The sequence below is a fragment of the Schistocerca americana genome, chromosome 11 (genome assembly GCF_021461395.2).
Source record: "Schistocerca americana isolate TAMUIC-IGC-003095 chromosome 11, iqSchAmer2.1, whole genome shotgun sequence".
Taxonomy (NCBI): domain Eukaryota; kingdom Metazoa; phylum Arthropoda; class Insecta; order Orthoptera; family Acrididae; genus Schistocerca; species Schistocerca americana.
This window is the reverse complement of record NC_060129.1, coordinates 199080121-199202016: the sequence shown is the minus strand read 5'-3', so window position 1 is coordinate 199202016 and position 121896 is coordinate 199080121. Positions and strand designations below refer to the sequence as shown.

The following is a 121896-nucleotide window of genomic DNA, read 5'->3' as shown; positions in this document are numbered from 1 at the left end:
AAAATAACTGATGATGGTCGAAGTAGAGAGGATATAAAATGTAGACTGGCAATGCCAAGGAAAGCGTTTCCGAAGAAGAGAAATTTCTTAACATTGAGTATAGATTCAAGTGTCAGGAACTCGTTTCTGAAAGTATTTGTATGGAGTGTATCCATGTATGGAAGTGAAACATGGACGATAACCAGTTTGGACAAGATGAGAATAGAAGCTTTCGAAATGTGGTGCTACAGAAGAATGCTGAACATAAGGTGGGTAGATCACGTAACTAATGAGGAGGTATTGAATAGGATTGGGGAGAAGAGAAGTTTGTGGCAAAACTTGACTAGAAGAAGGGATCGGTTGGTAGGACATGTTCTGAGGCATCAAGGCATCACAAATTTAGCATTGGAGGGCAGCGTGGAGGGTAAAAATCGTAGAGGGAGACCAAGAGATGAATACACTAAGCAGATTCAGGAGGATGTAGGTTGCAGTAGGTACTGGGAGATGATGAAGCTTGCACAGGATAGAGTAGCATGGAGAGCTGCATCAAACCAGTCTCAGGACTGAAGACAACAACAACAACAACAACAACAACAACAACAACAACTCGGCACGCTATAAGACGCGGTTTTACTAGTGATGACGCTTTTTCATTAACACCAATAATTATTAACATTAACAGTAATAATTATTAACATTAACAGCAGTAATTATTCGAGGCAGGCCGCATTAAGAAGAGAATGGTTTGCACACTTCTCTCTTTAAGAGAGATCTGTACAGTGGCAATCTTTCAAAACTCTAACATATGTGAGTGGGGAGCACTGCTGCGACGTTTTAAATAGACGAGTATTGAATAAAGAATGCAGCTTCTTGATGTGTGTACCCTTCCCTCCTGTCGACAATATTTCTTAAAATGAGTTGGCCAACTCTAACGATGGAAAGTTAAGTCTTTTAGACGAGAGCATTTCCACAGCTAGAATACATTTGCTTGTATTTATCTTAATTCAGTTGTATATGTGCTCCTAATTCAATAAATTTTGCCCTGCGGCTCTGATATTTTTAAACTATGTTCTGATAGCACGTGAAGGTCTCAGGAGCAGCAATATGTTGCTTATTTTTGTAATCAGAATCACTGAAAACAGACAGACACCAATGAAAAGCATAGATATCCAAAAAGTGAACGTTATTCTCCGTTCCCCGCGTCATATTTCAGTATGTCTACACTCTACGAACACAAACAACCTCAAAACTCATGCAACTAGTGTCGCCAAAATTGGAAAACGCCGAAAATGTTTAGTTTCACCGACGAGTTGCGCAAACGCGCGGCGCGCATCCGCAATGGCCGGTAGCGCAGCTGCCTGCAACCTAGTATCGTCGTGTAAACTAGGCTTTACTGTATTCATCTCCTTAACAGCATTAACTACGTAAGGCGTAATTACAGCAGCAAGTGCAAAGCAACGGAAAATGAAAACAATAAACAAAGCAAGTAGTATGAAAACAGGCACCCGTCGCACAAGTCTAGCAGCTACTTTCAGAAAAATAGCACACGCGCAGCCGAGTGTTTTCTGAAGATGGGCGGGTATGGTCAGATGGTGTCAATTTTGGGTCCGAAGCGTCAGTGCAGCCAATTTACGCTGCATGCCCGTTTCTTGCCGGGCCGAGACGGCGAAAGGAGGAAAAGCCACTTGACGTAAAAGCTCTTGACGGCATATAAGACTACACCACGTTGTTTTCTGACCTTTTTCCCCGTAAAAGCTTTACTTTCCTCGTCAAAAAGGGAAAGCTTTTCGTTTCGCGTGATTTTTTATTTTGTACGGTTTCTCAAACGAACTTGAAAAAACATTCGGTTTTAAAAATTGCTTTTATACACACGGTAATTTAGCATCATATTAATAAACCTTTACCCTTTCATAATTCGTAACAGCAGTTGTGAAATGATGCTATTTCCCAACCACGCGCACTTTATTCACAAATCTTGTAGTGAAAAAAAAGTACTAATCTTTACATCCGCGACGTCCGGTAATAGTGGAAAGGCAAACAATTTTGCCATCCTACAATTAGCAAGAATGTGCATTACGTGTTGGAACTAGATGGATAAATTGACCTGAGACTTTGCTGTGGATGGACTGTAATAAAAGCTTGCAACATCATACATTGGAGATGAAAACGGCAGCTGCTGAAAAATATAATTACATTTATGGATGTGTCTACCTCCAAGTTTTATTAATACACGTTTGTTATTCTGGGAAACAGTTCTGTAGCACCACAAGGCGTACATTATTACATGATTCAGATCGACCCTTTCTCCAGCTTCAAAGACCTGAAACTTGTGCTGCGTTTGGCTGCGTGAAGGTCACACCAGCAGTGCCGCGTTTGACTACTGGCGCGCGGTTTCTCGGGGCCCTATACATAAACAGTATTGTTTGTTTCAGGTGTCGAAACAAATCAGGACAAAATATATAGTTCCACTTAGCCGTTGATTCATTACATTAATTTCCTAAGGAAAATAGTTTCGTAAGAGGTATACATATAGTTCCACTTAGCCACGGATTCATTACATTAATTTCCTAAGGTAAACACTATTCGTAAGAGGTATACATATAGTTCCACTTAGCCACGGATTCATTACATTAATTTCCTAAGGTAAACACTATTCGTAAGAGGTATACATATAGTTCCACTTAGCCACGGATTCATTACATTAATTTCCTAAGGTAAATACTATTCGTAAGAGGTATACAAACCATTTATGAATAGTATTTACCTTAGGAAATTAATGTAATGAATTAAAGGAACTATATTTTTTGTCCTGATGAATTGTTTCGACAGCTGGAACAACCAATACTGTCTATGTATAGGGCCCCGAGAAACCGCGCGCAACTAGTCAAACGCGGCACTGCTGGTGTGACCTTGACGCAGCCAAACGCAACACAAGTTTCAGATCATACGGCGATGGTCGCAGCGCAAAATGCAAGCCAGATTGATATCATCGCCTGACGATGATGTAATGAGCAGCGCTTATGCAGGTTAAATGGACCGGCAAGACTCAACGCTTTCGATTCATCGCCTTGTCACGCTGGCGGGCAAGGAGGAGGCAGCTCTCTTAGAAATCGTTCAACCCATGAGAGCGGTCGGTTCCCACGTCGTCTGAGGCAACTGGGGGAAGAAAAACTAAAGAAAAACCAATTCTGATTTCACGACACACGGTATAGATCAGATAATCTTCTCACAATGGCAGTGGACCACTGGAAAAAGAAAGGCTGTCATGACAAACGGCACTATGCATTGAGTGTGGTACCTACAAAAAATATCGTAATGGCAGCAAGGGACGTGGTGGGAAAATCGGCACAAATAATGATGTCGAAATTGAAATGCACTTAACAAACTAATAATAAACCGTGATTTTCGAGAGATAAATAAGTATAGGAACCTTACTACACGTGACTAATTTTGGAAATAAATGTGCTGTCAATTGGAATGAAATTATGAAAAGCTGTGCTGAAATGCGCTTTAGAGATCATGAAATGGTTGGCGGAGAATGCACCACAGCAGAAACACGAATCTATATTTAGCAAAGTAAAAATGGTAAAGTGCGATTGGTATTCTGTTAAGTGAAAAACACACACATTGTACGGTCAGTCTTGCGGCACGCTGAAGCAAAGAAATGAAAACAGAATCACAAGTAATTATCAAGGACACGAATAGTGAAATAGAAACGCAATACAGAAAACGAGGCCTGCTATTACAAGGTACGTCTGTGGCACAAATGCAAGTGATTAAGTTTCGCCTACCCACATATATTCAAATAAATATAGTCCTACAACTCCTTAGACTGCCTTGTTCCTTAATTCCTTAATTGCAGACCACGTTTCTTCAATGCTGCTGCGTGCGCTTCAGTTCTTGTATCCTTGAAATGAGGGCTATGATTTACGGAAAGGTGCTTGTATGCATCTTTTAGGCACTTATACGTACTGAACTACTGCTATCCTAGGAAATATAACTATTTTCAAAATTACCTGTTTCGATTCCTCTTCACAACACAACAAAGGCACGTATCAGAGCCTCTTTCAATAGCACCTCAGTTTCCCTAATTACATCTCTCCCCACAAGTTTTTCATTTTTCTTGAAACACACAAATATAAACTCCACTGCAGTGCTCTTTCCAGTCAGCAACAGATTGGCAGCCAAGTTGTAGCTCTTAAATGTGTGTGCTGCTACATTCACACACCCAATAGTACGTCAGTTGCACAATGGGATTTAGTAGTAATGTGCTACCTAGATACCAGGAACCTTACCTAACTGACACTGTTTCTCGTGCCCATTATTCCCTTCCACATGAATCCGTTAGTCAAAGGCACGCTTTACACCTTCTCTCTCTTGCGATAAATCCACGCGCCACACACCAATCTAGAATCTGCTTGTCGTATTTCCGACTATAAAAACTCCTGATCACCGCGCCGGCTCATTTTTGAAAGCAACTGAAACACTCACTGCATGTTCGAACCGAACATCATTTGAAAAGACGCCCAACGATGCACTTGTGGAATGAAGCCAAAGACAATGCACGAAAGAAAACACAGATGGAATGTTTAGTGCCAGTATCTCCAACTAATCACAAACTACAGAGTTCGTTCAAGTAGATGCCGTGAACTCACGCGCATGCGCACAGCTGAAATCGCATTAAGCAACGCGTTCCCGGTTCCTGGAAGTTGTGTGTATAACCCACGCATCAACCAACCAATCGATCGCTCGCTCGACAAATTGCACCTGTGTAGGCGTTTTGACCTGGCGACCTCACACTGTCATTAACATTGCCAAAAGCTGTCAACTGACATCGCGATTTTGCAAGGTTACGATGTCGAACACCCAAATGAAAGCGCGTGTTTCAGTTAGATTAGCTACAGCTTGCAAGCAACAGAAAACTATGAAAAAGAGGAGATAAGTCCGAGAATGGTTGGGGAGAAAAGAGCAACTGGTCACTTGTTAATTTACTGACTGCATTCAGAACCACGGACTCGAAAAATTTCATAAATTACTTTCCGATGAGTCTCGCATAGTATGCCAAACTATTATGCGTGGATATGATGTAAAACATAGAAGCAAAAAACGTTAACGGGAGAGGCAATAACAGTCGACAAGAGACTGGGATTAACTTAGAGATTTATTGCAACAGGCAGGTCATTATAATGCTCTGAGCTTAGTTCTGTAATATCTGCTAGCACATTTGGTAAGATTCTGTGGACATTTGTGAAGGTATTATATTTGCTTGGCGAGAACCTGTTAAACCGAGCGAGGTGGCGCAGTGGTTAGCACACTGGACTCGTATTCGGGAGGACGACGGTTCAATCCCGTCTCCAGCCATCCTGATTTAGGTTTTCCGTGATTTCCCTAAATCGTTTCAGGCAAATGCCGGGATGGTTCCTTTGAAAGGGCACGGCCCATTTCCTTCCCAATCCTTCCCCAACCCGAGCTTGCGATCCGTCTCTAATGACCTCGTTGTCGACGGGACGTTAAAACAACACTAACCTAACCGAGAACCTGTTCGGGCAATTAAAGCACGACCTCCTGTATTTTGGTTTTTAGGTTTCGTTTCTGATATTTATCCGATATGAAATCTAAAAACCGAAATACAGATAGATTAGATCTTAGATTTAATTTCCCGTAAGTATTGGATGTAAAACCGAAATATAGTCAATGGACGTTTACTCATAAAATGTACTTGCTTCCTTGTTGTAAGTCTGAAGTCCAGTCTGTATTCAAGCCTTCTGCTATGAGGAGCTACGCGTGAGATTTCATTTTACAGTTGTTAAAAGTCTTCATTTCGTATGAACTTACCTGATGATGTATTTGCTAGATGGTGCGTGCCACACCACGATTTGTCATGAACATCTTTTGTTTTAATTAGGTGCTTTACCACGATGTATTTCCTCAGGAAATTATAAATCACGTTCAGATTTCAGGTTCAAAAATGGCTCAAATGGCTCTGAGCACTATGGGACTTAACTACTGAGGTCATCAGTCACCTCATACTTAGAACTAATTAAACCTAACTAACCTAAGGACATCACACATATCCGTGCCCGGGGCAGGATTCGACCCTGCGACCGTAGCAGTCGCGCGGTTCCAGACTGAGCGCCTAGAACCGAACGGCCACCGCGGCCGGCTCAGATTTCAGGAATTTGGAAGGTAATAATTGTGGGGATGGCAGGACAACGCTGAATTTGAGGTCCTCAAAACTTCTGCCAATTGGTAGAAACTAAATGTAGCTAACAGCGTCTCCTAGCAGCTTGAAGCGTCTCACGACTATTTTTCTTTAAGAATGGTTTTGTAATGTCCAGCAGCTCCGAAATACGAGTTTCATTCAGCCTTACGTAATTGCGAAAATCGGCGGCTCCCAGCTCGGTAAGTAACACATCGTAGATAAATTTGGTTCTTTTCATTAGACGCTTCTTTGCCCACAGCTTTCTCTCGCCTTTTTTGGCCTTGTTACCTCTAAATTAGCCAAGGCAAACTTAAACTTTTGCTTCTGTGTAAAACCAAATGGAATCTCGTAAAATATAAACTCGATGAACTTAAATCGTAACAGGGCGGACCTCTAAACGCCGACTGCCGTCGGTCGGGACGTGTGTGGGCTGCCACGAAACTTGTCGGTTCATCGGCCAGTCGGTCGATAAATTGGTGCGCGAGAGCAGACAGACAGACAGACAGACAGACAGACTATCCGGAAAAAAATTTTCTGGCTCTTCCAAGCTGCCCGATCGCGCATGCGCACAGCTCTCTGTGTTAGAATGGGGGTAAACTCCACGAGACTCTTGTCAGTGGCGAGTTCTATCAATCTTTCGGAAGCAGCACTATTTTAATAACAATGCCGGCAGAAAAAGCAACAAGCACGTATCGGTTCAGCATTGCTGTGACAATAATGACCGTATATATGAACATAGTAACTGCTCTCGAAAGAAAAAATACCACTGATGACCATTGCAGCTTCTCTAGAATACATGATGGTTGTTCAAACAAAATTTACATGATAGTTAATTGAAAACCTCAGCTGCCGACAGGTGGTGTTGATATACCTCGATGTGGACAGCTGAAAATGTGTGCCCCGACTGGGACTCGAACCCGGGATCTCCTGCTTACATGGCAGACGCTCTATCCATCTGAGCCAACGAGGACGCACATGAATGGTGGACTGCAGGAACTTGTCCCTCGCACGCTTCCCGTGAGACCCACATTCCCAGCTGTCAACAATCTACAAACATAATGTACCTAATAGATATTTGACCATCCTCTCATTACTCGAGCACACTAAGGTGACGATTCGCGTAAGAGTTCGGGCAACCTGTGCGCATTCACACAGACGAAGGTCAATGGCTGCGTAGCCTTAAACTACATCTATGATGACAGTAACTGTTCTTGAAAGAACAGATACTGTAGATGACCGTGCAGCTTTTCCCTGGAATAAATGATGACTAACTGAAACCCTCAGCTGCCGACAGGTGTTGTTGATATACCTCGATGTGGACAGCTGAAAGTGTGTGCCCCGACCGGGACTCGAACCCGGGATCTCCTGCTTACATGGCAGAAGCTCTGTCCATCTGAGCCACCGAGGACACAGATGGATAGTGCGACTGCAGGGACTTATCCCTTGCACGCTTCCCGTGAGACTCACATTCCCAACTGTATATAGTTGAAGGCTACCCAGCCATTGACCTTTGTTTGTGCGAATGCGCACAGGTTGCCCAAACTCTTACGGGAATCGCCAAAGCATGCGCGAGTAATGAGTGAATGGGCAAATGTCTATAAGGTGCATTACATAGGTAGAATTGTGGACAGTTGGGAATGTGAGTCTCGCGGGAAGCGTGCAAGGGATAAGTCCCTGCAGTCGCGCTATCCATCTGTGTCCTCGGTGGCTCAGATGGATAGAGCGTAAGCAGGAGATCCCGGGTTCGAGTCCCGGTCGGGGCACACGTTTTCAATTGTCCCCATCGAGGTATATCAACAACACCTGTACCAGCTGATGGTGTCAATTAATTATCATTTAATAATGTACCTGTTGACTTGTGTCGTGGCTTAAGGTACGCGCGTACATGCAGTTTACAAGAGTTGTCCCAACCTCATCTATACGCCAGTTTGTAGCTGTCGTCGCCGGACATCTGTTGTATTGCAGAGTGGCAGCAATCCTAGTCTGGAAATATTTTTACTAAGCCACGTAGCAATGATGTACACTGCTTCATTTGCTTTAAAATGATAAATAATTTGTCTGCTGTTTCTATAAAATAATGAAAGAGAAAGGGGATTTAGTAACAGCAACAAAATAAAAACTTAGCAATTCATTCATAATGCACAATAAAAATAGAAGGCAGCTGATCTGCTCCATATGTCTATATATTATGGCTTTATCTGCTTGTAATCCTTGACAACGGTCAAATTAAAATGAAAACAGAGTTCTTCAATCTCTACTTTCACACTTTAGCACTCACTATCCGTTATGCTCAAACAGAGTTTTTACAGAATGTAATACAAATAAGGAACCGGAAATCGCTTATTTCAGAAACCAGTTAACTGTCTGTAAACTTCCGCGGAAAAAAGGAAAACCCTGTTGTTCCAGCAGTAATAGCCAGCCATCCCTAGGAGGCGACACTGAATTTATAGAACATTTTCGTGTGCTGCATCATACGTCAGCGGAATTGCGTGAAAAATCAGGAACTCTAGCCATCATAAGTATCAGGCGGGGGTGGTGGTAATTGGAAGTTGCTTCCACTATAGCACATTCTGATATCTTTGTGGTTTTCTGACCACGAACTGGCAAGATTTAGAGACATGGCAAACAAATTTAATATCTATACTGGTTTTCAGCTAGTTCCTAGAAAGAGTGACCGACTTTCTTAGTTGTTCAGAAGCCGATATTATAAACTGGCCATCTGCAGAAGAATGGGCACAAATAGATTACCATTTCCAGGGAAATAGGATGCCTCGTGCGACTGGAGCAATCGAAGGGGAACACATTACAACACACTCCTCCCAAAGATTCTAGTTGTATCTGAATTGAAAATACTATTTTTCCTTGCAACTATAAACAGGCCGGCTGATCACAACTAACGGATTTGGGACCAAATCTCCAGTTATCCAGGTTCTATTCACGAAAGAAATGTGTTCAGGATGTCAACACAATAGCAAATCCACAAGGAAAAGTGCGGTGACTTTGATATTTTGGGTGACAGTGCCTACCTCTGCATTAGCAATTTATTAACCCTGTTTAGAAATACGGGGCATTTATCTAGGGTTCATAATATTTTTAACATGGCTCTCGAAAAACAGGTATGTTGCTATATGTTCAGCCACTGATCACCACTAAGCACGAGAATCCAATAAATAAGTTTAGCTGACATGTCCACGATTCCGGCAACGTACAAACCATCGACGTTTGCCGTGTGATGTAACCAAAATATCAGTTCAAAGTCAGGTGTCAATCATCATGAAACTGATAGTCATAATGGTTGGTTCCAGTCTCCTTTCGGTAGTCTATTTTTTTTCCATTCAGCTGCATCCCCCTGCCCCCAGTCGGTTGGAATACCTACGTCATCTCTATATAAAAGCAAATGTCCTGACTCCTCACGCGCCAGCCCAAACTGCTAAAACTTGAAATTTGGAGAAGGTGTTGATCTTATGCGGTAGGCTTCATTTCTCGAAATTCCACCCTTAAGGGTGTGAAGTTGGGAAGTAAAGGTTTTTGAAAATACGTCCCTTATTAAGGCAAAGTTGAAGCTAGAAATTTGGTTTCTTTGTCTGAAATTAAAAAAAAAAAAAATCTTTCACCACAATTTTTGGAAATTCAATCACTAAGGGGGTTGGATAGAGGTTGAAAGTTGAAAAAAAAAAAAAAAAAAAAAAAACACACACACACACACACACAAATTAGTAAAGTACAACTAAAGCATTTTTTGCTATGTCAATGAAAGCTGGTATCTGACTTCTCAGTTAAAAATAAAGAATGTTTTAGTGTTTTTGAAAATTCAACCCCTAAGGAGGTAAATTGGGGATAAAAACATTCATAAAAATGAAATAATTTTAAAAAATTGAGTGTTTGGCTTCTCAGTTAGAAATTAAAAAAAACTGTGTTTCAGTGCTTTTTGGAAATGCAACCACCCAGGAAGGTGGTGAAATACAGGATTAAATTTTTTTATGAAAATATTTAGTCATATTAAAACATTTTAAAAACTAAATCCATGAGAATTGTTATTTGACTTCTAAAGAAATGCGTGAAAGTTTCTGTGGATACATCACCGCAATATCTCAAAAGCCGAGATTAACAAAGATCTCCAACTCCAGCTACTAAAATCATTTTTTTCATCAGAAGTATGTTCGCAGTATACCATGCTTCTATGGCCTTAAATAGCAGGCATTAAGGCAGTTTAAATCTAAAATTCACCAAATATATACTTATCAACACATCTAATTGTCATTTCTAATAATGTACTACACAAAAAAATCTCCAGTTTTTATTGTAAATATAGATTTTTAATGTGATCTTTTATAAAATATTGTTAATAAAGACGGCTTAAATTAAAAAAAATTACAAATAAAACTTTTTCATGTTTACATTTGGAGTGTAGCTGTTATTGGGTTGCACTGCATTTATGATTTTCCACCCAGTTGCATGTGTGTCAACTTCACCTTCAAAATACTTTTAGGCCAACTTTCTTGAAGTTAATTGCTTTAGTGGACTTCTTACGTAGCATCACTAAACCGTGCCTTGTGACAGCTCCTTTTGCAATTGAGGCGGGTCCTGAAAGAGAGCTCTGGCCTACTTAAGCTACTGAAATGACGTAATCAGGTTTGTAATAATTATTCTGTATTACAACAGCACCAATTCTACTGTACAATTACTTTTACAATTTCGGAAGATGCATATCATTCACGACTTGTAGATCACAATAGATCGTAACATGTATGTGTGATGCTTTGACATTACAGATCGGGTAACAGTTCTCTCAACCATTCTTCAGTTACTCAATCACTTCCACTCCTGCCAGCAACCCTTTTCTCCTCGACTTCTGAGCACTGCCAGGCTGCGGCACCAAAGAATAAGCAGGTCTCCACGGCCGGTGGAGACGAGCGTTCACCATCGCGCCTTGTCGATGTGCCGAGATTGCTTCCTTTTGCTTCCATCTGCACATATATCAAACGAGGGTGCACACAGTGGCATGTTCCACTCTTAGTTAACAACTACCTAAATGACATTTTCAGGTGGCCTAAGGGGATAAAAGTGGAAAATGATATGCTGTCCAATCCTGAGTTACACCACAGCTTCATGTACCATAAACACAAAAAATTACAAAAATCTGATCGCCATGTGGTCTCGTCGTGAACTGTGCATGTTGAAATGGAAAACAAAGTTGTGTGTTATCCAATGTCTACCTAACTGACGAATGATGACTGCGCCAGTTAAAAGTACCGGGTGATCAAAAAGTCAGTATAAATTTGAAAACTGAATAAATCATGGAATAGTGTAGATAGAGGGGTAAAAATTGACACACATGCTTGGAATGGCATGGGGTTTTATTAGAACCAAAAAAATACAAAAGTTCAAAAAATGTCCGACGGATGGCGCTTCATCTGATCAGAATAGCAATAATTAGCATAACAAAGTAAGACAAAGCAAAGATGATGTTCTTTACAGGAAATGCTCAATATGTCCACCATCATTCCTCAACAATGGCTGCAGTCGAGGAATAATGTTGTGAACAGCACTGTAAAGCAAGTCCGGAGTTATGGTGAGGCATTGGCATCGGATGTTGTCTTTCAGCATCCCTAGAGATGTCGGTCGATCACGATACACTTGCGACTTCAGGTAACCCCAAAGCCAATAATCGCACGGACTGAGGTCTGGGGACCTGGGAGGCCGAGCATGACGAAAGTGGCGGCTGGGCACACGATCACCACCAAACAGCGTGCATCACTGAAATGAAGACTACTTTTGGGTGGCATGCTCAACAGTGGGGTGGTCGAGCTGTTTCTCGGCTACAGTAGGTCGGTGGCCCTTCGTGCAGACAGACAGCTTGTTAACTGCCATGCCCACGTAAAGTTAAGCACAGTGGCTGCAGCTTAGCTTGTAGATCACAGGACTGGTTTCACAAGTAGCCATGGCTTTGGTTCAGAATGGAGTAGGTGGTGGTGGTGGTGGTGGTGGTGGTGGTGGTGGTGGGAGAATGTACAAGATAGGTCTTGCGTCATGGCTCACATTCCTGTAGTAGACGTAGATGCAAGTGGTTTGGTGCAGGAATTGTGTAGGGATGGAGTAGGTTAGGTGGGCAGCAGAATACCACAGTTTCGGGAGGGGGAGGGGGAGGGAGGAGGGGGAGGACGTGGCGGGGGGGGGTTGGACATTCTTTGTTTCAGGGCGCGGTGAGAGGTAGTCGAGAAAGTAATTCAGTGGCTCCAGACCTGAGTGGTACCAAGTCATGAAGGGAATGCTACTCTGCGGCCAGACTGTGAGATTGCAGAGTAATTGGTGACTGGAAAGATAAGGCACTGGTGATTAGTTTTTATACAATATTGGGAGGATAATTACGGTCTGTAAAGGCCTGAATGACACCCTCAGTATATTTGCCACAGATGACGAGGCTGTATGGAGGGACTTCTTGGTACGGAATGGATGGCTGCAGTCAAAGTGGAGGTATTGCTGGTGGTTGGTAGATCTGATATAGACAGGAATTGATGAAGACCTCTTTGAGGTGGTGGTCAACATCGAGGAAGGTGGTATGTTGGGTTGAGTAGAACCGGGTGAAGTGAATGGGGGAGATAGTGCTGAGGTTTTGGAGAAACTCTGATAGGATGGAGAGTTTTTGTAGATTTCACCCCTTACTAAAATCCATAAACCCAACAACCCATAAGATACCATTGTGGCCAGTTTCTGTGCCCCACTGAAAGAATCTCTGCTCTCGTAGAAATAAACCTTCAGCCTATTACCCACAACCTACCCTCCCCTCCTATATAAAGATACCAACCATTTCCTCCACCTACTCTCCAGAGTTCTCGTTCCTTTACCACACGGTGCCTCGCTTGTCACTACCGGTACCACTTCTGTTACACTAACATCCCTAATGCCCACGGTCTTACTGCTATCCGACACTATCTTTCCCAACACCCGACAGATTCCAAACCTACAACCTCCTTTCTAGTTGCGGAGACAGACTATATCCTCACCCACAATTACTTGTACTTTGAAGGCATTATCAACAAACAAATCTAAGGGCACCCGCATGGCACCATTCTGTGCCAACCTATTCGTGGGTCATCTAGAGGAATACTCCCTAAACACCAAAAATCCCAAACTTCTCACCTACTTCAGATTCATTAATGACATCCTTATCTGGATCCACTTTCCTACAGAACCTCACGAACTTCTCCCCCTTTTGCTTCACCTAGTCCTACTCAGTAGGCCACTTTCCTAGATATTAACGTCCAAGGTGGCTACATCAGTACCTCTGTCCACATCGTACCTACCGAGCGGCAGCAATACTTCCACTTTGACAGCTGCCACCCATTCCATACCGAGAAGTCCTTCCGTACAGCCTAGCCACCTGGAGCTGTCACATCTGCAGTGAGGAGCAATCCCCCCCCTCTGAGGGTCTCACATAGGCCTTTACGGACTGTTACTCTCCCAATCTTGTACAAAAACAAATCTTCCACGCGTTATCTTTCCAGTCACCCACCACCACTCTGCCGCAGAGGAGCATTCCCCTCGTGACTCAGTGCCACCCAGGACTGAAGCAACTCCGCCAGGGTTTCGACCTCCTTTCGTCACGCCCTGAAATGAGAAGACCTACCCACCATCTTCCCCCCTCCCCCTCCCAATCCCTGACTGTGGTATTCCACCATCCGTCAAATCTGCGCAATATCCCTGTCCGTCCCTATACACCCCCGCGTCAAACCCCTAGCCTGGTGGCTCTTATCCCGGTAGTACACTTAGATGCGAGACCTGTCCCATACATCCTCCCACTACCACCTACTGCAGTCCAACACAAACATCACTTATCCTGTCAAAGGCAGGGCTGCCTGTGAAACCAGTCGTGTGATCTCCAAGATTAGTTGCAAGCACAGTGCTTCATTTTACATGGGTCCGACAACCAGCAAGCTGTCTGTCCGCATGAATGGCCACTGACAAACTGTTGCCAAGAAGCAGCTGGACCACCCCATTGCCGAGCATGCCGACCGACGTGACAGTCGTTTCACTGACAATTTCGCAGCCTGTGCCATCTGCATCCTTCCCACCGACACCAGCTTTTCTGAATGGCATAGGTGGGAACTCTACCTGCAATGTATCCTATGTTTCTGTAACCCTCCTGGCCTCAAACATTGTTTGTCACTGTCATTACGCATGTAGCCCTTTCCCTGTTCCCATTCCAGCACTACACAGCCCTCTATTCCACCAATGTACCGAAGTCTCTTTACTTCTCTCATTATCCTCCATTCCCCCCTCCCCTCCCCTGGGCCTCCGTCCAGCCTTCCAAAGGCAGCTAGTTGCCCTGCCCTACCCTACCCTCTCTCCACCTCCCACAAGCAACACTTTACCGTCCCTCACCCGTGCCCCGTTATCTTCACCCTCGCTGCCCCAGCCTCCTCCTTACCCCCGGCAGCCCATCGCTTCTCCCATCACGCACTGCACTACCGGTCCCACTGTGGCCTCAGCTGCCAGGGACTGCAGTCATGAGCGCGTGCTTGGGTGTGTTCTGAAGGAGGCCTCGTTGGCTGAAAGCTCACTTTCCAACAGCCTTTGCTGTTACCATCTGTGACTCAGCATCCCCACTATGTGCTGAGTAGCAACAATTGTTGTTGTTGTTGTTGTCTTCAGCCCTGAGACTGGTTTGATGCAGCTCTCCATGCTACTCTATCCTGTGCAAGCTGCTTCATCTCCCAGTACCTACTGCAACCTATATCCTTCTGAATCTGCTAAGTGTATTCATCTCTTGGTCTCCGTCTACAATTTTTACCCTCCACACTGCCCTCCAATACTAAATTGATGATCCCTTGATGCCTCAGAACATGTCCTACCAACCGATCCCTTCTTCTAGTCAAGTTGTGCCACAAACTTCTCTTCTCCCCAATTCTATTCAATACCTCCTCATTAGTTATGTGATCTACCCACCTTATCTTCGGCATTCTTCTGTAGCACCACATTTCAAAGCTTCTATTGTCTTTTTGTCCAAACTAGTTATCGTCCATGTTTCACTTCCATACATGGCTACACTCCATACGAATACTTTCAGAAACGACTTCCTGACACTTAAATCTATACTCGATGTCAACAAATTTCTCTTCTTCAGAAACGCTTTCCTTGCTGTTGCCAGTCTACATTTTATACCCTCTCTACTTCGACCATCATCAGTTATTTTACTCCCTAAATAGCAAAACTCCTTTACTACTTTAAGTGTCTCATTTCCTAATCTAATTCCCTCAGCATCACCCGACTTAATTCGACTACAATCCATTATCCTCGTTTTACTTTTGTTGATGTTCATCTTATATCCTTTCAAGACACTGTCCATTCCATTCAACTGCTCTTCCAAGTCCTTTGCTGTCTCTGACAGAATTACAATGTCATCGGCGAACCTCAAAGTTTTTACTTCTTCTCCATGGATTTTAATACCTACTCCGATCTTTTCTTTTGTTTCCTTTACTGCTTGCTCAATATACAGAGTGAATAACATCGGGGAGAGGCTACAACCCTTTCGCACTCCCTTCCCAACCACTGCATCCCTTTCGTGTCCCTCGACTCTTATAACTGCCATCTGCTTTCTGTACAAATTGTAAATAGCCTTTCGCTCCCTGTATTTTACCCCTGCCACCTTCAGAATTTGAAAGAGAGTATTCCAGTTAACATTGTCAAAAGCTTTCTCTAAGTCTACAAATGCTAGAAACATAGGTTTGCCTTTCCTTAGTCTTTCTTCTAAGATAAGTCGTAAGGTCACTATTGCCTCACGTGTTCCAACATTTCTAAGGAATCCAAACTGATCTTCCCAGAGGTCCGCTTCTACCAGTTTTTCCATTCGTCTGTAAATAATTTGTGTTAGTATTTTGCAGCTGTGACTTATTAAACTGATAGTTCGGTGATTTTCACATCTGTCAACACCTGCTTTCTTTGGGATTGGGATTATTGTGTTCTTCTTGAAGTCTGAGGGTATTCCGCCTGTCTCATACATCTTGCTGACCAGATGGTAGAGTTTTGTCAGGACTGGCTCTCCCAAGGCCGTCAGTAGTTCCAGTGGAATGTTGTCTACTCCCGGAGCCTTGTTTCGACTCAGGTCTTTCAGTGCTCTGTCAAACTCTTCACGCAGTATCGTATCTCCCATTTCATCTTCATCTACATCCTCTTCCATTTCCATAATATTGTCCTCAAGTACATCGCCCTTGTATAAACCCTCCATATATTCCTTCCACCTTTCTGCCTTCCCTTCTTTGCTTAGAACTGGGTTGCCATCTGAGCTGTTGATATTCATACAAGTGGTTCTCTTCTCTCCAAAGGTCTCTTTAATTTTCCTGTAGGCAGTATCTATCTTACCCCTAGTGAGATAAGCCTCTACATCCTTACATTTGTCCTCTAGCCATCCCTGATTAGCCATTTTGCACTTCCTGTCGATGTCATTTTTGAGACGTTTGTATTCCTTTTTGCCTGCTTCACTTACTGCATTTTTATATTTTCTCCTTTCATCAATTAAATTCAATATTTCTTCTGTTACCCAAGGATTTCTACTAGCCCTCATCTTTTTACATACTTGATCGTCTGCTGCCTTCACTACTTCATCCCTCAGAGCTACCCATTCTTCTTCTACTGTATTTCTTTCCCCCATTCCTGTCAATTGTTCCCTTATGCTCTCCCTGAAACACTCTACAACCTCTGGTTCTTTCAGTTTATCCAGGTCCCATCTCCTTAAATTCCGACCTTTTTGCAGTTTCTTTAGTTTCAATCTGCAGTTCATAACCAATAGATTGTGGTCAGAATCCACATCTGCCCCTGGAAATGTCTTACAATTTAAAACCTGGTTCCTAAATCTCTGTCTTACCATTATATAATCCATCTGATACCTTTTAGTATCTCCAAGATTCTTCCAGGTATACAACCTTCTTTTATGATTCTTGAACCAAGTGTTAGCTATGATTAAGTTATGCTCTGTGCAAAATTCTACAAGGCGGCTTCCTCTTTCATTTCTTCCCCCCAATCCATATTCACCTACTATGTTTCCTTCTCTCCCTTTTCCTACTGACAAATTCCAGTCACCCATGACTATTAAATTTTCGTCTCCCTTCACTACCTGAATAATTTCTTTTATCTCGTCATACATTTCATCTATTTCTTCATCATCTGCAGAGCTAGCTGGCATATAAACTTGTACTACTGTAGTAGGCGTAGGCTTTGTGTCTATCTTGGCCACAATAATGCGTTCACTATGCTGTTTGTAGTAGCTAACCCGCACTCCTATTTTTTTATTCATTATTAAACCTACTTCTGCATTACCCCTATTTGATTTTGTATTTATAACCCTGTATTCACCTGACTATAAGTCTTGTTCCTCCTGCCACCGAACTTCACTAATTCCCACTATATCTAACGTTAACCTATCCATTTCCCTTTTTAAATTTTCTAACCTACCTGCCCGATTAAGGGATCTGAATTCCACGCTCCGATCCATAGAATGCCAGTTTTCTTTCTCCTGATAATAATAATAGCAACAATTATTTTCTTAATATTGTTAAATTTGACCCCGGAGTCCCCTTTCTTCACGAAGCCGGCAATTTATAAAAGCTTTCAGATTCCAGTGCAGTACTGCAATAGTAATGCAAGTCCGTATTAATGCGAACTTTACGGTCATCAGAACCTTATTCCAAGATTTAGCTCCTCTGAGTGTAAGTGTGATTGTACTCACAATCGGAACATACTCATTTCGTAACACATAAATCATAAAATGTTTAACACTTCATTTTGGCACCCTAGGGAAGGACCTAGAATACATTACGTGCTGAGAAATAATGAAATTGGGACAAGAAAAAACATTAAACAAATATCAAAAAGACAATTTTTTGCACAAAAATTCATTGACGAATAGTGCTATTGCGCTTACCAACAGAATCAACAGCAGAAATATTACGACAAAGTGGTTCAGCAATTACGTCTGAGAAGGATTAACCGTATTTAGAAGACAATTTGTCAATGAATAATGATTAAGTCAATCTACAACAATTACATATCAGAACTTATTAAAGTCTATGAATCTGAAGATTGGCAGCCAGAACCACAGAAAGGCTACGACTGTTTTATGAGTTCTACAACAAAGCCCCAGCAGCCCACAGTAACCGTATCTGCTGCTCAGCAATTCAGCATCACAATGCAGTGAGCTACACAAGCATTTTTGATGAGCCGTTTTAAATGCTATTGGTTGTGGTAGTAAGGTTTGGAATCAGGTGATTGAGGAACTGTTCAGCAGCAGAAAGAGCACATACCTGGGAGATGTACGAGTAGATGGAGGTGGCACCAATGAGGACAAGCAAGGACTACAGTGGGAGTGTGACTGGCACAGGTTTCCGACAATCTACGAAACGATTGGTGTCTTTGATACAGGAGGGAAGTCTCTGTACTATCAGTTGCAGGGAAGTGCCGTAATGTATTTTTCAAAAAATTAGGAAATTACCTGCAACCAACAGACTGTAACTTGTAACACTACAAAGCTGCCACTGAAATTGTAGAAACAAAATTTCACGTATCCAGAGAAACCGAAACCTTAACTCTCTCACACATTACATTACAACATCAATCCTTCATTACTTCAGACACAAAGGTATTAATTACATTATCTGCCAGTGGGGAAAGTTAAAAATTTGTGCCCAGCTGGGATACAAACCGAGGTCTCTCGCTTACTATGCAGATGCGCTGACCATCGCGCCAACCGGACACATTGATCATTGCAACCGTACGGACTAAACTAGCATGCCTCCTGTCAGACCCAAATTCTCAACTTATCCACACACTTCTGATGCACTACCCTTTGCCCACTATCCTCTCTTCTCGCAGGATCGCACCGACTCCCAGAAGGTGAGGACAGCCGACGGTCACTTCGGTGCAGATGGACACTACACTCCAACTCTTACAGGAATTGTCAAAATGTCGCAAGTAAAGAGGATAATGGGCAAAGGGTATTACGTCCATATTGTGTGGATACGAATTAGGTCTTGGAGGCAGGTTGGAGTAATCCATTCAGCTACTGTAACCACTCTCCAGATGGTGCAGTGGTCAGTTCATCTGCATTGTAAGCAGGAGACTTGGGCTTGAATCCCAGTCCAGCAGAAATTATCAATGTACCACATTAATTTAATGAATGGCCACTGGCAGCTAATGACATTAACTACTTTGTGGCTTGGTTAATAGTGGCTGCAGGATCAATATGGTGTCTGTCCTTTTGAACAGGTCTGAAAGAAAGGACACTGTATTGACCTCTATTTACTTCAGATAAGGGTCTTGGCTCAGTATCCTGGCAATCAAATTTGAATACACAATACTCAAAATACTTTCACACCTCAAAGACTAAGCAGATGTGTGCAGTCACTCTGTGAATAGCTAATTTCAGGAACAGACAACCACGGAGAATACTTTACGCAACAAGATGGAGCAAACCCAAAAGTGAATAAATTACCACTCCAAAATCTCCGTGCCGATCACTGCTTTGAATGCTGTCTGCTAAAATGCATTACATTCACAGAAGTACCCCAGAGTACTTCTAGACGTGCGTGTTTTGCAACAGAATTGGTGGTGTCCAGCGAAAAGGCTCTGGTACTTAAACAATAAAATGGTGGTTTCAGGCAGAAACTACTGGTATCAATAGGTAAGAGCCTTCAGAAGAGTGTAACGTAAAAATACAAGATCTCTCGCAGCAGAACTTCCGTGTAATGTTGGTAAGGACATCACACTGCGAAGCAGTAGGTAGGGGGTTCACGTCCCCCCTCTCTATCTACCTTTTCACACTTTCTAAAAGGTTGTGGAACTTTATTATTAAATAAAAGAAACAATTTCTGTAATATTTGATGTTATGTAAACAGAAGTGCGCTCTCTGTCAGGAAAGAGTTTGTTCGACTTCGTGAACTTTTATAAGATAATGTCTTCACTGAATGGACATTTCTGTACATTGGACACAGAACAACATGTTAGCATATTAACAAGGAAGGAAATGTGCATTTTACTTGGGCTAATGTAGGAATTTTACACGTATCCATTTTCATAAACTGTGCCGTTTGTGAGCCAAATTAAGTTCGAGAGAGTAGAGAGAGTAAAATCACGTTAACCGGATTTCCCATCCGCGTCCCTGTTTCTGTTAGCTACCTCATCCCATGTTACGACAGCTTCAGCGCTGACACTTGGTAAAGTGATTATTTACTAAAAGGACAGTCAGATTTGGCTATAGACCCGCATTTGAAATTCATATTACATCAAATAATAATTTTCAATATTTATGGAAGGTAACAAGGAAGCTCTGAAATAAAAGGTAGATGCCCTCATGCCTATATTAAGCAAAATGAAGTATGTGGGTTGACTGGTCTAGGCTTTTCAACACCACAGGCACGATGAGCTCGTAAGCACAGGTCATATTACTTCATATTTTGGTATACATACAACTATACTTCATCTTTACTATTCTATCTTCTTCATATTTTTCCTCAGTATTCTACCTATAGTTAATGCTTCAGCAACAGTGGGGCTACTGCTTAGTCTATTTCAGACAGTCTTAGCAAACTACAAATACGCTCTGAAGTGAAGTCACACCTATGTGAATCAATAAGAAATTGGTATTTACCTTGAACTGTTTTGTTAGAAGATATGAATACTGTATTGATTTGAATATAAATAAGTAGTACTAATTAGTGCAATTATTGTTTAAAGTATACTACACACATTACATTGCCAGAGTTATCCAAAACTGAATTTAAGTTATCCAAGAGATAACTATGTCAGATGAATTAATTATACATATCGAGTTTGGAAGGTAGGAGACGAGATATTGGCAGAAGTAAACCTGTGAGGACCGGGCGTGAGTCGTGCTTCGGTAGCTCAGATGGTAGAGCACTTGCCCGCGAAAGGCAAAGGTCCCGAGTTCGAGTCTCAGTCGGGCACACAGTTTTAATCTGCCAGGAAGTTTCAGCAGCACAATATGCATGCAATAAACAAAACCAATGAATAGGTTCGTTGGTTGGCTTAAAGGCGGGAGAAGGGACCAAACTAAGTGGTCATCGATCCCTTGTTCCTAATAAAACAATGCCACAAGTGTGAGAATAAAACGGAGGAAACATATAACACAAAATACAAAGAAATGAAAAGCCACAAGAACGAAGGGAAGGCAACATACACTAAAAGGAACAAAAGAGGACAAGAAAACAGACACACGCTAGAAACAGAAGAGAGCAAAACGTGAAAGCAGATTACACTGGCTGGCCAACCACGAGAATAAAAAGGGAAAGCCAGCCACACTGCAACACATTAAAACCTCCACCCTAAAAGCACTAGGGAGGAGGACACAAAGAGACAAAGAAAACGTGCTAAAACCAACACAGAAGTATAAAACCCACTCTCACGGATAAAATGTAAAACTAAAGCTGCTTTGGAGGCATTGTTGCCCAACACCAAAGGCAGGGTGTTGGGAAAATAAAGTCTGCCGCAGAGCGGCTAAAAGTGGTCAGTCCAGCAGGAGGTGGACGACTGTCATTTGGGAGCCACAGCGACACTGAGGTGGGTCCTCACAATGGAGCAGGTAACCTCGCATTAGCCACGTATGGTCAATGCGGAGCCGGCAGAGGACAACTGATTCCCTGTGAGAGGCCTGCACGGAAGATTTCCACGCATTTGTAGTTTCCTTAATGACACACAGTTTGTTGTGCGTGCTGTGATGCCATGCCATCTACCCAAGTCAAAAAATGCTGTGGTGTAAGACAGAACACAGGTCAGCTTCGGAGATGCCTATCTCCAGAAGCGGTTTCCGCGTCGCTTGTTTGGCCAGCCTGTCGGCAAGTTCGTTGCCGGGGATTCTGACGAGTCCTGGGGGCCACACCAACACCACGGAATGGCGGGACTGTTCCAGGGCACAGCCAGACTCCTGAATGGACGCTAACATAGGATGGCGAGGGTAGCACTGGTCGATAGCTTGTAGGCTGCTCAACGAGTCAGTTCGCAGTAGAAATGACTCGCCAGGGCATGAGCGGATGTACTCGAGAGCACGAGGTATGGCCACGAGCTATGCAGTGGAAACACTGCAGCCAACTGGCAAGGAGTGCTGCTCAATATGTCCTCCATGAACATATGCGAATCCTACGTGACCATCAGCCACTGAACCACCAGTGTAAACCACTTCAGAGCCCCGGAACACATCAAGAATCGAGAGGAAGTGACAGCGGAGAGCGGCGGGGTTAACAGAGTCCTTAGCGCCGTGCAAAAGGTCCAGACGATGCTGCGGCCAAGGCATACACCACGGAGGCGTACGTGAACGGACCACAAGTAGAGATGGTAAAGGGAAGGACTCCAGTTCGGAGAGAAGGGACTGCACGCGAATCGCAATCGTCAGTCGCCGATGTGGGAGATGGACTACCATGGATGGGAAAAGGAGACTGTAATTTGGATGCTCAGGGGAACTACGAATGTGTGCTGCGTAACTGGCGAGCAGTTGCGCACGTCTGATCTGCAATGGAGGGACACCAGCCTCCACGATTACGCTGGTCACCGGGCTCGTCCTAAAAGCTCCTGTCGCTAATCGAACCCCACAGTGGTGCACGGGATCAAGTGAATGCAATGCTGAAGGTGCTGCCGAACCATAAACCACACTCACATAGTCAATTCGGGATTGGACAAAGGCTCCGTAGAGCTGCAGCAGTGTAGAGCGATCTGCACCCCAACTGGTGATACTCACGCAACAAAGGGCATTGAGGTGCTGCCAGCACTTCTGCTTAAGCTGACGAATAGAAGGGAGCCAAGTCAATCGGGCGTCGAAAACCATTTCTTAGAATCGATAGGTCTCCACTACAGTGAGTGGATTGTCACTGAGGTAAAGTGCGGGTTCCGGATGAACGGTACGATGCCGACAGAAGTGCACGACATGCGACTTTGTGGCTGAAAACTGGAAGCCGTGGGCTAGAGCCCGTGACTGCACCTTGTGGATGGCTCCCTGGAGGCCCCGCTCAGCAACAGTAGTACTGGAGCAGCAGTATGAAATGCAGAAGTCGTCTGCATACAGAGAAGGTGAGACAGAGGGCCCAGCAGCTGCTGCTAGGACGTTAATGCCCACTAAAAAGAGAGGAGGAGGATATTAGTGTTTAACGTCCCGTCGACAACGAGGTCATTAGAGACGGAGATCAAGCTCGGGTGAGGGAAGGATGGGGAAGGAAATCGGCCGTGCCCTTTCAAAGGAACCATCCCAGAATTTGCCTGAAGCGCACTAAAAAGAGACACACTCAATACAGAGCCCTGCAGGACTCCATTCTCCTGGATATGGATGGAACTATGGGAGTCACCAACTTGGACACGGAAAGTACGGAGCGACAGGAAGTTTTGGATAAAAATCTGGAGTGGTCACCAGAGACCCCACTCATACGATGTGTCAAGGATATGACGTCGCCAAGTCGTGTCGTATGCTTTACGTAAGTCAAAAAAGACAGCAATCAGGTGTTGCCATCTGGAAAAGGCTGTTCGGATGGCAGACTCGATTGACACAAGATTATCAGTGGCAGAGCGACCCTGGCAGAAGCCACCACCCTGACATGGAGCCAGCAAGCCACATGACTCCAGGACCCAACCCCAACATACCATACGTTCCAGCAGCTTACAAAGAACACTGGTGAGGCTGATGTGCCAATAGCTATCCATACGATGCGGGTTTTTACTGGGTTTGAGCACGGGAATGGTGGTGTTCTCCCGCCATTGCGATGGAAAGACGCCATCGCACCAGATCCGGTTGAATATGACGAGAAGATGTCGCTTGTAGTCAGATAAGAGATGTTTAATCATCTGGCTGTGGATTCGATCAGGCCCAGGAGCTGTGTCAGGGCAATGTGCACGGGTACTGAGGAGCTCCCACACTGTAAATCGAGCGTTATAGGATTCACTGCAACGTGTAGTGAATGAGAGGACGTTCCCTTCCAGCCGCCGTTTGAGTGTACGAAAGGCTGGGGGGTAATTCTCCGACGCAGAGGCTCGAGCAAAGTGCTCGGCAATCACGTTTGCGTCGGTACATAACTCGCCGTTTATGGTAACACTGGGGACAGCTGTTGGGGCCTGGTACCCGAAAATACCTTTGATCTTTGCCCAGACATGGGAAGGTGACATGTGGCACCCAATGGTGGAGACTTATCTCTCCCAACACTCCTCCTCCTGTTGTTTGATAAGGTAGCAAACGCGGGCACGGAGCCGTTTAAAGGCAATGAGGTGCTCCAGAGAAGGGTGCCGCTGTAGAGCTCGCCAACGCTCCTTAATTGCTTCAGCAACTTCAGGCGGCCACCAAGGGACTGCCTTACGCTCAGGCACCCTAAAGAGCGAGAGATCGCGTTTTCTGCCACAGAAACAATTGTGCCAGTCACCTGCTCACATCGATATTACTGTGTGGGGCAGATTCAGTCGTGACAGCAGAGGTGAAAGTTCCCCAGTCCACCCTGTTCGAAGCCCATCTGGGCAAGTGTCCGTGTGCCTGATGCTGGGGCAGTGACAGGAAGATGGGGAAGTGGTCACAACCAAGATGGGAGAAGTCCTGTGCTGCAAACTGATAAATAAATGGCCGAGTAACTACCACGAGCCACACTGAAACGTGTGGCGACCCCAGTATTTAAGAGGCAGAGGTCGAATGAGACATTAAAGTTTTGACACCTTTGCCTCGACCAGTAAGCATGGTACAACCTCACAAGGGGTTATGGTCATTAAAATCTCGTAGAAGTAGGAAAGGTTTAGGGAGTTGATCAATCAGTGCAGCTAATACGTTCAGGGGTACCGCACCATCGGGAGGAAGATATACATCGCAGGCAGTTATTTCCTGCGTTGACCTTATTCTGACAGCCACAGCTTCAAGAGGGGTTTGAAGGGGCACATGTTCACTATAAACCGAGTTTAAGTCCTAAACACAAACTCCACCTGACACTCGATTATAGTCGCTACGATTCCTGCAATATCCCTTATAGCTGTGGAGGGCAGGGGTCTGCATTGCTGGGAACCAGGTTTCCTGGAGGGCAATGCAGATAGCAGGTGTAAAGCTTGACAGTTGCCGTAGCTCAGCCAGGCGGTGGAAAAATCCGCTGCAATTCCACTGGAGGAAGACATTGTGAAACTGGGAAGGCATGAAACATTCAATGAGGCAATTTACGCCTCAGAGTCACCTGCTGCCACCGATTTATTACCAGAGCAGTCTACATCCATTGTGTCTGGGGATATGGCGAGATCTAGGTCCTTAGCGGACACCAAAATCTCCACCCCATCCTCAGCTGCAGAGCTTGTAGGTAGTGGTGGCGTGGGTGCCACCACAATTTCCTTGGTCTTAAGGGTTTTCTTTTTGGATTTCTCTCGCTGCTCCTTGGGTTTATCTGGCTGGGAGAACTTCACGGGCTCAGTCTCCGGGACTGAGGATGAGCGTGAAGCTCTACGACCAGCTGCTTTTGAGCTCTTCAGCCACTGGTGGGTGTCGTCTTTCCCACTAGAAGAAACCTGGGAAGCGAGTGACCCAAGGGACCCCTTCCTAGTGAGAGAAGCCGAAGAAGACTTACGCTTCTCCGGCTTAGAAGTGGGGACAGATGTCCCCGATGGTTGGTGGGGTGTTGCTCCCGAAGTAGGTGGTGCAGGAGCAACAGGGAGGGAAAATCCTCACCATCAAGGGGGCTCGGAGAGGTGACCTGGGTTGGCGGAGCTAATGGTGCCAGAACTGTTTTAGCGGCAGCGTAAGACAATGTCATATGCAAGGATGCTGGCGTTCAAATTTTCTCTTAGTCTCAGTGTAGGTCAGTCTGCCCAAGATCTTTTACTCCACGATTTCCTTTCTTTCTGGAGAATCCTGCAGGCAAGTGAGCAAGGAGAATGGTGCTCTCTGTAGTTGACACAGATGGGGGCACATGGAGTATTTGGATGTGACAGGCATCCGCAATCTCGGCATGCGACGTTGAATTACAGCAGGGAAGGCATATGGCCGAACTTCCAGCACTTCCAGCACCGCATCGGGGGAGGGATATAGGGGTTTACATCACACCGATAGACCTTCACCTGACCTTCTCGGGCAATGTATTACCCTAAAAAACCTGATTATCCTACAGACCCTGGTGGACACACTGGATGAAATATACACCTCGCCGCTCTAAATTAGCGCACAGCTCATCGTTTGACTGCAGAAGAAGGTCTCTGAATTATGATACCATGGACCATATTTAATCTCTTATAGGGCGCGATGGTTACAGAAACATCCACCAGCTTGTCACAAGCGAGTAACTCCCGTGACTGGGCAGAGGATGCTGTTTTGATCAAGACTGACCCAGATCTCATTTCAGACAAGCCCTCCACCTCCCCAAACTTGTCCTCTAAATGCTCAACAAAAAACTGAGGCTTTATCATCACGAACGACTCCCCATCAGCTCTCGAACATAAAAGGTACCGGGACGAATAAGATGCACTGCCATTTTTAGCCTGACGTCCCTCCAATGGTGTGACCAGGCAGGGGAACAATTTTGGGTCATACTTCTGTGCATTGAGTTGAGCTCGTGATCGCTTAGAGACTGCTGGTGTTTCACCACCAGCAAGAGATGATGGACTACGCTTCATCACGTGTCATCCGCCCCAATGCCAACACTGACTAGGGGCCCTCCCCAAGGGCGCCACCCAGCCGCAGCAAAGGCCACCTGGCAGGACGGCCACTGCTGGGAGTCCCGATGTCCCAGGGGGATGGGCATCTACCCCTCGGCATACGTGGGGAGTTAGTAGCGCAGGCATCAGCAGAGCGATCCCTGTGTGGTCAGGGGGCTACAACCTACAGGGTACACGGCGGCCCCACCACAACAGACGGGCTACCGTGCTCGATATGAGGTGCAAAGAAGTCCACGGTCATCCTCTTCGCAAGAAATGAAACTGCATAGTGCACGGCGGAAAATGCACCCAGGAAGGTGTCCTCGCCCAAGAGATGGAGAATGGGCAGGACTGCAATGTGACGATGAGAAAGTGGGCTAAAGATCTCGATGCACAATGGACACTATGCAGCTTGTAAGGCGCCCTTCCCCAATTGGTGCGCTCTTCGGGAAAATTTTGAAGAATGGAGGTCATACCCTACAGGCGACCATCACATTAGGGCCGAAACGTGTGACACTCCTTTTTGTGCCTCGTATGACAGGCAGGAATACCTCGGGCCGATTCTAACAACCGGACCTGCAGGGGGTACAGCGAGTAGAAAGCTGAGGAGTATATTGGAGAGTACAGAGGGGCATGTGGCCAGCACACTACTCTCCCGGCCATTGCCTGATTGTCAACGGAGCCACTACTCCTCAATCAAGGAGCTCCTCAATTGAATATTTCCTCCAGAAGGAACAGCATCACGAGGGTTGTGACTGTTGAGCAATCCAAGTAAAACAGTTTCCGCAGCAGCTACTTGCTTCTTTGCCACTACGCTTTTCGACAGGTCATAACATTGTCTTCAGGAGGAGAACTGTTTGTTTATAAGGTCGGTGTCGGGGAAGAGTACAAGTGTCTTCACAGTCGCAGACTGAGGGCAGGCTGCTTTTTTGTGTGAACCATCAAAACATGTAGTGACAACATAAACACGATACTGATGCAGAAACTGTTTTATTTGTATAGCTTCTCAATTGTCCTCACAATGGCTGACTGCACCCACTTGCCAACAGCACTCGGGCAGAGCAGGAAGGTCAACCACCCAAGTGCTAGTCAAGCCGGACAGTGCTAACTTCAGTCCTCTGACAAAATGGTGTTACCAGTCCGGCAAGTCCGGCGGCTTTAACCCCGTATATCTCTCAAAATTGGGTGTTGTTCAGAAGTAGCCTTCTGAGGAAAGAGTTCTACCAAAGTAGAATACTACTGGTTTTGACGCTTACTCCGTAGCTGCATAATGCAAGTTGAATGCTCCAGCAAATTTACTGTGTTTCCATAAAACATACTGGGTTAATAAATGAATAGTGAGGATGCAATTGTATGAGGTGTGTGTGGTGTTCCAAATGTAGGGAATACTTAGAAAGGGAGTATAGCAACCAGTGCTGCAGCAGGTTACTATTTGCCCTAAAATTATAACTCCTCTTGCTTACTGGCAGCAGTGATAGAGTGGTTAAGGATGTGCTGTGATTAATAATGCTAACCAACTGTAACAACTGGATATATCCAACAACTGGTGAAATTCGTGACAGGAAGTGATACTTACTGGATGTAGAAAAAGAAAAGCTTCTTAACTGTGGAATTAGAGAGTAAACTAGAGGTGTAATCTGGTTTACCAGAGCTCGCTGCAGTCAGACTGCGTGAGCGATGTACAAAATTATTATGGAAAATTCGAGTTAGGGTGTCTCTGGCCTCAGTAGCCAGAGACTGTAGTCACGTGTGTACGAGTTTTAGTTTTTTTTTTTTCCTCCAAAGGCCTTGTTGGCCGAATGCTCAATTTCTGGTAGTCTTTTTGTTGTGTCTCTCTGCAACTTATCATCTCCACTATACGGCGAGTGGTAAATACCCTTTTTATAATATTCTTACATTCCACTTTAAATTTTCCATTGTGTGACAAAGTCTGTTACCCAATAGCTACCTAACCAATGTACGATGATTGCTTTAGTTAAAGTATTTTTATTGGTTAAGTAGTTTACAATCGCAAGTTGTCTTTAAGTTTTGTTACTGTTTGTGCCCGTGAACTGGTAGGGATTGATGCCACACATCTCCAGCGTGGAACAGTAGCAGTTTTACTACGCTTTGTAGAACCTGCTAGCTCGGCAGTATTTCGTGCTGCAGCGTCCTAGATTGCATTAGGTCATTACGACCACCTACCTGATACAGGGTGTATACATAGACAAGGGGAAAAAAATGCCCAGATTATTCCCAGTTATCCCATTTTAAAAAAACTGCTTTTTCCTGGGTAAAAATACACTTTTTCCGTACTAAGTGACAGTAGGTTTTCCATAGATTTTTCCTTTGAAATTGTAAAACTTATCACTCCTTTGAATGGTTAATGTTTTACAAATTGGTGTAGAACTTCCCAAGAAGAAGAAGAAGAAGAAGAAGAAGAAGAAGAGGAAGAAGGAGGAGGAGGAGGAGGAAAAAAAAAATTATCGGGGGAGAGAAGTTTTGGAAAGACTTTTGATGTGCAGCAACATATACACTGCATATTTTCCTATTACGGAAGTATAAATTCGAACTGCACGAAACACAGCATGTTAGTTTCCGGTGCATTGAAACTGAGATTGCCATGTCCTTTTGTAAGCCAGTCATATCTTGTGCCGTGTCCACTCACCAGCCGATGACAGCAGATATTCAGAGCATAGGACACGTGTTATAGTCAGCCAATAGCAAGATCACCGTTACGTAGCGTGAGCACACACCACTGTTCGCAATACTATCCTGAAACTGTTAGAAATAGATTCGACTTAGAAGTTGCCAGAGTGCCAGAAAACAGGCATTATTGCGCGGGGGCAGCTGCAGTGGTGTAGGAAGCCCGCATGTTCATGTGTATAAAGCACTAAGAGAGCTTACATTACACCATAAAAGAAACAGGACATCAGAGGATACTCCAAAAGCATTGGAATTTCGTAAACCATACTAAAATGCACAATTCGGCTTGAAGTGAACACTGATTTTTTCCAGATTCACAATGAAGTAGGTCCCACCTGATATTAAGCTTTTCAGTGTGGTTTTTGGGGTGTAAATTTTCTTTTGAGTACCAGTACTGTACTATCTCATATTTGGTTCTTTATTATGGCATAATGCCATAGGTGGCAGATAATGAAAACATGTACTTGAAATTCGGCGAACAGTTGGAACTAGCCAATACTGTGGAGCAAAACACTTCGTTTCAAATAAATTGACTGCCTCAGCGGAAAAATTAATAAAGCAAAATTTCCTTAGCAAACTGACAAAAATAACTTCACTGTTCTGCAAGGCAATTAATGCTTGCTAATAATTTGGAAATAAAATCAAATCAGAAAACTGAAACTAATAATATATTTTTGCCCTCCGTAAGTATGTGAATGTATTATAATTCATTTGATAGCGCCTGGCTGCAGAAATCCATTTTGTTTTCATTTGACACGGGAGCTGTAAACGAAGAGGAAACAGTGAACTCACTTAACGCAAACACGGGTCACGTAGAGACTAACCCCCCCCCCCCCAATTACACACCAGACAACTCTGCGCATGCGGGAATCTGGCAGCTAGGACGTGTGAGAAAAATTTTTCTCGTTACCATCTGGCTGCTCGCTGCTTACCTGCCGATACAACTAACAGCCACACTTGAAGTAGCGGGAAGCGGGAGAAAGTACTGCTCATACGCGAGTCGACTGTGCACGCACATGAGCCCGCTGGCAACTGGTCAAATGAACCTAATGTAAGCAGTTGTGATGTCACACTCGTAGAAAACAGTTTATTGTTACTAAGTTTTTACGTAGTCTTCGCCCTAAGGCCTTTGACATATTTTTGCTGTTTGCAGACACGTGTGCATGCGCTATGTTTTGTTGTTGTAAATGGTGCATTTCCTTTGCCACTGATTTTTTTTCCGTTTATATTTTATTGCTGCAGTATCATTACCCGGTAGCAGGATACAGTAACATTCTTTGCTAGAGATCAATTTTTAGCAGCCAAAATTACAAAAATTTAACTGAAAGCTAAAACAATGAAAAATTCCTGGAATTTTTCCTAGTTTTCTCCCGGATGAAAAAATTCACGTGATTTTCCCAGATTTCCTGGTTGTCCCGGGTCGTATACACCCTGTAATAGCTGGTACGTCCACCTTCGGCACTGAAGCAATGAGGCCCTCAAAGGTCATCAGAGGGAGTTGACAGAAATCATCCAACTCCTGGACAATATTGCTGTAAAATGCCACTGCTGTCGGGAAACCTAGTCTTCGTGAAGGGGAGTACTCGGTCAGCAACCGGTGCCCGACGCTACTCGGCCGTCACGGTGCCTCGCACGGACTCCGCTGGACCCGCGGGTGCCCACGTGAATGTTCCTCGGAGCATACGGGAACCACCGTCAGCTTTACTCTGTCCCACAGTACAGGTGCCTGAGAGCTGTTGCGGGGAAGACGACGGTTTAGCTCCCTCCCGTCGGCCCCACTCTACCACTGCACCGATGCCCGGTGCCGACGGTCACAGGCACTGCAGGTTCACACACACTTTTACTCTGCCCAGCATTAAATTCCGACGTTAGTTCTGCCAGTCTGCCGAGCCTACGGCTCCGAACCTGTAATGAGGAGTGGCCGCCCAACACCACGACACCTGAACGTAGTTTCACCTCTGTTTCGCCACGTGTCGAAGACACTCACTGCAGCACTCCTCAAACACTCTACGAGTTGTGCAGTTTCCGATACGGTCGTGCCGAGCCTCCGGGCTATCGCGAGCTGCCTTCGGTCGAACTCCGACAGATTGCACGCATTCCCCACTCTACACACGGGCGGCACGCTCACCGATACTACCTGCACTGTGCTTGTGTGACTCTTGTTTCTAGCAGTCATTCCTCGGCAGGTGACACCGCTCTCGCCTATAGTAGGAAATGGTCATTGTGTTCTGGTTGATTAGTGTAAATATTACGTATAAAATACGAGGAATTCTTCACCCATGTGGAGATCTCCTGGTTGCTGTGTGCCTTACATTTGCTATGTCCCATTGTAAATTATTGTAACAAGATACTATACAGAATGACAAAGCCGCCTGCTTTCACCATGCTGTCAGTTATCTGGTCAGCTGTGAAAGTTTTGTGACTTTCAATTTAATCTGTTGGTCAATTTGGGGGAAGGAACAAAACGGCAAGCTTCCCATCAGATTAGGGAAGGAGGGGGAAGGAAGTCGGCTGTGCCCTTTCAAACGAACCGGCACGCAATGTAGAGAAATCGCGGAAAACCTAAATCTGGCCGGTCGGACTCAGGTTTGAATCGTCGTCCTCCCGAGCGCAAGTCCAGTGTGCTGACCACTGCGCCACCTCACTCAGTTCCGATTTAGTAGAAAGTTGCCAACTTGTCATGTCTTCCAGACTCCAGCATGCTACTACAAATGAAGAAATCCACATTAATGAAAACTACACGGTTTGTCTGAAACATTATTTTAAGATGCAGCAATTCAGAATTTAAGAGTAACAGTGCTCGCAATCTGAACGTACGCAGTCCTACAGACTAGACAGGGAAAAATGACAATATATGTGGTCTTACACAAACCACCCCATAAAAACATCCCTCGAGATCACACGACCTTCGGGGCCAACGGTGAACTGCAGTGTCTGTGTGCCCTTTATGACAGATTTGAAATGCAACTGAACTGCATGTGTTTAACAGAGAACATAAAAAACCTTACAATGCCATGTTGTCATCATTTTAACTCTACACTCACAGTGTAAAGAAAGCATGAGCTGTAAGAGGGACACCCCCTACAAGCAACCACATGAACCAGCAGCTTACACTTGGCACAAAGGTTAACTTTTAGTTTCAATGTGCACGTTAAATTTCTCCCCCCCCAATTTCCTACTTTAATTCATACTTAATATACAGTCTCGCGTAATCTGACAAAATTTTACGTGTTAGGAAGCACTTTCAAGCTTTCCAGGAGTATTTGTCTGCTTAGTATGTGAACACTAAACAGTGTGGATAACAAGAGAACAGAAACTTTTGAAATGTGTGCTGCACAAGAATGACGATCAGATGGGTACTAAATGGAATCTGGAAGAAAATAAATTTAAGGCATAATTTGTCAAATGTAAGGGAGAGATCGATAGTACACGTCTTGAGGTACCAGAAGTTGTAAATTAGATAATGCAGGGGGGGGACGCGAGAGTGTTTGGGATATAGGTGCTAAAAGCTATATGGGGAAAGCGAAGTTAGGCTACAACAAGCAGACATAGGGTGCAGTCATTATGTAGATATGAAAGACTTACCCAAGAATGAAAGAATAACAATAACAAAACCACTTTCTTTGTCCATGGATGTGTTTCATTTGAAGGGGGAGTAGGACAATGTGCTGAATGGCGGAAAGGAAAGAGTTAAATTTTTCATAAATATTGTCTTCTGTAATCCAATGCTATGCTCTTAAGCCAATACAAAAACACACTGATCAAGTCATGTTTTACATTGTGTGTTATAAATTAGCCCTTTTGTAATGTGAACCTAACTGCTCACCGTTTTTACTGTCAACATTTGAACATTTGGGTCAGACAAACCAGTTACATTCGCAACGTTCGGTTTAAAGATCAGAACATTTCCCATATGGATGAGAACTGTATTGGAAAATAATAAATAAAACCACTTGTCAGTAATACTTCTCAATATAATACCTACAGTCATTATAAAGGGTGTTTCAAAAAGAATGACCAATTTTAAAAACCTATATTTATTGGTAAAAATGTACTACAAAAATAGCATAAATTTGCAAAATCTGGTCATTCTTTCTGAGGCAACCTGTACAGTGGCTGTCGCCAAATTTCACAACTCACTAAAGTTTATGTAATACTTGTTAAAATTATGAGTTTCACAAAAAGGGACAGCACTATTAAGGAGTCACTGCATGCGAAATGCGAACCCTGGGACTGAACCCTACTCGGGCACAAAGTTTCTACCTGCCATTATGCTTCAATTAAAACTCACCTTCAAGCACCCAACTACCAAACAAGTAATGCCATGCAATGCAATGCAAAGTGAAGATACACTCACCTCGTCCTCGAAGCTTAGGGGATCCCGGGCACTACCGGGGCCGTCGGGCAACTCGCACTCCTGCAGAAACTGAAAAGGAGAAAACAGAGTTAGTCTCGTGTGCGCACATGTGAAGAGGATAAACTGTACAGACAGAAGAAAACTGAATTTTCATCAAACCATAGTTACTGATAGAAGCACGCTGCTTACTTGTTTCGAATCTATATATTAAAACGTACCACATTAAATACAAAATAATGAATAGGGCCCATTTGCAGTTTTCTAAAACCTTACATAGTGAGCATTTTCCCAATCTAACAGCGTAAAGCAGCTAGTGCAGATATATCAACTGCAAAAATGGACAACAACCCTCTATCAGCTGAAGTAACAACGCGGAACTGGTGTCTTCCTTTAAGTGCAAATACTTTGCTGTTCTTTGACTGAAATGTCAACAGTTTCACCCACATTACAATTGTGATGAACAGGATAAATTTTTTTTTCTTGCAATGTGTAAAGGTTATCAACTGAACTTTTCTATTTTTACCTTTTAAAATCTTGTTTTGTTCCACTCTGTCAACTGAATGTTAATCTCCATAGATCATTCACTCACACCCATTCCAAAAACATTATCAAAGATTTTTGTTGTTATTCCTTCTTGAACACATTCCACAAGCCCTCCACACACTATTTTTCCTAGAACTCTTCTTTTTGGCGTATTAAGTGCAACACAACTTTTCTTTGCTGCTGAAGGAGGTATCTTAATCTGTACTGGCTCAATTGCATTTTCCACTGCAGAAGGATTCCATATTTGTTGTTGTCATTTCCAGTCACATTTTCTAGGTATCTTTATATCCTAGAAACTGAAACAGTAACAAGTGGCTGGAAAGACCATTTTCAACTGGACTTTTGTACTAAGCCAAATACGACAAAACGGAGAAGATTTTGAGACACATTAATTATGTAACATTTATTCGTCACTGGTTCCTTCACCAGGCAGCTACAATTCTGGAATTTGTGTCATCCATCCTTTCCACAGATGAGGTCACCTTTACACGGAGTGGTATCTTCGTCTTTCATAACGGTCATCTGTGGGACAGTATCCAGAACTGCTACGCTATGGTGACAGCGAATCATCAGCATCGGTGCAGCGAGAATGTGTGGGCCAGGATAATTGGTGACTGTAGTTTGGGACCAGTCCTCCTTCCGCTTCGCCTTGCGGGTGACTTTGCCTCCTGTGATAAAGTGCTGCTGACGATCAGAGGAGTTATGTGGGTGTTACGTCACGGTGCTCCAGCCGACTTCGGCGTTAACGTCCAACTCGTCTCGATCGTGTCTTCCCCGGTCGACAGATCAGGGGTCCAATGTCACGGCCTGCTTGTTCACCAGGTCTCAACCTGTGCGATTTCTGGTTACGGGGGCATCTCGTAAGTATCGTGTATGCAGAGTCAGATGTGGAGACACTAGAGAAGTGTATTCGTGCTGCCTCTGACACTGTTCGGATGCAGCCTGACCGATGTGAATGTTAGGGGCAGAACACGGTATGGTGTGCACAAGCACGCACTGAGGCACGTGCAGATCAATTTCAACACGTACTGTAACTGTGGCTGCACGGTACAGTGCGTATTACACCGCAGTCTCTGTAATAATGTATGATTCGACAAATGGTCTCTAGCATGGAATCCGTGCATTTCCAGACATAAGTTCATTAGACATTTTTTGTTCTGTATCCTCTCATTGATCAATCCGTAGAGTTCGTGCACAATGGAAGAAAAATCACCCTGCATATTCATTCAAAATACATACATCCATTTTACAACGCCTTGTAATACTAACAACAACAAGAATAACTGGCTCCTGCCCAAAACACCTTCATCATTTTCATTTCCCGTGTAACGATGTTCTCGGCCAACAAACCGACGTACATGTATATTTGCCTTGAAACTGGAGGCAACAGAAGTTGTTGAAATGAAGAAACTAGAAAAGAACTCCATTTTTACAAAATCAGTTTTCACAGCACAACCTCCTCAGTCTTGAGCTTAGATTTTGTGAACAAAAAGTTTATATTGTTGTTCACACATTGTTCTTGGGCAAAATAAGATTGAAATTAAAATATTGGCACGAGTCGTAAAAATTTAAGAACTATTCAAAATGAATACTATATTTCAGAAAATTATTAAAATACATGCAATGTCTGGAAAATTCAAAATTAAACACCTACAAGTTATGAAAACAATCTCACTGGAATGTGAAAATACGAGAAGCTGTCAAATGAAGTCCAAGCAATACTTCGAAAACAATACATTGTTTATTTCATCACAACATTTATTCGACAGTGTAGGGTCTATTAGCAAATTACAGCAGGGTCTAAACACATTCTAATCTAACATCACTAAAAACAAACAGAAATTACCTTTGATTGTTGAAGACGTCCTGACACTGGGGAACACCCTAAAAAGCACATGGTGCAACAACCTACTGGGAACATGCAGAGACGGAAAACAAGTGATGCAGTGAAAGCGAACAGTGTAAAGTATATGTTACAATTAGCCACAGCGAGTTTGGTTTATCCCATGAGCTAGGGAAGAAAAAAAAAAGTCGATGTAGCATGTAAGCTACATAGGGACGGAAGACGCTATGAAATCTTGACTCATGAAACCGAGAGAAATTCTCACTGGGGTCTGGAAGATATAGCTACGACCTGCTGATTTTGCACTCTTTGTACAGGAAAAGTTATATTTACGTAACAAATAAAATGAGCATACAATTTAATGGGATTTTCAACTTTTAAAAAACTGGATATCTTCTTCTTTCTGCTGTTGTCCTTGCATTTTTACTGATGTTTTACAGATACTGAGAAAGCAAGGTCAAGTTCACATTAAGCAGAGAAGCTATATGAATTAGCAGATTAACAGAATCTTCCGTCGGTTCTTGGTAGAACAACACTATAATAATAAATGAAAAGCACCAGTTTGCTTTTGTTCTACAATATTATTTTTATTGCAAACCAGTTTTTGACTTACAAAGCCATCTTCAGGCATGTCTGAAGATGGCCTTGTAAGCCGAAAACCGGTTTGCAATAAAAATGATATTGTAGAACAAAAGCAAACTGGTGCTTTTCATTTATTACTATATGAATTAGGCTTCAGTCGGGTGAATATAACAGCTGCATCAATATAACCAAGAGATCAAAACTGTACACGGACCACTTGCTGACGCATAGGTTGTTTATGGCACACAGTTTCTGTGGAAACTGGAAGCAACATGTGTACTATAACAATGATCTACACCTACATCGATACTCTACAAGCCACCGTACTGTGTGTGGCTGAGGTACCCTGTACCACTAATAGTCATTTCCTTTCCTATTCCACTCACGAACAGAGCGAGGGAAAAGAAAAACAGCTGTCTATATCCCTCCACATGAGCCCTAATTTCTCATGTTTTATCTTTGTGGTCCTTACAAGCAATGTATGTTGGCAGCAGTAGAATTGTTTGGCAGTCAGCTTCAAACACCGGTTCTCCAAATTCTCTCAGTAGTGTTTCTCAAAAAGAATGTCGCCTTTCCTCCACGGATTTCCATTAAGTTTATTTAGTACCCTTCGTAACACGTGTGGTGCGAACCTACCAGTAACAAATCTAGCAACCCACCTCTGAATTTCTTCCGATCTGGTACAGATACCGAACACTTTAGCAGTACTCAAGAATAGGTTTCACCAGCTGTCTCCTTTACATGTGAACCACTCTTTCCTAAAATTCTCCCAATAAACTGAAGTCTTTGCTTTTGCACGCGCTCATTCCATTTCGTATCGCTTTGCAACATTACACCAAGATATTTTAATGACGTGACTGTGTCAAGTGGGACACTACTAATACTGTACCCAAACATTACAGGTCTGCTCTTCCTACTCATTCGCATTAACTTGCATTTTCCCACATTTAGGGCTAGCTGCCATTCATCACACCAACTGGAAATTTTGTCTAAGTCTTCTCGTATCTTCCTCCAGTCACTCAACTTCGACACCTTACTGTTTACGACGACATCGTCACCTAACAAATTGCAGATTGCTGCCCACTCTGTCCGCCAAATCATTTTCGTGTTTACATAACAGCAGCAGTCCTATCACACTTCCCTGGGGCACTCCTGACAATATCCTCGTCTCTGACGAACACCTGCTGCAGAGGACAACATACTGGGTTCTATTACTGAAGAAGTCTTCGAGCCACTCGCATATCTGCTGACTTATTCCAAACGCTTGTAGCTTTGTTAACTGCCTGCAATGAAACAGGTGTCAAAGTCCCTCCAGAAATCTAGAAATATGGAATCTTACTTTTGCCCCTTCATCACAATACTACAATGACTCTGCGTTCGCTGGTCGATACAGTCCTCAGAGACAGAAAGTAGGAATTGTTATGGTCAGTATTTTATCATATTTGAAGGACGAGGTAAAAAAATTCCAATCCAACTACACAAACTGAACTGATGGAAAAAAGTGTATCTCGGTATCAGCTGAAAAACCACAACAACTCTCAAGGAACCACTTTTTGGATGACTGTTTTACATTAAGTGACACAAAATGTACCATTTAACTGCTATTGACAAAACAGTGGAGAACTCAAACGCTGCCGTTCGCCCTCTGACAGTCTCCGAATAGATCTGCAGTGTGTTTGTTGAGGCTGCCAATTATTCTCCAACACTGCATCAGACAATTTCTTTTGTGATACCTGGTAAAAGAAACTGCAGATTTCTTCAAGCTTGTCAACATTTTTTTTCACATGCCCACTTGTTGCAGAAGGGATGGGGGTGGCACCTGGAGATCATTCAGCACGAAGGAGTGAGCGAGTCGAGCCTTTTCTCACGTGGCATACTGAAAGCTTGGGGTCGAGGTAAGGAGGTAGATGCAGTGTTGCGCGATTTCTGAGAAGCATTTGACTCAGTACGGCACCTACGCTTATTGTCGAGAGTACGATCATTTGAGGGTATCGAGTGAAATTTGTGACTGGATTGAGAACTTTTTGGTAGGGAGGACACGCACGGCACGTTATCTCAGATGGCGAGTCATCTTCAGATGCAGAAGTAACTTTAGGTGTGCCGCAGCAAAGTGTATTGGGACCTTTTGCTGTTCGTGTTGCATATTAACGTACTGCTGGCCGGTGACAGCACTTTTAGTATCTTTTGCATTCTGTTGGTGTTTTGTTTACATAACAATAAGTTACACAGTCAACAAGTTCTTTGTTTTTATACGTACTTGTGCCCTTTCATCATGGCAGACGAAAGAGACAATAGGATTATTTACGATGAAAGGGCGGACGTCTTGTCTGACATTCTGGATGACTTGGCCCATTGGGAAAAAGACACAGGATATCGAAAAAATGAAAGAGAAGCAGAATCGGCAGAAGATAATGAATTCGGCTGAATCAGTCGAAAAAGACAGTGCATGGTGGTCAGACTTTGATTTACCAAAGATCAATAATAAATTTGAAGGATTTCCGGGTCCAAACATATTTCCCAAAGATACACAGAGCATTGAGGATATCTTGGAATTATATATCATGAACGATCTATTTGAATATATTAGCACAAGAGTACTAAAGTCAAAATTGCAATAGAAAGAAACTGGATTTTAAAAAATGCCAAATTTGTCGACGTTACGGGACCCAAACTTAGAAAATGGTTTGGGCTTGCTATCATTATGGGAATTTATGATTATTGGTCAACGAATCCATTGATAGACAGACAGATATTTCGCAAAACGATGCCCCGCAACCGATTCAGACAAATATTACTATTGTTACATTTTTCCAACAGCAACAAGAAGCTGGATAATTCCGACCAGATTTTCAAAGTGCAATTTGTAATTGAATATTTTTCTAAAAAGTTTAAAGAAATGCTCAGTCTAAGTTAAAACATCTCAGCTGATGAAGGAATCATACCGTGGTGTGGACGGTTAAATTTTAAAGTTTACCATCCGTCGAAAATTACTAAATACAGCATACTCGTTCAGATGCTGTGTGATTTGAGTATGGGATACATTTCCTCATTCACAATATATTCCGGTGCTGGACAAACTTTAGCAAAAACAGTGATGGAACTATTGACACCTTCCGATGGAAAGTTTCACCACCTCTGCATAGATAATAATTATAACAGGGTAGAACTTGCAGAGAAGATACTTGAAAAGAAAATTCGAGTTTGTGGACCGATACAGCAAAATAGAGGATTTCCGGAAAATTAAAGCACGCAAAAGTCAATGTGTTTGAAGCATGTCATCAACGGAAAGGAGACAAGTGCCTGGTGACAAGCCAAGTAATCCGAATTAGCACTGCCAGCGCCAAGCGAATAAGTTTGTACGAGACGTGCGGATGGCAAAGTGTTAATGACCTTGCAGACAATATTGATAGTAAAAGTAGGCTTTTTGGAGATGATGCCGTCATGTAATGAAGTACTATCTGAGAGAAGCTGCATAAATACTCAGTCAGTTCTTCATAAGATTTCAATGAGGCGCAGAGATTGGCAACTTGCTCTGAATGTTCAGAAATGTAAAATTTTGCACTTCACAAACGAAAAAACACAGTATCCCATGATTACAACAGCAATGACTCGATGTTGGAATCTGCCAACGCACACAAATACCTGAATGTAACACTTTGTAGTGACATGAAAAGGAATAATCACATAGGTTCAGTCGTGGGTGGGTAACATAGGTGACAGACTTTGGTTTATTGGTACTGGAAAAATACTGGGGGAGTGCAAGTAGTCTACAAAAAAGATTGCTTGCCAATCAGTCATGAGACCCATCCTAGAATATGGCACAAGTGTGTGGGTTCCTTACCAGATAGGACTACCAGGGGATACCGAACATATACAGAGAAGAGCAGCACAAATGGTCACAGGCTTGTTTAATGCGTGGGAGCGTGTCACAAAGATACTGACGGAACTGAAGTGGTAGACTCTTTAAGACAGATGTAAAACATCCTGCAAAAGTCAAAGTTTGAAACACTGCACGCACAGAGGTATTCGAACAGTCATTCTTCCCACGCACCATACGTGACAGGAATCTTAATAACTGGTGCAATGGGACATATCCTCACAGTTGTTTGCTGAGTACAGATGTAGGTGGAGATTTTTGGAGCCTGAATACAGTTTACTTCACACTAATGCAACACATTGCTGTACACGCTAATTTATATCTTGTAATCCCATTGTCATCCCAACTTAATTTTTTTACAATGTTCTATAGTGTAACATGAAGAATTATATATTTTTTCGTAAGTTTCAAATATGACATGTTTTGAGATATTGAAGACCAAAGATGAAGGTCACTTACCTAAATTGTGTACATTCTTTGCATATGACAAAACAGTGTATCACTGAAAGGCTTGTTTCAAAATCTTTCCACAATTACCTGGTTCACTGTTCTATTATTATTAGAACAGAAGTTGCAGCCATTTTTGACAGCACTGTTTGTCAAATTTTCCACTCATTTTTAGAGCTTTGCAAGGCCATTACTCATCTTACTTGCATTAAAATTCTGTAATTTGGTTGTCATTCTCTTGTCATGTGCAAAGAACACACCAAATTTTATGAAAATCGAAGCGAGTCAGGTTAAAAACTGTACTTTTCTCTGTCTATTTGACATGGATTGATTCAGGAACTCAAATTCCAAATTCTCCAATTAGTGGTTTCAATATAAAATGCACTGTGGGCGAGTACAAAAACCTATTGAATGTTCAAGCGGTGTCAGGTATAGAGACTGACAGAAGTATATAGTACGGATGCTGCTACAGTGCTAAATGTGCAAGAGTAGATCAGTATCGGAGCAGATTGGCTGGCCGAAAATCAGGCAGAAACAGACCATAGGACCGGCAGGGTAAGATTTTATAAAGAAGGAACACAAACAAAGCTAAAATTTTATGAAGATACTACAGCAGATAAAGAAAAAGGCTTTTCAGACACATACCTAGTAGCTGCATGTGAAGATGAGAAAGAAGATGTAACCCCTTATCGTATTCCACAAGCAAGAAAGGAGGTTACTGAAAAAGAGTTGCAAACGTTAGTGACTGAAGCGATGGAAGTGCACGCAGTCAGTATAAAAGTCAGCTATTTGTAGTAGCAAAAAAGAACAGAACAGAACAGTGAAGCTACTTTTCAAAGCCCACCAAGCCAGTAAAATTTTTGAACCCGAAAAAGATCACCCAAGAAACATAGATGAGCTGCTACAAAAGCTCAAAAGCGTAAATGCTTTACTAGTCTCAATCTAATCCCGAGGTATAATATCAAGCACTACAGGATCCAGAACCGAGGCAATATACATGTTTTTGTAGTATGAGCGCTGTTATCAACATAGAATGCTGCTGTTTGAACTGAATGTGCCTGCAGCAACTTTTATTAGAATATGATGTGAAGCGTAATTTTTTGCACTTGCTGGATTGAAACGTAATTTTCCGAAGTCCAAATCTGAGTATCTACAAATAAAAGGACGAATTGGTGGACTCTTACCTCACAGAAGTCTATTTTAAGGTACAGCGTGCATCACACAGACAACGACCAGTACCACGTGAGCTGTGAATTTGTCACTAGGGTTACAAAAACTGACACAACCCGGTGTTAAAAGTTACAATATTTGTCTCTACAAAGGAGTTGCACATGAGGGAATCATCAGAAAAATGGTGAAAAAACATAAAAACATAATAATTACAAGAAAATTTAATTATGCAAGTGAGGAGAAAAGTAGGGACTACCACCTTAAACACAACAGAGTTTTGCACCATAGAATGAATGTTAACACGACTGAGTAGGGAATATGCATTCCAGACCCAATACTAGTGTGGTACACACACCTTCGATGCGGACATTTCGGCCCGAAGAAATGTCTAGGAAAACTTCTACACGACTGCCGTTTTTACGACACAGTGAGACTGGGAAGAAACCTGCAAAGGAGCAGTGAAGACTGCTGTAAAATAAAAACTGAACCAGTGCAGCATTGAGGTTTTATGCATGCCATATTACCCAGAGGACCACAGGAAACAGTGGAAGTTGATTTACTAGGACCATTACCAAAATCTAGTGGCAGTGTGACACAAATCTTGTCTCCTTTTATAGGATCGTATCCACTAACAAAAGCCGAGGGCTAAAAAATGGCAAAACATTACTTCACCCACTTGTGTGTACCTAAACACATTATTATGAATATAATAGAGGGAAACATTCCACGTGGGAAAAATATATCTAAAAACAAAGAAGATGTGACTTACCAAACGAAAGCACTGGAAGGTCGATAGACACACAAACAAACACAAACATACACACAAAATTCTAGCTTTCGCAACCAACGGTTGCCTCATCAGGAAAGAGGGAAGGAGAGGGAAAGACGAAAGGATGTGGGTTTTAAGGGAGAGGGTAAGGAGTCATTCCAATCCCGCGAGCGGAAAGCCTTACCTTATGGGGAAAAAAGGACAGGTATACACTCGCACACACACACACATATCCATCCACGCATACACAGACGCAAGCAGACATTTTACATTATTAGCAATAACTACAGTCCGTTCCCAAGAGGAGCTCAGAGAGAGACACTGAAGAAGTATAATGTGGAACTCTCATTTATTTCCCAATAATGTTCTGCATGCACCGTGGGAGAATGGGTCGTAAAGAAAATTGACAGACTGTGTAGGTTGTATTGTTGTAATACACAAAGCAGGTGGGCTCAGAGGATTAGCAGATGTCAACAACAGTGTTCCACATAACAGGTTTGTTTAACAGAACAACAGATAGTCTAATCGGGGATACATTACAGAAAATAATGGACAAATACATCACCAGGTATGAAAAGCTCAAGAAAGTGAAACAAACAATGGTTAAAAAGGCAGAGGCCCAAAAGAGAGAATGTGACAAATTTGTGCACCCTCTAGTGTACACGAAACACAATTTAGTACTAAATCAGAAAACACGAGCAACGAAAGGAGGATGACTACGAGATCAAGAAGTTTCACTACGCATACAAGGGACTATAAAAGACAATGAAATCAAAGCATCCAAATATGTCGGAGCTGGAAGAACATCGAAGTGGAAAGTGATACAATAACGAACATGTCGTGTAGTGTAACATGAGATTTCATTAGGAAATGCCACGGTACACTCTTAGGCTTTTTGACAAGTGGAAGATATTCACGCAAGTAGAGAGAGAAAAACACCATTATTTTAAGTTAACGGAACTAGACTGGAGCAAAACACTGCCGCTAGGCCCCTGTTTGTGCAGAGCTGAGAATATAGGCAGGAGCTGCACCTCCTGCGGGAGTGAGTGATGAGTAGAAGTAGTGAAGTCACTCACTTTGGTGGACGTGTTATTCCTTGCAGCCGCTGACGGAAGGGGTTACGGTGGACCACGGAAGATTAACAAAAAAGCCTGCACTAGCAATCAACGTTATTTAAACTTAATGTAATTGACTTACTCTATCGTATGCAGACCAAAAAGAAGCAGCAGCCTGGTGCTCATTGTAAAGTACATTGTACTAATTGTTAATCTGACACTATACGGTTGAAATGAAGGAGCTCTATTTATGAATGCTTTACATTGTCACAACATTTCCAATAGTACAGTCAATTAACAGGTTGTCCCTGCAGCACGAATTCGTGATGAACAAATCCTTCAAAGTCAAAGAAAACTATCAGCATGGCTTTGACATTTTATCTGACTAGCTTTTTTGGTCTCTGAGAACCTTTCCTGACCCTTCGTGAACACTGAACCACAGTCTCAACATTATAACCGTAAATCAACACCTCATCATCAGTTATTACGAATCTCTTAACCCTTTTGTGGGCAAAATTACTGTGCAATTGTTTTTAATAAATGGAAAGCAGTTAGTAGTTAATAGATACATATATTAATCATACAAAATGACCAATTTGCTGCATTTGTGAAGTATTCTTCCCACGGCCCTTCTTTGGAGTTAAAAAGATAATAGCAAAATTTTTAATATATTCCATACTAACTTGAAAACTTTACTTCTTTGTTCCAACTGCTTTTCAGTATGAATGAACACAACGTGTGTTATTTTCCTGCTGCTTTGGTACTACAATAACTGCACCTCCTGTAAGTTTCTCCTAAAATAGGTTGGTGTTCTCCCACAGCCAGAAGACAAACAACTTCAGGTACTTTGCCCTTTTTTTGCCAGAAAAACAGATTTCTGGCATCGCCAGTTGCCTGGCTAGACGGATTCTGAATTTCAGCTGATCGTGTGTCCACTCTCTCTTTTTCTTATTTTCCATAGCAAAAAGCTATTTACATCCACTAGAAAATAAAATATTCTGTACCACCATTTCACAGAGTGTCTTCCAAGAGCATGCCTTTCTCATAGTTGGTCAAATTTATCTACTCCGCCCATTATTTTACTGTATTCTGCCACAATATCGGGATGTGGAATATCTCTAGTTCCATCCTCGTTTTTTTTTTTTCTCTTCACTACTGTTGTTACTCTTGGGTCATGAATAGAAGACAGGAAAGTGATTGGACGGTTATCCATCCACTTAACAGCAGAAATGGCTCCTTCCGTATCAAACTGGAACTCCCCAATTTGATGTTCTCCTTCATAATTTTGGGTAAATCTTTTCTATTTGTCTTGACAATTCCACAAGCGAACACACCCTTCAACAAAAGTACTGACTTCAATTTCACAGTGGTGAAGAACCTATCAACAGCAAGAACATTATTTTTATTGGGCATTTCCTTAGTTAGATCTAACACAACCCTTTCACCCAATGTCATGTTACTATTTGTTTTACACTTGCCTGTGTAAACATCAAAGTTCATTATCTATACACTGAGTGAATCTGACGAGCACCACACTTTGTAGCCTCGTTTCACTGGCTTCATTGGCATATATTGCTTCACTGGCGATCTTCCTCTGAAGGGAATCATCGATTCATTTACTGACAAAAATGATGAGGGCTCGTAATTGTTCTTACATCTGCGCAAAAGTATTTCTATCAGTAGCCACAGTTTATGCATTTTGTCATATTCTGGATGATTTCTAGGCTTTGTAGTTTCATTGTTATTGCAATGAATATTCTCTATAATCTTTTTAAATCTTTTGCTTGTCATAACATTAGTGATTGCATGTACCTTTAGTATAGGGCCTGAACTCCAAAAATTAGAGCAGGAAGTTGGTGAATGACCATTATAATAAGGCATTATATAAAAGCTTTCATTTCTTAAATTTGTGTGTCTACCCAGGTTTCTGATGGGCTTCTGCCACAACAATTTTGTTTTGCGTATAGATTTGTTTTGTTTACAATCAGAATGAGAATATCATCATCAAAGAAGTTAAAAAAATAACTGAGCTTTCGATCACTGGCACTAAACGGAAATTTTAGTTTTCCTTCCCTTCTTGCTTGAAAGTTGTTCTTCACTTTGTCAAAGAAAGAACAGTCTCCATTCCATTCTTCTTCACATTCACTTCCACTGTCCAATGTATTGCTATTGACATTTGTAGGAAGCACAAATGATTCAGTGTCAAGTTCAACAAAACCATCTTGCTCCGTGACTTGAATCACCTGTGAAAGTGTTGTCTTAAACATTCAGTTCATTGACAGCATCTTCATCTCCTTCAGTTTCTGAATCACTTTCATTGTGCAACTAAAATAATATATTATAAATTTCAACACATTTACGATTGTCGAGATCTACTGAATGAGCCATCCAAAAGGAAATGAATGCAAAAGATAAGAGGAAGGAAGGGGTAAAATAATACTATAGTAGATACAATGTAAGCAAGTGCCTGGTTTGGTATGATAATGAGACATTCTTTGATAATATACTGATCTGTGTGTTATTTCTGAAGTGTACCGAGTCAAAATTCTCAAATAAATGTGTCAAAACAGAGAAACATTTATTTAAGAGTCTCGAAAAAAATATCTACCAAAAAGGTGGTGTAAAGTACACTTCCCACCAACAAAATCAAACATTGCCAGTGATGTCAACAAGTAATGCAAATAAAACACATTTTACAACATTCAGGAAACACCAAATAATGAGATAACACAACAAAAATTACAAGTATTTACCACAGACTGAAGCGGTGAGAAGAAAATCAAAAAATATCACGATAACAGTAGTCAAAAGCCCCTTTACACTCGGCGACACAATGCTTCCAAGAGATCAGGGCACTTTAACGGCAGGAGCTTGCAACTGGAAGTAGTTCCTTGTACTGTTTGCTAGGTGGCAGCACCATACAGAGGTGAGAACAATGTATCCCACGGGACCAGGAGTGGATTACTTTAAGCGGGAAGCACATTGCTCACGAAAGGTTAAGGATCACCTCTTTCCCATTTGCACGATCCAAAAGCTGTTTACAGAAGGTCATTCTGGTCTCAACTTGTGAGCCGTGGGACGAACTTGTCGGCAACACTATGCGTTCCAGGATGCTGCATCAGGAGTTTGTGACACGATCCAAATGAAATGTTACATTCCTTTACAATCTCTGTCAGTCAGTCTCCGATTTGCACACACAATTTTGTTGACATTCCTGACACGAGCACTGGTGGTAGACGTCGAAGGGTGTCCTGAATGAGGTTCATCTTTAACGTACATCCGGGCCATTTTTAAACTGTGTGAACCATTCATAACACAGAGTATGGCTTAAGAACTCATCACCATAGGCTCGCTGCATCATTTGCTGTGTCTCTGTAAAGGTCTTCTCGAGTTTAATGTAAAATTTAATGCAGGCGCATTGCTCCTCTAACTCCGCCATCTCAAAATTCGCAAACTGCGTGAAAACATTCTACTCAATACAGCACTGAACAATAACTAACAAACTCACAGCAATGAAACTTCCAACAGTTACTCATTAAAGACAGGTGTGTGCAAGGATGCCAACTGCATTTTGCCCCAACTACCAATGGCACGAAATTACGAATGTTCCAGAATTCTTTGAACAGACCTTGCATTTCTGCTAAAAATCATGTTTGTATAAAAACAGAATGCAGCAATAAGTGTATCAACTGTGGCCAAAACAGTGCAGATAGTTACTGGATATGGAAAAAGTGTTATTTGTGTAAGAATCCACATTTGACAGTCACGATGAACAGTACTACTAAGTATTAGATTTTAGAATGTGTACGTGCAAAAAGACAGTTCACAGAGGACATATATGAATGCTCGGCACTATACAAATACGAACTGTCACATCACAGCAAAGTGATTTACTGTTAACATGCGAGGCCCAGACTTGTGACAAGTTATAGGCACTCTGGCAGTATTTAGCAGCCATAATGTAACTGCTAGGAAGAACTGACAGCAAGCACAGTATGTTGCATTTCTGCTTACTATCCTGTGACAGAAGAGAGCTGCATTTAACTGGAGTGGTGAAGTTGCAGGGCTGTGTGCAGTAAGCCAGTGGCGTGCAACTTCACACTGCAACTGAGGGGAATCCTAGATCAGCTGCTGAGTCAGCTTGCACATTTGTTGCATTCTGAGTAATGGGACACTGTACCGAAGTGGCGCGTGGGGAGATTGAGCTGGTGGTGCGTCATTTTTGTTAAGTATCATCTGTGTGCAGCCCCATTTGCTAAACAGTACAATCTATTATTGTTGTTGTTGTTGTTGATTTGGGGGAAGAGACCAAAAGCGAGGTCATCGGTCTCATCGGAATAAGGGAAGGATGGGGAAGGAAATTGGCCGTGCCATGTCAAAGGAACCATCCTGGCATTCACCTAAAGTGATTTAGGGAAATCACGGAAAACCTAGGATGGCTAGACGTGGGATTGAACCGTCGTCCTCCCGAATAAGAGTCCAGTGTGCTAACCACTGCGCCACCTCACTCTGTTTACGATCTATTCCAAGCATAAATCTGCTGCCAAGTTGAATGCACACAACTGTTGTGTGCCTTTCTATTTCATCACAATGAATTTTCTGATCTTTGTATTGTTCAGTCTTTCACACTTTTCAAATGACGTTTACAAGATGCCACATTAAGGCTGCTTTTGAAGCAACAGGATAATGCCTAAGAGTTTTATGCAAATACACTTTTCTAGGGGACCCTTCGTAACATTCTCATAAAATTTGATTAGTGTTAGATTTTGAGTTATTGGTAAATGTTTTTGATGTCTGACTTTTTCTATCAGTATTGTGCCAAATAATACAAGGAATAATTAATTTAAGTAAACTGACACACAACTGTTAAGTTTTGCTTTTCATTCATATTACATAATTAAACAACTGCAATAAATACTGAAAAGTTTCCTATCATTAGGCAGAGATGAATGAATACGAATGTGCTTTGATATCCTAATATTACATGTGCAATAATCTGAGTTATGAGGCCATCATTTCAGTTTTATTGTATTTGAATTTTCTGGGCTACTTTTTCAGAATTTTGGAGTGTTTAATCGACTTTATCAAAATTTTGGGGATTTTTCTTTAATTATGGGATTGTTTTGTTTTAAAAAATGCTCATTTTTTTCTTAAAGTTTGGAAACAATTGGTAGGTGTTATAGGCATAGATACAGTACATAAAAGATCAAATCTGCCCTTAGTAATCATTGAATTACTGCAGCGCCTGTAACATAGGGCTGCTCCATATTATCAGAAGTGCAACGTTTTAGTGCCTGCCAACTTTGGTTGACAAGTAAGGGTAAGTCACGTCAGCCAATGTACTGACCATATTGTCAGAGCACGCAATGTACATAATCGAGTGCGTAAGTATTAACTGAAGAGCAGAATTATTTCTGTGCTCGATGAAAGGATATTTGATAGTGAGGGGACCGTACCTCATGCAAAGATCACTGGCTAACTTATCAGAAACTGTGAAAAATGTGTGACCGGGAACTGTGATATTAATGTTGATTAGGCAATATAGGGACAGTTTGCTTGAGCCTAAAGAGCAATAAATTTAGTGCTCAATTAAATTGTGTATACTTTGAAGAGAACCTTACTACCATCTGTTTCAATAGGTCACGTGACAGGAAATGGACACTCAGGAATTTTAACAGTCTGATGTTTGTACCTTGACATAAGCCTGTGTTCCAGTATAAAGTGTAAGTACAGGGTTATTACAAATGATTGAAGCGATTTCACAGCTCTACAATAACTTTATTATTTGAGATATTTTCACAATGCTTTGCACACACATACAAAAACTAAAAAAGTTTTTTTAGGCATTCATAAATGTTCGATATGTGCCCCTTTAGTGATTCGGCAGACATGAAGCCGATAATCAAGTTCCTCCCACACTCGGCGCAGCATGTCCCCATCAATGAGTTCGAAAGCATCGTTGATGCGAGCTCGCAGTTCTGGCACGTTTCTTGGTAGAGGAGGTTTAAACACTGAATCTTTCACATAACCCCACAGAAAGAAATCGCATGGGGTTAAGTCGGGAGAGCGTGGAGGCCATGACATGAATTGCTGATCGTGATCTCCACCACGACCGATCCATCGGTTTTCCAATCTCCTGTTTAAGAAATGCCGAACATCGTGATGGAAGTGCGGTGGAGCACCATCCTGTTGGAAGATGAAGCCGGCGCTGTCGGTCTCCAATTGTGGCATGAGCCAATTTTCCAGCATGTCCAGATACACGTGTCCTGTAACATTTTTTTCGCAGGAGAAAAAGGGGCCGTAAATTTTAAACCGTGAGATTGCACAAAACACGTTAAATTTTGGTGAATTGCGAATTTGCTGCACGAATGCGTGAGGATTCTCTACCGCCCAGATTCACACATTGTGTCTGTTCACTTCACCATTAAGAAAAAATGTTGCTTCATCACTGAAAACGAGTTTCGCACTGAACGCATCCTTTTCCATGAGCTGTTGCAACCGCGCCGAAAATTCAAAGCGTTTGACTTTGTAATCGTGTGTCTGGGCTTGAAGCAATTGTAAACGGTAAGGCTTCCGCTTTAGCCTTTTCCGTAAGATTTTCCAAACTGTCGGCTGTGGTACGTTTAGCTCCCTGCTTGCTTTATTCGTCGACTTCCGCGGGCTACGCGTGAAACTTGCCCGCACGCGTTCAACCGTTTCTTCGCTCACTGCAGGCCGACCCGTCGATTTCCCCTTACAGAGGCATCCAGAAGCTTTAAACTGCGCATACCATCGCCGAATGGAGTTGGCAGTTGGTGGATCTTTGTTGAACTTCGTCCTGAAGTGTCGTTGCACTGTTATGACTGACTGATGTGAGTGCATTTCAAGCACGACATACGCTTTCTCGGCTCCTGTCACCATTTTGTCTCACTGCGCTCTCGAGCGCTCTGGCGGCAGAAACCTGAAGTGCGGCTTCAGCCAAAAAAAACTTTATGAGTTTTTCTACGTATCTGTAGTGTGTTGACCATTTGTCAATGAATGGAGCTACAGTGAATTTATGAAATCGCATCAATCATTTGTAATAGCCCTGTACAATGCCAGTCAATTTCAATAGGAAAGCAACCAAACGTTTTAATAACGAAAACTGGGAGGAGGGCTACAATATGGAGGAAACTGAGCACGGAAGGCAAATTACATGTTAATACCTCCTGTCATTCATAGAATGAGATGCTCCACTTCCTCTCTTCATGGGCCGGCAAAAGATGTTTGTGGGTTAAAGTATTTAGTAAGCAGAAACACCACACTTTTTGACGGTTTGTGCAGATCGGAGTTGTACCTATCCCGTGCCATCGGTGACTAGAGCTGTCAACTGGCACTTCTACCTGCCCGGTGGAGTCATTTGCTCGGTGAGGCACAGAGCGCACCTTACCTCCACAACATCAAAGAAATCGTCACTAAAAAGACAATGTTCTGATTTTACTGTAAAAAAAATTTGTTGAGAGTCTCTTGTGAGATGCACTAATGCTAATGAATAGCCGGAATTTTTAACCTATGTAGTCGAACAATTAGAAGGAATGAGTATTGAAACAAATACTAACAATAAGATAGAGGGGCTGGCCAGTACTTTCCTCAGCTCAGTACAGCCGATAGATACACATAAAACAGAACCGAAAATTTACGTTCCTAGCTTTCGGAACTTTGTTCCTTCATCGGGGAGGAGAGAGGGGAAAGAAAGGGAAGAAGGGAAAGGAGATTCAGTTACTCACAACCCAGGTTCTGAAGCGACAGGGAAAGGAAAATATGGAGGGTAGCAAGGATGGAGGCTTGGTTGTCAGAGGGAAGCCAAAGATATTCTACTGTTAAGTACTGTGCCAGCTTCAAACCAAAGAGGATGCAAACAGAAGTAAAGAGGTATATACTGTAAAGATAAACACAACTATGTAGGATGAAAAGATGCGTGAATGGTTAAAGAGGAGAGGGGAAAAGGAGAAGACTGAAGAGTAAATGGGAGTGAGGTCGGTTAACGTAGGTTCAGTCCAGGGGGATGGCGGGATGAAAGGATGTGTTGGAGTGCAAGTTCCCATCTCCGCAGTTCAGAGGGACTGGTGTTGGGTGGGAGAAGCCAAATGGCACGTATGTTGTAGCAGGTTCCTAGGTGCCTAGAATTATGCTGGAGGGCATGCTCCGCTACTGGGTATTGGGCATCTCCTAGGCAGTTCTAGGGACCTAGGAACCTGCTACACCGTACGTGCCATTTGGCTTCTCCCACCCAACACCAGTCCCTCTGAACTGCGGAGATGGGAACTTGCACTCCAACACATCCTTGCATCCCGCCATCCCCCTGGACTGAACCTACGTTAACCGACCTCACTCACATTTACTCTTCAGTCTTCTCCTCTTTCCCTTTCCTCTTTAGCCATTCACGCATCTTTCATCCTACACAGTTGTGTTTATCTTTATACTATATACCTCTTTACTTCTGTATGCATCCTCTTTGGTTTGAAGCTGGCACAGTACTTACAGTAGAATATCTTTGGCTTCCCTCTGACAACCATGCCTCCACCCTTGCTACCCTCCCTGTTTAGCTTTCCCTGTTGCTTCATAACCTGGGTTGTGAGTAACTGAATCCACTTCCCCTTCTTCCCTTTCTTTCCCCTCTCTCCTCCCCAATGAAGGAACATTTGTTCCGAAAGCTAGGAACGTAAATTTTCTGTTCTGTTTTATGTGTATCTATCGGCTGTACTGAGCTGAGGAAAGTACTGGCCAGCCCCTCTATCTCTTTGTTAGTATTTGTTTCACATCTTTATATGAGATTTTCCATTAATCATAAGGAATGAGTATTGTATATTATAGAAAATGCATTGAGTTCAACCTCTTCAGGTGTGTTATTCCAATCGAAGCAAGAAAAAGTCTCTTTCAGCATCACCGAAACTGAGTATTAATGTCCACAAGTGAGAAGCTAGTTGACAGTTAAGAGGGCACGGCGCAATACTAATACTGCACAGTGACCGACAGAAAACTTAAGAGAACTGGAAAAATCCAGTCAAATACAAAAGCTGCAGATCGACTACTGGACTGTTTGAACAGCCCGTTCCTATTGACCCCACTAGGAAAATAAGCCACCAAACATTCCGAGAGCAGGAAATCGAATACATTCTTTTCAAATGGTGTATCCTGGAATTTGCCCTTGTCATTTTAGGGAAATTGCAGAAAAATTTCAACGAGTGAATACAGAAATTTCAACGAGTGAATACAGAAATTTCAACGAGTGAATACAGAAATTTCAACGAGTGAATACAGAAATTTCAACGAGTGAATACAGAAATTTCAACGAGTGAATACAGAAATTTCAACGAGTGAATACAGAAATTTCAACGAGTGAATACAGAAATTTCAACGAGTGAATACAGAAATTTCAACGAGTGAATACAGAAATTTCAACGAGTGAATACAGAAATTTCAACGAGTGAATACAGAAATTTCAACGACTGCCCTGACGTATCTGACTCCCTGCTCTACCTCACTCGATGCAGTTTGGAAAGTAGATTCAGGAACCAAGCATTTCAGGTAGGTGAACAATTCCTGCGGTTCCGTCACATGTTGTACCCTTTAAGTTTAAAAATAAAGTAAGAGACTCAGATGCATTCCGAGTGAAATACTAAGATGAGTGGCTAATATCATACGAGGCATCTTGCACTGTGCTCTGCCCTCTGGCTTGCAGAGAAGGTATTTAAATGTAAAGACAGTTACTTTTAGTACTTACCGGACTTTCTTCGTTGACATATATGGCCTCGATCTCTCGCTTCGGAGATGAGGGAGTATCCATTTGCACCTGAACAAAAGGAAATAAGGAAATGAGTAAGTACAGGGACAGCAGAGTGCAACAAGCACAGACAAAACCACTCCACAACAACATGATACACGTCTGAAGGAAGAGAGAGTTATGATGGTCTGCATCTGTATTAATATTATGAAATTTATTTGCCAATTGTGGAACTCTCTGACATCAGCTGTATTAAGTATTTTACCTACTAGTGACATGAAACTTTGTGCTGGACCGGGATTTGAACTCCTATTTTTCATTTATCACAGGCAGTCACCTTCAACAATTTGAGCTATCCGTGCACAACTCTCAGACCATCCTGAACTTCACATTCCACACTGTTTCTGCCCGACATTCCGTGGTTTCCTACAACAGGGTTAACAAGACAAACACGTTCGACGTAACTACTATTATGGTCATACTAAGTTGAACACGTTTGTCTCATTAACCTTGTTGTGGGAATCTGAGTAATGTTATGACCAGTAAGAGAGTACACAGCATGGCATACAGGGTTTGGATAAGACCAGAAGGTACGCACTGATAGCCAAAATTGTTAAGGCAACCAGTCACAATAAGAGGGAAATGCAGATTTGAGTCCCTGTCTGGCACCAATTTCTGCACGTCACCAATAGGTAATATTTCTATACCTAATACAGGTAATGTCAAAGAATTTGCAATTGGCAAATAAATTTCCTAAAAAACAAATATATCATTACAGTTGAAAATCTGTGACAGCCCAGGATTCGCTACTCACATGTGAGTAGTTCCCCACAGGCCTGACACAACCTTTCACTGCCAATGATGTTTGCCCACAGAATAGAACAGCAGAGCTATGTGCCACGACATAGCCTAACACAACAAATACACTGTATGAAATAATCTGATCAATAGGGATGAAATAAGTGCACAACACATGAAATGTTCCTGTTTTTACTGAATCACCAAAATTGAATTTACGCAAAACTAAGCGGTGATCACAGTTTAATAAAAATAAATAAAACACTTACAAGTTTATTGCAAAGTATTTAAAATTATTAAAGAATAGGAAGCTTAACATTCATTGTTCACATGTTTAAGGAACACCACTGCCATCTACTAACAATCTTAGTCATTCCGTTATTTGCTGAAAGTTCTGAATTTTTTGTTATCCTCTGAGTGAAATGTCAATTTATGTGAAACACAAACACCCAGCTTTTGTAATTACTGCATTCACATTTTCTTGCAGAGATAACATTTCAAACACATCTTTCCACTCTGTTCAACTACCACATCAAACACTGCTTGCGACACTACTATTATCTTCCATGCTACCCAAAATATTAACTGTGATATATCAACATCTCCCATCAAAATTTGTGACTCAAAAACAGAGCAGAGATGTATTTCACATACAAAGAAAGTTGGCTGAAACTAAATTGATATCGGTAATATTTTTTTTTTTTTTTTTTGGGGGGGGGGGGGGGGGGGTTAAGTGTATATCGTAAGAATACACTAATGGAAAATGGAGGTGGTCACGCGGTTCCAGACTGTAGCACCTAGAACCACTCGGCCACTCTGGCTGACCAACTGCTTGAAGTTTCATAGTCAGATGTCTGTTAGTTATTGTTCAGCACTGTACTGAGAAGAACGTCACACACAGTTTGTGAATTTCAAGATGGCAGAGTTTGAGAAACTTCACGTCTGCATTAAACTTTGCGTGAAACTCGAGAAAACCTTTACAGACACACACCAAATGATACCAGAAGCCTACGGTTACGAGTGCTTAAACCCTACTCATACTGCGAATGGTTCACACGGTTTAGAAACGGCTAGATGGAAGTTAAAGATGACCCTCATTCGGGACATCTACCAACGACGCTCATGTCAGAAGATTCGCTGTCGAGATTGCAGAAGAATGTAACATTTCAGTTGGATCGTGTCATGAAATCTTGACACACCACCTTGGAATGCATCATGTTGGTGCCAAGTTTGTCCCACAGCTCACTAGACCTTCACCTTGCAGTCTGAAGATCTATTGGATCACAGCAAATTAGAAAGAGATGTTCCTTAAGAGTGTCTTAACTGGTGATGCGACATTGGTCTACGGTTATGATGCTGAGACAGAGCCCAGTCTTCACAATCGGCTAGGAAAGGTTCTCCCAGAGGAGAGGGGGGGACAGGTGGGGGGGGGGGGTGGGGAAACAGGTCAGGTCAAATGTCAAATCCACGCTGACAGTTTTCTTTGACTTTGAAGGTGTAGTTCATCAATTCGCGTCGCGCCACAGGGATAAACTGTTAATCGGCAGTACTATCTGGACATATTGCGACACTTGCCAGAAAATGTGAACAGGAAACGGCCTGAAATGTGCTTAGACAATTTATAGCTCTTGCAACAAGTTAACGTGACCGCTCATTCGTCCCTGTTGGTGTGTGACTATTGCACTAAAAACAAAATCACTCTGCTGCTTCATCCTCCATACTCTCTACAACTGGCCCCTGCACACTTCTTTTATGTCCAAGGTTGAAAACTCCATTGAAAGGACGAAGATTGGCAATGATAGACGAGATAAAAGAAAATTTGTGAACGGTGCTTTGTGCACTCGAGCAAGAGTTGTACCGAGACTGCTTCCAGTGCTGGGAGTGGCGTATCAATTGTGGACGAGAGTATTTTATACCACCCACATTAAGTAAAAGGTAAGTGCTGAAAAATTTCATGGACAACATTCTGGAATTTTTATGAACAGACCTCGTACATCACTCTGGGTTTTTATTTGCACATTAATAAGAATCATCCTCTACACAACTTTAGCTTATAGTTCACAAATCAGTTTTCATCTGAAGCAGTCAATTTAGAAAAGATCCCACGGTCGCAATCAATCTCAGATTTACAAAAAAAGTTGGACCTTCACTGACGCAGCCAGGGAAGTTGTCATAATATGGTGGGAACAAAATGACAACATTAACTCAGCTTCCAGACTTTCACTCTGCAGCGGAGTGTGTGCCGATACGAAACTTCCTGGAAGATTAAAACTGTGTGCCGGACCGAGACTCCAACTCGGGACCTTTGCCTTTTGCGGGCAAGTGCTCTACCAACTGAGCTACCCGAGCACGACTCACGCCCGGTACTCACAGCTTTACTTCTGCCAGTACCTCGTCTGGGTAGAGCACTTGCCCGTAAAAGGCAAAGGTCCCGAGTTCGAGTCTCGGTCCGGCACACAGTTTTAATCTGCCAGGAAGTTTCATTACCTCAGCTGACAATGCAGGAACTTGTAAACAACTGGGAAAAAGGTAACTGTCCCAAATTTTTTGGTAGCTTCTGTCTTTGCATCAGTCAACAATCATCATATATATTGTGAAACCTAACAGAAATTCCACACAGTATACGTACTGCAGCAGATAAATGTCCGCAGACACGTAAATACGGCAGAATGTCAGACTGAGAAGTGGCGAGCACTCACCCGTGGCAGGCAGAAGGTGGACCCAGACCCCTGTTCCACGCCGGACGCCGGCACCTGTGGGAACTGCGGCTCCCACTCCGACTGCGACGCCCCGTGGCCCCCAGCACGAGACGGTGACAACTCTTCCGCCGGGGGCTCGGGCCAGGGGTGACTCGCTTTTTGGTGTGCCAGTATTTCCTTCGGAGTGTCGAAGTTGATGCCGGGGCCTGAAAGAATTACACCGCCAATCTCTAAACTGTGAGAGCAAATAGAATTTGAAAATAAATGCAGCTGCTAAAGCACCTATAGATCTGAACAGTGACCGAGACATAGCGAGGTCAAATAGTCCGCTCGCTGCAATTCCTTTTCCTATCATTTTCTATTCTACACAGCGGATACCTTCTAACTGGACCTAGCAGTCACAGCCTGTCACCACTGTATCCCTGCAAACTCCCACAAGCAACACTACACCTTCTCCCACCCCTACCTCCCCCCATCCACCTCCTCAGCCCCACCACCTACACCAAACTGCAGATATCGTCAAGCACAGTTGCTGTCCACAGTCTGGTTACGACAGCCAAAAACAGTGGTCAACCGTGTACGAGTTGTGTAAACATGTGTGTGCTTTCTATTTTGGATAAAAGCTTAAACGTACAGCAGTCTTTTCATCAAGCATGCCTGGAACTCGGCATCCCTCTGTACGGTGAGCACGAATATTAATAGATGCAGAATGCACAACAACGGCACTACTCGACACATTTGACACGGCAGTTCAGGCTGGCAGCAACATTGTAATGACCGGTGAACAGAACCCTGCAAATGGGACTAACTCAATATGTGAACTGAACTACGGGAAATGGTGCACCCGTACCGACGCAGATACGAGCACGACAGTAATTCGGCACGCAGCTGGCTCCGGTAGCTACCGACTCTGGCACACAACTCACGGCACGAGTGCAAGCCTAGACCCGCAGCACTAACTCTGCAGGAACATTCGCCAACCCCACTTACTGCCACTCGCAGGTAAATACAGACGTCAGCGTGTCTGCCCACATCACACACATCTGTATATACAGCGTTCCTTAATAGTCACAGTCTGTGTACCAAAACATCCCAGTGGTCTATAGGATTCAGGTCAGGACTCTGTGCAGGCCTGTCCATTACAGGGATGTTATTGTCATGTAACCACTTCACCACAGGCTGTGCATTACGAACAGGTGCTCGATCGTGTTGAAAGATGCAATCGCCATCCCCGAATTGCTCTTCGACAGTGGGAAGCGAGAAGGTGCTTAAAACATCAATGTAGGCCTTTTCTGTGATAGTGCCAAGCAAAAAAAAAAAAAAAAAAAAAAAAAAAAAAAAAAAAAAAAAAAAAAAAAAAAAAAAAAAAAAAAACAAGGGATGCAAGCCCCCTCCATAAAAACGTGACCACACCGTAACACCACTGTCTCTGAATTTTACTGTCGGCACTACACACGCTCTCAAAAAAAATGGTTCAAATGGCTCTGTGCACTATGGGACTCAACTGCTGTGGTCATAGGTCCCCTAGAACTTAGAACTACTTAAACCTAACGAACCTAAGGACATCACACACAACCATGCCCGAGGCAGGATTCGAACCTGCGACCGTAGCGGTCGTGCGGTTCCAGACTGTAGCGCCTTGAACCACTCGGCCACTTCGGCCGGCACACACGCTGTCAGATGACGTTCACCGGGCCTTCGCCATACCCACACCCTGCCATCGGATCGCCCCATTCTGTACCGTGATTCGTCATTCAACACAACATTTTTCCACTCTTCAATCGTCCAATGTTTACTCTCCTTACACCAAGCGAGTCGTCATTTGGCACTTAACAGCGTGATGTGTGGCTTATGAGCAGCCGCTGGACCATGAAATCCACGTTTACTCACCTCCTGCCTAACTGTCATAGTGCTTGTAGTGGATCCGGATGCAGTTTATAATTCCTGTGTGATGGTTTGAATAGATGTCTGCCTATTACACATTACGATCCTCCTCAACTGTCGGCGGTCTCCGTCAGTCAACAGACGAGGTCGACCTGTACGCTTTTGTGCTGCACGTGTCCCTTCACGTTTCCACTTCACTATCACATCCGAAACAGTGGACTTAGTGATGTTTAGGAGTGTGGAAATCTCGCGCACAGACGTATGACACGAGTGACACCCAATCATCTGACCACGTTCGAAGTCCGCGAGTTACTCAGAGCGCCCCATTGTGCTCTCTCATGATGTCTAATGACTAATGAGGTCACTGATATTGAGTACCTGGCAGTAGGTGGCAGCAAAATGCACCTAATATAAAAAAATGTATGGTTTTCGGGGTATGCGGATACTTTTTATCACATAGTGTATAATAAGGGGATATGATTTTTTTTTTCTTTTTTCCCCCCTCTCCATTGGTTGGTTCTTAAGAGAACAGCTTAAAATGCAGCAGCTGAATATTTCTGACAAGCAAGATTATAAATTTCACTATGTGCTTGAACATTTTGTGGATTATCTGGCTGAATATACATTCCACTGAGCACACCTACTTTTCCATAGAAAAGCCAATTACACGTGATATTGCTCAAGAATTCACTTTGCAGTTTTTGGCTGGTCCTGAAAGTGTTACATTTTTAATGACAGCCTAACACTCTGCAACTTAAGAAGTCCTTATACACGTTTTCACATGCAACGTCATTCATCTTCCGTAAAAAGAAATTTAATTTGAAAGTAATGCTTCTCAAATCACCATTCACAATATATTCCTGCTACCTATCAGAAATGTAAGCAATTGTGATGTCACACTCTTCAAAAGCAGTTTGGCGTTACGAAGTATTACAGAGTAAGACACTCCGCTGTCGACAGATGCTTATATGTGCATTGTGTTTTGTTGTCGTAAATGGCACATTTTCTTTGCAACTAAAGTTCAATTTTGGTGATATTCTTTCATTTATGTTTATTTGCTGCAGTATTATTCTGCAGTAGTGGGTTTAAGTAAAAATCCTTGTTAGATCATCAGTTGTTACCAGTCAAAATTTTTAAAAATTTAGCTGAAAACTAAAACAATGAAAAATTTCCAGAATTCTAAAAATTCGTGGGTTTTTCCCAGGTTTGCTGGTTGTCCCAGGGCATATACATCCTGCGAGTGCACACACATCTGTATATACAGTGTTCCTTAATAGTCACAAATTTTAAGGGAAGAGGCAATACAGATATCATCAGAAGTGAAAATCTCATTCTGGAATCATCAGAAGTAGTTTCTATATTTTTTGTCGAAAGTGGCAACACTGTCAAAGGCTGCGGATTCCAGAAGAAGACCTAAACTTATTTTATCTACAGGGAGAACGGGCAGGCAATTACTAAGTACTAACTGATTGCAGTAAATTTACAGTATGTCCAAATGGCAAAATAAAGAGGATACAGCAATAGGCTGAAGTACAAAGACGTTGCTAGTCAGCTTCTCGTGAGATGGGTAATGCCACACTGACCTCCTCCTAGTCAGAGCTTAATATGCCAATGATAGCAGACTTTATACCACTGGGCCTTCAAAAGGCCTGTTCAGATATGCTTGCTCTCTCTCTCTCTCTCTCTCTCTATTTTTTTTTTAATAACTATTCATTTCCTAAAAGAATTGTGGAGACCAATAACAATTTTAACTAGGACCAACATACCAATTTTTGAACCACAATTCTCTCACAGATTAGTTTAGCATTACAGCTCTTCTATCTGCAATACCGTATTACACAAGGGGACACAGAATTGTGGACCATATATACTGGGACTCAATAACTGTAGCTCAAAAAATGGTAGAAGGAACAAATTGCAGGGGCAAGTCATCGTTAATTTGGGATGCAGCAATTATGCTAAAACAATTAAAATAACTGAGGGAAGTGTTAGGAATGGAGAGCTGCATCGAATTATCTTTAGTACTGACGACAGGAGCAACAAAACAAAAAGAGAGAGGAAGCACAAGAAAGACACTCACTGCGGTCGGAGTCTTCACCACCGAACGCGTCACCTGGCCGATTCTCGGGCTTTGCCTCGTTCGGCCCGGAAGAGATGATCAAGTCCGTGTGCACGTCCACAATGTGCATGCTACGAGCGCTCACGAATTTGAACCTGAGACACGCAAGCAAAGAGTGCTGTTACTTTTCGACTGAAAATAAATGGAGCATAAAGTAATTGGTGCCATCTTATTACTACTTCACATATTTATTAAACAACAGTTTCTATGCTACTACTTAAAAACCATTTCAAAACATAATTGGCACACTGCAGTGTGACACACAGTGACTATCTTGCATTATTACTATCACTAGTGTGTGTGTGTGTGTGTGTGTGTGTGTGTGTGTGTGTGTGTGTGTGTGTGCGCGTGTGTGCGTGTGTGCGCGCGCGCGTGTGTGCGCGCGCGCGCAACAAAGCCGCAAATTCCCATCCACACACACCTCGAACAACACGAGAGTAGACTGAAAAGCAATACCACAATTATTTGTGTGAAAACTGGCATCAGACTGTCGCAGATGTCTCGGCGCTCGTGTGTGGTCTGGTATTGTCGTGCTGAAGGAGAAGACTATCCACGTGTAGATGAATTCTTTGTGCTTTTAGTTTTCTGAGGGTTTCTCACACACCGACATAGTTACATTATACACAGCCACAATACACACTACGATTTGAAGTACTCTAGTGGCAGAAGGTTGCAACACACACCTGTGAACTGGAAAAGTCGACCGAGTAATGTGTGTGGCATGAAATATCACAACCGATGTTGATAAGAGAATAAAAAATTTGGAAGCATCACTTTTCACCATGCTCTTGAAATTTTCCATTTCCCAGTACATCTTTGGGCAAATGCTACCCATGTAGCCCATCCACATCCAATTTTCAACTCAATTAAAGCTGGTAGTACAACGAAATGATCTAGATTTTCTTCTTGAATGGTTCCCTTCAGGATTCAAATGAAAGCATACTATAAAACATCATCAGAGGGAATGCATTTTTGATCATACTTTTCTTGCCGTCAACAAAATTCAGTAATGCTGTAGCTTCTGAAATGGATCACTGACAAATACTGTTAACCTTTATCACATTTCTTCTTCTTGTTATTTTGTTTTACACGCAGTTTGCGCAAGCTAAGAAAATAATTTGTTTGACTATACAACTAATGTTCTAACTCTCTGGGAAAAAGAACTGCGATGAAAACCAGAAACGGGAAATAATGGGATTATTATTTCCAAAAAGTGAATTAAAAGAAACTGACACACAATTTAATGTGTTTTAAGTGTAATTTTGTAAGTAAGTTGTCAGCTCCTGGCAAATAACACCCTATTAAACAGTGAGCACCCAGAATGCTCAGTAAGCTTTCAATCCCACAGAAAACATGTATTTAGGACAATCTGTGTATTTTTTTGGTTGTTGATACAGTCCTGTTGTGTACTGACCTGAATACTCTGAAACTAGCTGTGTATATTTCAGTCTCAGGTGTGTTACTTGGGTGACCTGGAACTGATATTTAAAAACAAACAAAAACTACACGAAAAATTTTCTGTGTTGAATACATTCCCCTCAAAGAGTTTTCATGAGTTTGGTAGCTTGTGAAAACACACAACCTATAAAAACTCTTCAATCTAAATTTTTAAAATGAATTTTGTCAAAAGTTATTTCTTTGTCCTAGTGCTGTGATCGGGTACACCACTACAGTCATTCTCTGGACCACAAAATGCAACTGAACATTATTTTTTTATAGTCTATCCGAGTATTAAGGGCTGTTACCCTTTTCTGCAACATCGTAAATCAGAGCTTGTGCACAAATAACTGCAAATTAATCATTTCAGATGCTTTGCCAAAACATGGGCAACTGCTCAAATACGCAACTAGTCCTAACTTGAAAAGAACAGCGGTGATGATAAAATCATGCTTCAGTCTGAAGACCAATTTTGTCCAGTTACAACAATCTACATTCAATTTAATATGCCTTCAGTAATCATGCTTTAGTTTCTCTCTGTGCAATTTTTACCTCCCACACATCATACTGCCTACAGGAAAATTAAAGAGACCTTTGGAGAAACGAGAACCACTTGTATGAATATCAAGAGCTATGATGGAAACCCAGTTCTAAGAAAAGAAGGAAAAGCAGACAGGTGGAAGGAGTATATAGAGGGTCTATACAAGGGTGATGTACTTGAGGACCATATTATGGAAATGGGAGAGGATGTAGATGAAGATGAGATGGGAGATCCGATACTGCGTGGAGAGTTTGACAGAGCACTGAAAGACCTGAGTCGAAACAAGGCCCCGGGAGTAGACAACATTCCATTAGAACTACTGATGGCCTTGGGAGAGCCATTCATGACAAAACTTTACCATCTGGTCACCAAGATGTATGAGACAGGCGAAATACCCTCAGACTTCAAGAAGAATATAATAATTACAATCCCAAAGAAAGCAGGTGTCGACAGATGTGAAAATTACCGAACTATCAGTTTAATAAGTCACAGCTGCAAAATACTAACGCGCATTCTTTACAGACGAATGGAAAAACTAGTAGAAGCGGACCTCGGGGAAGATCAGTTTGGATTCCGTAGAAATGTTGCAACACGTGAGGCAATACTAACCTTACGACTTATCTTAGAAGAAGAAAGATTAAGAAAAGGCAAACCTATGTTTCTAGCATTTGTAGACTTAGAGAAAGCTTTTGACAATGTTAACTGGAATACTCTTTCAAATTCTGAAGGTGGCAGGGGTAAAATACAGGGAGCGAAAGGACGTTTACAATTTGTACAGAAACCAGATGGCAGTTACAAGAGTCGAGGGGCATGAAGGGGAACCAGTGGTTGGGAAAGGAGTGAGACAGGGTTGTAGCCTCTCCCTGATGTTATTCAATCTGTATATTGAGCAAGCAGTAAAGGAAACAAAAGAAAAATTCGGACTAGGTATTAAAATTCATGGAGAAGAAGTAAAAACTTTGAGGTTCGCCGATGACATTGTAATTCTGTCAGAGACAGCAAAGGACTTGGAAGAGCAGTTGAAAGGAATGGACAGCGTCTTGAAAGGAGGATATAAGATGAACATCAACAAAAGCAAAACAAGGATAATGGAATGTAGTCGAATTAAGTCGGGTGATGCTGAGGGAATTAGATTAGAAAATGACACATTTAAAGTAGTAAAGGAGTTTTGCTATTTAGGGAGTAAAATAACTGATGATGGTCGAAGTAGAGAGGCTATCAAATGTAGAGTGGCAATGACAAGGAAAGCGTTTCTGAAGAAGAGGAAGTTCTTAACATCGAGTATAGATTTAAGTGTCAGGAAGTCGTTTCTGAAAGTATTTGTATGGAGTGTAGCCATGTATGGAAGTGAAACATGGACAATAACTAGTTTGGACAAGAAGAGAATAAAAGCTTTCGAAATGTGGTGCTACAGAAGAATGCTGAAGATAAGGTGGGTAGATCACGTAACTAATGAGGAGGTATTGAATAGGATTGGGGAGAAGAGAAGTTTGTGGCACAACTTGACTAGAAGAAGCGATCGGTTGGTAGGACATGTTTTGAGGCATCAAGGGATCACAAATTTAGCATTGGAGGGCAGTGTGGAGGGTAAAAATTGTAGAGGGAGACCAAGAGATGAATACACTAAGCAGATTCAGAAGGATGTAGGTTGCAGTAGGTACTGGGAGATGAAGCAGCTTGCACAGGATAGAGTAGCATGGAGAGCTGCATCAAACCAGTCTCAGGACTGAAGACCACAACAACAACAACACATCACGTCCTTACCACACTAATTATCCGCTGATTCTTCAGAATACGAGCTATCATTCACATTCTTCTTTTTATTTAGTTGCGGCATAAAGCTCTTTCCTCTCCGATTCGGTAGCTGTTCATTAGTTATCTGATCAATCCACGTAATTTTCAGAATAATTCGACGTGTTACCCCATGTCTCTAACCGGCCGACGAGATGATTGTGATAGATGGAGCCATTTACAGGGTGACAATTATTTAACTACATGAAAAATAAAACATATTTAGTTACACACTTCATTCAACATTAACACATCACTACAGACATTCGGATTTAGGTAACTACCTGTTAGACACGCCTGCCATCATTGGCGACGTACGGCGCAGACAAATAGCGAAATTCTGCACAGCCTACTGAAATGTCGGAACATCGATGCTGTCGATGACCTCCTGAATGGTTGTTTTCAGTTCAGCAATGGTTTTGGAGTTATTGCTGTACACCTTGTCTTTAATATAGCACCACACAAAGGAGTCACAGGTGTTCATATCCAGAGAATATGGCCACCAACAGAGGCCCATACCAGTGGCCTCTGCGTACTCCAGAGCCAGAATGTGGTCCCCAAAGTGCTCCGTCCAGGACATCAAACACTCTCCGCTTTGATGGGGTCGAGCTCTATCTTGCACGAACCACATCTTGTTGAAATCGGGATAACTTTGGATAATGGAGATGAAATCACCTTCCAAAACCTTCATGTACCGTTCAGTAGTCACTGTGCCATCAAGGAATATTGCAAGGTTATTTGTGACTGGACCTCACACCTGCTGAGGAAGAAGAGACTTCTCAATCAAAAAATGCAGATTCTCAGTACCCCAAATGTGCCAATTTTGCTTATTGACTAACCGATCCAAATGAAAGTGGGCTTCATTGCTAAACCAAACCATATTCACATATTAATTCCCATCCTGCCCCATAGCCAACTGGGCATTTTGAATATCCTAATGCAAACTGTTCAGAATTATGAGGATTTGATTTCTTATAGTTCAATAATTGTCACTCTGTATTAATTACATAGTTTGTAAACAAAAACAGTTTAGAGGGTTTTGTCACCATTTTTGCAAGTGAAATGATACAGACGGACGTTAACCATCCTCAAGGTTGGTTGGCGGTTACACTATTGCCACATTTTGCAGTACCTGCTGGGCATGGCAATTGTTCTGTGCTTTGGAGTCCCGGTACAGAGAAGCTAGGTGTGCCACCGAATACAGAGCACTAAGAATTATAATGTCAGGAGAACAAGAGGAACAAGAACAGCCAAAACATTCATTGGTCAAATGTCAGAAATCATTCATGTATTGTCTAAGGAGTAGTCCCCACAAAGGGATCCAGTTTTTAAAACAGGTTGTATACATGGACAAGGAGAAAAAAATTCCCGGATTTCCAAGTTAAAAACACACTTTCTCCCAGGTGAAAATACACTTTTTCCGTGTTAAGTGACAGTATACTCTTCCTCGGCACCGTAAAACTCATCAATCCTTTGAATGTTTATGGTTTTTTTTAAGATTAATAAGCTGGAAGAGAAGCTAAGCTTCCACATATAATGTTGATCTTTTTTGCGCGTGATACACTTTAAGATACATCAAATAAACGCCCCAGTAAAATTTTTAATAAAGACATAAATATCTGATCTTCTGGGCTCGCATTCTTCTAAATGGTCGGCCTCAAACAGTTGATTTTTAAATGATAGTCAAACGCTTTGTGATTTAAGAAAGTCATCGTACATCTCGCACATAGTTTATCTTGCGTAAAAGGAAATCTGCTTTGAATATAACGCTTTTCAGGCCACCATTCGCAATATTTTCCCGCGACCTGTTAGACATAGGTTCGTTTCAGCAGTTGCAAGAGAGCGCCACGTAAGAGGCATAATCGCGCTTGCGCAGCTACGATGACGCAGGAAGCCCATATGTTCATACGTGTAAAATGTTAAAAGATCTTACATTATGTCATATAATGTCGAGGGACATGAAAGGGAAGCAGTGGTTGGGAAAGGAGTGAGACAGGGTTGTAGCCTGTCCCCGATGTTATTCAATCTGTATATTGAGCAAGCAGTAAAGGAAACAAAAGAAAAATTCGGAGTAGGTATTAAAATTCATGGAGAAGAAGTAAAAACTTTGAGGTTCGCCGATGACATTGTAATTCTGTCAGAGACAGCAAAGGACATGGAAGAGCAGTTGAACGGGATGGACAGTGTCTTGAAAGGAGGATATAAGATGAACATCAACAAAAGCAAAACAAGGATAATGGAATGTAGTCAAATTAAATCGGGTGATGCTGAGGGGATTAGATTAGGAAATGAGACACTTAAAGTAGTAAAGGAGTTTTGCTATTTAGGGAGTAAAATAACTGATGATGGTCGAAGTAGAGAGGATATAAAATGTAGACTGGCAATGGCAAGGAAATCGTTTCTGAAGAAGAGAAATTTCTTAACATCGAGTATAGATTTAAGTGTCAGGAAGTCGTTTCTGAAAGTATTTGTATGGAGTGTAGCCATGTATGGAAGTGAAACATGGACGATAACCAGATTGGACAAGAAGAGAATAGAAGCTTTCGAAATGTGGTGCTACAGAAGAATGCTGAAGATAAGGTGGGTAGATCACGTAACTAATGAGGAGGTATTGAATAGGATTGGGGAGAAGAGGAGTTTGTGGCACAACTTGACTAGAAGAAGGGATCGGTTGGTAGGACATGTTTTGAGGCATCAAGGGATCACAAATTTAGCATTGGAGGGCAGCGTGGAGGGTAAAAATCGTAGAGGGAGACCAAGAGATGAATACACTAAGCAGATTCAGAAGAATGTAGGTTGCAGTAGGTACTGGGAGATGAAGAAGCTTGCACAGGATAGAGTAGCATGGATAGCTGCATCAAACCAGTCTCAGGACTGAAGACCACAACAACAACAACAACAACAACAACAAGAAGAAAAAAAGACAAAAGCGGATAGTTCAAGAGCGTTAGAATTTCGTGAACCATACAAAAATGTATAATTCGGCTTAAAATGCACATTTGTATGTAAATTTTCTTGGAGTTACAGTACCGTATTATCTTATGTTTTGTTCTTTATTATGGCATAATGTCATACGTGCACTTTAAGTGCAGCGAACAGTTGAAACTAGCCAGTAGTGTGAAATTAAACACTTCGTTTCAAATAAATTGACTGCCTCGGCAGAAAAGATTAATAAAAGCCTAATCTCTTTAGCAAACCAGCAAAAATAACTTCATTGTTCTGTAAGGAGATTAATGCTTGACTGTCAGAAAGATGGGAATAAAATCTGAAACTAACAACGTATTTTAGCCTTCTGTAATTATGCGTACATATTTCCATTCATTTGATAGTTCCCGGCCACAAAAATCCGTTTTGTTATCATTTCACGTGAGAACAATAAACAAAGAGGAAACAACAAAATCACTGAACGTAAACACAGGTCAAGTGGAGACGACCCACCTCCCCAGCACAACTCGGACTGCTCTGTGCATCAGCCCCAGATTTACTTTATTTCTGAACCGGGGCAAAATTAAGTAGTGGCGCCCAGCCACACTTCTGTAACCAGAAGCGGGAGAAAGTACGACTCATACGCGACTCAACTGTACATGCGCAAGAGCCTGCCCACAACTGCTCAAACGAATCTAATTTAAACAGTTGTCACGTCACGCTCATCGGAGACAATTTGTTGTTATAAAGCATTGCATAGTCTTCCTGAAGCCTTTGACACACTGCTGTTGGCAGACGCTTGTATGAGCATTGTTTTGTTGTTGTATACGGCGCATTTCCTTTGCAACTTAAGTTTTATTTTCGTTTTATTTTTCCTCTCTTTCATGTTTTGTTACTGTAGTATTATTATGCCCTAGCAGGATACAGTAATATCCTTTGTTAGAGTAGTGGTTCTTCCCAGTCAAAATCACAAAAATTTAACTGAAAACTAAAACAATGAAAAATTCCCGGAACTCTAAACAATTCCCGGGTTTTGCCCGGTTTTCTCCCAGATGGAAAAATTCCCGGGTGTCCCGGTTGTATACACCCTGTAAAACCACCTACACAATGATGTAGCTTAAGGTCACAGATAACATCACACTGGAGCCATTCATCCCGGTGGACCCTCATTAGAGTGTAAGCGACAAGAAAGTAATTTCGCGTGACGCTCTACAGCTCTATATAAGGAATATTATTCACACTGATTGCCTAGCATAATGATTAACGTACTGTCCTTCGGATGGTGAAGGTAGTCGGTTCGAAACTCGTTAAGTGCTTTGAAATTTTTATCAAAATGTCTGATCATTATTTTTATTCAATCAATTGGTTTAAATTTATGTTTTATTTTTATTCCTTTATCATGTTATTTGAATTGACATTAAATTTTTCATTTGTTCTCACTTTCCATCCCATCATTCTTGTTCCATTTTAATTTTCACGCACGTGAATTATTTTTATTTATCTATCATAATATTTAAACATTTGAAAATGCCCATCTATCACTGAAAAAACAAAAGACAAAATAATCTATACTGCCCGTGCAACTGTGTCAAATAAGTATTTTTTATTACAAGATGTACTTCTTTTATGTTGACCATCATACAAACATTTAAAACAAATTCTCATTGCAGTATGGATAAAGTAACACAGATGAAGATTTAAATGAAAGAAGGAAGTTGTGACACACAATTCAAACAAAATGAGGAATAGAAATAATGACTGCAATAACATGAATGAAACTACAGGATGATGACACTTGAGAAATTAAATCGAAGTTAATACTTTAATACTTAAAAATAATTAAAATCACATTAATAAAGATTCCAAAAGCAATTAGAATGATGGGGAGAAAAGTGTGTGTGTGGGGAGGGGGGGGGGGGGGAGGGGGGGGAAATCTGTCTTCAGGCCACGAGTGGCCTACCGGGACCATCCAACTGCCATGTCATCCTCAGAGGAGGATGAGGATAGGAGGGGCGTGGGGTCAGCACACCGCTCTCCTGGTTGTTATGATGGTATTCTTGACCGAAGCTGCTACTATTCAATCAAGTAGCTCCTCAATTGGCATCACGAGGCTGAGTGCACCCTGAAAAATGGCAACAGCGCATGGCGGCTGGATGGTCACCCATCCAAGTGCCGACCACGCCCAACAGCACTTAATTTCGATGATCTCAGGGGAACCGTTGTATCCACTGCAGCAAGGCCATTGCCCCAAAGTGTGAGCAAATGGAAAAGTTAATATTATGATTAAAATTATGTGACAAACAAAAAGAAATTTCAAAAATTATATTTAAATCAAATGACTGAATAAACCTTACAAAAAAGTAGGCCCATTGAAAAAAGTGCATAAGGCAGGGAAGAGTTATGTAAACCAACACTTTACATGACTGCCAGTAAAATGTTTACGTCTATTATTTTAAAGATATTGTGCGGTTTTTCTTTCATGAAATATGTGTGTACATAATGTACAAAGTGCGAGGGACTGCCAAAATTTTCTTCTTCTTATTGTCCATACTTTGTGCGTTAGAAACTACTTTCAAAGTGTCAAAATGTAGTGGAATAAATAAAATGTCTATAAAATACCACCCCGTTCAATGTACTTGCGGTGCGACAGTCGCAATTCCTGAAAGCCATTGCCCGTGGCCTCCGGTCTGCTGAGGAGCACGGCAGTCCCGGCTCCACGGATAAAACACGAAAATCCACTGCATTACGACACACACAAACATACCTGGCCTGCGGGCAGACTGGCGAGACTAGATCCGACGGGCAGGGCCTGCACATTAGTGGCAAACAATGGGCTTCAGAACGGCAGGTGTGATCTATAAGAGATACCCACAGAAATGGCCTGTGGTTTTGGCCCGTCACGGGAAGTCCACTCGCGTGGCCAGCTATTCACGCGTCACAAACACCGTTTCGACGAAATCAGACCACACCGTGTCGACGAAATGAGAGAGTGGTGATAAATCCGTGCACCAGATAACTTGCGCATATACTCTGAGAATCAATACTAACGAGGATAGGTAGCAACTCACGGTAAAGACAATTGCCGTGCCAGAGACAGGCACACAGAAAAGACAATCGTACCATCAGAACTAAATTTTTGGTCACAGCCTTTGTCAGAAAATGAGAGCACACACACACATTCAGTCACTCAGACACAACTCACGTCCACACGACTACCTTCTCCGGCCACTGCGTACGCAGTCTCCGGGCACCAGATCCAAACAAACCACTCCTCACACTTCCCTGCCCATCTCGTCGGCGGCTGCCAGGCTAGTGGCGAGAAGTGGTGGCAGCACCGACTGCAAGCTGAGGAGAGTGGTAGGAAGGGGAGAAGCAATAGGAACGAGAGAGTAGGGAGTGACGCACATACTCGGCTGCACCCAGCCAGCAACGGTGCACGAAATCTCAATAGACAAACCATTTCATCTACTGAGACAAAAAACGAGATTTTTCCATTTTTTCCCCAATTTACTTGATATTTCCCCGATTTCCCTGACACTTTGATATCCCCTGATTTCCACAACTTGTGGCAACCCCGAAATACTTCAACGGGGCCGGAACATCGCCTCCCGGCACAGTGTAACGTAGGCAAACGATTTGGCCGCCTGCAGGTGGTACGAAGGGAAGTGAAATAATTGTACAGCTGAATGCTAGTGGGCCCAGGGCTCAAGGGGCAAGTCTGGCTCTGTGACTGGTACTGGAGAGTCCAGGTACACTGGAAATGGGCAAAACCCAAAGCTGGGACTTTGGACAGCTGTTACTTGCACGGTCTTTGTGCAGGAGATGCACAAATAAATGGCGGAGTGAGCTGAAAGACTGCTTCTTACAACTCTTTGAAAATCTACAGTAATTTATTGTCCACGATTAAAACAAATCTGAATACATTTTTGAGCTCAGAAAAATGCGGTGCATCCAGTGACAACAATATTTTTAATGTCTTTGAAACCACAGAAGTTAATATTTAACAGTGACTGTACATTTTCACAATGAATGTCTGAATTAACAACTTTTAAATGCTCCGTGCAATTTCAACAGGCGATATCTCAGACGATAGCATTGTACAATAGCTATGACGGCATTGTACAATAGCTATCAAAAGCCACTGATCTGTAGCAGTTTTCTTTACTTACTTATGTCTTTTTCATCTTTTTTATTACATACACGTTTGTCAGAACATCGTATTCTCCACACAGTAAATAAATACAACATGAATACCTCACATATCATCAAACTTGTGAAGTCATTTAATAACAGTCTACTATTCTGTCAGTAACTTTAAAAAAGTTCTCTTAAAAATCATTGTGATTTAAGAATTGGTCAGTCGTATGAATTAGCTGACACCATTATTGAAAAAAATGAGCAAAAAGCATTTCTGACAAGCAGGCCTATATAACTGTTTAAACAAACTTCATGACAACACACTGTTGTCATTTATTGTGAGTGCACTTGTGCAAGAATACAGGCTTATTTATTCATGAAAAGACCTTTATTTGTAATTATTGTAAATGATCCGAGTGTGATAATGTTTGTAACATTTCCTTATTTAACGATTGTTGTAACACAGTTTAGTCAAGGAAATGGTCAAGCTGAGCCAAATTATGTTTGTAGTAATTAAGAGGGATGTATTTTTGTGGGGATGGCCTTCAGCTAATGCAAAAGCAGACAGTAGCAGAACACTACGAAAGTAGAGTGGAGACTGTGACTTTTTCGAGTGAAGAGCTCGAAGGAGTGATTCTGTACATTTGGTGCAGAGTGCCAGAAGAAGGCAGCCTGCCTACAGTAAATTGTGCGATTCGGTTGTACAGTTGATCAAATCTGGGCAGTGTATGGCCACTACAATAATCTTACTTTTGAAGGGGCTAGCTCACGAGGGGTCAGAACGTACTCCCCTCGTATTACGGAACTTAAGAAGACAGAGTACAAGTAACTACTTTGTATCGCAAGTCTCAGTTTGCAAATCACTGTCTCGAACTCTGAACTACTTCGAACTGGTAACTCGCATACTGTGATCACGAAACAGACACAGTCTTCGCGAGTCTTTGACGACTGTTCAGTTTAGGTATCTTGCCGCTATTCTCTTAATGATATCAATATAACTTTACTGCATTTGATAAGGGTTTTTTCTGTCTGTATCTTAGCTGAATGTAGTAGGAGCACGTCCCGTTTACCTGAGGTGTCCTTTTCAAATAACCATTATACAACGTAATTCTCTTTCATCTTTGTCAATTACAGACGTTACAATACAACCCTTTTTATTAAATCATTTGTTTAACTTTTATTTTGTATGTCTGTGTATTTTATTAACTCTCAATTCTGGCCAAGGCACAGACTATTTGACTGCAGTATCACAGTTAGGCCCTACAAGTTATTATTTGCAGCGAATTATCTACAGGTCACAAAAGGAGACGTGCGCAGTTCGAACCTCTGGCCAAGTACCTAAAGTGCGAGTAACCACAGATAAAGCAACTGGTTTGCTCATATAGGACGTTGTTTGGAAGAGCAACTACACTAGCAGCAAGTGTTAGATACTATCGCAACAGGTGGCAATGTTTGGCAAACAGTACAATGACAAAAAATCCGAATGCAGTGAGCCCTTCTGTAAAAGCAAGAGAGTTAGAAAGCTTTAAGAGTTTTCCCTTAAAAAATTCAGAGGCATTACTTTTCAGCACACCCTCATAAGTACAAAGATTGTTTTGTTCTTAACATTACTCCCTCCTAGTACGGGGTCTGCTGTACCCGAGATTACACAAAATTAGAATATAACTTTTGAGATGACGCACTTCCTGTCCCCACCATCATCAGTTATATGAGGGAAGTCGTGCCTGCAGTGAACTGTGTACATTCTGTTCTGTGTGCAATCGTATTTTCTGAGGCGGAAATTGAGGAACAGCCCAGCATTTGGCTGGACGATCATAGGAAACTGTCTAAAAACCAAACTCAACCTGGCCACTGCACCAGCAACACGTGTCACTTCACCACACAGTTCGGGTCCGGATCTGGCTCACCTTTCCGTCTCTCCAGCTAACGTGCTACCCGTTCCACTAAACGAGCACGTCGCCTACAAAGATACGTGCCGATAAGGAATCGAACTAAATGCTAGCAGAGATGACGGGCCTCTTATAGCGAAACACTCAGAAAATCTCTCCGAACTACATCTGGTCGAGTTCGGGTGCACTCTGTAGTTCTGACTATTTCCAGATGCACAGAACCACAGGTACCTCCTAAGCGACCCACAGAAGGCGGAAGCCAACTACCGGCCCGCCCACTCACCTGCACTCGCAGTAGTAGCAGGCGTAGGGGTACCACTCCGACTTGCCGACGCCTCCCACGCTTCCGTGCGGCAGGGCCGGACCCTCCGAGTGCAGGTCCGAACCGAGATCCCGGCACTCGCGTTCGGCCGGCTCCGTACAGTATGCGGGTCGCGACCGGCCAGTGGACGACGTCCCGGATGCGGAGGTCGGCGCGAGGCGGGACGCTGGCACCTCCTGCAGCCGGCCGATCGCCAGTCGGTCGAGGTGCGAGAGGCGAGCGGAATCACTGCAATTGTACCTTCACTGAGTGCACTCGGTCACAGTTCACACTTACATAAGAAATACCGATACACTTACATCCAGTTCACTAATCGCGTGGACCTTTTTTAAAAAAGAAAATAAGTTATTTAATGTGTACCTCCACATTTTCACGGCACAAAAACGTGTATCTTTAGCCGTACGCGCAGTGGTTCGGTAATCGGGTTTAAATGGACGGAGCAAGTGCTGGAGCGTCAATTATCTCGGCTCACTCTGAAGACGGCTAGACAGTATTCAGCCAAAATATTAGAAGGAGCTGAATTTATGCGGCCGCACGCCCAAAATTTTATGGAACAATTAGTTATTTACTTTACGAAGTAACCACTGAAATCATTCTGGGTCTAAGGGAGGAAAAAGAATGTTGACCACCTCACCTGAACTGAATTTTTGACCTACAAACCATTTCTAAATGAAATAACACTTTCTCATACTCTGTAACACTTTCTTATTTACAAACTGAAGTACACAGTACTGGTGTATTTTTAGTTCATTCTGAAGGGACTAAGCTATGAAGGTCAACCTCAAAACACTCAAGTTTAAACAGACGGTCCATACAAACTCTGTACCTTTACAGAGTTTATAGCTCTACTACTACTACTACTACTACTACTACTACAACACACACACACACACACACACACACACACACACACACACACACACACCTAACTAAAATATAACTGTCGAATTACATGGAACTATTTGGCAAAATATTTACAGTACTACTTTCTTGAGTTACGGATGAACATTTTGACAGTGAATATGCACACCACTTATGTCGATGGCAATCATGTACCGAAACCACTTGCGAATATCGATACATTTGATAGATGATATAAAAATGAATATGTGTGTGTGTTTTCTACATCTCCTTCACAAAACTACTGGACCAATTTCATCCAAACTTTGTACAAATGTCCCTCACAGTCTCGCGCCAATTGCTGTGGGGTTAAGAACAACCTTCCTATCATAGTTCAGAAGATATGACAAACAATAAGATGCAATAAAAAGAGCCACATCACATATGATATTTTAATTAATACTTCTTTGCTACTAAATCTACTTGCAATATCTTTCACTAACAGTATCCACATATGCTGCTGAATGTATCTACACAAATATCATTATGCAGCACATAGTTAAAGATATATGATGTCATACACACCGAGATGGGTAAAAAATGCCCCACCGTGCATTAAGTTTCAATGTGTTTATTGAACAATGGAGGAAATGACAAACTGCTAGAGACTGTAAGGATGACACATTAAGCTGCAGACAGACACACATGGCCGGGCCACCTGTGAAAGCAGCCATGTCTTATCAGCTATGTTGCAATCATTGACAGCTTTTTACATTGATATGACTACCATATTTACTCGAATCTAAGCCGCACATTTTTTCCGGTTTTTGTAATCCAAAAAGCCACCTGCGGCTTAGAATTGAGTGCAAAGTAAGTGGAAGTTCTGAAAAATGTTGGTGGTGCCGCCACAACTAAATTCTGCCGTCAGAGTTTCGTCTCAACCACTGCATTTTCATACATTATCCAATGAAGTAAATACAAATTCCGTATTGTTGATCTTCGAACGTAGCAGCATTCCAATATACTATGAAAATCCGACTGACAAGACTGTTTGGGATGTTTGTCAATATGGCCAACTCTACGTTCTGAAATTTTTCCTACCTGTGAGAAGAGATGGTTGCTAATAGGAACTTTTATGAATTGTGAATCACATGCGGTATTCTCTTCACCGTAAGAATAATACGAATAAAAACAGTTTGCCATGTACTGTTTGGTATTTGCTGCTATCTCATTTAAATACTGTCTGCCTAATAAACTACGAAACTAGAGTGAGACAACAGCAAACGCGGAAGAGTATACATATCATGTCATCTTTATATTCGTATTATTCTTATGCCTAATAGTGATACAGTCAGAAATGAAGCACAGCAATTGACTAGATTTTTAGATCTTAAATAACTAATTTCTGTGCAGAATGTAATGTACTAAAGAGGCGCCTGCAAAGATTTTCAAACGGAGAAAAATTTTCGCTAAACTCTCACTCAGAACATCTATCATACGCAGTCTATTATTTGGTTCTTGTTGATCATTATCAAAGTAAGCAGCAGTGTAAGTAACAACAAATAGCAGTCTCTTGCCATTGTTTCGCTTATGAGACGATTCCTCTCTTCTTTTCATTATAAGCGGCGTCAGCGCGCACAAAAGCAAGCCATGCCGTGAGCGGCGACAGGTCGTAAACACTCATTATCAGAATGCGACAAACAATGCACGACACAGTATAGTAATGCATTTTCAGCTTAGAATGACGTAAACACGTATAACAAAGAGAACGGCACTTATCAGTTCAAAGAAAAATATGCAATCAATTCAAACCAGATGAAGCACGTGAAAAAGGAAGGGTACCCGTATAAATATGGACGGAGCGCCTGACGCCTTACGACTCAAACCAAACTACTGCAACTGTATCGTCATTCATTCGAACTAAATTGTGTCTCATATTACAATGGACCAACTTTGTTTCGATATGGAGGTGCGGCCTAAAACTTTCCTCTCCCCTTGAGTTTCGAGTCTCAAATTTCAGGTGCGGCTTAGATTCGGGAAATTTTTTTTTTCCTTGAGATCGAGTCTCATTTTTCAGGTGTGGCTTAGCTTCGAGTGCGGCTTAGATTCGAGTAAATACGGTACCAACCACCTTTTCACCAGAATGAATGGCCACTGCCAAACTGTGGCCAAGAGCAAAACAGACCACCCCGTGTCACAACATGCAGCCGAGCATAACATACTCTATTTCGACGGTCGCTTCATTACACGAGTCGTTCGGATCTTCCCCTCCACCACTAGCTTTTCTGAAATGTGCAGATGAGCATTATCGTTACAACACATTCTTTGCTCCCTTAATTAGTCTGGCCTCAATCTACGCTAACGTACTGTCCCCCACAACCCTTCGCCCAACATTTTCGACCCTCCCTGTCCCAACACCTCCTCCGCATTCACACCTCCCACACTTTGTGTGTCATCCTCCGCCAATGCACCTGCTCACCTTTCCCCACTCCTCTCCTTTTTGCTCCTCCCCCCCCCCCCTCCACCTCTCTGCCCAACACCCTCCTGACAATGTGCCTGTTGGCATTCTAGTCCCTACACCTCTGGCACACAGCGTTGTTCTGTCCCCTGAATCCACACACTACCAACCCTTCCACTACTCCTCCCCCCCTCCCTCCCCCCTCCGGATGGCTACTTCCATTCCACATAACAACTGCATTCTGGTCCAAGCTGCCAGAGTTGGTGGTCGTTTGTGTTTGTGAGGGTTGTTTACTTGTGTGAACGAATGGTGTGTGTCCCTCTTTCTTTTTCTGATGACAGCTGTGGCTGAAAGTTAATGTGTAAGCATCTTAATTGTGCCTGCCTGCTATTTAACATGTCATCTTCACGGTAAGTAGCAATCTCTCTCTTCCTACACTATTGATACTCCAACCTGGGATTTCCATTGTTTAATATGTTTATCTTTACCACTGAGTCACTCCTGCAGTCTAGTCAACTTAAAGAAATACCAGACACCTGGCAACACTTTTGACAGCTTTCAACCGTGAAGCACAATGGTTGTAAGTGAAAACAGCTGTCATCTACAGAGCTATGTCTTTCAGACACTGCCATAAAGACGTTTACAAAAACACTTAGCAGATATTACACTAAAAGCACAGATTTTTTTTTCCCCCCTAATAGAAAATTGGCAGAAAGAATACCCATGCAATACTGGGTTTGTTAAGTAGTGTTAAAATAAATAGTAATCCTGACTTAAAAGTTCAATGGTCTTTAAATAATTATCCAACATATACAACACACTTCACGTGTACCCTAATACAAATCTACAAGACTTTAACAAGTCAGCCGACCGTGCACGCACCAGAGAAGCGTGTACGTACGAAACGATGCACTGCTCCACCTACCCTGGGCAGAGTTCCCTCTCCGGACGGTCGTCGGGTTCTCGGTCCAGCAGCCCGCCAAGACCCACTTCGTCATCGTAAACCGGCAGTGCCACTGACGCGGGTGTCGCCACTTCGTGGCTACAGATCAGTGGTGCCGTCAGTGTGGCAGAGCCGATCGTCGCCATGCTGCAACACGGGCAGACTGACCTCAGTGCAAGATGCTATGACAAAATTTTGCCACAGAATAGATTAGACCCATCAGAAGAAAGTGACAGATAAACAGGAAGCAGTCACAGGGCTAAGTAAAAAAAAATAAAAAAAAATAAATCATACAACGTTTTTGTACATACCATTAAAAAGCTGCTAGAGAAATTTATTTTGTAGAAACTAGTTTTATCAAAAATTTTTAATAGTATATTTCCTCAATGCTATGGAGCAAAGTGAAGTAGCTTTTATACGCAAGTTTTCTCGGTTATTCCTTAATAGTGTGCTTTCGGGTGCTCAGCAAAGCTGTTAATTCCACATTGTGCACAATATTTTGGCAACTAAACTAGACCTAGGAACAGAGAAACTGCGTTTTGTGGAATATCAGTGTGCACCCTGAAAACAAAATGAGCACCAATGGGTGTAGTGGGTGCTCGTAATACAGGGTGAGCGCGAAGTCGTGCCCTGATTATAACAATTTATTACAGAATTACCATTTGACATAATAATTTACATCTGATGGCGTTACATAGGTTAGTGTTACTAGTTTTTAAGACCACTTACGTCAGTAAACCTCAACGTGTGCTCTCTCAGTAATTCGGAGAATGTCGAGGCGGTATTCCAGTTCCTGTCAGATGTTTCATAACATGTGTTCTGTCACAGTACCCACAACAGCTTGTATCCTAGCCTTCAGTTCGTCGACGTCAGCAACTGATGTGACGAAGACTCTGTCCTTGATATGGCCCCAGAAAAAAAGTCAACGGGCATAATGTCTGGAGAGTGGGGTGGCCAGGGTGTTGAACCATTCCTTCCGATCCACCGATCCAGACATTGCTCCCCTCTCCAGATATTACACCCCTTGACTTTTTTTTCTGGGGCTATATCTAGGACAGAGTTGAGATGTTCATATTTTCCCACCTCCGCGTTGCAAATGTTTTGACTTTTGAGTGAAATGCCCAGTCGATGCGCTGTTGTTTTCACGTCAATTCTACCAACAGTGAGAGTTGTTTAGTTCTCGGGGTGTTGTAAAATTCCTGGATTCGTCTCGTCGCTATGCAGCCTATGAAAAGGATTGCGGAAGACTCCCAAATAAATTCCAAAGTACAGTGCAGTTTTACTACTGATATATTTCCAGGACTCTGGTGTCCGAGCCCGGTGAACTGTACCGGTTACATAAGAAGTACCCAAAGTTGACATCAAATGACAGAGTTCACAACAGTCAACAAACGAGTGAGCCTACAATACATTTTCTCCCAACCCTAGCCAAAAAACGAGTGCCCCAAGGCGCCTGCGTGACCTCTATTTATACTTTTGTTAACAATTACCTACAATGAAAATTACAATTTTATGTAAAATCACAAGTAGAAGTTTCACCGAATATGAGCTACACATTGTAAATTTTTAGCAATCTCAGTGCTGAACAAGGTGAACCTATTTTCAACTTAGTTATGAGTTAATATAACATTTTCTGACTAATTATGTTACAGGTAACAATTACATTTCAAAATTTGTTTATAACAAATCAACTAGTGCCTGAATTTTAGTGCTAACATATATCGGAGATTCAATTAACATGCTTCATTTATATGTTCTATTTAATTTGCTGTAGTAATTTTATACCGATAGGTTTACTGGTACGTCCTGACCATGTGCTACATTTCTTTCGATTAGTTACAGTATTAATTTCACATTTATATCATGTTTCTCACGTAAGAACAATGTTAATCACCAAAGCGTCATTTTCGAATTATATGTATACTGAAATAGTGGTTATTTTTGTATGTAATTTGGAAACAGGTCACTTTACAATCAGGCAATTAGGACTGGTGTTTAATGCTCTCCGAGGGGTTCTGTGTGTGTTTGAGGTTTACGGGCGCTAAACAGCGTGGTCATCAGCGCCCAAACGCATAAAAACAGGAACACATGCAGTGATGGGACTAAGACGAACAGCGAACAAGGAGAACGGCTAAAAGACACAGACCTGACACAGTTCCAAATCCTCACATACAGAGGCAAAACAAGAGGAGAAGGAACACACTAAAAAGGAAGGGAAACAAGGAAAAGAGAACAGAAACCGAAGGGAAACAAGGAGGTAATCTTGACTGGCTGACCTCTTGCCTAAAACCTGGGTGAGCCAGTCACCCAGCAGCACATTAAAACCCTCTCCCTAAAATACGAGGCAACAAATTGGACAGGACACAAAACCGTAAGACCTTAACTACAGTCATTGCGTTATCTTGTAAAATAGAGGGCAAATCCGGTGGCAAAGAAACCACTGCCCTCTGGTCAGAGAATAAAAGACAGTCAAGTAAAATGTGGCGGACAGTAATCTGGACGCCACAAGCACTGCAGATTGGGGGGTCCTCCCGCCAGAGTAAAAAGCCGTGCGTTAAGGGTCTGTGCCCGATGCGAAGGCGAGTGAGGAGAACCTCATCCTGCCTGCACGACTGGTAGGACGCGCGCCATGGCCGCATAGTGGCCTTGACCAGACGCAGCTTATTTTCACCGACTGCCAGCCGCTCCTCTTCCCACTGACGCAGAACGCGATAACGCAGGAGGGAGGTAACAGCATGGAGGGGGACGGCACATGCAACAACGTGAGGGAGGGAACATGCATCTTTGGCAGCCACATCCGCCAGTTCGTTTCCCCTAATACCCACGTGCCCCGGCACCCAGCAGAAACAAACCTCCTTCCCCTGCCGTTGCAGGTGGTGTAGGGCATCACGGATGTCCTGGGCGACCGTATCCGCTGGGTACAAGTGTTGCATGGTCTGAAGGGCACTCAGGGAGTCAGAACAGATGAGGAACTTACGACTGGGAACACATCTCATCTGCTCCAATGCCCGCAAGATCGCAAACAATTCGGCATCAAAGATGGTAAATGCCGCAGGAAGCCGTAACTTGATGACTCGATCAGGGAAAACAACAGCACAACCAACAGAGTCCCCCTGTTTAGAGCCATCCGTAAATACTGGTACATGGTCGGGATGCTGGTTTAAAATATCATAAAATAAGGAGGTAAAAACAAACGCAGGAGTGCAGCTCCTCCGGTACTCCGACAAGTCTAAAAGGACGCTGGGCCTCTGGAGCAACCAGGGAGGCAGGCGAGTAAAACCTTGTCGTTGGGGGGCCACACGCTCCACACTAAGGGACTCGAGCAAATGCTTGGCACGAATCCCAAATGGTCTCGTTGCCCTGGGACGACTGGAAAAGAGACGTTCCATAGGCGGTCGGGCAACGGTAGGGTACGCAGGGGAGGTAGGACAGGCAAGGAATTGACACACCCGTCGCACCATGAGGAGTTTCCGCTGGATGCCGAGCGGCGGTTCCCCTGCCTCAGCACACAGGCTGGGGATGGGACTGGTACGGAAGGCACCAGTGGCCAGCCTGATACCCTCATGGTGTACTGCGTCAAGAATCTTGAGATACAAAGGCCTCGCTGACCCACACACGGTGCAACCATAGTCAAGACGCGATCGGACGAAAGCCCTATAAAACTGCAGCAGACGCGCCCGATCTGCACCCCAGGACCGATGGCTCAGACACTTCAAAATATTCAGTGCCTTCAGGGCCCGCACCTTGAGGTCTTTAAGGTGAGGCAACCACGACAACTTGGAATCAAAAGTGAGGCCCCGGAACAGCACAGTGTCGCTAAAAGGAAGAATGGTGTCCCTCAGACGCAATTCAGGGGAGGTAAAAAGACGTCGAGAAGGATTAAAATGAACACACACACATTTGTCTGCAGAAAAGGAAAAACCCGTCTTCGCAGTCCATGCCTCTAATCGCTGTACCATAAGCTGCAACTGCCGACTAGCAGTGACAAGACCGGAGGAAGAACAGAAAACAGCAAAATCGTCCACAAACAAGGAGCACTGGGCAGGACTCCAGATAGTGGATGTGATACTGTTAATGGCGACGGCAAAGAGGGTGACACTTAAAACGCTTCCCTGAGGAACACCATTCTCCTGCACATACAAATCAGATAGCACATTACCAACCCTATATCGAAAGAGGCGGTGGGAAAGAAAGGACCGAATGAAGACGGGGAGACGGCCACGAAAGCCCCACTCGTGGAGTTGATTGAGGATATGGCGGCGCCAAGTAGTGTCATACGCCTTATGAATGTCAAAGAATACACCTAGACAATGCTGGTTACGCAGGAAGGCATGTTGGATGGTCGCCTCAAGCAAGGTCAAGTTGTCTATAGGTGAACGACATCTCCGAAAGCCACACTGAGAGGGGCTAAGGAGCTGCCTGGTCTCGAGCAGCCAAACCAGGCGACAGTTGACTATGCATTCCAACGTCTTCCCGACACAGCTCGTCAAAGCAATACTCCGATAACTACTGGGACGCATTCGGTCCTTCCCCGGTTTGAGGAGGGGAATCAAAACCGCCTCCCACCACGAGTCAGGGTACGTGCCGGATAACCATATCATATTAAAACAATTCAGGAGAACTTCCTTGGAAGGCAGTAACAAGTGCTGCAGCATGCTGTACCGGATTTGATCATGACCAGGCGCAGTATCACGAGCCACAGACAGCGCCGAATCCAGTTCCCACATTGTGAAGGGGCAGTTGTAGGGCTCAGAATTTGGAGACCAGAAGTCCAAGTGACCCCTCTCGATGGCAGTGCGGTAGCGGCAGAAATCTGGATCACAGTTAATAGTGGTGGTAGATGCCGCAAAATGCATGGCCAGTGTCTGGGCAATGTCTCTCGGCGCCGTGAGAAGACTTCCCTGATGCAGCAATGCCGTGACAGGTAGTTGGCTGCGTTTCCCGGAAATCCTCCTGATGGCTTCCCATACTTTCGTAGAACTAGTGGAGCGGGAGACGGAGTTCAAGAACGATTGCCACGACCGTCGTTTGCTCTCTTTAATCACTCGCCGCGCCTTGGCCCTTGCCACCCGGAAGGCCGCAAGATTGTCAGCTGAGGGATGGCACTTGAAGCGGCGCAGAGCTGCACGGCGGGCTCGGATGGCTGAGCGGCACTCAGTGGTCCACCAAGGGACAGGATGCCTCTCGGGATGACCGGATGACCGTGGGATTGACAATTCAGCAGCGTGGGAGATCACGGCTGTAACACGGTCTACCCATTCGTGGATGCTGGCACGGTGTTCCAAAACAGCCAGTTGGCTGAAAAGTGTCCAGTCAGCTCGGCAGAGGTGCCACCGGGGCGGCACTGGTAATGCCATAGCCTCATCCAGGAGGCGAATCCAAAGGGGGAAGTGGTCACTAGAATGGAGGTCAGCAGCAACCTCCCACAGAGCAGAATCCGCGAGTGCTGGAGAGCAAAAGGAAAGGTCAATAGCTGATGACGACCCAGAAGCAGTACAGAAATGAGTGGGAGCACCAGAGTTGAGGATGCACAGTTCTTCAGACATCACGAGGCTTTCCAGAATGCGACCCCTGGGGCAAGTAGTCGAAGAGCCCCATAAGACATTATGAGAATTGAAGTCCCCCAGAAGAAGAAATGGGCAAGGGAGTTGGCTAATAAGGTCTGCGAGAGCCTCAGAGCCTATCGCATCCTGAGGTGGTAAGTAAAGTGAACAGACTGTGAGCCTCCGACCCACAAGAAGGTCACCTGCAACTGCTTGCAAGTCTGTAACGAGAGGGAGCTCAGATGAGGGGTGCACGTCACGGACAAAAACCGCAACACCACCCTTTACCCTTTCCCCCGTCAGATCATTTTTCCGATAGACGGTATAGCCCCGTAAAGAAGGAGCATCAGTGGCCCGAAAATGTGTCTCTCGGAGACATAAGCACAAAGGGCACTCTCGTACAAGGAGTTGTAATTCGGCCACATGCATCCTGAACCCATTCAGGTTCTACTGTAATATGGGAGCCAGTGATCAGGGGGGCTGAACTCTCACCCTGCCTCTGTGCTTTGGAGGAGAGCCCGTACTGGCCGGAGATTTATTCCCGGGGCGAGAAGATCGCCCCCGGTCGACGTCAATGTCCATCAGCTCCGATGACGACCCACGGGAGATGTCAGACAGTACGATGGCCTCGTCATCGGACCGACCCTGACTAGTCTCCTCAGGTGGCAAAACCTTCAGCTTCGGCGTCTTTGTCTTGGGGGGCTTAGAATGCAGAGTCTTGTCAACAGGTGGAGCATTACTCGCTTGGGCAGAAGGCCCCACATGGGGAGAGGGAGGAAGTACCCCAATGTCAGCAACCACAGCCTTGTCCGACGTTGCGGGGAGAGCCGCAGGTTGCAAAACAACCGCAGCAGCACAAGTGCACTGGCAAACGCAGGTATTAGTGCTAACACTAGCAACCTCTGTTTGCGTAGCAACAGTGGCCATTTGTACCTGTTTTTTCACAGCGGAAGTGAAAGATGTAGTAAACACAGGAGGTTGCATGGCCTTAAAGAGCTTCTTGGCCTCACCATAGGGGATGCGCTCAGATGTTTTGATCCCCTGTATCTTCCGTTCTTCGAGATAGATGGGGCAGACCCGGCTCCAGACAGGGTGACTCCCAGAGCAATTCACGCACTTCACAGGTGATGAACAATCGGCTCCTTCATGGGCAGGCTGACCACATTTACCACAAGTGGCTATCCCACTGCACCCCAACGTAGTATGCCCAAAGTGCTGACATTTAAAACAGCGCATTGGATTGGGGAAATATGGCCTTACCGGCAAACGTAAGAACCCCGCTTTAACATGCTCTGGGAGTCGTGGGCAACTGAACGTGAGAATAAACGAGTCGGATTTGATGAGGTCCCCATCGACTCGTTTCATAATATGCTGCACGTCAACAATACCTTCATCAGCCCATTCAGATTTTAACTCGTCTGTGGGGATATCCACCAAGTCCCTACATGTCACAACACCCTTACTGTAGTTCAGAGTGGAGTGGAGCTCTGTCTCGATAGCGTACTCACCGAGACAGGTTGCTTTCCGAAGAGAAGTGACTTGACGGGAACTAGATGTCTCAACTAAGAGAGTCCCATTGCGCAGTCGCTTCACAGATTTAAGTGTTCCTGCAATTCCCTCAAGACCCTTGTGGATGTAAAAGGGAGAAACCCTCTCAAAGCTACCCTCCTTCCCTTTAATAATCAAAAACACATTCTGATTATCAGCACGTGCTCTGTTACGACAGTCTGATAAATCTCGATCAACACTAGGCGCTGGAGGACTCGCAGCACGAAGTCGCTTCTTCGATGGGGTGTGTTTTCCTACCAGTGGCCCACCCAAGCCACTGGTAGGGGGAAATGTAGAGGTCGAAGGGTCCATTGTGGTCCCACGAGCAGCTAGGGAACTAAAGGTCCGCTCAGACAGAGCCCCGCGTGCCCGAGTAAGCCTTATACAACTGGGGTGCGGCAGGTGCCCCAGAGGTTGCCCGCTTGCGACTGTTCCACCTCAACAGCCACGCATCTCATAGGCGCGGAGCACACCGGAAGATTGAGGGGTTTGCATAGAGGTTGGCCGTCCTCGCAATCCAGGCGGTCAAGCCAAGATTACCATTCCCCGCAGCACACAACATTCCACCGCCGCGCCATACGGTGGTCCCTGACGCATGTCCGGGGGTTACGGTGACAGGAGACTGGCGGCGCCGACCAGTCCCCAGCTCAGGACCCCGGGGTCGCCAACCCGAGGGGTTCTGATAGGGCAATGAGATACAGTAATCTTTCAGAGTCTTCGTCACACCAGTTGCTGACGTCGACGAACTGAAGGGTAGGATACAAGCTGCTGTGGGTAATGTGACAGAACACATGTTACGAAACATCTGGCGGGAAGTGGAATACCGACTCGACATTCTCCGAGCTACCGAGGGAGCACACACAATGTAAGTGGTCTTTAAAAAAACAGGTAACACTAACCTATGTAACGGCATCAAATGTAACTCATTATGTCAAACAGTTATTCTGTTATAAATTTTTATAATCAGAACAAGACTTAGTGCCCAACCTGTATAACTGCACAGTAAAAAGCAGTGTGACACCTACTATACTTCACAGCCCAATCCGAGGCCACACGGCGAGTACGCACGAGGGGACGGCTCACAGAACCTGAAGGAGACTACGTCAGCTGTGAAAACATCGTGCAGAAAACGTCTCTCCTGTGCCAACCTCTTCATGTCTGAGTACTTACATACAATGCCCCACCCCAATTATTTGCTGGATATATTCCAATTTCTGGCTTCCATTACACATTTATGTTTTACAGCTCCTCTAATACCGTACAAGTTATTCCCAATATTTTCTAGTCAATCTTTCTCATCCTCCTTTCCCACATCGGAGTATTCCTCGCTTCTAGTCATACCAACACACTTAACTTCCATCTGCATTCAGTAATAACACATACGAACACTTTGATTCTCTCCTGGCTTTTACACAGTGCACAATTAACTTCCACGTTCAAATTACAGCCTATGTGTCATACTAGCAGACCTCAATTTCTTAGGAATGTCCTCTTTGCCTGTGCTATCTCTCTTCTATTTTCTTCTTACTGTGACATCTCTCACGCATTATTTTGCTTCCGAGATACCACCACTCTATCTAGTTACTGCTTTTGTCTGATAAACACTCTGTTCATATTATGTGCTCGTCAGACGGTCCATTCCAAATGACAACAGCTTTGAGGCACAAGAAAAGCCAAAGCACTCAGTCTCACCGGGACAACTGTTCCTCCACAACACGTGCAGCAAACAGGTCCTCCCTTGCCGGCAGCTCGTGCTAGCGAGCGTGTGACGGCCTCCGTGGCCAGATAGCAGGTGTTCCGAGACCCCGGGCTGCGGTGCCCGCATCGGACTCTCAATGAGCCGCTGCCAGAGCCCGCCAATCCCAGACTGGACGTCACTCGCCAGCAGACTTATCTTCCGGGACACTCGGTGACCGAAGACCCCGAAACCGGGGGCTTCGACTGTGTACAGAAACGGGCGAGTTACACTGAGAGACAATGATTTTCCCTGATTAGCAGTTGTTAATATAGAACTAATTACCCATTAATATGAAGTCCATTTATTTACATTGCAAACACTTGGAGGAATGCTGTCAAAAGAATTGTAATGGTGTCTTCTCGAATTGTTTTCTGATGGAGGTGTGAAAAAGGTGCAGTATATGAAGACAGCTACTGGTAACAATTTACCGACTTCCTAGATACACACCGGCAGGACAGACAGTGGTGGCAGTGGTCGAAGAACCTCAGGTTGGGAAAGGTGTCGGCACTTGCCAACCACTCGAATCGACAGCAATTTTACTAGAGGCACATTCCAGCTGCCTCAGAGTAACGACAGGCAGAGGTAGGTGCGCGCGATCGCGCGCATGTGTGTAGTGCACAGAGTGAGTCAATACTGGAGCTGGCAGCAGTCGGCAGTGTCGTCTGGGGTCAAACCCCGCCTGGTGACTCTAGAGCAGTGCACGGCACTGTCTGACCCCACTGGCTCCGGCCCGAGAGGACCTCAGTTCGACCCCCGGCCTATCCGGACGGCAGCCAGACCCACGGGCTCTCGGTCCCGTCGGGACAGTGGAGGAATGTCGACCGTTTCACACACAGCAGATGCCCGTGCCCAGCCTGGCCGGACAGCTATTTTTTATACTGACAAAGCAGGTCTCGTTTCAGCTGTCACACACACACACACACACACACACACACACACACACACACACACACGGCCTGCCGAACTCCACCAAAATGTGTGTAATGCCAGCGCCAGCCACTGACGCAATGCCAGGGTCGTGGTCACAGAGTCACCAGCAACTCACAATGTCGAGTCAGCATGTGCCACTAAGTGCCTGCATTTTGCCATCGGGCCTCTGCTTGAGCCTGTGAGGTTGGTTGGTTCGTTGGTTTAAAGGCGGGAGAAGGGACCAAACTACGAGGTCATCAGTCCCTTGTTCCTAATAAAACAATACCACAAGTGTGAGAATAAAACAGACGAAATATATAAACACAAAACGGAAAGAAAGGAAAAGCCAAAAGAACAAAGGGAAGGCAACGAACACTAAAAGGAACAAACAAGGACAAGGACAAGAAAACAACAGAGATGCTAGAAACAGAAGAGAGTTAAACATGAAAGCAAATTACAGTAGCTGGCCAACCACGAAAAACAAAAAGGGAAAGCCAGCCACTCTGCAACACATTAAAACCTAAACCCTAAAAGCTCTAGGGTGGAGGACACAGAGGGACAAAGGACATGCACTAAAACCTACATAGAAGTATAAAACCCACTCTCACAGATAAAATATAAAACTAAAGCTGCTGTGGAGGCATTGTTGCCCAACACCGAAGGCATGGAGCTGGGAAAATTAAAAAGCTTGCCGCAGAGTGGCTAAAAGTGGGCAGTCCAGCAAGAGGTGGACGACTGTCATTTGGGAGCCACAGCGACACTGAGGTGGGTCCTCACAATGGAGCAGGTAACCTCGCATTAGCCACGTATGGTCAATGCGGAGCCGGCAGAGGACAACTGATTCCCTGTGAGAGGCCTGCACGGAAGATTTCCACGCATTTGTAGTTTCCTTAATGACACACAGTTTGTTGTGCGTGCTGTGATGCCATGCCATCTACCCAAGTCAAAAAATGCTGTGGTGTAAGACAGAACACAGGTCAGCTTCGGAGATGCCTATCTCCAGAAGCGGTTTCCGCGTCGCCTGTTTGGCCAGCCTGTCGGCAAGTTCATTGTCGGGGATTCCGACGTGTCCTGGGGTCCACACAAACACCACGGAATGGCTGCATTGTTACAGGGTATAGATGGACTCTTGAAAGGACACTACCAGAGGGTGGCGAGGGTATCACTGGTCGATAGCTTGTAGGCTGCTTAATGAGTCAGTGCACAGGAGAAATGACTTGCCACAGCACGAGTGAATGTACTCAAGAGCAAGAGATATGGCCGCCAGCTCTGCAGTGAAAACACTGCAGCCAACTGGCAAGGAGTGCTGCTCAACATGTCACCCATGAACATGAGAAACCTACGCGACCATCACCCAATGAGCCGTAGGTGCAAACCACTTCAGAGCCTTGGAACATGTCAAGAATCGAGAGGAAGTGACAGTGGAGAGAGGCGGGGTTAACGGAGTCCTTAGGGCCGCGAAAAAGGTCCCGACGAAGCTCCATCTGAGGCATACACCGTGGAGGTGTATGTGAACAGACCGGAAGTAGATCTGTTAAAGAGAAGGACTCCAGTTCAGAGAGAAGGGACTGCACGCGAACCACAATCATCAGCCCCGATCTGGGCCGCAGATGTGGGAGATGGACTACTGTGGGCAGGAGAACGAGACTGTAATTCGGATGCTCAGGGGAACTATGAATGTGTGCTGCGTGACTGGCAAGCAGTTGCGCATGTCTCACCTGCAGCGGAGGTACACCAGCCTCCACGATTAGGCTGGTCACCGGACTCGTCATAAAAGTTCCTGTCACTAATCGAACCCCACAGTGGTGCACAGGGTCGTGTAAATGCAATTCTGAAGGCACTGCCGAGCCATAAACCACACTCACATAGTCAATTCGGGATTGGACAAGGGTTCTGTAGAGCTGCAGCAGCGTGCAGCGAGCTGCAGCAGCGTGCAGCGATCTGCACCCCAATTGGTGTTGCTCCGGGAACAGAGGGCATTGAGGTGCTGCAGCATTTCTGATAAGCCAACGAAGATGAGGGAGCCAAGTCAATCAAGCATCGAAAACCAGTCCTAGGAAATGATACGTCTACTAACAAAGAGATAGAGGGGCTGGCCAGTACTTACCTCAGCTCAGTACAGCCGATAGATACACATAAAACAGAACTGAAAATTTACGTTCCTAGCTTTCGGAACTTTGATCCTTCATCAGGGAGGAGAGAGGGGAAAGAAAGGGAAGAAGGGAAAGTGGATTCAGTTACTCACAATCCAGGTTATGAAGCAACAGGGAAAGCTAAACAGGGAGGGTAGCAAGGGTGGAGGCATGGTTGTCAGAGGGAAGCCAAAGATATTCTACTGTAAGTACTGTGCCAGCTTCAAACCAAAGAGGATGCATACAGAAGTAAAGAGGTATATAGTATAAAGATAAACACAACTGTGTAGGATGAAAAGATGCGTGAATGGCTAAAGAGGAAAGGGAAAGAGGAGAAGACTGAAGAGTAAATGTGAGTGAGGTCGGTTAACGTAGGTTCAGTCCAGGGGGATGGCGGGATGCAAGGATGTGTTGGAGTGCAAGTTCCCATCTCCGCAGTTCAGAGGGACTGGTGTTGGGTGGGAGAAGCCAAATGGCACGTACGGTGTAGCAGGTTCCTAGGTCCCTAGAACTGCCTAGGAGATGCCCAATACCCAGTAGCGGAGCATGCCCTCCAGCATAATTCTAGGCACCTAGGAACCTGCTACAACATACGTGCCATTTGGCTTCTCCCACCCAACACCAGTTCCTCTGAACTGCGGAGATGGGAACTTGCACTCCAACACATCCTTTCATCCCGCCATCCCCCTGGACTGAACCTACGTTAACCGACCTCACTCCCATTTACTCTTCAGTCTTCTCCTTTTCCCCTCTCCTCTTTAACCATTCACGCATCTTTTCATCCTACATAGTTGTGTTTATCTTTATAGTATATACCTCTTTACTTCTGTATGCATCCTCTTTGGTTTGAAGCTGGCACAGTACTTAACAGTAGAATATCTTTGGCTTCCCTCTGACAACCATGCCTCCATCCTTGCTACCCTCCCTGTTTACCTTTCCCTGTTGCTTCATAACCCTTTGGCTTCCCTCTGACAACCATGCCTCCATCCTTGCTACCCTCCCTGTTTACCTTTCCCTGTTGCTTCATAACCTGGGTTGTGAGTAACTGAATCCACTTTCCCTTCTTCCCTTTTTTCCCCTCTCTCCTCCCTGATGAAGGAACAAAGTTCCGAAAGCTAGGAATGTAAATTTTCAGTTCTGTTTTATGTGTATCTATTGGCTGTACTGAGCTGAGGTAAGTACTGGCCAGCCCCTCTATCTCTTTGTTAGTAGTTGTTTCACATCTTATATGAGATTCTCCATTAATCATTTTGAAATGATACGTCTCCACTACAGTGCATGGATTGTCATTAAGGTGAAGTGCACGTTCCGAATGAATGGTATGACGCCGACAAAAGTGCATGACGCACGACTTTGCAGCTGAAAACTGGAAGCCGTGGGCTAGAGCCCATGACTGCGCCTTGTGGATGGCTCCCCAGAGGCACCGCTCAACAACAACAGTACTGGAGCAGTAGTACGAAATGCAGAAGTCGTCTGTATACAGAGAAGGTGAGACGGAGGGCCCGACAGCTGCTGCTAGACCGTTAATGGCCACTAAAAATAGAGACACACTAAATATACAGATCTGCGGGACTCCATTCTCCTGGATATGGATGGAACTATGAGAGGCACCAACGTGGACATGGAAAGTACGGAGCAACAGGAAATTCTGGATAAAGATCAGGAGTGAGCCTGTGAGACCCCACTCGTATAATGTGACAAGTATATGATGTCACCAGGTCATGTCGTATGCTTTTCGTAAACCAAAAAAGATGGCAACCAGGTGTTGGCATCTAGAAAAGGCTGTCGGATGGCAGACTCGAGGGAAACAAGATAATCAGTGGCAGAGCAACCCTGGCGGAAGATGCCCTGACATCGAGCCAGTAGCCCATGTGTCTCCAGGATCCAAAGCAACTGCCAACAGTTCCAGCAGCTTACAAAGAATTATGGTGAGACTGATGGGCTGATAGCTACCCACACAAAGCGGGTTTTTACCAGGTTTGAGCACCAGAATGAAGGTGCTTTCCCACCACTCCGATGGAAAGACGCCATTGCACCAGATCAGGTTGAAGATGACGAGGAGATGTCGCTTGTAGTCAGATGAGAGATGTTTAATCATCTGACTGTGGATCTGATCAGGTCCAGGAGCTGTGTCAGGGCAATGTGCAAGGGCACAGGAATTCCCAGTCTGTAAATGGGGCATGTAGTAAATGAGAGGACTTTCCCTTATAGCCGCCATTTGAGAGTGGAAAAGGCTGGGGGCTATTTCTCCGATGCAGACGCTCGAGCAAAGTGCTCGGCAACGGGCTCGGAAATCATGTTTGCGATGATCGAGACTTATCTCTCCCAACACTCCTGCTTCAGTCGTTTGATAAGTTGGCGAATGCACTCACCAACACTCCTTCATTGCTTCAGCGACATCCGGCAACCACCAAGAGACTGCCTTATGCTGGGGGCACCCTACAGAGCAAGGGATTGTGTTTTCCGCTGCAGAAACAATTGTAGTAGTCACCTACTGAACCATAACATCAATGTTACCGAGTGGAGGAGATTCAACGGTGACAGCAGAGGTGAAAGTTTCCCAGTCAGCCTTGTTTAGAGCCCATCCGGATAGGCGCCCGTGGACCTGACGCCGAGGCAGTGACAGGAAGACTACAAGCGACATCTCCTCGTCATCTTCAACCTGATCTGGTGCGATGGCGTCTTTCCATCGGAGTGGTGGGAAAGCACCTTCATTCTGGTGCTCAGACCTGGTAAAAACCCGCTTTGTGTGGGTAGCTATCAACCCATCAGCCTCACCATAGTTCTTTGTACACCAGCTTATCAGTATTACATAAATAGGGCTTATTCTCTATGCTGCTTTCTCCTTGCAACTACTCCATTTAATGTGCTACCTGAAACTCACCTACGAATGCTAGTGTGGGCTTGCCTATTCTTCCATGCCTCATTTCCTTATTTCTTCTCCCACCCAGAAGCTCCCTCCCTCCCTTTAATCTATCTTCTCCTCCTTGTTACACACACCCACACCCACACATCTTGACAGAGGCATTCCACACAAAGTGGACCTTTGGTTCCCAACTGACATATCTCCAGCCACGATGAAATTTTGCACAATGTCCTTTACGGAAGTGGCCACTACCACACAGGTCGTCATGTGCTCTCCAGTGGATAGATGGGAGAAATCCTGGGCTGCAAGTTGATAAATCAAGGGCCAAGTGACTACCATGAGCCACATTGAAATGTGTGGCAGACCCAGTATTTAAGAGGCAGAGGTCGAACTGAGTAAAGTTTCGACACCTCTGTCTCGGCCAGTAAGCAAGGTGCCACCCCACAAGGGGTTAAGGGTGTTAAAATCTCTCAAAAGTAGGAAAGGTTTAGGGAGTTGATCAATCAGTGCAGCTAACATATTCAGGGATATTGTACCATCTGGTGGAAGATCTAAATTGCAGACAGTTATTTCCTGCATCATCCTTATTCTGACAGCCACAGCTTCAAGGGGGTTTGAAGGGGCAGGGTGTCACTACAGACTGAGTTTAGGACAAACACAAACTCCACCTGACACTCGATTATAGTTGCTACAGTTCCTGTAATATCCCTTATAGCCGCAGAGGGCAGGGGTCCGCATTGCCGGGAACCAGGCAGGTGTAAGGCTTAACAATTGCTGTAGCTAAGCCAGGCGGTGGAAAAAACTGCCGCAATTCGAATGGAGGACGTCATTGTGAGACTGGGAGTCATGAAACATTCGATGTGGCAGTTTACACCTCAGGGTGCTGCCACCAACTTTTTGCCTAAGCAGTCTATATCCGTTGTGTCCGAGGGTCTGGCAAGCTCCAGGCCCTCAGAGGATGCCAGAATCTCCACCCCATTCTCAGACGCAGAGCTTGTAGGTAGCGGTAGTGTGGGTGCCACCACAAGTTCCTTGTCCTTCGGGGTTTCTTTTTCGATTTCTTGCACTGTTCCTCGGGTTTCCCTGGCTGGGAGGACTGCACTGAATTAGTCTCCGGGACTCAGGATGAGCGTGAAGCACTACAACCAGCTGCTTTTGGGCTCTTCAGCCGTTGGCGGGTGTCATCTTTCCCACTAGCAGAAACCTGAGAAGGGAGTGACCCATGGGACCCCTTCCTAGCAAGAGAAGCCGAAGAAGACTTATGGTTATCTGGCTTAGAAGCGGAGATGGGCGTCCCTGATGGTTTCGGGGGGTGGGGGGGAGGGGGGGGGGTGTTTGGTCCCAAAAAGGTGGTGCAGGAGCAACAGGGAGGGAACTGCCCCCACCATCGAGGGGGCAGGTGTAGTCTTCCAGCTCTGAGAGGCGACTGGGGTTGGCACAGTTAATGGCGCCAGAACTGTTGTAGCGGCGACGTAAGATGTCATACGTACGGGATGCAGGCATTCAAATTTTCTCTTAGCCTCAATGTAGGTCAGTCGGTCCAAGGAGAATGCCATAGTACGGCGAGCAAGGCAAATGGTGCTCTCTGCAGATGACACAGATGGGAGGTGGGGCATATGGAGTATTGGGATGTGATGAGCATCCACAATCTCGACATGCGATGCTGGAAGTACAGCGGGAAGACATATGGCCTAACTTCCAGCACTTAAAGCACTGCATCGGTGGAGGGATATAGGGCTTTACATCACAGCGGTAGACCATCCCCTTCACTTTCTCGGGCAATCACCCTCGAAGGCCAAGATGAAGGTATCAGTGGCAACCTGATTATCCCTCAGACCCTGGTGGACACACCGGATGAAATGTACACCTCGCCGCTCTAAACTAGCACGCAGCTCGTTGTCAGACTGCAAAAGAATGTCCCTGTGAAATAGGATACCCTGGACCATATTTAAGCTCTTATAGGGCGTGATGCTTACGGAAACATCCCCCAGCTTGTCACAAGCGAATTACTCCCGTGACTGTGCAGAGGATGCTGTTCTGATCAAGACTGACCAAGATCTCATTTTGGACAAGCCCTCCACCTCCCCAAACTTGTTCTCTAAATGCTCAACAAAAAACTAAAGCTTCATTGTCACGGAAGATTCCCCATCAGCTCTCAAACATACAAGGTACTGGGACGAATAAGATAAGCTGCCATCCTTAGCCTGACGTTCCTCCCATGGTGTAGCCAGGGAGGGGAATGATTTGGGGTCATACTTCTGCGCACTGAATTGAGCTCGTGAACATTTACCACCAGCAAGAGATGACAGACTACACTGCATCGCGTGTCATCTGGCCTGATGCCACCCATTCCGACCATGGGCCCTCCCCACAGGTACCACCCAGTCTCAGCAAGGGCCACCTGGCAGGATGGCCATTGCCGGGAGTCCCGATGCCCCAGGGGGATAGGCATCTACCCCTTGGCATATGTGGGGAGTTAATGGTGCAGACATCAGCAGAGCAATCCCTGTGTGGTGTCAGAGGGCTACAACCAACAGGTTACACGGCAGCCCCACCACAACAGACTGGTTACTGTGCTGGATATGAGGTGCAAAGAAGCCCATGGTCATCATCAATGCAGAAATCACCACTGCAAACTGCACGTTGGGTAACGCACCCAGGAAGATGTCCTCACCCAAGAGATGGAGAATGAGCGGGACTGAAATGGGACGACGAGAAAGTGGGCTAAAGATCTCAATGCACAATGGACACGATGCACCGTGTAAAGTGCCCTTCCCCAATTGGCTCACTCTTCAGGAAAATTTTGAAGAATGGAGGTCAAATCCTACAGGGGACCATCACAAAAGCCAAAACGTAAGAAACTCCTTTTAGTCACCTCTTACAACAGGCAGAAATACCTTGGGCCTATTCTAATACCAGGACCCACAGGGGAGACTGGATTGAGGACTCTTTGGTACAGAGGACGCAGCATGTTATCGTGGATAGAGAGAGTCAAAATCAGATGTAGAAGTAACGTCAGGTGTGTCTCAGGAAAGTGTGTTGGGATCCTTGCTCTTCATATTGTACACTGAAGAGCCAAAGAAACTGCTAAAAACTGCCTGATATGGTGTAGCCCCCACCCCCGCCCCCGAGCATACAAGAGAATCTACTAAGTAGTGCTGGAAGGAACTGACACCATGAATCCTGCCAGGGCTGTCCATAAATCTGTAAGCGTACGAGTGGGCGGAGATCTCTTCTGAGCAGCATGTTAAAGGCATCCCAGATACGCTCAATAACGTTCATGTCTGAGGAGTTTGGTGCCCAGTGAAAGTGTTTAAGATCAGAAGAGTGTTCCTGCAGCCACTATGTAGCAATTCTGCTCATGTCGGGTGTTGCATTGTTCTGCTGGAATTGCCCAAGTCATCGGAACGCACAATGGACACGAATGGATGCAACTCATAAGATAGGATGCTTATGAATGTGTCACCTATCAGAGTAATATCTCGACGTATAAGGGGTCCCATATCATTCCAACTGCACATGCCCCACACAATTACAGAGCCTCCACCAGTTTGAACAGTCCCCTGCTAACATACAGCGTCCATGGATTCATTAGGTACAAGTGTACATGTCCATCTGCTCGATACAATCTGAAGCGAGACTCGTCTACCAGGCAACATGCTTCCAATCATCGACAGTCCGATGTCGGTGTTGATGGGCCCAGGCAAGGCGTAAAGCTTTGCGTAGTTCAGTCATCAAACGTACATGAGTGGGCCTTCAACTCCAAAAGCCCATATCGATGATATTTCATTGAATGGTTCACACGCTGACACTAGCTGATGGCCCAACATTGAAATCAGCAATTTGTGAAAGGGTTGCACTTATGTCACATTGAACGATTACTTATGTCACATTGAATGATTCTCTTGAGTCATCATTAGTCCCGTTCTTGCAGGATCTTTTTCTAGCCTTCAAACTCACCTAGATCTTGATAACCTGCCACTGAATCAGCAGTAACCAATCTAATAAATGTGCTACACACTTGTTGGCTTATATAGGCATTGCCGACCCCAGTGCCATATTCTGCCTGTTTACATATCTCTGTATTTGAATATGCACGCCTATACCAGTTTCTTTGCTGCTTCTGTGTATATTAATAGTAACCTCAAACTTTCTGCAGATGATGTAGCATCTAAATTGAAGTACTATCCAAAACAAGCTGCACAAATATTCAGTCAGATGTTGATAGGATTTAAAAGTGGTCCAGAGGTTGGTAATTTTTTAAATGTTCAGAAATGTAAAACTGTGCACTTCACAAAATGAAAAAAACTTAGTATCCTATGACTATAACATACACGAGTCACTGTTGGATTCTGCCAATGCAAGTAAATATCTGGTGTAGCAATTTGTAGGCATATGGAAAGGAACGATGACATACACACAGTGGTGGATAAAGTAGGTGGTAGACTTCTGTTTACTGGTAGAATACTGGCAAAGTGCAATCTACCAAGCAAATTGCTCGCAGATCACTCGTGCTGCCAATTCTAGAATATTGCTCGAGTGTATGGGACATGCGTGGAAGAGGACTAACAGGGAATATTGAATGTGTACTGAGAAGAGCAGCACAAATGGTCACAGGTCTGTCTGATCCACGGCAGTGTGTCAGATACTAAAGGAAATGAACTGGAACTCTCTCGAAGATAGATATAAACTAACCTGACAAAGTCTATTAACAAAGTTTCAAGAAGCGGTTTTAAGTGAAGACCCTAGTAATATACTACAAGCCCCTACATATTGCCATCATAGGGAGCGTGAGGGCAAAATCTGAATAATTACAACACGCACAGAGGCAGTCGAACACTTGTTCCTCCCACACTCCATGCCCACGTAATGGGAAGAAGCCGTAATAACTGGTATAGTGGGATGTACCCTCTGCCATGCGTTTCCCGAAACTTGGCAGAGCATAGATGCAGAAAATGGAGACTCTAGAGACTACAATTAAATGAAAATCCTATCCGGAATGAAATGTAACATACACTCCTGGAAATGGAAAAAAGAACACATTGACACCGGTGTGTCAGACCCACCATACTTGCGCTGGACACTGCGAGAGGGCTGTACAAGCAATGATCACACGCACGGCACAGCGGACACACCAGGAACCGCGGTGTTGGCCGTCGAATGGCACTAGCTGCGCAGCATTTGTGCACCGCCGCCGTCAGTGTCAGCCAGTTTGCCGTGGCATACGGAGCTCCATCGCAGTCTTTAACACTGGTAGCATGCCGCGACAGCGTGGACGTGAACCGTATGTGCAGTTGACGGACTTTGAGCGAGGGCGTATAGTGGGCATGCGGGAGGCCGGGTGGACGTACCGCCCAATTGCTCAACACGTGGGGCGTGAGGTCTCCACAGTACATCGATGTTGTCGCCAGTGGTCGGCGGAAGGTGCACGTGCCCGTCGACCTGGGACCGGACCGCAGCGACGCACGGATGCACGCCAAGACCGTAGGATCCTACGCAGTGCCGTAGGGGACCGCACCGCCACTTCCCAGCAAATTAGGGACACTGTTGCTCCTGGGGTATCGGCGAGGACCATTCGCAACCGTCTCCCTGAAGCTGGGCTACGGTCCCGCACACCGTTAGGCCGTCTTCCGCTCACGCCCCAACATCATGCAGCCCGCCTCCAGTGGTGTCGCGACAGGTGTGAATGGAGGGACGAATGGAGACGTGTCGTCTTCAGCGATGAGAGTCGCTTCTGCCTTGGTGCCAATGATGGTCGTATGCGTGTTTGGCGCCGTGCAGGTGAGCGCCACAATCAGGACTGCATACGACCGAGGCACACAGGGCCAACACCCGGCATCATGGTGTGGGGAGCGATCTCCTACACTGGGCGTACACCACTGGTGATCGTCGAGGGGACACTGAATAGTGCACGGTACATCCAAACCGTCATCGAACCCATCGTTCTACCATTCCTAGACCGGCAAGGGAACTTGCCGTTCCAACAGGACAATGCACGTCCGCATGTATCCCGTGCCACCCAACGTGCTCTAGAAGGTGTTAAGTCAACTACCCTGGCCAGCAAGATCTCCGGATCTGTCCCCCATTGAGCATGTTTGGGACTGGATGAAGCGTCGTCTCACGCGGTCTGCACGTCCAGCACGAACGCTGGTCCAACTGAGGCGCCAGGTGGAAATGGCATGGCAAGCCGTTCCACAGGACTACATCCAGCATCTCTACGATCGTCTCCATGGGAGAATAGCAGCCTGCATTGCTGCGAAAGGTGGATATACACTGTACTAGTGCCGACATTGTGCATGCTCTGTTGCCTGTGTCTATGTGCCTGTGGTTCTGTCAGTGTGATCATGTGATGTATCTGACCCCTGGAATGTGTCAATAAAGTTTCCCCTTCCTGGGACAATGAATTCACGGTGTTCTTATTTCAATTTCCAGGAGTGTATGTCGTCTTGTACATTTTGCTTACAAGCCTGATGATAAAAATAAAATAGGGATTTTAATAATTTTTGTTGGTGTATTAGATGTAATGTGTTACTGTATATACAGAATGAAGAATGGAAAAATTAAATTAGCTCTTTCACAAAAGCGATATATGTAATACAATATCTAACCTTATTGCTTAGCCACCCAACCAGCTAGCCGAATATAATCCAATTGTTTTATTAAAAGACAAATGCTCCACTTAAAAGATTTAGCAACACCCCGTGCATCCACTTACTTACAATTTGCGTAAATAATAGTGTACGGAACACACCATCACAGTGCCTAATACGGTACAGGGAAATAATTATCATCGAAACCAGCTTCCAGTCATCTCAGAACGGATAAATGGAAGTCGTGCACGGCTTTTAAGATAATGGCATACCATTCTTCCCATGAAAAGTTGTAAGTGAAGTTAACAATGATGGAGACGGATAGCAACTGTGCATCCTACTCTCCAAAGTAGATGACAAAGGCTCAGTAATGTTGAGACCTGGTGACTGTTGTAACCAGGGGAGATACAACAATCCATCCTCACACTCACAAAACAAGACCCGGACAATGCAAGCTGTGTGAACAGCGGCCGTGACACCTCGGAATGCAGCAGCACCACTGAGGAACAAGTATCCATGGGATGGACCTGACCAACCAAACTGGTCACACAATCCCTGGCAGTGGTGTGACCACACAGACTAAGCACGGGGCCCACGGAATACCATTATATCGCATGCCAAATCGTCACAGACCCCCTACTGTGCCTCATTCTTGGCCCGTAAACTTTGCCAGAAGCCGAAAACAATGTGAAACGAGACCCATCCAGACAAATGACAGTCTTCCATAGCTCCGGCAGTCTAGGTTTTATGGCTTTGGCACCATGTTTTCCAGCTATGAACATTTGCACCAATGATGAGTGGTTTCGGAATTCCTGCTTATCGAGCTTCCTTTGTGCTGTATTAGTGGTGACAATTCACAAGAGCAACATTCAGTTCTAGAGTGACTTTTACAGCTATCCCACTTTTTGTAACAATCTTTTTTCAGCATCTATACTAAACCAAAATGATTTGATTGCCCTCGTAAAGTTTGGTCTACTCTACATACAAACTGTTATTTATTGTTCTGTTTATACATACGTGATTTTTTTTTAATCGTGTTGTTTCTGTAACTTTTACTGTGATGTTATGAGCCATACGCTGAATTTATTTATTTATATAGATGTGGTCGAGACTGCAGTCGCCGTCATAGGATTGTTACGGTTGCTGAATTTAGGGACCTACAGAGAAGAGCTGTTAATAAGGTCTTTGAATAGCATGCTGAAAAGGAAGTGTGGGGACCGAAGAAACTGCTGATGCAGCAAGAAATGTGAAGCTTTTTCACTAACTATAAATATTGCTATGACATAGCACTGCAAAAATAAATAAATAAAAAATAAAATAAAAATCATCAATGCCAGTGAGAAGTCTAACACACGATTAACACAAGGAATTAAGAAATCAGCTGTCACCGTTGAAAACCTAAACAGACATCGCAAAATCAAAACAATAAATCTGTATTTCAGGAAATGCAGAAGGGTCTTTAGGTATGTTTTGAAGGCAGCAAGAAGGCCAAGCAATGATTCATATAACAAAAGGGAAAGTAATAAGGCAAAAGTTTTGGAAGGTAACAAACAATAGCACAGGAAAACGCAAAATTGAATACTATAATACCAAAATTAAAAGTGAGAGTAAAGTGGTAGTCAATATATTTAACAAGCACCGTACAAACATGGCACCAAAACTAATTAAAAATACATGCAATTCAAATAACAAAAATATAAGAATACCAATTTGTGGAAAGAATATTTCTGTAATCCGTAACAGAATCTGAGGTGAGAAATGCTATTAATTAGAAAATGAAGTGTGTAATGGTATTAATTTAAGTCAAGACAAGGTAATCAAACTAGCTGCACCAGTATAGATTCACAGATAACTGGCATTATTAATACAACTTGCAGGATGGGGGTGTTTCCATCAAAATTAAAGATATCCATAATAAAGATACTCTACAAATTGACAGGTATTTCTAAAATAACTGGAAGAGTAATTTATGAAAGGATAGCTGATTTCCTGAATAAAAAGATAAAACACTTACTAATGCTCAAAAGGAGTTAAGGAACAACAGAAATAAAAGTCTTTCAATTAATAAAAATGGTCCTTAATGCCTTGGATATTAACTAATTAAGCTGTGGAATATTCAAAGATTTGTCCAAACCATCTGATCTAATAAGCCATGACTCACTGTGTATGAAACTAGACTGTTATAGGGCCCGGGAGCTGCCTTCAAATGGTTCAATTCCTTACTGCCTGCTGGACAACAGAATACAAACATGTCATGAAGGCAAGGAACATCTCTTAAAGTACAAAAAATATTAGGTCTAGCTATGGAAAGCCACAGAGCTCTGTGTTAGGCGATCTGTTGTTCCTTATTTGTCAACTGATTTTATAACAGCTGATATAGTGATGTTTACTGATAACAAGCATAAGGATGCACTGGGGGTGATTTACAGCATATTGTCTGAGAAAGAGAATAAATGATGCACAAAAATGGTTACATGGTTTACACTCTTGTCACGAATAAGGAAAAATGGTATGTATCAATTTCAGTAACAGACTATCAGAGGCAAAGTTAAGCAGCACAAGAATTAGGTTAGGTAACTATGATATTGCAGAAGCTCCATACACAAAATTTCTAGGCATGGATGGATGCGTACTGAAGTGGAAAATGCATCTAGAAGATTTGAATAAAAAATTAAATAAATGATGTGCGTTAAGAATCCTTTGGGGCTGTTGCGGCATTGAATTAGTGTTACATGCCTTTTGTACTTATATGAACAGCTTGATTAGATGTGGTGCGATTTTCTAGGGAAATCTAGATATCACAAAAACTTTCTAATCTAAAACACGAGCTATCAGAATAATGATAGGGCTTCGCCGTAATGATACAGGGAAATATTTAAAGAACTCCAAATGACACTACCCGGCTTATACGCTTACGAATGTTAGCGCTTTCTGATTAAGTTATGTTGAAAGGTGATAATATGGCTGCGAGTTGGCGAAGCCAACGAATGTGGAGGGCAAATAAAGGCTGTGGTAACGAACTGACCGGTAGCAAAGTGTTATGTTTACGTCCGCGCCATATTGAAAAAACATAACTTTTACCCCGTGTCACATTTTCAAGTAGGTGTTCAAAAATTAGAAAATCTAACGACGGCAAAGGAATGAATACCCTGACCGCATACATACTCTCACGGCACTTGTTTGATTCATCTAAAATAATAAACAAACGCTAATCTTGGGGTGTCAAGACTTGTTTATAACCTGGATAATTTCTTCAATTTGAATACAGCTCTTTGGTTTAAAAGTTAAAAGGGGCTATATTAAAGTCGCCACTACTGGAATGAGTACCACAGTTTTATAGCACAAGCCGCGGTTGCATGATAACCGCTATCTCCATCTCGGCTCTAAATTCAACTATTTACTTATATTGTTCCCGGTTGAATTAAAACTACGCTGAAAATACGCGGTTCATGGAACGGAAGCTGCCTCATACTCTTTCTCATATGTATTCGAAGATTATGGCTAAAAAGATATGATTGAACTCACCGTGCGCTAAGTAAACAGCCTGCGACATGAACTCGAAAGATGCATTGTTGACTTCATGTTATCTTCATACATAATTTCTAGTCACGGTATACATAATTTCGAAGAAACCGGCACCTTTTTCCAAGCGTCGTTCAACACATTCTTTTGTTATCACACGAGGGCTTATCACACGAAAAGTCAGCGATATAGCTCTTTTTCTACAACAAGCGCCGCCCAACAGCGCCACCCACACCTACCAACAGCATGTACTCGCGTCAACGTCAACTGGCTAGTCCAGAGCATTCGAGGTTAAAACACCTTGGCCCAAAGTATCTAGTATCTACGCACCGCGTAAACACTTTGGTTTACGCCATAGAGTAAATATCTCTGGAGTGAGCATTGCGTTCTGCGCATGTTAACATTAAACCAGGATTGTCACGTGTTTTCGGGACTTCGCTGTGCGTGTGTGCTTACCGCAGTGTTTGAAGTTTATAATATCAAGAGTTTTTGTTGTGTTTTCACCGTTTGTTGATAGTGTAATAGCTAAGGTGAATTACTGTTGTTGCTACGGATGCTAAGAAAAATATGTGAAAGGTGGGATAGTAACTTTCCATGGGTACTATGTTTAAAAATTCCGAGACGCATTATAATTAAGGCTTGATTCTGTAGACTAATTTTTCTACGATTTTATGACTATATAATAGATATTACTGCTGGTACAAAGGCTTACAAGCAATCGCTTCCTCTCGTAAATTTGCTAGTGCAACAGGAAAGGGAATGGTTAGTTGTTTCAGCAAATACTGTCCTCCATGCATTTGTCAGTGACTTGTCGATTATGTATATAGATTTGAAAGATGGGAGACAGATGAATTCAATAGAGTGGGAGTCTGTAATTGTCTTCGTATAATATGTGTGTCCAAACCTTTTTGTTTACTGTAAAGTGACAGTAGAGGGACGTGTAAAGTGCGTCTAGGACATGGAGAATGATTATGTGTGATTTATATTTTAGTTTACGAAGGATGAACGAGTAAAGATGTGGCTCCAGAAAAAAAGGAGTAATTTTGTCCCCACAAAATATTCCGACAGAGAAAAATTTGGACGTGTGTGGCTGAAGGTGGATGCTATACCAACCATTTTCAATTTTCCACAGCACCTACTACCAATTTCTGCATTCAACTTAAATACATTTTCTGCACAAATCAAATAAAAAACAGTTTAGCTAATCAAAGTACACAATTACATCTTTGGTGTATTTTGCCTTCAATTTATTTTCTTCACCATTTGATTAAGAAAAGTAAAATATTAGTAAACATGTCCCCAAACTCTTTGTGTCACTTTTCACTTCCCTTAATGGTGTTATATGGGTTGACTTACATGACCAACTGTATTTGCTTTACAGTACATTTATTCTGCGATCGCCTTTTCCCCCCCTTCTTATTCAGTTCACTCTTTATTTAATAAACTGGGAGAAAGTACGTAAAATGCGTTAAATAAACACTTCAAAGTGTCACCAGTAAGAAAAATTGTGCTTTAGGTCGCAAAAACGAGAAAATAAATACGCAGAAATAGAAAAAAAGGGCGAATTAGCGGGGATATAATCGCTAATGTGTGGCAAATTCGGTGTTTTCGGGCACTTACAAAAGTACTAGCGTACTGTCAAGTCGTTTTGCAAGACTATCACTGCAAAAATGTACGTCAGGCCCTGTAGTACTATAAAGTGCCGTATCATACCGAAAACTACCAAAAATCGAGTGCATCTGAACTGTGACACCTATCGCAAAGAAGCAAAATGCAATATCACTTGCCCTTAAAGGTTACGTAGCTGGTTTATTCCCGGTTTTAAATGGATACTGTTAAAATGTCTGCGCAACATATATAAATAACCCACGACATGTACGAAAAGAATCCGTCTGTACTAGGGATGTAGTGACATTCGAAATATACAGGGCCTATACGGACAAACACACGACGTCCCGAGATCACGTGACCAGGCCGGCAATGTATGTTGACAACACAAAATATGTTCTGCGCATGTGAATGCTCTCTCCAGAGACATTTACTCTATGGTTTACGCCACTGAGTATAAAAGCCATGCGGTGAATTTTCGGATGCGCAGAGGGAGAATTCTGTCCGTAATATGACCTGTAGCTCAAGTCACCTGATTTTGTGACGGCGCTTTTTTAGATCGTATAGCGCTTAGCGCACTTGAAGTGTTATTGCTGTGCTGCTACAGATAGATCACCTTCAGAAGTACCATGTAACTTTGTATACGCGATTTAACAAGTTTGCTTGCGTGGCCATACTCCACAGCAAGCACAGAAATATTTGTTTTGTAAAAAAAAAGCACCTTTTCTTGCTGCACTGTAATTTATATCTACCAGATATGTTTCGTCTTTTTTTTCTTTTTTAACGCTAAGGCACCTTCAGTGGAATCTAGAACGACACAGTTCGTTCTGATATGTGTTATTTTTCGATTACCACTGTTTTCGAACAAATATCTATAACTACAGTAATAGTGTACCACTAAAATAAGGGTTAACATGGTGAACAGTGTGAAGGAAAATGTTCGAAATATAAAAATGTACTTATGTTTCGGAAATGAAATGGTAGTGCGGCCTGCAGATCAAATGAGAGGAAACGCAGATGCCAACAAACTATAAGCTATTATTTATTTACATAAAAAACCGCGACGTGAACTGTTTGATAATCTAAAAGGAGCACATACTTAAACAAAACTGTATCATTCTAAATCCCGTTGAATATGCCTTAGAGTAAAAAAAGAAAGCGAAACGCGCCTGGGAGAAATAAATTACAGTGCACCAACAAAAGGCTGTTTTCATTTAAGAAACAAATATTGTATACGCGTTTTATAGGCATTATAACAATTTGATATCAGGAACTTAAGTTGACTTCAAGGTGTGAAGAGTGATGGTACTGTGCTTTTTCATCGCAGTATCATGACTCAGATTCCACTTTGTTCACGTTTTTTCCGGTAACGGGACAGGAAGTGGCATCCAACAATGTTTTTACGTTTTCTGTTGCACTTATTCATATTGTCGAATCTCTGTTCTCATTAATTACTCGTACATTATAATGACACTGTAGAGGGCACCAAAGTGTCACGAAAACACAACTCGTTTTTAACTATGAAATTGTTATATTAAATACAATAAGCGATTTGCAAAACTTGTTTGTTCATTATTATTTTTAATTTCTCATTATTTCCCCTTCTGCCTTTTATAAACAAGTAAAATACCTATAAAATTTTTTCATCATCTCATCAGAAAAGTAAAACCCTACACTATGCACAGTAGAATACAAAATACGACATCTATGATCGAATTTTGGAATAATAAAAGAAGTGACAGTCAACAATATGTTTTTCAATTTTCTATTGTACTAATTCATATTGTCGCGTTGTTCTAATTAATGATGTTACAATACCACTGAATAGCAAAACTGTCGCATGCAGAAATACTTAGACACTCACAAAGTTTTCAGAATCTGCATAAATTGGAGGAAACTAATCATACTGTCAAGTATAAATTTCATATGCATTTGAAAGCGGCACCAGTATATATGTACTGACTGTAGCAATTGCAAAGACAAGGTAAGAAAACCGCAGAAATTATTTCCACAGTACAAGTCTTAATAATACCTTGTCCTGATATTTTTCAACATATAAAGAGCCTAATATCAATATGGCAGTTGTAATTACACGTTTCTTGTACATACCCATGAAAAGTAACTGGTCCAAAAAATGTTCAAATGTGTGTGAAATCTTAAGGGACTTAACTGCTAAGGTCATCAGTCCCTAAGCTTACACACTACTTAACCTAAATTATCCTAAGGTCAAACACACACACCCATGTCCTAGGGAGGACTCGAACCTCTGCCGGGACCATCCATAACTGGTCCTCTTTTAACATATTTCTCTTTACATCTGTAGCAACGACAATAATGCACCATAGCTGTTACTAAAACTCGGACATGCAAAAACATATACAAAATAAGCCGAATACATGTAATATTAAAGTTTCGCTATTATTGCAAATTATAGACCAGCAGCGGCGTCCCAGAACCATGTGACTACCATGGGTTGAGAACATGTGCAGTAGAGGGACTGATGACGCTATAGTTTAGTCCCTTACTCTCCAAATCAACCAATCAACCAACCATGCAAAGTAGATTTATTTAAATTTTTCTACTTATTCTTCGTAATTACAGCCTACTATCTGAAAAGCTAAAATAGGCCATACAAATCACATTTCCTTGGATAGCGATAAATTATGTACGAGGGTTGGAACTTAAACAGTGGCAACCATTTATTCACAACCCATACAAAAGAGTTATGTGTTTGTACCTGTTACTGTCCTTCAAAGTAGTCACCAAAGTTTTGTAGAATTCGTTGCCAGCGATGTGGAAGGCATTGTACACCGCTAGCAGAGCCTGTTCTGTTGATGGTGTGAATGGAGCGGTTTACTGCCTGTCGAATCTCTGGAACAGATATGAAGCGAATGCCACCATCAATGCACAGTACTACTGTTCGTTTTTGGATCATCGCCTGCGACCAGCTCTGCGAAAGAAGTGGCGACACTTTCTACACAACCCACCCATCATTTTGCATGACAATGCTCGGGCCCATACAGCGCAAGCTGTGGCTGTCCTCTTCGGTTGATGGGACTGGTAAGTACTGTACCAACCACCGTACTAGCCCATACTTAAGTCCTTGTGACCTTGTTTTCATTCCAAAGATAAAGGAACCACTTCGTGGCATTCGCTTCAGAACTGTTCCAGAGTTTAAACAGGCAGTAGACCGCTCCATTCGCACCATCAACAGAACAGGCTCTGCTAACGGTATACTACGCCTTCCACATTGCTGACAACAGGTTCTACACAACGATCGTGACTAATTCAAAGGACAGTAACAGGTGCAAACATGTAACTCTTTTGCATCAGCTGTGAATAAATAGTTGCCACTATTTACGTTCCAACCCTCGTATTAATTCAGATGGTTCAAATGGCTCTGAGCACTATGGGACTTAACTTCTGAGGTCATCAGACCCCTAGAACTTAGAACTACTTAAACCTAACTAACATAAGGATATCACACACATCCGTGCCCGAGACAGCATTCGAACCTGCGACCGTAACAGTCGCTCAGCTCCAGACCGTAGCGCCTAGAACCGCTCGGCCACTCCGACTGGCTCTCGTATGAATTACTTATTTCTGGTACTTACTTCTACTACTCCAAAACTACATTAACACTTAACCAATAACCCAGCTACTAATCTACTACAAACACTACGGAATTTGTTCTCTGTTTATTTATTTTGATGGATTTAACTTGTAGGTTGTCTCCACTACTGGATCTGCCCTCATACTTCCCCCGTCAACAAACGTAGTCTGCTACATTCCTTAGGCACTGGGTAGCATGTCAGCAGCACTTCCACTATACCAAGTAATTCCACCCACCCCTATTACTTTTTAAGGTCTACACCTAAAAGATCACTTGCACCAGTGCAATGTTCATTCTAGGGACTATATTTCACTTAGTGGTCGCCGCCCTGAGTTACCTTCTCTCCATTTGCAGAGTGTGTCATGTAGCCTTCATGGCAGCAACATAACTTGTGGTTGAATGCTTTGTGAAGTCTCCCTTGGCCCTCCTGCAGCTGCAGCATCGCCCAAGATGCGCCAGGCCGACTGGTTCCTTAGTGCTGCTTTGGGATCCAAAATGGTTAATACGTGATGCCCATTACCTGTCGCGTCTTCGCTGAGCGTACTGTCCCACAAGGTGTGTTCTGATGTGTCCACACTGCCGCAGGCGCAGCTAGCATTCATCTGTCTCCTGATTTTGTATAGGTATGTGGCATAAGGGACATAGCCCATAGGTTAATGTATCAGTCCACTCACAATAAGAAATCTCATTTGCAATCTTTCCCTGATGTTGGGGAGAAATTAGTATGTTCTCCTGCCTGTGCGTGAGGTGTCCCATTCATTTAGTCACAATTGCAATATGCGATCTTTTATTGCCTTTTCCGAATTGGCCTCATTTGCAGGCACCCTTCGTACTTCCAGTTGGCTGCCTTTCTTTAACAGTAAAAGGCTTCCCTCTTCCTAATTTCCAGGTCCAATGGGCATATTCCTAACGAAGCATCATTCAGGATAGTGCAGTAGGCGGCTGTTAGTCTTAGCAGCGCGCCTTGTTGAACTCTTCTCACCACTGAGGCTGGCTTCACTACCTGCAATCTAAGATCTCATATGCTCACACCATTTCATACAACTGATGTTAATATAGATTGGTGGTATAATCTGATTGTCTTCAAGGGAAGGCGATTTGAATGTTTGCAATGGTTATAATTTTATTCATCACGTTTGTACCGTTCCTGCCTCCTTCCTCTACATGACGTGCGAAGTTTCGACGTTTGTCAAGAAATACCCCTAGATATCCCGCTACTGCGCTTCTCCTAATCGCTATGTCATTTAATTTTATATTAGGGCTTCTTATTAGGTTCCCTTTCGGCGGGAGGTACATTGTTTTGTGAGGTGCTAGTGACAATTTAACACCTAGACACCGGTCTTCAAGTTTATGGAGGGCTACTTTACTTTTACTTTCTATAATTCTTCTGGACTCCCCAGTTCGTGGAGGGCCAGATTACATTTGTTCCCTATAATTATTCTGGATTCACCACCTACGACAAATAGCTCGTCATTTGCAAATGCCACCAATCCTGAACTGATTCATAGAGTTGAATCTTTCACAGGAGTGAACAATCAGTGATTCAGAAAAAAAGAACGGTAGCTCCAAACGTTTCCCACAGCAGAGAGAGAGAGAGAGAGAGAGAGAGACGGAGCATATCAGCGGGGCCTCTGCTGGTCAGAGCACACTACACGCCACACAACACAGCGAGCGCCGGCCTCTACCCTGCTTCTGCCTTGGCTGCCTGCATTGTGCAGTGCCCCATTGGATTTTGTGTTTCACATATTCCGTGCCGTCTCTGTGCTTCCTGTGCCACATGCAGTGTCTGGCGCACCTTAACTTAGCATCGCACTCCATCGGCGATCGTTTCAGTCGCACGTCCTGCCCTCTGGGCAGTTGATACAAGCAACAGGACAGAGAGCCTCCTAGCAGAGAACATAAGAACTACTTGCAACAACCTGCTCGCAAGAGAATGGACGATTTGTCACGGAGCGGGTGACTGGTGACCGTTCACCACTCCCCCCACTCTCGGAACTCGCCCGCTCAATGCTCACCAATTCTCGACTCTAGCCAGAGCGTTGAGCAAAGCAACTCAGGTGTCACTCTGGTCTCTGCGGTCTTAGCTCACACAGTAATACAGCTCGTGGCTCGACCTGCTTGACTCTGCGCCTCTGCATCGGAGTTCGTCTCTACTGGATATTGTTGTTCGTAGTAATACCGTTATGTATATTACATAATTATGTTATGTATACATCATTTGTTTTTATTTTATTTTTATTTGTTTAAACTGATCAGATTAGTTTCCAGATGACTCGTCTTACTATAGGATTTTTTATTATGAAGTACGAGGTTAATGAAATTTTAATACATTATAGCCAAATATATTGTTAACGTAAATCTGAAGTTACAACATTTTCCGATCACCCAAAAAACCACGATAGTGCAAAATAAATCAATAATCAAAAACATTGTCATATCTTGGAAATTTCAATAAACGATACAAAATTCTTACTCATTATCTGTGTTACTTCAAAATAGGATCAAATAAGATCAAAATATAGGTACAGTACTGGAATAAACCAAGTTTGAAGGGCAATGTGCCTTCCATTTATTTTCTATTGTGAATGAGTGGTGAGTCATGAAAAAGAGCTAGTTCATTTCAGGGAGTGAACAGTTCTGATCCGATCTCTGAAAAGAATAGTTTTGCCCATCTCTAGTCCGCTTATGTTACCCTGTCATGTAACTTCTGATGTATGGGCTCCAGTGCTCCATCCCATAACTCCGGACCACCCACTGACCCCTGCAGGCAGCCTTTTATTGTTGTCTTCATCATTTTCTTTCCTGAGCATGTTAGAGAAGCATGTCGCCTGTGGAAATAATCTATCAGGCAATTGTACTCACTTCTGAATATTCCAAATCCCTAAGGTGAACAAAGAAAGACAGGCATGATATATTATTGCAAGTGCCAGCAATACCAATCACCATCGCTAGAGCATAAGTAGAATGAGTATTCTCTGCTAGTGAGATCCCCTTCTTCAAATGTCTTGCCTCTTCTAAATCCATGTTGGTGAGGGCTATCCCGTGTAGCCATCTGTGTTCCTGTAATCTTTTGCATAACAGTTTATCAAATACCTTGCCAAGAACATTCAAAAGACAAATTCATAGTAGAATTTGGGTACCATTGGATCCTTCAGTGTTCTTCGACGCTTCAGGGATCCTTCTTTGCAAGATACGCTCATCGTATAGACTGCACAGCTAACTCTCTTATAATTGGTAACATAAGGCTTGCATTGCTTCAGCAGCGATCCCATCCGGTCCTGCAGATTTTTTCTTTTTCAGTCTTAAAATTATTTGCCTAATTTCTTCTTGTGTGAAGGAGTATGCAAGTTTATTGTTTCTACCTTTATACTCTTCCCATAACATTTCTCATAACCTATGATGATCATCCATCTCGCCTTCTTCTCCATCATCAGAAAGTAGTGTTTCCATTATCAGGGCAGGTGACTTTTCCCAACTTGCTGTTGCTTCCCGTCACTCCATTTGAGTGTGGATAAGACTGTTGGTGATCGTATTTTCGTGCAGACTATTTAATATGGTACATCTCCGGTATCTGTTTCTAAATTAGCCTCAACGAATTACTTACATCGGTCAATTTTTGTTTTCCACAACTCTTCCTTAAAACGTAATTTAACATACATTTTATCTATGCAGCCTTAAGGCTCTTTCTTCTTGGGTCATGCTGCTTTGGTATAGCTTCCTGGCTCTTCTTGTTTTGTATCTTAATTTCTGCAGTGTCTAGGTCCAGATGCAAGGTACTCCTTTAGAATGACCTCCATTGATGCCTCCTTGCTCCATGTATAGCCACTGTCAGTTCTTGCCCTTTAAGATCTTCGTTATCACTCAGTGTTGGACTTCCTGGGCACTGAAACACTCTTCTTAGTTCTTCCCATTAGCAACCTTGATGTTATATTTGGGCCCTGTGTGCGTGTTTTCTGTGAGGTCTTGGATTTCCCTCCCAGTGATGGTATAGTGCAAGATGATATTGTCACTCGATGTCATTCCACTGGCAACTCTCCAGCCTTTCACACGGCGCCGCGCCACTGCCATATTTGCTAAGGTGACATCAATATCTGAAGTTACTCCGACACTCCCATCGTAGGTTGGCGGATTGTGAGGTGCTTTTAATACCTGTAGGTTGAGTTCCATAATGGCTTCTTCTTGTTCACTTCCACAGTCATCATTCAGACGCCTATGCCAAGATACCGACTTCACATCTGCATCAATGATATACACAAAATCATTAGTTAGTCCTAGGTGCCTAATATCCTTCAGTCTTAGCAAACACTCATCTACCTCATTACTAAATTGAAAATAAATGTAAATCAGGATGCAAGTCTCCCTTCCAGATACCTTTCCACACAGATTACGTGTCCTGATCAGTACTGTGATATTTTTGTCACTGTTATGGCCTTGTTAAGTACTATTATTGCTGCCACAGGATGCTCCCCTTGTGTGACTACCTGGGCAATTACTGGCATACTGGGGATCTTCCCTGCCTTCGTACACAGTTCTTGGAGGCACAATACATCTAAATGCAACTCTTCTGTCACTCTTATAGCCTCATGCAATACGCTGACACTTGTTACGGCATTAATCTGCCCTTTCTTTATCCCCATTAGGGGTCACGGGTATATATTCTACAGTTTTGCCCTACTCGCCTGTAATCGAATGCTATATGGCCATGTGTCATCAAAAGGTGCTTGTATAACGTATCTAAGGAGAATAATTTTTTTCTTTTGGCAGATACCTGCTTCAGTAACTCCTCCACTTTTTTCACTTCTGTTGGCAGATTGTTTACTCTGAGATGGATTCTAACTGTGAAATCAGGTACAGGAAAAGTAATAAAATTCCCTTCTGAATGTTTGTACCTTACTACATGTCTTAATGCTATAGTGAGCGTTATTGACTATTCCAGTCTAGTGAGCTACATAACTTTTCCTATGCTGTCATAAATCTGTCGCAGATCTGTTCCAGTTATTTACTTCTACATAGTAGGTGTTTGTTTCTTGCACGAACTGTCTCTGAGTCTCATACTGTTTCTGTTGCAGATTCAGATCATGCACTGGCGAATCTTCTTTTACAGGTGGGACTGACAGATGACATCGAAAAAGTACAAAGAACGGCAGCTCGTTTTGTATTATCGCGAAATAGGGGAGATAGTGTCACAGACATGATACGTGAATTGGAGTGGCAATCATTAAAACAAAGGCGTTTTTCGTTGCGACGGGATCTTCTCATGAAATTTCAATCACCAGTTTTCTCCTCCAATTTGGAAAACGTTCTGTTGGCACCCACCTACATAGGCAGAAATGATAATAACGATAAAATAAGAGAAATCAGGGCTCGCACAGAAAAAATTAAGTGCTCGTTTTTCCCGCGTGCCGTTCGAGAGTGGAACGGTAGAGAGACCTCCTGAAGGTGGTTCATTGAACCCTCCGCCAGGCACTTTATTGTGAATAGCAGAGTATTCACGTAGATGTAGATGTACTTCTGTAGGCAGGATAGTGTATTCCTCAGGATATATGCTGTCGCATTCTATCTACAACTGCCCAGTTTGTGTCACCAAATCCTGATCGCCTGTATCAAGTATCATTCCTACATCCATCTCCGATCTTCCTTCTCTGTTAAACCACATAGTTCCTGCTGCGTTTTTGCAGATGCATGATGCTCTACTTTGGTCTGTATCACATGCTCTGTCCTGTGGTACTTACTGCTCACCTTTTGCCAGAAATTCGTTGCTCTTTTCGTATCCCTCCTCATCCTCCTAGATGGTAATTTATGTTTCTTACATAGATGGCACTTGGAGGTGTCATTAGAGTCCTTGCTAGCGTTATGAGATGCCTACCCATAATCCGTTCTTAAAATCTGCCTTGTTAGGAGAGTTTGATACTTGTGACATTCGTTTCTGTTCCCAGTGCATTTTTTACCTCTATACCTTCATGAAACACACACTGCCACTTTCTTGATTTCATTACAGTCTTTTCTTCCCCACAATATCGACAAATTATTTCCCTTTTATCACAATGTCTCGTCAACTGACCAAGGCATTTTATGCACTGGCTCACTACCAGATAGCCTTTAACTAAAACGGAACGAAACCCAAAACATGCTTTTTGTCGCTTCCTGAGAACTGTTCTAGCCTCAGGGCTCACTTCAATAGCTTTATGGACCACTTTTCTTTCTCTCGGTCCTGTCCTGAATCGTACTGTAAAGCCCTTTCGAAGCTTTCCCTAGACATCTGCCTTATCACATTTAACATTGTGTGTGAAGCAACTAGAAAGCAAGTTAGTGGTTCAGACTAACTCTTTGATTTATCAAAAGCTTTTGACACTGTGTACTATGAAATCTTATTGAACAAACTACAATTCTATGGCTTTACAGGATGTGCTCTGGAACTGATAAAATCTTATCGAAGTGATAGAGTGCAAAAGGTGGTTTTTAATGGTTCAGAATCAGATTAATTATCTGTGGGCATGGGTGTCCCACAAGGTTCTGTACTTGGCCCAATTCTATTTATTATTTATACAAATGCCTTACCATGTAGCATAGTTGGGCCATTAACTAGGACTTACTTATTTGCAGATGATATTGCAGTCTGTATAGCTGCAGAAACAGCACAGAAGGTGAAATATGAAGCAGACTGTAAAGCTAATTCCCTTTGTGTCAACCAAAAAAATGAAAAACCTGGATCTATTGTGGAATAATAACACTGAATTTGAGCAGAATTCAAATGCTGCTAATTTCCTTGGAATCTCAATTGATTCAAAATTATCCTGGAGCAGCCATATAGAAAAAGTGGGAAGCAACTTAGCAAAGGAATATTTCCTCTAAGGAATCTTCATCTTTGTCTAAATGTGCCAGTACTTTAAGTGGTTTATTTTGCTTTAATACAAAGTCACATTTCCTATGACACAATACTGTGGGTACATCAAAGCAAGGCAGCTAATGTCTTCAAACTACAAAAGAAGGCAGTAAGACTGATATGTAACTTGGCACACAGAACTCACTGTAGGCCAAGCTCTAAAAATTACAATTATGACCCTACAATCAATATTTATACTACAGTGTGTAATGCATATTAAGGAAAACTATTCCAGTCATCAACAGTATGACACGAGACATAATTATAACACAAGAAACAAGCAGGACATAGTTTCTTTCCAAGTAACTATAAAAAAAAACAAAAGTGCTTCCTATACAAGTCCATAAAAATTTTTAGTGCCATACCCCAACATATCAGGAATCTTCTAATTCAACAACTCAAAAAAGTATAAGAATTTGTTCTTGAGTTCAGCATTTATGAAACTGATGAATTTTTAAGTGAGTCAGAGAATATCGTATGACTACACTCTATGTGATCAGTTTGTATAACCTTCTATATCTGAGTAATTTTGTAATTGGCTAAATTTACTATGCAATATCAATTTGTGCCAGAAGTTTCTCTGTTTTGTATTTGTGTGAAGGTACTATAATTATCTGTGTAATATTTGTATTCTGTAATGTTTGGTAAGTGCATGTAACATCAAAATTACATCATGTTTGCACAAAGTCTTGTGAATTGTAGGTTACCTGTCTTTCTTGGCAGTTTGCACGGACGTTTTGGACTGGAAATCGACATTACGTCACCATACCCAGTCAGCATCAGAGAACATCTGGCCAGTTTTTGTTTGCTGCATTATATTTACTGCTGGAATTTACATCCATTTTTTTATAGTTTACGCTTTTTAAGAGATGAATACAACAACAGGTTTGACATGATGCAGGTCGCAGTAGTTGTTTGGAAACAAACTGCCTTGCATGGAATAAAGTCATGTGAAGAGCTACATCAAAGCAGTCTTTGGACTGAAGATCGTAAGAACAATAATAACCACAACAAAATTGTTATGGTTGATGATTGTCACTGTTTAAATAGTCTGCCATTCCTTGCCCATTACGTTAGTTTTTAAAAACCGAGAGTCTCTATAAAACAACACACAATAGAGGTAGAATACCTAAACTCTTAAACAGGGGCACACAGGACTTTTTAGGTTTACATCTTTTATGATTCTAATCGCCTTTTTTGTATTCTGAAAACTTGCTTAGCTGCTGACAAATTACCCCAGAATATGACCCTATATTTAAGGTGGGAAGGAAAGTACATACTTTAAATCTACATCTGCATCAATACTCTGCAATCCATGCTACAGCATGTCTACTCCAATATCTATCTTCCCCTGCAGTTTATACCCACTACAACTCTAATACCAAGGAGTTATTTTGTAGTTTCTTAACAGATGCCCTATCATCCTGTCCCTTCTGCTTGACAGTGTTTCCCACATACATTGAAACTGATGCTATTTACATTTTCCATCATAAACTGTATGACAGAGTTAATAATTATGCTCAGTCAGGCAGTTAGTGATGTACCTTGAGCTCAAATTGACATGGGCACACACTCAGCAGCTATATGTCAAGCTATTAAAATTGATTCCATCCTTCATATATTAGTATAAGTGAAAAACAGTCGCTTACATGCTACACATCCTTCTTCTAAAATTTCCTTCCTTGTATTAGTCTCTGTGGACACTATACTGTACACTGACTATATCCCGTGACAAAGAAAAAACCCAGAACTGTCAAAGGGTTAAAAAATATAGTTTCCACAGAGACTAATACAAGGAAGGAAATTTTAAAAGAAGGTTGTGTAGCATGTAAGCAACTGTTTTTCACTTACACTAATATATGAAGGATGAAATCGATTTTAATAGCTTGATATATATCTGCTGAGCATGTGCCCATGTCAATTTGAGATCAAGGTACATCACTAACTGCCTGACCGAGCATTCTTATTAACTCTGTCATGGAGTTTATGATGGAAAATGTAAATAGCATCAATTTCAATGTATGTGGGAATCACATAGCCCATCCTTCCAATTGATTTACAAAATTAATTGTATTACAATTGTACACTAAAATAATAAAGGATTCCAAAAGAAAAAATATTGGGTGAGTTATTATCACAAATACGTGATGTATGCAGACATAACCCTACATATGGTAGTAATCTAGACTTCGCTTTTACTGAATTAACCTTAATAAATCCTACATATGGTAGTAATCTAGACTTCGCTTGTACTGAATTAACCTTAATAGTTGTAACTTTGCTGGTTTGAATATGTCAGTTAACTAGCTTTCCCAATGATACAGATGGCTAGAAAAAATTTAGAGTCTTTTATCATACACCAAGCACTAACAAATAGGTGTGTATGACACTTGAAGGTTGTTTACTTAGGTTACAAAAAACAATTATACAACATTAAATATAAGGTGCAGAGCTAGAATTAAAATATCTGTACAAATGCGTTTAAAATAATCTCCATTGTGCCAGTAGCGTATAGCATGGTCTTGTTGTATTACTTTTTGTAGGAAAAGTGCACAAAAATAATCAACTTTGGCATGTAAGTCGCAACAAATGTTGACTACCATGTAGTATTAAGTTTATTTCACAATGCAGTCACACATATGTGTTAAAAAATAGAAAATAGCAGTCACACGCCTCTTCCCTTTCAAGTGAAATTAAAATTAGCACCATATTTTTCCCTTTAATAGCATTCAGTCAGTTTAGTATTCTGACTGATTTGTTTAGTGCAAAATGATAACTGAAGAACCAAAATGGGGACAAGTACTCGACTTTTATAGCTACAAATATTCAATCACATTCCACTTGAACACAGAGCTCCACGTAAGATATTCGTCTGTCGACGTTGTTGCAGTCACATGCGGACAGCAGCTGGTTATGTGATGCTGGTTTCTGGTCTGAAACATCAACATATAGCCAGATGTTTTACTTGCACGAGACACTCCAAATATATGAGCAGAAATCAATGGCGTACAGTGTATCTGAATTATCTTTGGTCGTCGATGAAGCAGCCTGCATATGTTCAAATTTTATTGGCGATACTAGTTTGTCTAACCATCAAGCAAGGTTAAGATGTCGGACACCCAAGAGAAAGCGTGTGCTACAATTGTATTAGATAGATCTTGCAAGCAACAGAAAACGAGAAAAAACGAATAATTTCGAGATTACTGGCGACAGGCAGGTCATTCTAACGCCAAGTCATTGTAACGCTAGGAGTTTAGCTCTGCAATATCAGAAAACACAGTTAGTAAAATTCTATGGAAATCTGGGGAGCAGTTCTATCTGCCTGCTAAGGATACGTTCGGGCAATTAATGTAACGCATTTTTTATGTATTGCAATAATTTGGTGAAATTGCCATTTATTTCAAAGACCTCTTACTAGTCATTGCAAATACAGATGAATGTTTCGAAGTGAGAGCGTTTTTCCAAGCTGCTATATAATTCACCAATCTATGCCATATTATCAAATTAATAAAGTAAGCACTGTTGTATAACAGTATATATTCTTGGATTTCTTGGCATGTCAGTTCAGAGTGAGACCTTGAGCTTTCGACGATTACCTCCATCAACTTCGTCAGGGGCAACTAACTGCCCAAACTGCTCCTTTCCCTTTATTGCTATTTCAGTTCCTCACAAAGGGTGCGGGTTGGCAGGAAATGAAAACTGGTCTTCAGTCAAAGGCTAAATAAACCGTATTTAAAAAAAATGGTTAATATGTAGAAAGATGATAGTAACAGATGGTTTTGTAAAAAACGATTTTGACATAAAAATGACAATAAACGCAGTTTTTGTAAAATAATCATAGATGGAAACTATTGGTTGTTTCTAAAACTCGTCTGACTATTTTAAGTATAATTTAAATACAATCACTGGTGAATGTGAATGATGCCATGATGTAATGGTGATGTTAGGTGATACATAAAAATAATTATCTTGATAAGGGTGCAATGATGATTATGACTACAGCGTCCTGTGGAACCCCAGGCAGTGACTGATAATCATCGATATGGATGAAGGGGAAAGGAGAAAATGGAAGGATGGTGAGACAGGAGTGTTGTGATTAATGTTGGAAAGAGGAGTAAACCTCAGGATGGATTTCATTGTGGGGAGTGGCACCTGGTTAAAATTCCAGCAGGAGGGGGTGAATACGGCATGAAGGTGCCTGGAAAGTGGAATATGAATGTAGTGGTGTAGCAGGGCACCTAGACTGGTTATTAGCGGATGGGGAATTGAGTACTGGGACTGGGTTTTGTGATTAGTGTATCAGGTCTGAAGATGCTCTGGAAAGAGAAAAAGTTGTGGGAAGTGATTTATTTGGTACAAGATGCGATTTGGGAAAGATAGGCGGATGCAGAAGGTGAGGTGGAGTTCTTGTCTTTCCAGGATTTCAAGGACTTACAGAATTCAGGTGTTAGGCGAGGCAGAGATCCAGGCAACATTGGTGTAGGTTAGGCTGGAGCAAATGAGGGATTGCTTGGTGGTGATAATGATAGAGAGATGCAGACCCCAGGTATGGTTTATTAGTAGTTCTAGTCAGTTTCAGGCTTTGTGTTGGATGGTAAGGATATTTGCTTTCCTCGTTAATTTTCTGTCTAATGGTAATAACAGTTTCAAAGATTTTGCTGAAAACTGACATGAGGCTGAAAGTTCGATCTGATGAGATCTGTGAGAATGGTTATCAGGTTTCAGGAAGAGGAGGACTGTAGACGTTTTCCACCATCTGGGTAATCACCTGTGTAGAGGATGGTATTGTAAAGGAATGGTAAGGGTTTCGTGATAGGTTCTGGGCCCATCCTTGAGGTGGCAGTAGGCAAATGTGACTTTCGCTTTTTAGCGAGGGTTTGTGTAATGTTGTCAGCTCCTATTGGTGTGTTTAGTCCTGTTTGTGGCGTCCTGTATAAGTACTCGAAGTTTGGTGCGAGAGGTGAGATAGTTGTGTCAGCACATCACACTCGTAGGGGTGTAACAAGTACTCAAAGTTAGTATCATATGGGATGGTGAATGTGTCTTCCAGGTAGGACATGAAGTGAATGGCTTTGGTGAAGTTGTTTGGAAGTGGTTTGTTGTTATGTAGGGTGGGATAGGTGGAAGTGGAGTTTTTCCAGAGACTCTATGGAATACTGTTTAGTTTAATGAATCTTGTAAGCCAGTCCAAACATCATCTGGCTAGTGAGTAAATGCGGACATGTCGCTGGAGTATCCAGTGGCATGTGATTATGTCATAGTCAAAGGAATGCTCTATATGCACTTTGGAGTTCTTGGAGCAGGGCAAAAGCATGTAGAGGGTGAGTAGGATGGTCTTAGTAGAGAGTTTGAAGCGTAATATAGTTGAAAATTGCATCCAAGACGGTGTGTTGTAGGACGTCTGCCTCACTTTGTATGTAGTCAAGACTTTGACGATTTGAGTCATGGCTTTCGATTATGGCATTAACTTGGACATGGCATGCCTTCTAGTCTGCTTGGGAATAATCCTGGGTATATCAGGGTGGATGACTGGAAGGGCGTGTGTTGGGTTTGGTACACAGTATGAGATCTAGAGAAGGACAGACAGGTGATCACACCCTGATGGATCTATGACTTTTACAGTGGTGTGCCTCAAGACGTTGGGGGAGACAAAAATAGCATGGCAGGGGGTTGTATGTGTGCCAGGACGAGACTAGACAGGGCTATGGATATCATGGCCATGAGGATGTTGATAAGCTGATGCCACTGCCGTTTATCAGTGAGTGTGTGGGAATGAAGGTTAAGGTCAGCTGCGATTAAAATGTGATAAAGGTTCAGTCTACACATGTTGGAAAATCGTATGGATGGGATGGTTAGAGTGGGTGTAGACAGTGGCAATGATTAATGTGAGTTTTGGGAGAAAGATGATGAGGATGAGGTGCTCTGTTGGATCATTTAGGAGTGGTTGGGATGTAGAAGGAATATTTCGGAGACGGGTGACGAAAACTCCACCAGGACAATGGGATTGAGATTATCGGTGTGATGTAGAATGTAAGGAGACACCTATATGGAATGGTATGATTTAAGAAAGGTTTAATTGAGGTGGAGGGCATGGATTTTGTGTTGTTGGAGGATATGGATAAGAAGATGTTTATTGGAGTGGAGGGAACGGGTATTTTGGTATAGGATGTTGTATGTCTGTTGCGCCATTTTCAGTAAAACAAATATGTGTTTGAGTGGTTGGATGAAACCAGTGTTTCGGGGTGAAAAAAAAATAATTTGGCTTGATTTTCGGAA

General features: G+C 43.1%; 1 protein-coding gene and 1 non-coding gene across 4 annotated transcripts; both read right to left on the bottom strand.

The window, feature by feature from the left end:
* Positions 1–7515: 7515 nt before the first annotated feature.
* Trnat-ugu lies at positions 7516–7589 on the bottom strand. The gene has a single exon. It is a non-coding gene; the product is annotated as a tRNA-Thr (tRNA).
* A 3009-nt stretch (positions 7590–10598) lies between these two features.
* On the bottom strand, positions 10599–103790 carry LOC124553841. Of its 3 annotated transcripts, XM_047127829.1 has the most exons (9): positions 103520–103790; positions 87452–87700; positions 78651–78815; positions 74389–74655; positions 61347–61480; positions 57383–57588; positions 53886–53954; positions 33858–33926; positions 10599–11148 (listed from the first exon to the last, which is right to left on the bottom strand). In XM_047127829.1, the coding sequence occupies exons 3-9, from the start codon at positions 78812–78814 to the stop codon at positions 10990–10992; spliced, it is 1068 nt and encodes a 355-aa protein (XP_046983785.1). In that variant the 5' UTR covers position 78815; positions 87452–87700; positions 103520–103790; the 3' UTR covers positions 10599–10989. The 3 variants fall into 3 exon arrangements, with proteins under 3 accessions (XP_046983785.1, XP_046983784.1, XP_046983786.1); XM_047127828.1 differs by lacking the exon at positions 87452–87700 and having other exon boundaries at positions 10601–11148; XM_047127830.1 differs by lacking the exons at positions 74389–74655; positions 87452–87700 and having other exon boundaries at positions 10602–11148.
* Between the last annotated feature and the right edge of the window lie 18106 nt (positions 103791–121896).

Excerpts from the sequence above, each read along its gene's own strand:
- LOC124553841 (XM_047127829.1), bottom strand. The coding sequence starts at position 78,814 with ATGGCGACGATCGGCTCTGCCACACTGACGGCACCACTGATCTGTAGC. Across the intron at positions 61,481-74,388 it reads TGCTACTACTGCGAGTGCAG|GTTCAAATTCGTGAGCGCTC; the intron begins GTGAGTGGGCGG and ends TGCGTGTCTCAG. Across the intron at positions 57,589-61,346 it reads TGGTGAAGACTCCGACCGCA|GCCCCGGCATCAACTTCGAC; the intron begins GTGAGTGTCTTT and ends TAATTCTTTCAG.